This window comes from Scyliorhinus canicula, chromosome 7 (assembly GCF_902713615.1).
Source record: "Scyliorhinus canicula chromosome 7, sScyCan1.1, whole genome shotgun sequence".
Classification (NCBI taxonomy): Eukaryota; Metazoa; Chordata; class Chondrichthyes; order Carcharhiniformes; family Scyliorhinidae; genus Scyliorhinus; species Scyliorhinus canicula.
In genome coordinates this window covers 159775478-159919656 of record NC_052152.1, presented here as the reverse complement: position 1 = coordinate 159919656, position 144179 = coordinate 159775478, and the positions used below count along the sequence as shown (strand labels likewise).

At 44.3% G+C, this 144179-nt stretch overlaps 2 protein-coding genes across 3 annotated transcripts; both read right to left on the bottom strand.

The window, feature by feature from the left end:
- Positions 1 to 52212: 52212 nt before the first annotated feature.
- LOC119969484 (ubiquitin-conjugating enzyme E2 variant 1-like) lies at positions 52213 to 96004 on the bottom strand. 2 transcript variants are annotated; one of them, XM_038803161.1, is made up of 4 exons: positions 95869 to 96004; positions 71152 to 71300; positions 56298 to 56423; positions 52213 to 53968 (listed from the first exon to the last, which is right to left on the bottom strand). In XM_038803161.1, the coding sequence occupies exons 1-4, from the start codon at positions 95888 to 95890 to the stop codon at positions 53822 to 53824; spliced, it is 444 nt and encodes a 147-aa protein (XP_038659089.1). In that variant the 5' UTR covers positions 95891 to 96004; the 3' UTR covers positions 52213 to 53821. The 2 variants fall into 2 exon arrangements, with proteins under 2 accessions (XP_038659089.1, XP_038659090.1); XM_038803162.1 differs by lacking the exon at positions 95869 to 96004 and adding an exon at positions 73556 to 73574.
- A 3116-nt stretch (positions 96005 to 99120) lies between these two features.
- Positions 99121 to 133852, bottom strand: LOC119969483 (plasmanylethanolamine desaturase-like). The gene is made up of 6 exons (XM_038803160.1): positions 133669 to 133852; positions 125376 to 125495; positions 111100 to 111191; positions 109055 to 109199; positions 104537 to 104749; positions 99121 to 103781 (listed from the first exon to the last, which is right to left on the bottom strand). Exons 1-6 carry the CDS (start codon positions 133811 to 133813, stop codon positions 103660 to 103662), a joined length of 837 nt encoding a protein of 278 aa, XP_038659088.1. The 5' UTR covers positions 133814 to 133852; the 3' UTR covers positions 99121 to 103659.
- Positions 133853 to 144179: the final 10327 nt, after the last annotated feature.

Sequence of the window (144179 nt, the reverse complement as noted above, 5' to 3'; positions counted from 1 at the left end):
TTTTCCAGCCATATTCCATCCTTAATTGGATGGTGAGCCTGCCCATTTTCTATTCATTGACCGCTTCAGGAAAATCACATTGAATGACTGTTTCCCATTCGGACCCACATTTAAATGTGACGGTGAGTGTCCAGAGGCGGGGATTCTGGGGATGGTGGAGGAGTTTAAGGGGCATCTTGACAAATAAATGAATAGGATGGGAATAGAGGGATATGGACCGCGGAAGTGTAGAAGACTTTAGTTTAGACGGGCAGCATGGTTGGCACAGGTTTGGAGGGCTGAACTTTTCCTGTGCTGTACTTTTCTTTGTTCTTTGTTCTTTGTAGTAGTAATGTCACTGGACAAGTAATCCTGAGGCCCAGGCAAATGTCAGGGGACAGGAATTCAAATCTCACCATGGCAGGTAGTGGAAGTTAAATTACTAAATCCGGAATTGCAAACGAGTATCAGTAATGCTTACCGTTAAACTATCATTGATTGAGGGCAGCACGGTGGCCTCGTGGTTAGCACAACCGCCTCACGGCGCTGAGATCCCAGGTTCGATCCCGGCTCTGGGTCACTGTCCGTGTGGAGTATGCACATTCTCCCCGTGTCTGCGTGGGTTTCGCCCCCACAACCCAAAAATGTGCAGAGTAGGTGGATTTGCCAATGCTAAATTGCCCCTTAATTGGAAAAAAATAATTGGGTAATCTAAATTTTTTTTTTAAATTATCATTGATTGATCTGAAAAGCCCTTTCGGAAGAAAATCTACCACCCTTACCTGGTCTAGCCTACATGCAACTCCAGAACAAAAGAAATTAGATTGTCTCTTAACTGCCCTTTGAAATGGTTTAGCAAGCCATTTGGTTCAAGAGCAATTAGGGATTGGCAACTTCCAACATGATAAAACCTTGGCAGAAGCAGCAGCAACATTCAGTAATATAAGCAGGCTGATTTATTTTGTAGCATTCAATATTATCGGCAAATATCATTGCTGGATTTGCCAGCAATACCCAAATGTCATGGAAGAATATTTTAAAAACAGTGAAATCCTTGCCCATAACCTCTGCTTCTCTCTCCAGAGATGCTGCCCGACCTGCTGTGTATTTCCAGCATTTTCTGCCTTGAACAATGTTGGTTGGCAATGAAGTAGTCAACTGATCCACTTCCCAGCCTGGCCCCAGGGAAGTTCCCTCGTGGCGGGAATACAACATGTAGCCATCTCGATGCGACTCCCCCCTATTTTCCAGGCTTTCCCACCTCCAAGCTTGCCACCATGGGGCCAGGAAAACTCAGCCCTAGGTTTTTTCCAGAATTCTTATCATGCAAAGATGGTGAAGTTATGACTACAAGGTGCTCTAATGGGTTTGATCCCAAGGTGAACACACCTAGTGGACCAGGAGCGAATGGTATGTGATTCTTAATATGTACATTCCTTCTACTGACGGTATGTTCCAGGGGTCAAAAAAGAAATACATTTCTGAAAGAACCATTACTTTCGTTGCACAAGGAATTTGAGGCTCAGCAGAAATATTCCATTAAGTAGAAAACCTTACTGTTGTACAGGATGAATTGAAAATCTTTCCCTTGCCAAAACCATCTCTCACAACTTTTAAATATTCCTTTGCACTGTCCTTCCTTCCTGAATATACAGTTGCTCTATTATGGGCATACTGACATTTCTGGCTTCCCTACCTCCTCCAGTAAGCTTGGTTAGGAGCCTCCCTCCACTGCTGGACTTTGCTCGATCATCCTCGCCAATTTACCAGAATTTGCACTTTCCCAACGCAGATATGAATTCTACACCACATGGTAATCTTTTTGTCATACGTCTAAATGTTCTCCTGTCTCATGTTATCTTCCTATCTCTCTTAAATTTAGCCCACCTTTCCCGGCCAATCTCCTTCTCACACCAACGTCAACAATAAACTGTTTCATCTCATTGCCTCTTGAGATTTTACTGTGGGACAAAAAAATGACAGCTGCATTTATTATGTCGATTCATTCTAAATTGAAACTGAGAGCTTATCCGGACTGAAACGCATTTGTGTCAATAGGATTGATTCTGGTCGCCTCAAAAGACCCTGAACTTTTCTTTAGCTTCCAAAAGAATTATTATTCTTTCAGGGGTTTTCTTTTGATGATATTTGCCGATAATATTGAATGCTACAAAATAAATCAGCCTGCTTATATTACTGAATGTTGCTGCTGCTTCTGCCAAGGTTTTATCATGTTGGAAGTTGAGGCACGGGCTGCATTATTCACTCATATGTTCTCTACTGATACTCTGCTGATACTTTACCTCGTTTTGACAGAAAAAAAATGATGCTCTGGCCTATATAACCTCCACTGCAGATGTTTATCTTTAAAGATAACCATGTGTGAAGCATTAATTTCTTCAAAAGGTTATTGAGGACCAGAACTCTTTTTCCATTGCAAAGAACCATTATTTTGTTGTTAAACTCTCATACACATGGGCAGCACGGTGATGCAGTGGTTAGCACTGCTGCCTCACGGCGCCGAGGTCCCAAGTTTGATCCTGGCTCTGGGCCACTGTCCGTGTGGAGTTTGCACATTCTCCTTTCGCCCCCACAACCCAAAGATGTGCAGGGTAGGTGGATTGGCCACACTAAAAGTACCCCTTAATTGGGAAAAATGAATTGGGTACGCTAAAAAAATGTTTTTAAAAACTCGTGTAGTGGTATTGTCGCTGGACCAGGAATCCAGAGACTCAAAGTCTGGAGACCTGGGTTCGAATCCCGCCATGACAGATGGTGAAATTCAAATTAAAAGTTTCAAACAGTAAGGTTTTCTACTGAAACCCATCTGGTTCATTAATGTACTTTAGGGGAGGAAATCTATCATCCTTACCTGGTCTGGCCTACATGCGACTCCATATCCACAGCAATGTGGTTGACTCTTAAATGGGCAACAAATGCCCAGCCAACGATGCCAACATCCCATGAATTAATAAAAGCAAGGAAGGGCAAGATGTCACGTGCATCAAAACTGCACATATGAACCACATACAACACCGATATTCTGAAAACACTTACTCAATATGAACTTGTATTTGTGTTGTGCATTTTTTGCAGAGAAGGTTCTCAAGTTATTTCATGGATGGAGAAGGAAATGGGACAAGAAATTGTCAAGAGATATGAAAAAGCAGTCAAGGCAGATGGTCCTTTTGAAAAGAAAAACTTGCTTTTATATAGTGGGCTGGATTCTCCGCAGCCCCGTGTCGAAATCGCGATTGGTGACGGTGCAGAGAATTCAATTTCACGCCGAGATCGGGCTGGGCGCCGTTCCAGCTATTCTCCGAGACCCGAGAATCGCCGTGATCGCGGAGTACGCCGCGCGGCTGAGGCCAACCCTGCGATCCTCTGCTCCCGACTGGCCATGAAACGGAGTGGAACGAACCTGCTATCGCCGGTCGGGATGCTCACATGGCGGCTGCGGACTCAGTCCGCGGCCGCCCTGGTGGGGGGGGGGGGGGGGGCGGGGAGATCGGACACTGGGGGGGGGCCTTATAGGCGGCCAGGGTTGTGATCCGCACGGTCAGAACCTCGGGCACGTAGCTAATTGGGTGGCTCTAATTTCTGTGCCTGCCTCCGCGGTCCGAGTCCTCCATAGCGCTTGGTCCGGCTGTTGGAGGCCGTCGCCATGCACATGCGCGGACTCAAAACCGCAAGTGTGGGGGCACGTATCCGCAGTTAAAACTGCGTGAATTACTGCAGGTCCCTGCTAGTCCCCTGCAGGGCTGTGAATTAGCTGTACTTGTTCCCAGGAATCTCCAGAGTAAAACTCCAGCATTTGTACTCCGGCATGTGGATATAGTCCCATTCTGGGAGAATCCAGCCCAGTATTTTTCATGATTTCAGGATATCTGAAAGTTCTTCATAGCCAACAAAGTACTTTTTAAAAAACGTGTAGTCATTTTTATAATGTAGGAAACACTCAAGGTGCCCCTCAACAGCAACGTGGCATTAACCAGATATTTTGTTATTGACCTGAAACTCTGTTTCTCTCTCCACAGATGCTGCCTGACCTGCTAAGTATTTGCAGCATTTTCTGTTTTCTTACCAGATTTCCAGTATCCAAAGTACTTTGCTTTAGTAACTTGTTTTTGTGAAGTCAGTTTGTAGCTATCTAAGGTGGCAACCTGCAAAGGACCATGGGAATTATGGCCAACCCACGACTCAGACAGATACACAGCCTATGTGCATCTAAAACACATGTAACCAGACCTGACTGAAAACCTGCTCGATTACATTTTAATGGCCCATTTTCCCCGGACAATAGAACTCCAATCAAGCAACCGGTATTTAGGAAGCTAGCTAAGAGACTAGTAAAACAGGTTGTAAAATCTGGATCACTCCCAGTGCCAGCAGGATAGATGGTGCAGTAGGGAAGGCTTTGGATTCCAGCGACAATGGGACCAGCTTTGGGGGGAGGTGGGGCCTATACAGCAGGTCTTGAACAGTTCACACTTCCAGAGAGCCAGGAGTGTGTCCGTGTGATGCGATTGGCAAGTTTATTGGGGAGGATCAGGGCCCACCGATCTGCAGCAGGGCCTGTGCTGTGGGGCACTCTTTCCCTCCAGGCCGGCCTGTGTAAAGCTCCGCCCTGGCGCAGAAGAAACCCCCCTGCACATGCGCAGGAATCACACCAGCGGTCCTGGGAACACGCTGGCGCACCTGCACATGCGCCAACTCGCGTCGGGTGGCAGAGGCCCTTCAGTGCCGGTTGGCACCGCGCCAATCACTCCAGCGCCAGCCTAGCCCCCGAAGATGTGTAGGATTCCGCACCTTCCGGGCGGCCCGACGCCGGAGTGGTTCACGCCACTCTTTGGCGCCGGTATGGCTCGCCCACCGGATACCGGAGAATCCCTGCCATGATGTTGAGGCAGTAAGAGAGACCTTTTTTTCATTCGTTCTTGGGATGTGAATGTCGCTGGCTGGACCAGCATTTGTTGCACTTGACTTAAGTGGCTTGCTAGATCATTTCAGTGGGGGTCAGCTAAGAGTGAGCACATTGCTGTGTGGATCTGGAGTGTTGTGCCGAAACCACAGTGTGTCTTTAACTCGTATGCGATGGACAAATGACCTCAAATTCTTTTGTACAATCATACACTTTTATTCACTGTCACACAATCGTTAACGTTAGTCAATCACACACAAATGCAAGTTGCACTCTAAGCTAATACACATAAGAAAGACCTTGGCCGGGATTTTCTGCAATCCCTGCCAAGTGTTGATGCCGGCGTCAATGGGCCTCCAGGCCCAGGCATTCACCCCTTCCTAAGGGGCTAGAATGACGACAGAGTGCTGTGCGCTGCTCCAACGCCAAAAGCCTGCCCACCATGGCCTGCGTCGATCCGCATGCGCACTACGGCCGTCTCCGCGCAGGCCCTCGGGCAACATGGCAGAGCCCCACAGGGGCCTGGCGCGGAGGAACATAGGACCCCCCTCCAGAATGAGCCGCCCGCCGATCGGTTCAACGGCCCCCGACCGGCACCGCGGCGACCGCGCCGGCGCAATTGCCGCCGATTCTCTGGTCGCTGGGGAATCAGCGGCCAGGCATCGGAGTGGCGTGGCGCGGGATCGGAGAATCCCGCCCTTAACTTAACTTCCAGGTGACTGGCAAGTACCGGGCAGATATGACATTATCTGGAATCCGTACTCTGGCAGTTCTGGAAGTCTGTTGCTGGTCGTCTTTGTCCTTGGCTCTGGTCCTTCCGTCAATGGCGTGGATGGTCTTCCTCTTCGGCTGGTGAAGGGTCACTGTTGTTAGGTGCTGTTGAGAGAGCAAGTAGTGGGGTGTGCAGTACCTTTTATCCCCAGAAGTCTTTGCACTTATTTGGGTGGTCCCAGGTGAATGCCCAATCAATTGATCAGGGCTTGACCACCCTGATCGATAACGTTGAATTACGATCCGCTCCCTTGTTGGTGGGGCGTGTCACTGCCGACCATGGCCGTTGGTGTCCGAGGCACATAGGCCTTCCCAAATAAGGAAAATAGACGCCACCAACTCTGCCATTTTATGTCGATTCCATTTAAAGCCATTGTCCCAGGATGGCCTCTTAACGGCCTTTTTCCTGGGCTTTTTGTTTATTTTGTTCATTTGCAAGCTGCAGCCTGTCTGTCCCTGAACCTGGCCACTTTTCCCAATGTATTTTGGCGGACACCATTTTAGACAGACAAGTAGGCCAGGCCAGGTAAAGACAGCAGATTTTCTTCCCTAAAAGACCAGATTTTTTTTTTACGACTTTGGTTTCATGATTAAACTTTCAATTCCACATTTTTATTGAATTCAAATTTCACCGTCCGCCATGATGGGATTTGAATTTGAGACCCCAGAGCATTACCCTGAGTCTCTGGGTTACTAGTCCAATGACAAGACCATTGTGGCCCCATGGCTCACAAAATACTGGGTATTAAATAATCCTGATGCAAGGTGTTCAGTATAGATAGGGAAGGAAAGAAATGCCTCAGGAGAACATCATGCTGCTGGAGAGAGTGGATGTCCTGGAGGGACAAGGACTGAACCTTTCTGGTTAGTAGTAAGAAACACAAGGGGCAACATTCTCCGTTCCTGAGATTAATGGCTGGATTCTCCGATTGACCATGCCAAAGTCGCGTTCAGCGATTGACCGGAGAATCCGTTTTTACGCTGAAAATGGGGGGGGGGGGGGGGGGGGGGGGAGGCGGCGCGGTTTTTGGATACTCTGCCACCTCAAAAATGGCGTAATCGCTGAGTACGCTGCACGCCTTTGGTTCAGCCTCAGGACGTCACGTGAGGCCCTGCCCCCGATGGGCTGACTTCCCGATAGCGTCGGTCGCATGCCCTCTCAGCCCTCCCAGTCGGGGGGGGGGGGGGGGGGGGGGAAGCAGTTCCGCTGGCAGGGTGGGCTTCGGCGGGACTGGTGGGGGCGGTCTGGCATTGGCGAAGGGGGTCACATGGGGACACTATCTGGCAGACCGGATCCACGCGCAGCCGGTACCATGTTGTACGGCACGGCCGCCACAAATCGCCACCGTGCGCACGTGCGGCCTTGAACCCTGCCATTCTCTGTCCATATCTGCAGGTAAAGCCAGGGGGGCTTTACATGGCCCGGTTGCTAGCCCATCAATGCGGGGGCGGTGCCGACATTTTCTTCGTAAGACCAGATGTTTCCTCCAGACATAACCGCAAAATCGGAGAATCCAGCCCAAAGTGCAGAATTCATTTTTTATTTTTAAAATTTAGAGTACCCAATTCATTTTTTCCAATTAAGGGGCAATTTAGCGTGGTCAATCCACCTACTCTGCACATCTTTGGGTTGTGGGGGTGAAACCCACGCAGACACGGGGAGAATGTGCAAACTCCACACGGACAGTGACCCAGAGCCGGGATCGAACCTGGGACTTCGGCGCCGTGAGGCAGCAGGGCTAATCCACTGCGCCACCATGCTGCCCCCAGTGCAGAATTCATGAACAGCAAAACTGGTGCCGCACCTAGACTGATTCAGCGACTGTTAAGGGGCTAGCACTGGCACCACGTGGAACACAATCGATTCCACTGAGAAGCGGTGTGGGATTGGCCAGATTCACGATTGACACTCAGGTGGTTCTGCGGTCTCACCAGTGGTTCGTTGGTATGATTCTCGCTTTGGGTGTTATAATGGAGAGCTTGCGAGAAGTCGTGAGTTCAAATCCCAGACAAACTCTTGTGTCTTTTTGCCCGTTTGTTGGTCTTGAGGTATGGTTCTTGTGTTGAGTTTGTAGCAGTTGTCTCTGTGGCGCGATCGGTTAGCCCGCTTGTCTGTTAACTGAAAGGTTGGTGGTTTGATCCCACCCAGGGATGATGTCGTTTTTACACTTTACAACTTCATGTCACATTGATTGTGTCCTTCGGTTCCAATGCTGTCATTTGGATATTAACCAGTCAGTTCACACCCAGTGCATCAATATTCAGTGGGGAGATGGTGGGTAGTGGTAATGCCACCAGGATAGCAATCCAGAGGCCCAGGCTAATGCTGGGTCATGGGTTCAAATCCTGCCATGGCAGCTGGAATAATTTACAGTTGTTTATTTGGAGAGGCAGTGGCCTTGTGGTATTATCCCTGGACTGGTAATCTAGAGATACAGGATAATGATTTGGAGACCTGGGTTTGAATCCCACCCTTGCCAGCGGTATGCTCTGTGGCTCCCTCCTGGCGCCCCCACAGGGGGCTACAGTGGACGCTGCCTTTGAGTGGTCCGCTTGATGCCCTGCCAGCGGGTGGTAGCCGGTTGGATTGTGGTTGGTATGCCGGAGGGTGGGGCGTAGGGATGGGGGCACCCATCAGGTGGGTGTCACTCTGCAGAACCAGAGGCAAGGTGGATTGTCAATGGGGTGCGCAGAAAGATGGCTGGCTTGCAGGCTGGGGTAATGGCGGTCCATGCCTGGACATCACCCCAGTCCCGTGGGGGGGACACCCTGGCCACTCAGTCCATTCCGCCATAAACTCCCCTGGCCTTGGCAGCACCCCCTCTCTCCCACAAACACAGCCAGCCTGGCCACTGTCTGGCCAGGCAGCCCACAGTCGCGCCTCCCTTGGCCTACCTCCACTCCTCTCAGCCACAACACTGGTCTCACAATTTTTAAAAGCACAGGTGAACCTCACCATGGGGAATTTGGCCCATCGGAGGGGGAGAATCGTGGAGGCCCTGGAGAATACCGGGTCGGGCTCGCTAATGATATGCAAATGATGTTTACTGTACGTGCATTCCAGAATTCATTGGCGCCGCTGTCGAAGCGATGAAGAATTACGATTTGGCGTCAAATCGGCACCTGCCGCAATTTCAGCATCAGAAACGATTCTCTGCTCATCTAATTTGTGTAGGTGGCATTCAAGGGGCTGGTGAGGAAGAGAGTGTTGGAGAATTTAATTCTTAATTCAGGAATCGCGTATACAAAACTTTCAGCTGCAGCAAGGCAAGTAGTTGAATAGGTGGTTAACATTGTGGAGGTGTAAATAATGAAGTTAGTATTTTGATTGAATGTGTTTGAGTTATGCAGATAAACGGGTCAGATAAGCAGCATACCACAATTAAAGAAATAAATGACCCAGGGCACCAGATTTAAAGCGGGCTGTCAGCGGCATGCGCAGCTGCATGGCTGCCTTGCCAGCTGCGGTAATGATGTCACGTACCCGTCCACCCCGACCCGATAGGCCACCTCCTGGCCACCCCCCCACTACTCTCCCCAGCCCTGGCAGAAGCCCCCCCCCGGCCAGTGACACAACTGTCGGTGAAGTATGCCAGCGTACGTCCGTACGCCCTCTCTCTCAGGAGCCATCATGCCAGGTTCAGGATTTGTGAGAGCACACGCGGACCCGGCAATCAGGAACTTGGCCCATCAAAGGCTGAGAATTGCATGTGGGCACGCTAATGATATACGAACGGTGTTTCAACTATGCGTGGCATGCGTTGCGATTCAGCGTCAAACTGCCGCCTGCCACGATTTTGGTGTCGGGAGCTATCTCCACCCGATCACATGATTAGGGCATCATGGAGAATCTCGCCCAGGTTCTCATACATAACGATCTTTCAGGCCCTCAGGACATCCCGAAGCAGCTGCCAAGAAAGTGCAGTCACCAGTTTAGTACAGCTAAGTGGCTTTGGGCATGCATAGGGTTTCTCAATTGGGGATGAAATACACAATGAATGAATGAAGCTTTTAGTCCCACATTTTTGGTTTTATAGTCTTTTAAAATAGCATTAATTTATATTAGACAGGCAAAATTTTAATACAATTTTTTTTCAAAGCTGTCTCAATTTTTTTCTTTCAACAGGTCAGAAATGCAGCTTACTTCAGCTGCCAATCCTCATTAATGCTGGAGCCACAAAAGCAACTTCAGATTTTCTCAAGTTTAAGATGGTAAAATTCAATCCTCAACAAAGGACTTTTTGCTACTTGCAAATTCCTGACTGACAGGTTTGGGCCAATCTGCTTTGAATTTTAAACACTGTCCCCTTAAGATCAGCTTCTCTCACAATGTAGAATGAGCACATTCCAGATAGATGCTCATTTCACAAAATCATTAGAAATTTTTTAAAAAGCTGTCACATTCTCTTCTCTACAGTTCTCTGATTCCCGATAGCAGAAAAGAAATGTTTACAGAGGTATCACAGTGTCTTATGACCTTTTGGAAAGCCTTATCTTGGAGGAGGTCATGCAGATACATCACGCTTTAAGCTCTGACCTCTGATTGCCATCTCATCACAGGACTTCACTCACCAGCTGTGCGTTACCAACATCTTGCTTCTACTTGTCACACATCCTGACAAACGAGGCAGGATATCTCCACTAGCATTGTCGTCTCATGTTAGAATAAAGACTTTTTGTCCTAGTACTGAAAATGGAGGTGGCTGCAAATGAGATAACTGTACTTCAGGCAATCGATCCAAAACATGAAACATATGCGTCTCAAAGTGGCTATGAGTTTCATACATTGGTGAAGGCTCTCTGTGTGTTTGGGACCAGTGATAAATTGCTTTAAGATTAGCCCTATTTCTGGGATAAAGCAGGCACAAACCTCCAGCTTAACAGGAGGATTTCAGAACCCAAACTGCATTGGTCTCACTTGTATCTTCATGAGGACCTTTATAGGCATCCCAGGTGTACCTTTAATATATTCGTGAGGGGCAAACTACCAATTGGACGACATAGGTAGGCATCACATCTACCCAACTCAAGATTCTTCAGTGCCCCCAAAAGTAAAATGGTGGGTTTATTTATTTGAACTACATTTTTGGCTCCTTGACTCTACGATCCTGGTGATGGCTTCCACATTGCACAATTCAGTCCCATTCTGGAACCTATCTGAGAGCTACCAATCCCAGTGACTCAGAATTAACTTTTATTGTGAGTCAAGCTGCCAGTGGAGGTGCAATATCTGCTCACCCTCAACATATAAAATAGGCCTAAGGTTCAATTTTGATTTGGCTTGGAGCTTTGCTGTTTAGGGCCAGTCTAATTCCTACCCCAGTGTGGTTTGCCTTCAACACCAGTCATATTTTGGTCTTTTCTGACTCTTTCTAACTGAATGCAAGTGAGAGATCAATCTTTTCCACATGATTTCCGAAACAGTTCTTCCAATTTTCTCCTTTCTTAATACTACAGCATCAATTTCAGCCCAGGGGACAGGGAGGAAAGAAAGAGTGATAAAAGTAATGCTGCTCTGGTGCGACAGAATGAATGAGAGAAACTTGCATGAGAGTCAGCATAAAGCCAACAGGAAAGATTGGGGATGGAGGGGGAGAGATCCTGGAAGTGATTCTCTGTTTCAGAGCGTTGATGCTGGGACAGAATTGGTGGACTTCTACAACACCAGAATTGGCGCTGCTCCCGGAGCAATTAGTCAACCGTTAATGGGCTAGCACCGGCACCACGTGGAACACGATAGATTTCAATGAAAAATAGTGTCAGATTTGTCAGGGTCAGGATTGACACTCGATAGGCTGACAAACTGCAGCCGCATATTAGCACACCGCACCCCACACACACTCACCCCAGCCAACAGGATGGCAGCACGGAGAGCGACGCACAGTTTGCTGACCCTGAGCTCCAGGCCCTGCTAGACACCGTGGAGGAGAGCTGGGCGACCCTGTATCCTGGGGTGGGAAGGAGGTTGGCACCTGCCACCATTCACCGGGCCTGGGTGCAAGTGGCAGATGCCATGAGCAGTGTGGGCCTCACTGCCAGGGCCAGACATTAGTGCCGTAAAAAACGACATGACCTCCTCAGGGCGGCCAGGGTGTGCTCCTGGCACTAACCCCTGTCCCAAACACCTGTAACCCACCCACCGCCCGTGCCCCGGAGGGCAAGGGCACTGCATTCTGCACCACATACCAGCACCCATACCGGCCACCGTAGCCGGGTATCCTGGCCACAAGGCCCCAGCTACCCACCCCCTGTGTTGCATGCATTCGAATGTCTAACATTGTGCATTTTCTGTCTCTCCCCCCCCCCCGCCCCCCGCTGCCAAGGAGGAGGCAGCCCAGAACCACCGGGAGAGGGTAAAGACTGGAGCGGGACTGCAGGACTTGCGGCCCCTCATGGCAGCGGAGCAGTGCGCACTGGACCTGGTCGGTGTGCCTAGAGAGGGGGCGGTCACTGATGCGGAGGTTGGCATCTGGCGAGCAAGTGAGACCCCGCTGAGTTGCAGTTCCCCATGGCACACATGTCACCACCCCCATTACCCCCCCCACCCCACCACACACCCCACAACCCCCCCCTCCAACACCACTACCCCCACATGCCCCAACCCCCTCCACCACCACCACCGCCACACCACCCCAACACTACCCACTACCAAAACCCGCAATCCAATCATGTGTCATGTCTTGTGCCTTGCATGTTCACTGGGCGACGAGGCGGGCCCTTAAGTTGTCCCCCACCCCAGCACCAAACACAATTGGTCAGATCCATCGATAGTCACAGGCTAGGGACTGCATGTGGGGTTAACAGCACCCATCCACCACCTGCACGTGTAGTTGGAGGAGTCCAATCGTGTGCAGGGGCTGGAGGTGTTACCAACCATGTGTGCCACCGAGGCCAACACCACACAGGTGGTGTCCGTGGTGGAGGCCTTGGGGTCGAAGGTATTGGCCATGAGTCAGGTTTCCAAGTCCTGTGCGGGCAGTGGCTGAGGCCAAGGACAGGGATAACCTGTCACAGGCAGCTATGTACCAGGGCCACCTGCACATTGGAGTGGCGCTCCAGAGCGTGGCCCAGTCACAGTGGCTGAGGACGTCGCTGGCATTGCCCAGGTACTAGTCGACCTGAGCCAGTCACAGAGGAAGGTGGCACAGTCACTGGGGGATGTGGCACAGTCCCAAAGGGAGGTGGTCCACTCCCTGTGCTTCATGGCCGTGAGCAGCGGGACCTTGGTCGAGACCGGAGCTGGCCTCCAGGACTGGCAGCGCCAGGTGGCAGTGGAGCCTCAGTGGATGGCTCCGCTCCCACCCGATCTCAAGGGTAGCTCGGGGGCCATTGTGCACCCCAAGGGAGGAGGAGGTGAAGGAGCCCGTGCCGATGACTACCTCAGGGGTGGCTCCGGAACACCACAGCGCCCCGGACACCCCTCTCCTGTCTCTGGTGCATCCAATGAGCAGCGGGCAGAACAGGGCAGCACCACGCCACCTGGGATGTCCAAGCAGCAGCCGGGCCCATCCAGGCTCTGTTGCCCCAGAAGACGGCTGCCAAAGGGGACCTAGGTCTCAGGGCAGGAATCACAGCAAGCCGCCTCCACCCTTGATGTACTGCCTGGGGATCCACGTAGGCGTGGCGTTAGAGCATGGAAGGCCAGGAACGTAGACACCAGTTAATTGGCACTGGTCCAGCACACTGGGAACGGGGGTAAATGGGTGGACTTTGAGGCTGGACTTGGGCCAGGGACCCCAGTTCAGCCAGATTTCATTGCACCGGTGCAACACCCCCATCCCTCTTGCAGACCATGGCAATGGCGGTCCGTGCCTGGTCACCCGGGCCCCTTAGAAGGACACCCCATCCCCACGGTCCATCAATGCTGCACCTGTGCCATGTTTTTGCAGCTGTGGCGCCACTTAGCGGAGGAGGACACCGGCTCCCTGTGACTGTCAAGATCACAGGAACCCTGAACTTGTTCGCCATGGGGTTCTTCCAGGGCTCCACTGGGGACATCTGTGGAATCTCACAGGTGTCCACGATATGACAGATGCACTGTATGCCAGGACTGTTGATTACATCCACTTTGACCAGTACCAAGCCCAACAGGATGAGAGGGCTACAGGGCTGGTCTGCCACAGGTGAAGAGGACAATAGACTGTACCCATGTCACTCTCCACACCCCATGGCATTAGGGAGTTCCCTTCATAAATCATAAGGGGTTCCACTCCCTAAATATCCTGCTGGTGTGCGACTAGTAGATGTGTGTGATGCATTCATGTGTCCGTTTTCCTGGAATTTTGCGTGGCAGCTTCATCTTAGGTTCTTTGAGGAACACCTCAGGCTATAAAGATGTTTCCTTGGAGACAGTTCATCTCCTCAGGTCATGGCTGATGACGCCAGTGCGGAGGCCACAGACCACTGCGGAGCCAGGTACGATGAGGCTCCCCTGATTGGTTGGTCATTGAGCGATGCTTCAGTCTTTTAAAGGTGCGTTTCTGCTGCTTTGACAGGTCCAGTGTGGTCTTTCAGAATTGCCCCCAGAGGGACTCCCACATTGTTGTGGTCAGCTATGCCCTCCACAACCTAGCCCTGCAGCGGGGAAAGGAGCTTCCTGATGATGACTTGGAAAAGCAGCACATATCCTCGGACAAGGAGGACATGCGTGATGGCACCGAGGAAGAACTTGCAGAGGAGGCTGAGGATGGAGGCCAAGTGGGGATGCGGCAAGGCCAGGAGGGCTCCATCATAACCTCCCACTTTATGGATGATGACTAGCTGGCTGGCATACAGGGTGACCCCCCAGGACGTTGTGACTCCTTTGCAACCATAGAATCAGAGGGTCATAGATGTTTACAACATGGAAACATGCCCTTCGGCCCAGCTTGTCCATGTTTCTATCACTAAGCTACTCCCACTTGCCCATCAGGAAATGAAAGTGGGCCAAGCTCTCACTTATCAGGGTACTGGGGCTGGGGAGTCCTTAAGTGCCTGCTGCCTGGTCAATGTAGGAGGGTGATAGCTGTGGTGATATGCATCACTGTAGATACACAAGGGGTTAATGTAAGTACACGTAGACTAGCTAGACACTAGAGGGAGCACCAGAGACATGACACACAGACACTCAACCAATAGGTCAGTAAGATAGGACACGACCAAGGGGCATTCACGATACACACAGAGGTGACACTACCACAGGGGGTCATTACACCAACCCATATAAAGGACACCGCACACATGGTCTTCCTCTTTCCAGTGGAGACACTCAGTGAGTACAGACACAGGGTTGATTCAATATCACACCCACCACGTGGATTGTAGCAGACTGGTTAGATAGTCTGAGTAGCTATAGAAGGATTAACAGTAGTGGCGAATCCGAGTTGGAGAATTGTAAATAGTTCAATAAACGTGTTGAAGTTATCTCCATGTCTGAACCTTCCTTTGTCTGAGTGCGGAAACGGCAGAGTCCCGCCGGCGCCGTTCACCCCTGGTTGCTGCCAGCGGGAACTCTGCGTGAATGGTTGGGGGGGCAGCCTGTGGGGGGGGGGCTTATTCACCAGGGGGGGCCTCCGATGGGGGCTGGCCCGCGATCGGGGCCCACTGATCGGTGGGCCGGCCTCTCCACCCACGGGCCTACTTTCCTGCACGGCCGGCCCCTGAACACCGACGCCATCTTGAGTCAAGGCCGGCGTGCTAAAGAAGTCCCCGCGCATGGCATGGCCCAACTGTATATGCGCAGGTTGGCACGGCGCCCATTTGGCGCCGGGAAAGGAGGCTGGAGCGGCGTGAACTTGGTCGTACCCGGGCCCGGTTCGTGCCGTCATGAAACGCGACGGCGTTCACGACGACGTGGACACTTGGGCTCCATATTGGAAAATCATCCCCCATATATCATATGTTGTCAACCTCCGCCAGGCTTTCAAATACATCATAATTAAACATCATGATCTTTCCTTTCAGGGAGGCAACACTGTTGCTCGATTGGTTTGTGGTACTCACTGTCAAGCAGCTGGATGGGTAGAATTCCCCCCGTCTGGGACAAAGTCCGGAGAGGAAACAGGGAGTATTTCCTGCTGTGGAGACCGGTGGGAAACCACACAATATCTTCTAGTCTGGACCCCATTAATTGTGCAACTGGGGAGGGCAGCACAGTGGCACAGTGGTTAGTGTTGCTGCCTACGGTGCTGAGGACCCGGGTTCGAATCCCGGCCCTGGGTCACTGTCCGTGTGGAGTTTGCACATTCGACCTGTGTCTGCGTGGGTTTCACCCCCACAACCCAAAGATGTGCAGGATAGGTAGATTGGCCACTCTAAACTGCCCCTTAATTGGAAAAATAATTGGGTACTCTAAATTTATTTTTAAAAATTTTTTTTTTTAAATTGTGCAACTGGGTGTTTTGTGCTGTATTCTTTGGCGGGGCAGGCCTGATGGCATGTAGCCCATCATCGTGTCCAAGCACATATTGAAAAGCTCCCCAAAATCACTGACCCACTACTGAAGAAAGACGTTGGACCTCCTGAAAATGAAGTTGGATCACTGGGAGCACTCTTGAGACTGGAGGATGGGCCTCCTCAATAACACTGAATGTGGAAGATTTACTTGTAGATGCTCCCCCTTCCCCACTGCTATGGTCTTCCAGTGTCCAGGGTGGCTGGCAGCCTCCATTCCGAACTCTGGAGGCACCCCGAGGAATTGTTCCGGTGCGTCCCAACATCTGCACGCTACATTGCTCCAGATCTGTTTTGCATGACGTTTTCCCGCTGGAGAATCGGGTATGGGTAGAAGATTCTGGTTGGGCCTTCATTTGCGGAGTGCAAATCAGTTTCACGCCTGCCCCCAGTGGGTTCCCGATCTGCCATTGTGCGCATCAGTGGAGGTTCATGCAGGAAATTCACGCTGACGTGAAACAGATTTTTGGGCCTCTTGATATTCTACAACCTCCCCGTCGTATCATCAGCTATTGAACCTGCCGGCAAGGGCATGGAAGAACGGGTTCAAGAACAGCAGAAATAGAACTGACGTGCCAAACAGGCAGCATCCAGGTGTCAGCGGGATTGAGAGGGTTCCACCCTACCCAGAGCCTGACCAGCCAGTCTGTAATGGTCTGGGAGACCCCCCCCCCCCCCCCCCCCCCCACCAGTGCTAAAACAGCACCCTGGCGAGGTCTCTGAGGTGTGACTGTTAGTTCCTGGGGCCTGGGAGAATTAGGGCCCAGAAATATGTCTGCCCGGTGCAGACATATTTAAATGAGCCAGATGGCTCACTTAAATATGTTAATCTGGATTTTGCCCAACGAGGGTGAGATCCAGATCGTGACGTCTTGTGAGATTCCGTTAAATCTCACAAGACGGTTTGAGCGTTGCAAATCTCCCGAGAGGCCTTTCGTGAGATCAAACGACCTCGCACGATACCAAGTCGGGCGCAAGAACTCCATTAAAATGCGCCCAATGTCTTCACTGGTTAGAAGTGAGTGGTACGCAAGGACCTTCAATTAGTGAAACACAGCATGGTGGTTTTTAAAAATTTTTCCCCTGCCTTGAAAATGGTCTTTAGGAAGCAATAAATATAAAATTCTTGAAATCCCATAGTGGCTATATGTGCAGAACAACAATATTTTTCTATTGACCTTAATTTGAGGCAATGCCGTCTAAAATGCAAGGTGCACTAATATAAGCAGATTACTGCAAACACAACATGGGAGCAGACATCACGCGCTATCAAAACTAATCTTAGACTATATTTGTGCTTCTGAATAAAATAAGATACAGTATTTACTTTGGATTAGGCCCAATGAACTATTACTGGAATTTCAGAAGTCTGCGAAATGTAATCAAAGTTCAATGTGCATAGACAGCTTGTCTGCAACAGCATGCACAGCTCCAATAGACTGGAAGTGTTCTAAAGTCAATCTCGGCAGCACAAAAATATTATTGAGTTACTCCTCTCAAAAGGAGTCTGTTCAAAGGACTTCCACCAGTTTGGGGGTCTGGATAAAAAGTGTTTTGTCCTTTAATTTGTTGTAAGGTCAATGACCTCAACACCAGCTCAGTAGGAACCCAGGAGAGAAGCTGCTGTCCTGGTGATCGGACCTAGAAGCTTGTACAATCAGTGACACAGTTTGAAGCTAATCCTTTCACTATTATGTGCTTGTTGCATACTAAAGCAAAGCTACATCCTTAACACTTCTTTTAACATTAGCACTTGTTATAAACAATGAGAAATGGGACAACGAGACTTTCATCCTTGCAGAAAGACACTGTAATCATTTTTCTTCCAAAATAATGCCTGCCTCACAGAATGCAGCAGCTGCTCCAATTTGTGCAGAGAACCACATTAGCAACAAACAATAAACTGTTGTGTTGGACAAGGCTTCCAAAAGGTTCCAGTGTAAAAGTCTCACCGAATAAAAGATGTGAATGAATTGGCCCAACAATGCTGCTCAAAATCTAACCGATTCCTTTTAAATATTGAGATGAAAATGCTTGCTTCAGGATGAAAAAAGAGGAATGTAAATACAATAGTTAATCTTAAAAACTCACTGACATACCTGAGCAAAGTGTCTGAACTCAAATATATTCACTTGTATAAACAATCCATCAAAGCTTTAATGCAATCCACAAACAAACGGTGATGGTGAATAAATATAGTTAAACCAAAACCTGTAGGCATCATCTGTAAATAGAACATACAATCAAATTTCCTGGTATTTCATGTAGAAATTTGCAATTTAATAACGTTTTCCACTGTCAGCACAAAGGTGCAATGTATAATCTGACAGAATTTTAGCAGAACTAGTGGAGTTCCCATCACCAGGGCTAAAAGTGGGAGTGAGGAGGTGCGGTGGCAACCCCCTTTGAGTGGGCATTCGGGGCAGCATTTGCCGCTAGGTGCTGGTGTCCGATTAAGGACAGTGGCCTGTGCTCAAGAGCTATCAACGCAACCAGAGGGCCTGAAGCTCAGCAGTGCCACTGCTCATGGTGGCTATCACTAGGACTGCACCTATAGGCTGAGAACATATCGAAGGATGTGCACCCACAAAGTCAAGTAAGTAGAGTCAGGAGGCACTGGGGTACATACCCCCAGTATGTACGGCAGCACGGTAGCATGGTGGTTAGCATAAATGCTTCACAGCTCCAGGGTCCCAGGTTCGATTCCCAGCTGGGTCACTGTCTGTGCGGAGTCTGCACGTCCTCCCCGTGTGTGCGTGGGTTTCCTCCGGGTGCTCCGGTTTCCTCCCACAGTCCAAAGATGTGCGGGTTAGGTGGATTGGCCATGCTAAATTGCCTGTAGTGTCCTAAAAAGTAAGGTTAAGGGGGGGGGGGGGGTTGTTGGGTTACGGGTATAGGGTGGATACGTGGGTTTGAGTAGGGTGATCATTGCTCGGCACAACATCGAGGGCCGAAGGGCCTGTTCTGTGCTGTACTGTTCTATGTTCTATTGTAAATTGGTACATTAGAGGGAGATCTGAGCAGTGGTACTGCATTGTGGGTGGAAGTAGGTTCTGGCAATACTAAAAATACACTCGGGGGAACTTAACATTGAGGTTTGAAAACAGAATCATCTACAGTCAATCCAAGCCACCAAGGATTATTGTGCTTCCCCGACTCAATTCAATCAGTTACTGCCAGGATCGTTCCACTCCCATGCTTTCTCTTCACTGTTGCAGTGTTCCATTCCCTGGGTACTTGTCAACTTCACATCACATTGCAACTGAATGGGGAGCACACTGGGGTGGAATGGAATGGCACGTCAGAGAAAGGGTTTGAAAGCAATGTTAGAGGGGTTGAGAGGCAGGTTGGGAGGGGGGGGGGGTGGTGGTGGGAACACATATTATGGGGGATTAGGATGGTATCTTGGGGCAGGAAGGCATGTGGGGCTGAAAGCAAAGGCATGATTCTCTCCTGAAAACACAAATGAAAATTGACCCTAGAATCTTTGATAAACAAAACTTGTTTTGCTCCAAGCCTTTCCTCGTCACTAGTCTATATTAAAAGAGCTGTCCACACCTATCGTGAATAAACTGGGGCTGATGTTCCTTACAGCTCTTGCTGTCCCTTTTCCACTTATGCCTGACTTGCTAAGGTGAGGGGAGTGGGAAACAACCTCACTAAAAATGTTCACATCTGCCTCCCCAGCCCCAGATAGCCTCTTCTGAAAGTCCCACTGCCGTTCAACTCTGGAAAAAAGGCTACAGTATTGGGATTCCAACCCCCACCGATCAGTGGAGTTGCCCTTCAGGATCAACAGGCATTTGCATTTCATCAAAAGTATTCTAATGAGGCGTAACCATGAAAATTGGTCAAGGCTCGATTGGCCTCCCGCCTACTATCAAAATAAACCTCTCCTAATTGATGCAGGTATGAATCCTAAAGATGGGGACCCTTTCTCTATTCTGGTCTTTCTCACATCTGGTGAGTCTCAGAGTGAGATTAAATATTGCATAAAACTTTTCTAAGCCCCCCCCCTCATCCCCATCATGTTGAACTTACACACTTGTTCGGAAGATGGCACTTTCTCTCACAAGCAAAAGAAAAGTTAATTCCCTCATTGTCTGGCGCAATGACTCACATAGATAGCACAGCTGGTGCAACCTTGGATTTGGAGGGTTTTGAAATGTAGAGTGAGCTTCTGCAAAACGGTCACTCCACGTGTTCGGGACAAAAAAACAAGTTCTTCATTACGTGCTGTGAAGATATGCCACACTGTGCAAAATCGCAATTTAAAGGGTTAAAAACTCAGTATCGTAACAAGTCATATGACAATCAACTGGATTAACAAATTCCATAGCATCAAGGGCTCAAGTGCTTTTCCCTTTTTACCTCACCACAGGCAGTATCTTAGGGCAGAGCAGAAGCTAATCAGCTCAGCAGGAAACAGGACAGTGCTGTGACAGCTCAAGAATTCCTTCACAGTATTTGACTACACATGATGTATCCATCAATGTTGGCTGCGAGTGTACAAGTAAAATAAGATTTGTGGCGTTTCAGAAAAATTTCAATTTAATTCATCTCTCAAGAAATCCCACAGGCGGCTGTCCATTTGCTTCTGAATATGCAAATCCCTGTTTGCTGAGGCTACCATGAACCCCCCCCCCCCATTCACCAAAGTTTCAAGAAGACCCTATTGTTTCAGGAGAATGAGAAAAGTAGAAAACTGGTTCAAGTACTACTCTTGAGAAAAGTTTCCAAATCCACTTTCTGTACTTTTCAGAGACATTGGTGCAGTCGCTAACTCAGAGAATGGTGGCACAGTGGTTAACACTGCTGCCTCACAGTGCCAGGGGCCCGGGTTCAATTCCAGCCTTGGAGTTTGCACGTTCTCCCCGTGTCTGGGTGGGTTTCCCTCGGGTGCTCTGGTTTCTTCCCACAGTCCAAAGATGTGCAGGTTAGGTGGACTGGCCGGTTTAGCTCAGTGGGCTAGACAGCTGGTTTGTGATGCAGAACAAGGCCAGCAGTGAGGGTTGAATTCCTGTAGTGGCTGAAGTTATTCATGAAGGTCCCGCCTTCCCAACCTTGCCCCTCTCCTGAGGTGTGGTGATCCTCAGGTTAAACCACCACCAGTCAGCTCTTCGCACCCCCCCCCCCCCCCCCCCCCCCTCACCAAATGGGAAAGCAACCTATGGTCATCTGGGACTATGGCGACTTTACCTTACATAACCTTGAATGCGATCCAAGCAGCGTCCAATCATTGCTGTTTAGGGCCCTTAAATCATAAGGGGTTTAATAAGGTTTAAAGCTGCCCTGCACTATTTAAAGCCAATCTGCATCTCTTAAAGGCGAGGTGTGCCATGGCTGGGGCAAGTGGCGGAAATTCTTCTGCAAGTCCCGGTAACATGTAAAAAGACTGAATAATGATACCTGGGAGCAAGCGGACTCCAAGACGCTAAGCACTGTAGAGCAGGCTTTGATGGAAGAGGAGAAGAGGAGAGAAGGGCTATATCCACAGTAGGGGCTGGAGGTCCACCAAAAAACACTGCATTTCCTGGTGTCCTTTGGGACTCCAATATTGGTACCATATGGGAGTCCTGAGTCTGCACTAGCTAGCAACGAGACCTGCGTTGTAGCTCTCCCCTGCCCCCCACCCCACCACCACTCCAGCCTTTGGGTGATAGAAGGCGATAGAGCCTCTGGCTTTAATGGATCCATGGACCGCTGAAGGGAGGTTACCTCCATTTAGCTAGCGGCCTCTGCACCACTGGCAAAATGCCAGTGATCACGCCCATGCTTCAATTGGCTGCCAGCTCAGTTTGAATGGGCAGATGGTTTGATGCTCTACCCACCAATAGGAGACATCCCAATGTTGCCTCCCATTTTTTAACCCCTCTCCAAGCGCACCACCTCGGGACTGGGAAAATATAGCCCCTAGTTGTTGAGGTGGCCAGGAATCAAGAACTTGGATTCAGTCCTGCAAAATAAGTTTAATGACTTCACATGTGTGGTCAAAATCAGTGAATTTAGGGCAGCACAGTGGCACAGTGGTTAGCATTGCTGCCTACTGCGCTGAGGACCCGGGTTCAAATCCCGGCCCAGGGTCACTGTCCGTGTGGAGTTGGCACATTCCCGAGCATCAGAACAAGATAACTAACTCTTGCAAAAATAATGAAAGGAGAAAAATTGATGTGCTTTTAAAAGGAAAAAAGAAAAGTGAAATACGGCCATGTTGAACTTTGAATTAATTTGGTTCATCCTGACTACACGGGATCCATGGACTGCATTTTTGGAGAATTGATCGGAACGTATATGTTGACTAATTTGAGATGCAAAAATTACCTTGAACTATACAGCTGATCTGTAAGCCCCAGTATGGGAACTAACCACACAATAATTTTGTTTTACATTAGGGAATGTTATTTCATCTCCCTACCTCTCCATATAAGTTGAAAAGCAGGAGGTGGGAAAAAGTTTGAAGAAAATCCACTGCCAAACTATATTCAGGGCGTGTTTCATTGCCACATTGTGTTTAAGTGAGAGAACAGCGAGGCTGCTGGACGTTGGGAAAGGCCAAAACCGAGAACCACGCTGGGTGGCGATCGGTTTGTGATCTAACCGGCCACTCCTGTTGGCGAAATCAGGAACCCACTGTAGCGTGGCGAGAAACCAATAATCACCACTTAAGACTAATCTCCATATAATTCACGGGAGGGACTCCCCATCTAATGACCTTCCGTGGTCTAACCGCCTCCCCAGCAAGTGGTCATGCGGGTGCCCATTAACACCCCTTTATAAAAACGTGAAGCTGGTGGAAGGGCTGCTGTGGGGATCCGAGAAGGTGAGTAGCCATTTTCATTCCCGGGCAATGAACCTGGGGGTCACTGTGGTTGCTGCCCCGGTGCTTTTAACGTGGGTGGGGGAGCCCCTGGGGGGCTGGTCTCGATCGGGGTGGCCTGCCATCGGAGTGGGGGGGGGGGGGGGGATGGGGCTGGCCATGGCCTGAGGGGGGTTTGGGTGTCTCAGCGCCCGCAGGTCCATCAGGCCAACCCCTGGATCGCGGGTTCCTGTTCTGGGGGCAACCCCAGGCCAAGCCCGCCAGCCCCACCGACCCCCATAGCACCCACTGACCACGGAGGCCTCTGGACGCGCGACTGAATGCTATTGTTTTTTTTTTTTAATTTAGAGTACCCAATTAATTTTTTCCAATTAAGGGGCAATTTAGCGTGTTCAATCCACCTACCTTGCACATCTTTGGGTTGTGGGGGCGAAACCCACGCAAACACGGGGAGAATGTGCAAACTCCACACGGACAGTGACCCAGAGCCGGGATCGAACCTGGGACCCTCAGCGCCGTGAGACTGCAGTGCTAACCCACTGAGCCACCGTGCTGCCCCTGAATGCTATTGTTAATTGGGAATTGGGAATAGAAGTTGTGAGCATTTCACACCTCCCAACTGGATCCCCATGGGTAGGCGTGCCATGTAACATGTGGGAGTTATTGCCGAGCATCCCAATCAGACCGTGAGGCCTGGACACTGTGCCTGGACACTGCGGGAATCAACACCACAAACATAGCAGCCAACATCCGAACACTCAGGGGCTGGGCGACAGCACCGAGGATATATCAGTGACCAGAGGATGGGTGTGTGCACCGGGGAGGGGTCCAGCGCCCAGTCCAGGTAATGTTATGTGCGGGTATCTGAGATACAGAGTGTGGGGTGCGGTGAGCAAGGACCCCGTGCGGCCCAGGGTGCATTGGCAGGACGAGTTGGATGGTGGGGATCTGGTGGGGGTGGGGGGAGCAATGGGAGAGGTAGACACCACTGGTTTTCTGTCTCAAATTCCCTCCAATTCCTTACAGATATTACACGGGATAGATAATATCTTGCACCCTGTGGAAGCTTCTCTCCTGGTGCTGTTGGCAGGCAACGCAGCCATACGACAGAGCAGGCTGCGGCGGCAGTAGCGCGACAGAGGCTCTAAGTGATGGCCCATGTTTAGGACAGGGAGGTGCCAACATCCCGAGGACGCTGCCAGCCATGTTTAGGGCAGGGCGAGTCCCAGAGAGGGTGGCCGGGACAGTCCAAGGTATACAGGATTCGCTGGTCTTTCGAACAAATGACGGACAGTGTGTACTGCAGGAAGCTCCGTCTCAACAAGGAGATGTCGAGGCACTGGTGCCATGTCCTTGTGGACTTTGCACCATGTGGAGGAGGAGGATACCCCCTCCTGTTGGTGGTCACGATCGCCGCAGCCCTGAACTTTGACACCTCATGATCAGTGAGGTCATGGATGCCCTGTTTGCCTGCACAACAGTAGGGTGACGTTCTGGGGTTGGAGGGGGAGGAACAGGTGGCGACCTCCGAGGAGGAGGTGATCACATGGGCGAGGAGGCGCTGGACCAGGAGGGGCTGGTGGACGAGCCTGGAGAGGACCCTATGACCAGCCAGAGGATGGAGGACAGGCGCCGGCAATATAGGACGGGGCCTCATCTGCCATTCCCCCTCCCCTCCCCCCTTACCACCTCCACTAACCCCATCCCACAGCCTTCCCCCTCCCCACTCCTCGCCCCTCACTTCCCCCTCCTCACCCCATCCCTCATCTTTGCCCCTCCCCTTCCACCTCCCTTCCACCGAGGCGTGTCCTCAGAATGACCATCAGAGGTGGAGGCAGCCTGCTGCCTACTGCGTCCCGTGGTCTTTGATGACCCTGGAAGGTGTCCTCTGGGGCCCTGGGGCAGGAGGGCCCCGGTGCACTTGCCAGTGGCACATGCCCTGCCCTGGCGCTCTGTTCCAGCTGTTGGCTCCGAGACATACTGCTGTCAGGTGAGGTGGGTCTCAGGGGAGCTGGTGGCCGCTGTCACCAATCTATACGGTTGCTCTGGGTTGGCACCCAGCACACCCTCCTCCCGGTCAGTGCCCATAGGGTCCTGGGCTTCACCTCGGGACAGAGGGGCAGCTGGATCGAGGCCCGGCTGCACCTCCGTCATCTGGCTCTGCCAGCCCTGGCATTTCCCCAATGTCTGCAGCATGGTGTTGACGCCCTCGCCGGTGCTTCTCAGTGACTGGGACATGCTCCACAATGTCTCATTATTGCCCACCTGAGAGTGGGACACCTCCCCCGGTGACTGGGACATGCTCTGTAGGCCCTCGGCAATGCCCTTCAGAGACTGGGACATGGTCCACAGCGTCTCATCAAGGTCTAGCTGGCACTGGGCCAGGCCCCCCAGCAACTGGGATATTCTGTTGAGGCACTCAGACATGGCCGTCACTGACTGAGCCACGTCTTGGACACCTCCACTCTTGCCCCTGACGTTGCGCATCAATCTCTACACTGTGGTCACCACCCCAGCAGCGTTGGCCTCGGTATCACCCAATGCTGGTGCCAACTCCTGTGGCAGTTGCCTCTCGGACTACTCCAGTCGGCTATGGAACTGCTGGAGAGGCACTGACTACCCCGTCTGAATCTCTCGGCCACACCCTAGCATTTGCATCAGCTCCGGGTAAACCTGATCCAGAGGCTCAGCGTCTGACTGGGACCCAGCTGGGTCCTGGGATCCAGCAGACCTCTGACTGCTGTCTTGCCTGGGCATTCCTGCCTCCACCTGATGTGCACCAGCAACTGTGTCATCCTCACCAGATTGTGCCCCAGAAGCCTGTCCATTACTGTCACTCACCAAGGTGTGTGTCTCTGCACTGGTGGATGGCGGGGATGGCAGCTGTGCCACGAATACAGTGGTCATCTCGGGGCTCCCAACTGAGGTGTTCTCATGGGAGGCGGGGTTTGGGGACCACCCCAGATGGGCTGGCACTGTCGGATGAGGATTCTACAGGAGAATGGACATGTGGTCAGTGGGAGAGATGAGTCAGTCTGCATGGCATTAACAACTCACGTGTGACAGGTGATCGGGATGGGGGCCTGTGTAACCTCACCTCTGTGCCATATGCCAACCTCTACGTTGGTGATAAATCTGGCCTTGGCCACCCCCGTGACCTCCAGGACCCGTTCCTCATAGGGGTGCAGACTAGTATGTCCGGCACCATGCCACCCGTCTGGGCTATTTCACGTCTGTTGCGGGCCAACTTCTCCTGCGAGGACACAGAGGGGGCATCATGAGCTGCACTCGTCGCTCATTGTGGGGCGGGGGAGTGTTTCGTTGGGGGGAGGGGAGGGATGGGACATATTGATGAGGTGGGGGTGGGAAGTAGTGGGGGGAATGGGAGTATCGGGAGGGCAGCATGGGCAGTACTTCTGGACATGGGTGGGTCAGGGCACGGAACAGTGCTGGGCAGGGCAATGCCAGGTGCATGCTCATGGCAGTACAAAGAAAAGTACAGCACAGGAACAGGCCCTTCGGCCCTCCAAGCCTGTCCCAACCATGATGCCCGTCATGTATTTGTCAAGATGCCCCTTAAATGTCACTATCGTCCCTGCTTCCACCACCTCCTCCGCCAGCGAGTTCCAGGCACCCACCACTCTCTGTGTAGAAAACTTGCCTCGTACATCTCTAAACCTTGCCACTCGCACCTTAAACCTATGATCCCTAGTAATTGACCCCTCTACCCTGGGAAAAAGCCTCTGACTATCCACTCTGTCTATGCCCCTCATAATTATGTAGACCTCTATCAGGTCGCCCCTCAACCTCCGTCGTTCCAGTGAGAACAAACCAAGTTTATTCAACCGCTCCTCATAGCTATTGCCCTCCATACCAGGCAACATCCTGGTAAATCTCTTCTGCACCCTCTCTAAAGCCTCCACATCCTCTGGTAGTGTGGTGACCAGAATTGAACACTATACTCCAAGTGTGGCCTATCTAAGGTTCTACACAGCTGCAACATGATTTGACAATTCTTATACTCAATGCCCCGGCCAACAAAGGCAAGCATACCGTATGCATTCATGACTACCTTCTCCACCTGTGTTGCCCCTTTCAGTGACCTGTGGACCTGTACTCCTAGTTCCCTCTGACTGTCAATACTCTTGAGGGTTCTACCATTCACTGTATATTTCCTACCTGCATTAGACCTTCCAAAATGCATTACTTTACGTTTGTCCGGATTAAACTCCATCTGCCATCTCTCCGCCCAAGTCTCCAAACGATCAAACGATCTAAATCCTGCTGTATCCTCTGACAGTCCTCATCGCTATCCGCAATTCCACCAACCTTTGTGTTGGCTGCAAACTTACTAATCAGACCAGTTACATTTTCCTCCAAATCATTTATATACTACAAACAGCAAAGGTCCCAGCACTGATCCCTGCGGAACACCACTAGTCACAGCCACATCAGAAAAGCACCCTTCCATTGCTACTCTCTGCCTTCTATGGCCTAGCCAGTTCTGTATCCATCTTGCCAGATCACCCCTGATCCCGTGTGACTTCACCTTTTGTACCAGTCTACCATGAGGGACCTTGCCAAAGACCTTACTGAAGACCATACAGATAACATCCACTGCCCTACCTGCGTCAATCATCTTTCTGACCTCTTCGAAAAACTCTTATCAATTTAGTGAGACACAACCCCCCTTTCACAAAACCGTGCTGCCTCTCGCTAATATGTCCATTTGCTTCCAAATGGGAGTAGATCCTGTCTCGAAGAATTCTCTCCAGCAATTTCCCTATCACTGACGTAAGGCTCACTGGCCTATAGTTCCCTGGATTATCCTTGCTACCCTTCTTAAACAAAGGAACAACATTGGCTATTCTCCAGTCCTCTGGGACATCACCTGAAGACAGTGAGGATCCAAAGATTTTTGTCAAGGCCTCAGCAATTTCCTCTCTAGCCTCCTTCAGTATTCTGGGGTAGATCCCATCAGGCCCTGGGGACTTATCTACCTTAATATTTTTCAAGACGCCAACACCTCATCTTTTTGTATCCCAATGTGACCCAGGCTATCTACACACCCTTCTCCAGACACAACACCCACCAATTGCTTCTCTTTGGTGTATATTGATGCAAAGTATTCATTTAGTACCTCGCCCACTTCCTCTGGCTCCACACAGATTCCCTTGCCTGTCCATCAGTGGGCCAACCCTTTCCCTGGCTACCCTCTTGCTTTTTATGTACGTGTAAAAAGCCTTGGGATTTTCCTTAACCCTATTTGCCAATGGCTTTTCGTGACCTCTTTTAGCCAGGGTGGGGTAGGGGGTCAGGGGGCGGTGCCAACCCACCCATGTGGCCTGGTGGAGGTCGTTGACCTTCTTGCAGCCCTCCTGGTGCCGCTCCCCGAGCTGACGCCCACTGCCACCTCCTCCCAGCTGCACTGGCTGCCTTGTGGCTGACCCTCCCAGATCCTCGGATGAATGGGGATCCTGTCTGACCTCTGTCAGTCCAACTGTCTGGCCAGGTCTGCATCCCCCAATCATGGGGCTGGTCTCCTCGGTGGCGTGTCTATGAGCTGTGTCGGGTTGGCTGTGCAGGAGCGTTTTAAGTGTTGCTCTCCCTTGTTAGGGGGGGGGAGGGGGAGGCTGGCGAGCATGGTCCCGGTGAATCAGCCGTCGGGATAGTTATTTGTGACATGAAACTCATGGGGCCTTGTTAAGTGGTCCAATTAATGTTTTATAGCGATGATGGCCTTGCCGCACTGAGCATCGGGAGGCTCACGGCAGTTCCCGCTCGTTACCACATTTAGAAACTTTTCCATTAAATCGCGCCCTCAATTTTTAAGCAGGTTGCACTTTACCCCAAAATTGCAGGTATCGTCAATTCCTCATTCAGTACAACATACAAGACATGATGCATCTTCCTTTCATCCTTTACACACATATCTCTCTCCCAGTTGCACATAATGCCCATGCAATCTCACCAACCCCACGCCTTTATCTCACCTCTCATGAATAGACCATCTCAGCCCTTGCATGAGAGCTCAAAAACCTCCTTCTTTGGTGTTAGGATCGCCAGATCTGTCCCACTACTTCCACCCTTGATCTTCCATGAGCGTGATGTCTTCTCTCCTCTTGTAAAGGAAATGCAACATTGCAATGATTTGGTGAATAGTGCACAATAATTTGTTCAATCTTCTGATCTTTGAGAACTCGACAGGCTGAGGAACCAAATGGAAAGTACACCTTCCACACTCTTTCCCCAACCCCACCACCAAAAAAACCCTTAATAAGCCTAGAGGCTGTGCAAAGTGACATCAGTGCATCAACCCACCCCGCACTTCTGATCAACACATATCATAATACCCACATCCTTCCATGCCCGTGCATTTCCAAAGTGGAGTCTCACTCACCCTCATAGATCATATTGGGTCATTGCAGTGCTTCTTGCACTACATTCAAGTCCTTTCTGATCACCCCAAGGAACTCACTTATATGAATCAGCCAAAATGTTCGTCAACAACAATAAATTATATTTGCTCATGGGTGCTCTCAATCCTGGGCATGTGACCAGTCCCATGCCAGGGACCCCTTTAAATGAATGGCCATGACCTCCTTTTGGGTCACAGCCGACCAGGATAGGGCCTCGACATCCCACCCTTCATTACCTTTCAGGTGAGCAGAAGGTGTCCTTGGGCTGATAGGACACTGGCCGGCAGTTAGTTGGCTGAATATGGTATTATTCCACGGCTATCTAAATTAGGAGCAGGAGGCAGCGAACCGTGTATTTCTGGTCATACACCTGGCCAATGGTACAGAAACCTCAGCCCTATGACTTGGATTTTGTTCTTTTAATGCTAAGAGCCAAGCCATGATCTACTTACCTGGTGAGCCATCAGGGCAAAGTGAATTAAAAATCAGAAATACCAATTATACGGGAGGGGGAGCATGAGGGTGAAATTAGGTTTAAAACTATAATGAAAATCCATTAAGGACAAATGTATTCAATACGTTATACTGCACAATAGGGACATCACACAATAACTCCTCAATATCCATGGATTTGTACTATTGGTTTGAAAGAAAAATGCTTTCATACTCTGAGAGTGCACAAACTAAGTAATGGAAATTTGGATGGATGCTTGGTTTTAAATACTGTCACTTGCCTTCTTTGAAATTGATAACATTGACAATATGAAGTAGCAATGCTTTTACCTTTCATCCTGAGTTACGATGCAACCTTAATACTGAATTGTAACAAAATTAAATAATATAAGAATGATCTGTCTACCTATATCATTATTAAATTATAATAAATATTTCCTCTTCACTCAGCAAACCATTAAAATAACTTTGTTTTTCCCTTTGAAATAATTATTTTTATTTAGCTGTCCATCTTTTCATTAGCTTGTGATACTACATATAACAAGGAAGAAACTCAGTAATTTAGACACTTTCAAGCTATTGCCAACTCGTACTAATCTGACCATTAGCACAGCACAATTTATTGTTTCAAAATACAAATCACTTTTCAGTGCAATTAAAGTCTCTGTGCATGCATTTTTAAAAATGAAACTACAGAATTAAGTAAACTACAATGCCAAACACGAATACGTCCCGAATATTTCTGACATCATTATCAGGATGTTGCAAAATTGACCACTGATTTAGAAAAAATACAATGGTTATGAAAGACAGATAGAATGAGTAAAACTATATTCCAGCTGAGTTGAATGGGCAAGCAGCATGATAGTGACCTAAGGCATTAAAGCATGCTTGACTAGAGTCTAAGAATTCTTCATTGTCACTTTGTAGTCACTGGGGTGTCCTTTACAAACCGTGATTTTATTGCAATTGCTGAGCCAGAATGGCTTCAGACCAAAAGTCAAAGCACAGGCATGGAGCCACTTACAAGACATAGTGTGGAAAATCAATTCTTACACCTGCACAGCTGAAGGAAAGTGTCTCGGAATAGAGATGGAAACACAGTACATTATCTAGCTGCGGACCATCCAGCACACATCAGTTGCAATAGGTCGGTGAATTTTAAGAAACTGTCGTATTATTTTAAAGGTCACATTAACTCACTATTATTTTCTGCAGCATTTAAAATAAACAAAATCATTGAAAAATTATGAAGAAGAATTTGTTATCTTAATTACTCCTCTTAATCTTCACTCATTTCATGACATTCCTGCTCGAAACTTGAAGAAGAAACAGAGAACTTACATGCTTAATGAAGGGTCAAAAATCAAATAGATATTTAATAATTTGTGAGGAAAGTGCACTTTTCTAAACTTGTTCTTCCATTTAGGTCATTTAAAATATGCAGGGGTAAATGGAGTGGACATAAACAGAAATAAGCTTTCTGTTAATGGTCCTGCCATTGAGTTGCTAAGTTTTTTTTAGACCAAGCAAGTTCAAAGCTGTACTGAGTTAGGCTTTAGCTAGGGTAGCAGCAAGAATGCTACCGTTTACTTCAACACCCTCGAGCTAGAACGAGAAACCTTATGATTCTCTTCGAAACTGCAACCCATGCCTAGAGGTGGGGTGTAGGGCACATAATCCAACTTGGCTATGATGCCCTTATTAATGACCAATCTTGGCACATTCATGAATAATAAATATTGGACATTTGTATACAGTACTCTCATCCTTGTTTTCAATCCCTCCTCACTCTATCTCTGTCTCTCCTACAGCCTCACAACCCCGTGAGCTATCTGCACTCTTTTAATTCTATCCCCAATTTTAATTGCTCCTTCAATGCTGCTGTGCCTTCAATTGCCGTAATCTTTGGAATACCCATCCTGAAGCTCTCCATCTCCCTGCCGTGCTTTCCTGAAAATAGGCCTCTTTGATCAAGCTTTTGGTCATTAGACCTAATGTGGCTCAGTGTCACACTATGTTTTATAATGCTCCAGTCAAGCGCATCAGGATGCTTTGTTACCACAAAAGTGCAATGTAAATATAGGTTTTCTTGGTCCAGGATGAGGCAGCAATCAGCAACCATAGAACTATACAACAGAAAAAAAATTATTTGGGGAGAAACGAGGGTGCGAATTTGGAAACAGAAAACAAAGACCAAGGGCATTCTGTGGGTTAATGGAGGATAATTTAAAAAGAATTGGGCAACTAAGGATATTTTTGGAGACCAATCGAATAAGGATTGGACCAACCTATAAAATAAAAACAATAGACTGAGCCTTTCTTAGTCTCACAACTTTTTTTTTCTGTGCTAAATGTTTTTTCAATTTAACTTTTTGTGTCTCATAGTGAGCTTGTAATGGTTTTAAATGTGGGCCCATCGTATAAAATTACTGAAGCAATATTAAGTGAAAGCTGTAATTTTCTCCCCTTAGATTTATGTACATTGGCTTCCACTCTACAATACTCTCAGGTCTTTACCTGGCAATAATTCTTTCCACAAAGCAATGTGGTAGAATCTACATCAACTTAATTTCCACATAATCAGAACTAAACAGGAAGTGTAAACTCGATGTAAAAATGTCAGAAGTCTATTGAAATGACTGAATTAATCTGGTATCCCCTTAAAGACTATATAAACACTACAGTCTCTCATGGCAACAGACAAAAATAATCTCCTCACACAAAATGTGAGCACAATTTGGAAAGAAATGGAGAGGAGGGAGCCATAAAAGTAGCTTTTGTTGAAGAGCATTACGAGGTACAGGCAGCTTTGGCACATGTGTCTGCTGGGCTCAATTATCTGCTAACACAAATAATCACATTGCAGGGACCACACTGCTCTGGCGCCAGAGAAATGAGGGGGAGGACCAGTCATACACTGCAATAGCAGGTGGCAACCCAACACTGGCCCACGCAGGATATGGAAGCGTGCTACAGAAAACATCAATGATCTCCTGTTTTACAAAGAAAAATAACAAAGTTGCCAATGATTGTAGTGTATTTTGAAGGGATAGCCAAAGCTTAAAATTGAAAAATTAATGCTGACAAGACTGTACATACACTCATTTTTAAAAAAATCTTTAAATAAACCTGGCTTGGTGTTGATCAAACAACCTGAAAAAAGCATCCAAGGAACATCTGGCAAACAACCTGAAAAAACATAATAAATTTCACTTAATCTGGTGCTCAGGAGTTTTTTCCTCAAACAGCCATCATTGTTAGTTAAGTTCTTCATTAAGCCTTTTTAAGGGCTATAAAACCTGAAGAGGATTACATGGATTACTGTGCCTGTCTATCTGTCAAACCAATAGCACAGTGACTATCTGTATCTTTTGCCATAAAATTGTCTTTACTCTCCCGGAAAATATATATAATGTAAAAATATATCATTGCAAAAACTTACACCAATTGAAGACAATAAAATCCCTAGTTTTACAGCCAGTCCTCAGATCACTCTAAAATGCAAAGTTTGTTAAGTAGCAGGCCCTTAGCCATCTTGTAAACGACTGTTATGTCCAATTAGTTACAGAGTTTCAACTTTCTGAAAGAGTCCTGAGGCAGCAATGAGCAAGGTTATGTACTTAAATCAGAAGTACTCAGGAGAGAATGTTTCATTTATTTTGAAGTACACTAAATTATGAAAAATGTCTAATCAGGTATCTCTCCTGGAGATGTAGTCGCAGGACACATTTGCCCTTTGCAATGTGATAACAGGCAAGAGAGTTTTTAAAAAAATGGCTGCAACCCTTTGCATAGATATTATGGACTTAAGCAATATTTAACTACTTTTAGCTATTCATCTTATCATAAAGTCTAGAATTAACAACAGCATGCCACTGAGCGATGGAACAGAAGGAACGTTGGTCAGGAAGTGCCTATTATTGTATGTGGTGCACATATTGCACTAATTGCCAGGCATAAATAAGCTTAAATTACCCAGTGACTTATTTCAACATAAAAAAATGTTAGTTTGGTTCCGGTTTGCTCAGAACACATATTTATATAATCTGTGAGCCTGAGAATTTTATATGTATCAGTAATTTCTCTGTGGTATTGCCCATAGTCAGTTGATGAATAAAAGGTGTTTTATGTTCAAGATGACACTCGATTAGGGAGCGAAATTTCAGAAACTCACGCCGCAGAACCACCTACTGGCCAGAGGCTGCAACAACATTCCTATATGCAACTCCTTACAAGATTTCTATTAACAATGTTTCAATGTTGGATTTTGACTTAATAATATAACCACAAATTGTGACAACAAGAAGATTTTTTAATAATGCGTATGAAAAAGGCACAAGTGGGTGGATGGAAGCAGGGAACAAAGGAGCAGGATTACATCAACTGTTTAAATGTAATTTAATGGCTGAAAATGCAAACACACAAATTTTAGTAGTTCAGTTCGAACTTATAATTTAGCACTGGATTGCGCTTTCCGAGTACAGCAAAATATTGAAAAAAAAATCCATGTTTTTTACGTTTATTATTTCTCCTACAGACATATTACTGCCACGTTAAAAACTAATTGAAAGTATTAGAAATTATTACGAACACAAGCAGGAGTAGGCCATTCGGCCCCTCGAGCCTGCGTTGCTATTTAATAAGATGATGACTGATCTGACAGTCACCTCAAATCTGTATCCTGCCTACCCCCAATAACCTATCACCCCCCCTTGCTTACCAAGAATCTATCCACCTCTGCCTTAAAAATATTTAAACACTCTTCCTCCATTGCCTTTTCAGGAAGAAAGTTTCAGAGACTCACGACCCTGAGAGAAAACATTTTGCCAAATAAAACATTTTTTTTTGTATAAATTTAGAGTACCCAATCATTTTTCCAATTAAGGGGCAATTTAGAGTGGCCAATCCACCTAGCTTGCACATTTTTGGGTTGTCGGGGCGAAACCCACGCAAACACGGGGACAATGTGCAAACTCCACATGGACAGTGACCCAGAGCCGGGATCGAACCTGGGACCTCAGCGCCGTGAGGCTGCAGTGCTAACCCACTGTGCCATCGTGCTGCCCTAAACATTTTATTTTTTAAAATAATTTTAGAGTACCCAATTAGAAGTGTTTTCCAATTAAGGGGCAATTTAGCATGGCCAATCCACCTACCTTGCACATATCTTTGGGTTGTGGGGCTGTGACCCATGCAGACACGGGGAGAATGTGCAAGCTCGCCTCATCTTCAATTTAAATGGTGACCCCTTATTTTTACTCAGCTATATCATTCAGTGACATTGAAGTACAGAGAAGCCCCTGATGAAGTTTTGCTTTCATATTTAACATCATATCTAGGCCAATTTAATGAGTATTAATTAAACACGAGAATGCAAGAATTAGGAACAGGAGTAAGTCATTTGATCCCTCAAGCTTACTATTTGATAAGATCAAGCCTGATCTGATTTTGGCCTCAACTCCACTTTTCTGTCTGCCCCACCATCACATATGACTCCCTTGTCGATCAAAAATCTATCTAACTCAGCCCTGAATATATACAATGGCTCAGCCTCCACTGCTTCCTTGGGGAAATAAATCCACAGACTAATGATCTTCAGAGAAAAAAACTCTCCTCATCTCAATCACTTAATTTTTAGTCAGTGTCCCCTAGTTTTAGACTCTCCCATAATGGGAAATATCACCCTGCCAAGTCCCCTTCGGATCTAATATGCTCAGATCGACATCTCATTCTGTTGGGAATGGGTGCAACCTGCTCAACCTTTCCTCATCCCAGCAATTAGTTAAGGGAACCCTCCCTGAATACTTCCAACATAGCTTCTGCACCCTACCCAGTAACCCCACCTCACCTGCACATCTTTGGAAACTAAGGGGCAATTTTTCATGGCCAATACACCTAACCTGCACAATGTTGGACTGTGGGAGGAAACCCGACCATACGAAGGAAACCCACGCAGACACGTGCAAACTCCAGTCATCCAATGTCGGAAATGAACCCGGGTCCCTGGCGCTGTGAGGCAGCAGTGCTAACCACTGTGCCACCGTGCTGCCTTGTTTGTTGCTTCCTCAATAAACTCTAATAAATTAGTCAAACACAATTTCCCTTTCACAAAATCATGTTGACTCAGTCACATTGTGCAAAGGCTGCACGTTCTCCCCGTGTCTGAAGGTTTCCTCCAGGCGCTCCGGTTTCCTCCTACAAGCCCTGAAAGACGTGATGTTCGGTCAATTGGACATTCAGAATTCTCCCTCAGTGTACCCAAACAGGCTCTGGAGTGTGGCGACTAGGGGATTTTCACAGTAACTTCATTGCAGTGTTAATGTAAGCCTACTTGTGACAATAATAAATATTATGATTTTCTAAATGCCCTGCTATTACTTCCTTAATAATGGATTGCAGCATTTTCCCTTTTAACATGTTAAGCTAACTGGCCTAGTTTCCTGTTTTTTATCTACTCCTTTCTTGCATGGTGAATTAAAATAAGCTGGCACCTTTCCAGAAGCTACAGAATTTTGTAAGAGCACAGGCAATGCATCAATTGGCCAGAATTTTCCAGCCATTTCCGCCAGTGGGATCTCCTAGTCCCACCAAGGCAGGAATTTTGTGGGTGAGGGTTAGGTTTTGTGTGTGTGTGTGCATATAATGGAAAATATCCTGTTGACAACGGCGGGGCCATGAGATCTCACCAACGGCCAATGGAGGGCAAAACAAGCCATAGTGGACATGACACATCCTGCCTATTATCTCTGCAGTCACTTCTTTTAAGACCCTAGTATGCAAGCCACGAGGTGCAGGGGATTTGTCAGCCTTTAATTCTATTAATTTTCCCAGCTTCTTTTCCCTGGTGATTGTGATTGTTTTAAGTTACTCCCTCCCTTTTACCTCTTGATTTTCAAGTATTCTTCAGATGTTTTTGTGTCTTCTACAGTGAACACAGACACAAATAACCCGTTCAACACTTGCACCGTTTCCTCGGGCTGGATTCTTCAGCCGCACTGGCCGTTTGATCGCCACGGACAGGAGGGGCAGGGGACCATGTCAAGGTCCGTTGATCAAAGGCAGAAATTTTCGGTCAGCGGGTGGGCGTGGCCGAAGAATCCCACCCTTTCTTTCTGGTTAGTAATTAGCTAATCTCACCTACTAACCTACTAAGGGATCAATACTCACTTTAGTTACTTTTTTCCTTTTTAAATACTTGTAAAAACTCTTACTATCTATTTTTATATTTCTGACTAGCCTGCTCTCATTCTCTAGTTCAGGGGTGGGCAAACTACGGCCCGTGGGCTGCATGCGGCCCACCAAGATCAAGTCCTCAAAAAAAATTAAAATTTTTTTTTTTTTTTTTTAATTATTTTTTTATAAGGTTAATGGGGGGGGGGGGGCTGTTGGGTTACTGGTATAGGGTGGATACGTTGACTTGAGTAGGGTGATCATTGCTCGGCACAACATCGAGGGCCGAAGGGCCTGTTCTGTGCTGTACTGTTCTATGTTCTATATGAGGCGCCCAGAATCATAACCGGGTGAAGCGCCATTTTTGAAAAGTAGAGGAAAAGAGGGCTAAAGGCAGGATGCTGCCGGGAGAAGCACTGAGGTATATGCCGCACGCTAATTGGTTACAACCGGGACTATTAATTAATATACTATGTGGCCCTTTAAAATTGTGAATTTCTGAATGTGGCCCTTGCACGGAAAAGCCCCTGCTCTAGTTTATCCCTCTTTCTTGCTAGTTCTTTGCTAGTTTCTAAAATCTGTTCCCTCAGCTACCACTAGTCTTCACAGCATTGTACACTTTCTCTTTCAATTTGACACCACCTTCAACATCCTTAGTTAGCCACAGATGATGCATCCTTCTCCAAGGGTCTTTCCTTCTCAATGGAATATACAATACATCATTGCAAATCATTTTAAAGACTTCCTTCAAATCCTTCTGAGTCTTAAAACATAAATCATATACATCGCTTTTCTCTTGCCAGGTTTTAAGACCATCACTATTTTACTTGTGATGTGGAGATGCCGGCGTCGGACTGGGGTGAGCACATTAAGAAGTCTTACAACACCAGGTTGAAATCCAACATGTTTGTTTCAAATCACTAGCTTTCGGAGCACTGGTCCTTTTACGGGTGAATACTGAGGAAGGCGCAGTGCTCTGAAAGCTAGTGATTTGAAACAAACCTGTTGGACTTTAACCTGGTGTTGGAAGACTTCTTACTATATTAACTTGTTTTTAAAATTTTAATTGTTACCATAAGCTTCAAAATTTTGCAATTTTCATAAAAGCATAAATTTACAAATTTCATAAATTTATTTCTTGGTGGTCTGTAAACCATCTCTTCAGTCATATTGCTGTCACCTTTTATATTTATCGTACTAACTCACTGACTGCCACCGGTAACAACAGCAATTACAACTTGGTCCATCTCCAGTCATCAGAAGGGTTGTATGTTCCTGACTAATTTATATTCCTATTCATTCCAGAGACAGTACAAAGGCAACAGTGCCCCCTTCTGTCTGTACTTAATACTTAAAACAGTCAGCTTATATCTAATTTTGCTTCTGTGCAAGACAGCTAAACAGTGCTTTAAGGTTTATAAAATACGTTGCATGGTGTCAGACATTTTATTTATTTGCCCCATTGTTGCTGGTTAGTTTAATAAGTTGAATCAAGCAACTACTGTTGTATTTCTAAACATTCTCCTCTCAGATCTTATCAAGAGCACAACACAAAATGGAATTCCACTTGACTTGTCTCTCTGTCTTTAGTTGAGTATTTCTTAATGTCGGCTGGAGTTCTCTGCTCTTTCTATCAAATAACAAGTTGCCACACAATTGTACTGTTTAAAATTGATTTTTATGGGATATAGGTGTCACTGGCCATTATTGCCCATCCCTAGTTGCTCTTAAGCTGGCTGTGAGCTGACTTCTTGAACCACTGCAGTACCCAAGGTATAGGTACACCCGTAATGATGTTAGGAAGGGAATTCCAGAACATTGATCCAGCGACAATAATTCATTTCCTAAATCCAGCAGAAGACGCCAATGAAACCTGTGGAAATCCAGCTACAATAGTGAAAATGTGCAGTGTCATCAGACCTAGAAGGATGAGCCAAACATGTAAAATTCCTGGACAATACATAATGATAATCTTTATTGCCACAAGGAGGCTTATATTAACACTGCAATGAAGTTACTGTGAAAAGCCCCCAGTCACCACATTCCGGCGCCTATTCGGGTACACTGAGAGAGAATTCAGAATGTCCAATTTACCTAACAGCACATCTTTCGGGACTTGTGACAGGAAACCGGAGCACCCGGAGGAAACCCACGCAGACACGGGGAGAACGTGCAGACTCCGTACAGACAGTAACCCAAGCTGGGAATCGAACCTGGGCCCTGGTGCTGTGAAGCAACAGTGCTTTTTTTTTTTATAAATGTTTTTATTCAGTTTTCATATTTTATATTGAACAAATTACAAATTGTTAGGAGAGAAAAAGAACAAAAAAAAAAAAAAAAAAAAAAAAAAGAAAAAAAAACAACAAACAAACACGCAAAAATTAACATACATATTTACAGGTAAGCATCTTCGTAGTAGTAACTGCGCCCGCCCCCCCCCCCCCCCCCCAACATGTTTATTTAGTTTGGTTTTGGGCCTTAGCTAGCCATCGAACCCCCGTACCGAACCTGTAGCCCCTCCCGCTACCTTCCCCCGACTATTCTTCCTCTTGTACATTGGCCACAAATAGGTCCCGGAACAGTTGCATGAATGGCTCCCACGTTCTGTGGAAGCCGTCGTCTGACCCTCGGATGGCAAATTTGATTTTCTCCATTTGGAGAGATTCCGAGAGGTCGGACAGCCAATCCGCAGCTCTGGGCGGTGCTGCTGACCGCCAGCCAAACAGGATTCTACGGCGGGCGATCAGGGAGGCAAAGGCAAGGGCGTCCGCCCTCCTCCCCAGGAATAGATCTGGCTGTTCTGAAACCCCGAAGACCGCCACTATCGGGCATGGCTCCACCCTCACTCCCACCACTTTGGACATAACCTCGAAGAAGGCTGTCCAGTACTCCACGAGTCTGGGGCAAGACCAGAACATGTGGGCGTGGTTGGCCGGGCCTCTTTGGCACCGTTCACATCTGTCTTCCACCTCCGGGAAGAACCTACTCATACGGGTTCTTGTTAAGTGGGCTCTATGTACCACTTTTAGTTGCGTCAGGCTGAGCCTTGCGCACGTGTAGGTGGAGTTGACCCTATGCAGTGCTTCGCTCCAGAGTCCCCACCCTATCTCCATCCCCAGGTCGTCCTCCCATTTCCTTCTTGTTGCGTCCAGTACGGTGTCGTCCCTATCTACCAGTCGGTCATACATGTCACTACAGTTCCCTTTCTCTAGGATACTTGCGTCCAGTAGGTCTTCCAGTAGTGTCTGTCGTGGCGGTTGTGGGTACGTCCTTGTCTCCTTTCGTAGGAAGTTTTTGAGCTGCAGGTACCGTAGCTCGTTCCCCCCAGCTAGCTGAAACTTCTCTGTCAGTTCGTCCAGTGTTGCGATCCTGTCGTCCGTGTATAGGTCCCTGACTGTCAGTGTCCCCCCGTCCTGCCTCCACCTTTTGAAGGTGGCGTCAGTCAGTGCTGGTGTGAACCTATGGTTGTTGCAGATGGGAGCCCTGTTCGACATTTTGGTCAGGCCAAGTTGCTGCCGCAGTTGGTTCCAGGATTGGAGGGTGGCTGTCACCACTGGGCTGCTGGAGTGTTTTTTGGGTGGGGATGGGAGTGCTGCCGTGGCGAGGGCCCGGAGGGAGGTTCCCATGCAGGAGGCCTCCTCCGCACGCACCCACTCAGCCTCTGGCTCCTGGATCCATCCCCTTACTCGCTCGGCTGTTGCTGCCCAGTGGTAGAATTGTAGATTCGGGAGGGCTAGCCCTCCCCTGGTTTTTGTTTTTTGTAAGACCTTCTTTGGGATCCTAGCATTTTTACCCCCCCATACGAACGCCATGATGAGTTTGTCCAGCGCTTTGAAAAAGGCCTTGGGGATGTAGATCGGAATGGATCTAAACAGGAAGAGGAACCTGGGCAGTACGTTCATTTTGATCGTCTGAACTCTCCCCGCGAGGGAGAGCGGGAGTGTGTTCCATCTTTGCAGGTCCTTTTTAACTTCCTCCGTCAGGCTGGTGAGGTTCCATTTGTGGATCCCTTTCCAGTCATGGGCTATTTGGATCCCCAGGTAGCGGAATTTATGTCGGGCTTGATTGAACGGCAGCCCCTTTAGTGCTGCCCCCCCCCCCCCTTGCGGGTGTACTGGGAAGATCTCACTTTTGCTCATGTTGAGTTTGTAGCCCGAGAAGGCTCCAAACTCTTTCAGGAGCGCGATGATTCCGTCCATGCTGCTTTGTGGGTCCGAGATATAGAGGAGCAGATCATCCGCATAGAGTGAGACTCTGTGCTCTCTACCTCCCCTTCGGATCCCCCTCCAATTTTTTGCTGCCCTGAGCGCGATTGCTAGCGGTTCAATTGCTAGTGCGAACAGCAGCGGGGACAGTGGGCATCCTTGTCTGGTGCCCCTGTGCAGCTGGAAGTATTGGGAGTTGGTATTGTTGGTCTGTACACTCGCCATGGGTGCGTTGTACAGGAGCTTTACCCAAGCGGTGAACCCTGTTCCAAGCCCGAACCGCTCCAGTACCTCTATGAGGTATTCCCACTCGACTCTGTCGAAGGCCTTTTCTGCGTCCAGGGAGACGATCACCTCTTGTGTTCTCTCCCCGGAGGGGGTCATTATCACGTTCAGCAGGCGCCTGATGTTCGCGGTAAGCTGTCTACCTTTGACAAAGCCCGTCTGGTCCTCTGTGACCACCTCAGGTACACAGTCTTCTAGCCTCTTGGCTAGGATTTTGGCCAGTATTTTGGCGTCTGCATTCAGCAGAGATATGGGTCTGTATGACCCACATTCCGTTGGGTCTTTGTCTTTCTTAGGTATCAGCGAGATTGAGGCCTGTGCTAACGTGGGTGGCAATGTGCCCCTAGCTAGCGAGTCTGTGAACATCTCCCGCAGGTGCGGGGCCAGCGCTGTCGCAAATTTTTTGTAGAAGTCCGCCGGGAATCCGTCCGGTCCCGGCGCCTTCCCCGCCTGCATGGAGCTAATGCTGTCCATGATCTCTCCCAGTGCTAGTGGTGCTTCCAGATCCCGTTTTCTGCCCTCTCCCACAACTGGTATGTCCAGTCCGTCAAGAAACCGGTTCATCCCAGCCTTCCCCGTTGGGGGCTCTGAGGTGTACAGCTCTTGGTAGAAGGCCTTGAAGGTTTTGTTAATCCTCTCTGGTTCTGTTTCCAACGTGCCTCTGGTATCTCTGATTTGCGCAATTTCTCTGCTGGCTGCCTGCTTTCTCAGCTGGTGGGCCAACAGGCGGCTGGCTTTGTCTCCGTGTTCGTATAGGGCCCCGCGTGCCTGGCGGAGTTGGTGTACTGCTTTGTGAAGCAACAGTGCTAACCACTGCGCTACCGTGCCACCCAAATTGTCCTGAAGCAAGTGGTCAGAGAAAACTGGTGCCTGATTTGGCAGCTGAACACTCACTCCGAGCTTGCTCTGAACAAAACAGAAAATAATAAATAATCGCGACTGAGTCGGCAACTTACAAAACCCAATAAAAGCCAGGATTCAACGATTTCAAGGTCCAAGAACATTGCTCGAAAATGAGCAAGACCCCAGGCAGCTATTGTTAACACTGAGATCGCAAACGCAATTACTGCGGGAGCTCAACAAAACTGGTAAGCACAGAAACCCTCAGTGAAGGAGTATATGGCAGCATCATCTTGGAATTTCAGTTCCCTCTTAAAGCTGAATCTGAGGGCAGCACGGTGGCCTAGTGGTTAGCACAACTGCCTCACGGCGCTGAGGTCCCAGGTTCGATCCCGGCTCTGGGTCACTGTCCGTGTGGAGTTTGCACATTCTCCCTGTGTCTGCGTGGGTTTCGCCCCCACAACCCAAAAATGTGCAGAGTAGGTGGATTGGCCACGCTAAATTGCCCCTTAATTGAAAAATAATTGGGTAATCTAAATTTATTAAAAAAAAGCTGAATCTGCAATTTAAATATTTTAACTGTGGATCAGAACTCAACTCTTCTGAGCAATTTGGATTTATCCCATGCCCAGAACAATCACAAAATTGGGGACTTTGGAGGAAGACATTCCCTAGACACCCGATTACTTCGGGTCTGGATAAAAAGACATTGTTTTATTCGGTAGGCCCAATAACCAATGGTATAATAGCTAGACAAGGAATTAATGAATCACCTGCAAAATTTGGTAAGTTTCAAAATCATTCAACATTAATTTTAACCTCAGGAGTAACAGAATTCTTGAAAAGGCTATATTTAATAAATGTGTCCAGAAACCAGGAGAACCTGTTGACTCCATAATTAATGAGTTGTACAGAATGGCTGAAGGCTATGATTACAGTGACCTGAAATCTGAGTTAATCAGGGGCCAAATAGTTGTAGGTGTGGTGGACGATGCACTCTCAGACATGTTTCAAGCGGAGGAAGATCTAACCCTTGATAAAGCCATCAGATCGTCAAGCAGCCTGAAATTTATTTGCAGCACAGATCAATGTTCATGGAAAAAGCAAACTGTGGTACAATGTGAACCCCACTGCCCTGATAATGAAACAGAAACAGGGACATTCCAGGTCAAAGGAAGCAATACACTAACCAAAAGACCATGCCATGTGGAACAAAGCAGACGCGATCAAAGTCTGACAATTTCAGCCCAATGCTTCTAATATAACTGGATTGGACACTTGGGAAAGCTGGGCAAAGCCAAAATATCAAAATGCACAAAGATCTCATGAGGCTTCATGAGGTTAAGACAGCACACCAAGAGGGCACATCACCATGCTTCCTGGGTGAGGACAAAGATACTGGATCCTTGTTCTAAAATGCACCGAGAGATCTACAGTCTGCAGCCAGAATGACAGTGCCACAAACAATGCTGGAACCGAGTAGCAGCCGTCCATTGATGACAGCGCATCACACAGTCAAACTTAAAGGTGAGCTTACTACCAAGTCACACCCTCACAACAGCAAGAGCCATCCCAGTGTGTGTCAAGGTGAGCCACAGAAAGGAAGAGGAGAAAAAAACACTGCACGGATGAGCCCAAAGTTCATCTGCCCTGTAGATTGGGATAAATCAACCATTATCTATCATGCCAATTGGGGAATTGACAGAGTGACAAATGCCAAAGAATGGAAAAAGACTCTCAAATGCCTGAACAACCTCCAGTTGAACAAAGTTTACCTACAACAGAGCCTATGACTCCTCCAACAGTGGCGAAAACAAGGCCTCTTTAACCTTTGAACTCAGAGGAGATGGCATAATACCTGTAGTGATGATGTAAATACATGGGATATTCTGGGATAACTTTTAAATATGTTGAATGAAAACATGGGGGAGGTGTAATGTAAGGGTCTGACACATAAACAGTTAACGTGACACGGAGTACAGTACCACGCACACATAAGAAAGACGTGGCCCGTATGTAGGGTCAGTTTACTGTTGTACAGAGCTTTGTGTAGAAACATGGAGACTTTTTATTCATTCATGGGACATGGTGGTCGCAGGCTGTATTGTCCATCCCTAATTGCCCTTGAGGGGGCAGTTAAGAGTCAACCACATTGCTGTGGGTCTGGAGTCACATGTAGGCCAGACCAGGTAAGGACGGCAGATTTCCTTCCCTAAAGGGCATTAATGAGTGAGGTGGGTTTTTACAACAATCGTTTAATTAGACTTTTAAGTCCAGATTTTTAAATTTCACCATCTGCCGTGGTGGAATTTGAACCTGGGTCCCCAGAGCATTACTCTGGGTCTCTAGTTTACTGGGTCAGTGACAACACCACTACACCGCCTCCCCTATAGCTAAAGGAAGAGTATAATAGTGGAGAAGTGTTGCTGCAACTGTACAAGGCATAGGTGAGACCGCACTTGGGAGTATTGCGTAATTTGGGACCCTTTATGAGTGGGATGTAATTGCATTAGAGGCAGTTCAAAGGTGGTTCATTAGATTGATTGCAGAGATGAAGGGTTTGTTTTATGAAGACAGATTGAGCAGTTTAGGCCTATATACTCTCAAGTTTAGAAGAATGAGAGATCATCTAATTGAGGTATATAAAACGATAAAAGGTATTGACAAAGTACACATAAGAATGATGCTTCCTCTTGTGGGGCAATCTAGAATGAGGTCACAGTTTTAGGTTAAGGGGTAGGAGATTTAAAACAGAAATTACTTCTATCAAAGGGCTATGAATCCATGGAATTCACTACCCCAGAGTGCAGTGGGTGCCAGGGTATTGAGTAAATTTGAGGATAGATTTTTACTTAGTGATGGGTTGAAGGGTTATGGAGAATGGACAGGAAAGTGGTTGAGGATGAGAGAAGATCAGCCATGATTGTATTGAACGGCAGAGCAGGCTTGAGGGGCTGTATTGCCTTCTCTTACCTTAGACTATGAATGCCTTAACCAGACCTATGCCTAAGATTTTACAATAGAAACTAGAAACAAAAGTCTCTGTGGTTCACTGCACAGGGATGCAGGTAGAAGCTCAGACATTGGTGGAAAAGAACAAAGTCAGGGGGAATTAAAATGAAGGTGGCCGAGTGGTTAAGGGGATGGACTGCTATTCCATTGTCCTTCTATGCGTGGGTTCGAATCTCATCCTCGTTGTTGATGTACCTGTTGTGCCTCTAAAATGAAGCTGAAGATTAACAATTTCTATGGGGATTGTAACCCATTGTAAGGCACACTTTTCACTTTATGGATACACATTGGAAACTTATTATACTGAAGATAGACTAATTTTATTTCAAGTCATTTAAATTATATTTGAAGTGAGCTGGATTATATGGATAGTTAAACTAGCAAGCTACAGTCAATTCTAAACAAAATATTTGAAACAATTATAATTCCAGGTTAGCAATGCATGTTAACAGAAGCAACACCAGCAGTAAAGCGAATATATTTGAAAAAGTTGTTGACATATTTGTGGTGTCAAGGTCTGTGTGAACTCATGGTACAAAGATTTATCATGCATTTTACTGTAAATTAATTGTTTGCATTCAGTCATAAAATACGTTTTTTGGGACTTTTTTTAAAAAACAAGCTACTCCTCATCCTGTTGTTTTATTGTGAATAAACACCAAATTAGAACACTAAAAATGCTAGTTTAAAACTTGAATTTGGAATAAACTCCTATTCACTCATCACCCCCGTACTTGCTGTCCCACATTGGCTCCTGGTCTGGCAACACCTCAACTTTAAAATTCTCCTTCTTATTTTCAAATCCTTCCATTCTCATCCTTTCCTCAACTTCCTCCAGCCTCAGCCTTTGAGATGTGTGTGCTCCTCCAATTCTGGCATCTTACCTATACCCGGTTTTAATCACTTCACTATTGGCAGCCGTGCTTTTGGTTGCCTTGGCTGTATGCTTTGGAATTCACTTTTCCATCACTTCTCTCTCCTCTTTTATGACAGCTCTTAAAAACCAACACCTTTGACCAACCTTTCCTTCATCTGTCCTCATATCACTTTCCATGGCAAGGTGGAAAATTCTTACTAATTTTGCTTGTGAAGTGCATCAGTGCACTTTACCACATGAAAGGTGCTATATAAACACAAGCTGCTGATGGTACATGGAAATCAAAACAAATGTTGACTTAATCTGTGATCCACAAATACCAAGCTATAATTTTTTGTCCAGTTCCAAAATGATTGCTTTACATTTCCAGAATTTAAAATGATACCAATCAAATCATGTATATAGCTGATTAAATATTTTAATAACTCACAATTAGATTTATGCTTCATATCTTAGTGTGCGTTTTTAAAATCCATTCCAGTAAAATATCCAAAGCATACTAGAAAAATATTGCATTCTACACAAGGAAAGCTGATAATGATCTTGGAAAAAATGCAGTCATGCACAGCTTTTATTTCTTGGTCTGAAACAATAGTTATCAAATTTAGTGTCAAGACTATTAGTGTTCATTGAAGATTTTACAAAAAAGGTATGCTACCCAATTTTTTCAGATTTCTTTCATTTGTGGTTTGAAAAGTTAAATGCTCTGCAGTCAAAAGTACGATGGGCCTAACCTCACCCAAATGCTTTGCTAATTCAAACCAGTTACTAGGAAGTACGTAAACTAACTAGATGAATTTGCCCTTTCCTGAATGGGCTACGCAGCGTCCCTTTCTTTGAATGGTACAATATGCAGTAACAACTAATTGGACATCCTGTTAGAATTATAGGGCATTATTACCTCATCCCATTCAAACATTAAAGTGACTGTTTAAAACTACTAATTACATGATCCACTAGACTTTGGGTGGAGGTAGGAGGTCAACTGTATCTGTTCAGCATCCTGGGGAGTTTCACATCAGAATCATTAGTCAAGGATACAGTAGGCATTCTTGGTCGCATTGCAGTCATACTCTTCATACTCCTTTCAATAATTGTGTGGTGACTCAACACAAATTACATTTGACAACAGTATATTGCATGCTAAATGCAATATTCTGACCCTGTTGCTCAGGGCGCTGATGGTAATTTGTATACCAATTAAATTCAGCCGGTTTGGAAAATCCATCACCTTATGATGTTGTGATGATTTGTTCCCAGAAAACAAGATTTCCAGTTACTTTTTGGATTGGTGGGATAAAAATGGACCACATCACCAAATGTCACCTGCAGTGACTTGTAAGAATGTGTTCGAAAGTTATACCTGTCAATAAACAGAATTGAGCCCTTGCTAGATCTTATCTGGAAATTAGGCTCGAGATGATGAAATTTCACCATGGTAGACTCCATAGTGTAGCACAGAAAGCAGACAGATTCCTTCTGGCAATCCTACGTATCTGTACATAAGTTCTGAAGACTGCTCGTGGGCATTATGTACTGGACGTGCAATATTTACACCATATATTAACTGTCCCTAACCACACACTCCCTAAAAAAAAAAAATCCACCATTACCACACTGGAACCCACAACAGAATTCCTATGCTGAACACTGTGGTTGTGGTTGCTGTCTAGAAGTGCTTCGAAAAATGTTTCTACAGGAGATGTAACCGCGCCCAACAGTAAGTAATGCACCGACTATAACTCGGTTAGTTTGTGTAAAGCAGAACAAAACTTTAAATTGTGTACTAAGATTCAACAACGTTAGTGCATTCAAGCTTGCAGTCATGTATTGATGTCAACTACAACTGAGCTTTCCGATGTGTGTCTGTCAGATGTCAAAAACACTCAAATTCCATTGAACGATCTGGAAGCCTGGGAATCACATTCTCGCTGTCTGCAAGGTGAAATTAATAACATGCTTGTGTGCTTAGTGTGAAAGGGTTGCTTTGATGATTGAGTGCCGGAATTTTTTGTTTGCAATATTATAAATACTCCCTTATTTTATCGTTCAATTCATTTCTCTCAACTATTTATTCCCAGTGGTGCAGCGGTGTGATGGGACATTATGGAGCAATTGAGTTCCCATATTAGATTGATCAAAGTTTCACTTAAAAGGTCTTAAAATGTTTACAGCATGTTGCTTTTGAGAATGTTATAATTGTGTCAGCCAGGCTAGGTACCTCCAATTATTGGCTGTGTTTCATTTGCACCTGTATAATGATAAATCTTGCCAATAAATTGATCAACCGATTTTAGCCCAAATGATGAGCTCTGATATTGTGAAGTTTTCTCACCTACGAGAAATATTATACACACATATAAACTGCAACATTTGCTTTCACTGCAACATGACTCCAAAAAAAGCAAATAAAACCTGTCCCTAACCAAAAATGTGGAGTAGGACATTTAACCCCACCAAATCTGTTCTGCCTCCCAATGCCTGGGAGGGAGGGGGGTGGGGTGTATCCAGAGTTGCAGACTCGAAGGACCGGCTTTAAAAAAAAGGACCCTGTAATTATAGAACCAATTAGATGCTGTTTTGGGGTTGGGGGGGAAGGATGGTGGGGGAGGTTGGGGGCTTGAAGGGGAGGAGGTGGCTGGGGAAATATTGAAGGGGGTTGGAGAATAAATTACAGGGGGTTTGGGATGAGGAGGTTGGAGGGTGATTGGGGAAGTTGGGAGGGAGGTTGGAATGCGAGTTGAGAGAGGTTAGAAGGAGGGTGTGTTGGGGAAATTAAGTTGGAGGGGAGTTGGAGGGAGATTAGAGTTGAGCTGAATATAGGTCTTATGAGGAAAGGTTGAGGGAGCTAGGGCTTTTCTCTTTGGAGCGGAGGAGGATGAGAGGCGACTTAATAGAGGTTTATAAGATGATGAGGGGGATAGATAGAGTGGACGTTCAGAGACTATTTCCTAGGGTGGATGCAGCTGTTACAAAGGGGCATAACTATAAGATTCAGGGTGGGAGATATAGGAGGGATGTCCAAGGTAGGTTCTTTACAGAGAGTGGTTAGGGTGCGGAATGGACTGCCTGCTATGATAGTGGAGTCAGACACTTTCAAGCAGTTATTGGATAAGCACATGGAGCACACCAGAATGATAGGGAGTGGGATAGCTTGATCTTGGTTTCAGACAATGCTCGGCACAACATCGAGGGCCGAAGGGCCTGTTTTGTGCTGCACTGTTCCATTCCAATCACACTTCTCGCTGGCAATTAGCTTTATAGTCATTCATTGAGCTTGAGCTCATCAGAAATAACATCCATTACTCATGTTGACAAGTGTACTGACTACATATAAAGCATTAAATTAAAGACAGGTGGCATGCAAAGGAACATTATTATTGGAAATTATAGAGTTTACATTTAGTTATTAGTCACCCGATGAGTCTTATTGAAAATAATCTGTTTCTTGACTAAGTTTTAAAACAATGTTTGAACCATTTAAAAAATTGATCTCATTTGTATTGAAGCAGCCATGTGCTAATGTTTAGAGGTAAAAACAAAGGGAGTCATAGCTGTAAGAACAGAGTCCTATTGTTTGCTACTCTAATTTTACTCTTTCCAGTGCTGCCAAATGACAGGACTCCTTTCCTTTCAACATCTCGGGCACGATTCTCCGGTCGTGTTGCGCTCAAGGGAGAGCACGACGCGTGCCGGGAGAAACTTCCAGAGAGACTCCCGAGAGCCTCCGCGCCTTGCAAGATTCTCCAAAGTCCCGCGAATCTCGGAGTCGGAACTCTGCCCCAAATCGGCAGGGCCTAGGTCGTAAACCTACTTTACGACCTACCTGCGTGGGATCCACTGGCCTTCCTCGATTCTTTGGCCTCCCGAGGGAGGTTGGATGGGTGATGGGTTGGGGTCCTGGAAGCGGGGGGGGGGGGGGGGTAGAAACACCATAGAGGGGTATCTAGTACTGTCCATGTGTGTGGGAGGTGACATTGCCCATGGGTGGGGGCGTGGAGGATCCACAAGCTCACCGAGGCACTCTTTCAAAATGGCAGCCTGATCTCAAAGTTCAGGTCCCCAGTGCTAAAACAAAATTTTAAGTGTGGGCTAAATTGGTGAGAAAATCCCCATGGCCCAAGAAAGTGGCTAATTGTCACTGAATAGCAGTGGGGAACTCACCTGCAGAGCCGGCGGGAAACTCCCAGAAAAAAATGCCACAAATTAACGTAGAAATTTTTTGGGGGAAACGCGCCCTTCTTGTCTGAGTGCTGGCACAATAAAATGGAATCACAAACAAAACTCCAGAATGTAATAATACTACAATCTGACTTTTCTGTCACCAAAATGGCTCCGATAAAAGTACAACCCGAGTTACATAATGTAACACCCTTGTTATAAAGTAGCATATGCTCCAACTTAACACAAGATACCTTCAAGTTAATGTATTAAAAACAGTGCATATAGCACACACTTCCTGTTCAACATACCCGATGCCTCAAGCTCTGCTGTTAAACTTTGGCAGCATGCCTGTATTATGCAAATTCCAGTGACACACTTTGGCTGATTAGGTGAAATTATGTATTCATAAAACACCAAGAATACAGAACTATGTAACAATGAAGAAAATTATCCCGAAGCTCTAGACAATTGTAGCAATCTTAATCTTTTGCTAACCGACGTCTGCCAAATATTGGACTAGGATTAAACCAGGGTTACGGGTGACCATGTTGGCTTTTCAAAGGTATTTAAACAATTCCCATTCCCTCCTTGCTTTCACACATTCCATCTTAACTTTAAAAAGACAGCGAAACTTCACTCACCTGCAATATTGTAAATTATAAAATAAAATCTTCCACTTTCTTAAATTAAAAAATAGAACTAAATGATTATGACTTTAGTTTTTTGTATTTCATGTTTTATGACTAATAACAAGATAATGTGGGTGGAAGCTACATAATAGAATTCACTTACAGGTTTTCAAATGAAAAGAAATTTAAAATGCAGTTATTTAAAGAACATATATAGTGTCACATGGGTTGACTGGTCAGCTCATACAGCATTCAGGCAGGGTAAGGAGCATGCAGCTGCAGAAGAGTTTGTGAAAATGGAGTATGGAATCAGGAAAAACACAAATAATAATCTCAAAATTGAGATGGATTCTCATTTGTTTGAGCCAGTTACAAGATTGGTCTAAAACATGACTGACCAAATAAAGATCAACAGAAGAAATCGGTACTAAGACTGGAACACTCCCCCCCGCAAACAAAAAAAATGGCTATTGAGGTTAGATCAATTGAAAATTTCAGAACAGGGATTGATATTTTTCTTTGAAGGATAGGCAGAGCCACAGCAGGTACAGACCAGCCTCGATCTAACCGAATGGTAGAACAAGCTCAAGGAGATGAATAGCAGACTCTGATTCCAAGGTGGCATTTTAAATTAGTCCTGGCTGTTTGGGAACTATTCCAGTTTCAGAAAATATTTTAAGTAATTTGGGTTGAACATTGCATTGTCAGCTCTTTATTAGAACATGTTTCCACTATTTACCATCCAATGGTAGCAGCAAATATGGCAGATTGAACTGCAAGGACATAATACCCAGGGTTAAAAAGGCTAAACAAGTTTGCTGATACAATTTGCTGTAGTCCACACAAGAGCTGTATATAAATGTTAATTGGTTAATCAACCAAGGGGCCATTACATATTTTATCATTTTCAGTGTTTATAGCCATGTATTATCTTGTATTTCTACATACTTCAAATGGTAATTTTATTTCTATGGTAAGCCTGTTTCAACTGAAAGTCACTTTACATCTAGGTGGGGCTTCCCATTGACAGCATCCCTCCCAGCGGGAATAACCATGCGTTGGCGTGGGACTGGAATTTCACGCCAGTGTGAACAGCCGATAAATCCCACCCCTAGTTTCAGTTTTGTAGCTGATTAGCAGAAACAGGAGATAAATATTGTACAGCTTATCAGGTTTACATTTTAATACCTGTGTCTATGATTAGAAAGAGTTGCAGCTATTGCTGAAATAGGTAAATTTAGATTTGTCACTTTTTATTGCTCATTCATCTGGTTTGTACAAATAAAATTAGTAGCTTGCCCAAAGCCCAAGCCTGATAGGAGCAAACATCAATTTTCATTTATAAAGTTTTGGCAGCACAATACATTTCAGTAGCTGGAATACACAGCAAGGAATAATTTACAATATTTTCATTTACCAAGATATTGGGCCACAGAAAATTCAATTGGCATCATAGGAAATGCAAGGATTAATGTGTGCTGTACCCAAGAAAACGGGGAAAAAATGCTTTAATCCAATTTTATTGCGACATTTGCAATCTCTACCCTGTGAACGGCTTTTAAAAAAAAAGTGAGATTGCCAATTAGTACCTAAACGAAAGCAGCTCAGGCTGTGGACTCATGCCCATTGTGAAACAGATTGTGATTTCACAATTATTTTACATTGTACCATTGTAGTTTTAGCCTATCAGTTGGATTGCTGGAGCCCCAGAGACTCAAACAATTGTCTAACTCTTGTCTAACTCACTGTAGTGTCTTGTTCCACAGGAATATTCTAATTTAAATAATTCTGAGCTACATAGATAAACTTAACAGATACGAAACAGGCCGGACATATCTGAAAAATATTGTCTCAAGTGCAGTACAAGTTATTAGTATTCAGTTCTCTAAAGTAAAAGTACATATCACAAATTTGTCTTGAGAATGTTTTTCCGACTTGCATTTTACATGTACTTTAGATTAGGTCAAAGCTATTGTACTTACAATTTAGCTTAAATATAATCCATGTATAACCCACATGCACAATTTTAACATTTCATAATCAGGCTGAAACAATAAAAGGCTATTAATAGAATACCATTAAGTTATGTTAAATTCTTTAATTTCTGAGACTGTTATATCCATACATCTAATATCTTAAACATTCTTTTCAACAAAATAGGCTTTTAATGGAAACAATGGTTGTTTAAGAGTTGTGGTGATACCCGCTGCTTTAAAATGTGGCTTTGTACAAACATGAATGTCAAAAAAGTCCTGGACACACCAAATAGTTATACACGTAGCTTGCATCCACATTACAGCAAACTAAGGTTAGTGGTCCAAAATACATCAGCCGTGTTCAGCATTTACTAGAGACAGCACAAAGGAAGGATTGGCTCCGAAAGCAAGATAAATCCCATTGGCAGATGAAGACCAGAAAACAATACTGCACTGATCGTTCCAACCTTTGTGTTTAGACTCTAATAAATAGTCCTGAGCTTTAATACTATTGCGAAGGGACAATAATTTAAAGGCCAAACCTGCAGCAAGTGTCTGTGTGATGTGCATATTCACAGCTTTAGCTAAATGTGCCACATTGGTCTCAACAGTACTAATTTCAATAGATAATTCCTGACGACAAAGATTCTACTGTGTAGACAGTGGTTACGCGCAAGATTATTTGTGTTATCATACAACTTTGTCCAACAAAAACAATTAGTATTGGCTTACATTTACAGTATTAAGATTAATTGCTTTTTAAATGGGATTTTTTTTCCAGTACTTTGAGATCTACAAGATGCGCCTAGAAAAAAAATACTACAGTGGAGAATGAAGTAAGCTTGAATAGTGGGAGGTACAATTCCAGATTAATTGCTGTAACTTTGTCCTTCTGGGGGCTGAGCGAGTTTTCCGTTTTCTTTACACATCATTTGACGCCGAAGTTCCGTCAGAACAGCTTTGATACTATATGAATTCTGCCATTTAGCTAGGACTGATATGCTTTTTGGATCCACCTGGAGAAAATGCAAATACAAATTACTAATATCTGCTGGACTATTTTATTCACTGTTGATTTAAATGCAAATAGTTAGAAAAATGGATCAGGGCAAGTCATTCCCACATCAATGTTTCTACGTATTCTGCAAATAAACATATACACTGATCCTACATACTACGAGCAAGGATCAGAGAACCAATATTTGACATTGACATGAAAATGAAAAATGAAAATCGCTTATTGTCACGAGTAGACTTCAATGAAGTTACTGTGAAAAGCCCCTAGTCGCCACATTCCGGCGCCTGTCCGGGGAGGCTGGTACGGGAATCGAACCGTGCTGCTGGCCTGCTTGGTCTGCTTTATAAGCCAGCGATTTAGCCTTGTGAGCTAAACCAGCCCCTTTGACATTGACAGTATGCAACAAGGAATAATTATTTTAAAAGGCACTACGTAAAAATGTATACGAGCTTAAAATATCCCCATTTAGTCAGGTACAACGGATGTATAACGTCACCTAAATGGTGGAAGTTACATGTGAAACTAAGCCTCAAAATAAAAAAGACAGAAAATTAAATAAAGTGCTTGGAGCACACTGATAAATTAAAATCTTTTGTATGCATAAGACATGTTTGCAGCCTGTAAGGGGAGGACATCAATCTCCTTTCAGTTAGTGTTCCATTATTAAGAATTGCTCCACCTGGGCGGCACGGTGGCACAGTGGTTAGCAGTGCTGCCTACGGCGCTGAGGACCCGGGTTCGAATCCCGGCCCTGGGTCACTGTCCGTGGGGAGTTTGCACATTCTCCCCGTGTCTGTGTGGGTTTCACCCCCACAACCCAAAGATGTGCAGGATAGGTGGATTGGCTATGCTAAATTGCCCCTTAATTGGAAAAAATAATTGGCAACTCTAAATTTAAAAAAAAGAATTGCTCCACCTTGTGGTATAGTCTAAACCTGATAGTTAGGTGAACTTCAAAACTGAACCCAAATCACTAACTACTCCAAAGGAGAACTCCAAGCAGTTATCATATGACCACTTATTTTGTGACCACCATAGAATTCCTCCAGTGCAGGAGGCCATTTAACTCATCGAGTCTGCACCAATCCTCTGCAAGGGCAACCTACCTAGGCCCAAGCCCGCACCCTATCCCTGCAACCCCCCTAAACAGTGGGCACGAAGGGGCAATTTAGCATGGACAATCCATCTGACCTGCATATCATTTGGACTGTGGGAGGAAAATAACCCATGCAGACACAGGGAGAATGTGCAAACTCTGCTCAGGCACCCAAGGTCAGAATCAAATTCAGGTCTCTGGCACTGTGAGGCAGCAGTGTTAACCACTGTGTCTAGTAGTGCAACAGCATTAAACAGACAATAAGTAAAAGGACAATCACTCATTTGTAAAACAAGGTAAAGCATTGCTTGCAGCGACAAGGTGTTAAAAACTAAATATGCCTGCCATATACTCTTTGGGGTAAAACTTGCTACCAAATGTAAATTTAAATGTAAATTTCTTCTCAAAGAACTGAATCCATTTTGGGGAGAAACTGCATTGGCATCAGGCTGCTTTCAGTCTCTATTCAAACATAAAATTGGAGTTAGACCATTCAAGAGCAACAGCAGCAATCTGGAATTTTCTTCTCCAAAAAGGGTGCAGCTTAAGGATCAATATTAAAATTGATAGATTTTTTTTTTGTTGGTAAGAGCATCAAGCAATATGGATCAAAAATGAGTAAACAGAGTTAAGGGTGCAGGTCAGCCATGACCTCATTGACTGTCAGAACAGACTCAGGGGGTTGAATGGATTACGCTAATCCTGTGTGCATCAGCCGGCTACCCGACATGGATTCGGTTGCCCAAAATGGTGGTCTTCTGTGTCGTAATACTGCTACAAAACATAACCAAGCTTCATTTAGGAGTGAAAGACTCACTAGCAAACAGAATTCAAAACCTTGATTAATTTTCCTCTTCCTAACCCATACTATTGGCATCTGTTGTACTATCCTAGTACATTGGCTCCAGCAGAGAAAAGCTACAGGGGCACAGATCAAGAATAAAACATACAACCTTTGTGGCCTCTATGATTCTGCAACTGACTGAGCCAGAGGGGGAGCACAGTACTTACTTTTAGGACAGTTTTCTTTTGCTTCAAAATTTAATGATGTCTCAATGAAAATTAAATCATATGACGAGTCAAATCCTCCAAAGAAATCTACCGGACAGAATTCACTCCACCACTGTGGTAGCAATAAGATCAGTTTTGGACACCAAAATCAAAAACAGTTGATGTTATGTGGCTATTGAAAAACAAGCACTGCTATCTATGATGACAAATATAAACTTACCGTTCCATTGGAACTATTTACTCCATTCATATTTATTTTTGTTACAAATCTAACATGTGGTGCTGCCTCTGGATATCTAGGACCACAGTCTATTTTAAGGCTGTATATTCGGTTTTCATAAATTGTCTGTAAAAGAAAAAGTTGCACAGTTCAGCACTATTGTTCAATAAAGCAAATGCCTTCAAATACTTAAAAGCTAAATACTGTGGATGAAGGAAATCTGAAAAAACCCCGGAAATTTCTGGAATACCTAGCACGTCTGGCAGCATCTAGAGAGAGAAACAGAGGTTAAAGCTTCGAGTCGAATATGACTTCTTTCGAACTAAAGTAAGGTAGAAATATGATCAGATAATGCCATTGAAAAGTCGGGTGGGAGAGGATGAACAGAAGGGAAAGTCTGGGATAGGGTAGAGGGCTGGAGAGATTAAATGACAAATATGTCCTGCAACAAAATGTCCTGGGAGTGGCAATGGTTGTACTGAAAAGACAAAGTATTTGTCCAGATTGAGTGCAAATGCCAGAATAATGAAAAGTTCTGTCTAAAAGCAAAAACAAAAAGCACGATTGAAACTGGCATAAGGAAAAAAAAACAGAACCAAAATTGGGGAATAAGTTCGTAGGCTGAAAGTGTAGAGTTGAGAAGGGTGCAAAGTGTCCAATCAGGTGAGGTGCTGTTCCTCAAGCTTGTTTTGAACTTTTTATTCCAAATTCACTTAACTAAATTTAATTCTGCCAGGTGGGATTTGACCTCATCTCCTCAAGTTGTATGTTTGGATCTCTGGATTACTAGTCTAGTGACACAGCAATCTTATGCCTGTAGGTAATTCATGATAAATAAGGCGACAGCAAGACTGTCAAGTTGTAGCAAAGTGAAAAGATCTATTTAGCCGTAAAGTATGACCTAATAAAACTAATCAATAAAGAATCAATACAGAATCATATATTTCAGCCAACTTCCAAATACCTTCAGTCCCAGAGGCTGCTCTCCCCTTTGGAGAGAGTTGACTGATGGTGATTTGATCACGGCGCCGAAGACCCGGGTTCGATCTCGGCCCCGGATCACTTTCAGTGTGGAGTTTGCACATTCTTCCCATGTCTGCGTGGGTCTCATCCTCACAACACAAAAAGATGTGCAGGGTAGGGGATTGGCCACGCTAATAATAATAATAATCTTTTATTGTCACAAGTATAAAGTTACTGTGAAAAGCCCCTAGTCGCCACATTCTGGCGCCTGCTCGGGTAAGCTGGTACGGGAATTGAAACCGCGCTGATGGCCTTGTTCTGCATCACAAACCAGCTATCTCGCCCACTGAGCTAACCCAGCCCTAAGTTGCTCCTTAATTGAAAACAAATAATTGGGTACTCTAAATTTATTAAAGAAAAGAGAATACTCGGATCACACAGCATCTGTGGAAAGAGAAACATGGTTAAAGTTTCATGCCAATGATCTCACATCCAATCTGTTGCTCTGATGAAAGGTCACCACCTAAAATATTATGTTTCTCTCTCCATAGATGCTGCCTGACCTGCTCAGTATTGCCGGTGTTTTTCTTTTTATTCCTGGATTTCTAGGAATCAATTTGATAATTAGACTGAGCATTGTGAATTACGTATCCATGTACAAAAGCCACTGAAATCTCATGTACGCATATACAAGTTAATCAAAAAGGCAAATAGAATTGCAGTCCATTATGTCGAAGGGGTTTTAATTTAAAAGTGAGGAAATTATGCTTTTGTTGTGCGCAGCCTAGTTCTGGAGCACCGAATTCAGTTTTGGAGACCCAAATCTCAGGAAATATATTCACCTTGGAAAGGACAGTGGATGCATGAAGTATCAGGGATTATACAGCAAATTATGAAGACATAAACTTGGCTAGTATTCCTCGAGTTTAGAAAGTTGACAGGTGATCTAATCAAGGTCTTAAAATGATTAAGGCATATGACAATTGGTCTGTATCCAACCTATCTAATTAGAGCTAAGCCACTTAAAACCAGGAAGCACTTTTTAAAAAAAAACAAACAGCAGGAACACGTTCCCCAAAGGCTCTACATGGTGTGTCAATTGAAACCTCCATGACTGCAATTCTAAATGTGTGTTAGGTTAGAGCATCAAGGGTTTGGAACAAAAATTATGTATGAAAAAGTCATGTTTCAGAATCACATTTTGCGAATAAATTAAACCACGTACTCAAATTCTGCAGCTTTAACACAAGTATCTCAAGTACCATAGTTTAGTGTCTAAGCAAACCTTTGTTAACTTAGCTTAATTGCCTGTAACAGCACAAAACTGCAGTACCGAACTAGTCGAAACCAGTACAATACTGATAAGGATGTGTAAGTATTCTTTTACTTAGGATTTTTTAGATTAATAGCAATTACATGACCTGGTAATTGGCTCACATAGTTTGTAAAGGAGAGACCTAATTAAATTGTTTAGAATACAAGAAAGGAGGTTGAAACAATGCTTGCTGAAGCAGAGAGAAGAAAGATCCAAAGGGATTGCTCCTACCTGAAATTTGAGAACTACAGGAAACTGCAACAGATTACAGAGGTTCAAAGAAACGTTAGCAGTTTGAGAAGCCTGCAAGACGAACCCAGCCCAGTTTTTTTGCACGTTCTGGTGCCAGACTCCGTTGCCCAATATTGAATTTGGGAACTATAGCATGCTAGGCTGTGCTAATTTTTTTTTCACATCGGCTGTCTTAATTATTGCCTAGTTTTGAGGTCATACTTTATGGCCAAATAGATCTTTCAACAATTTTGCTGTCGACTTATTTGGCATGAATTACCTAAGATTGCTGTGGTATAGTTCCTGTGTCACTAGACTATTAATCCAGAGATCTAAACATACAACTTGGGGAAATTAGGTCAAATTCCACCTGGCAGAATTAAATTCAGTTAAGTGAATTTGGAATAAGAAGCTACTATCTAATGATGGCTGGAAAACGATTGGATTATTGCAAAAACTCAACCTTTATTTAGGGAAGAAAATCCACTATCCTTACCTTGACGTCAACCTATACAAGGCCTATAGAAGTGTGGCTCACTCTTAGCTGCTCCCTGAAATGATCTACCAAACTACTCAGCTTTATCAGACTGCTACAAAAGCCAAAAATAAAACCAGGTGAAGCACCAGATATCAATCCAGACACAACAAAAGGCACATCCAGCCCAGTTAACCATGCAAATTTCTTCTGCTAACATCTGGGGGCTTGTGTCAAAAAATGTCTAAGGAGATCAGCCCCCTGCTTCTCCAATCTGTTCATGCCAAGAACCATTTTCATTAATTGTTTCTTCATCCTCTTTAATGCCTATGGACAATCTAATCTGCAGTGGACATTTACTTACTCCCACCAACACCCCACCTCCATAAAGAAAAACAGAATAAAAGCATAATAAGAGGAGAAAATGTCTTATTCAATTTAACAACTTTTAGTTGATGAAGCTCATTGTCTTTGGTTGTCGGGCATAAGTAGTAACAAGTGAATAAATAGATTGTGTTTTCTGACAACCATTTGGTCTGTTCTGCAATGCCTGAGAGAGCTGGAACAATGCATAAACATAACCGCATCTTCCGGACTTTATCCATTCCATTGATTTCATTACACAGGGCTTGAAGTTAGTACTCTTTTTGGATAAAACTATTTGTTCTTGCAAAAATAAATTTTTAGCTGAAATTCCCAAAAACTGGTTAACTGTGAAGAAGGTTGCACAACAAAAGGAGATCAGCAGAGCCCCAATGCTCTGGCTGAGCTATCTGATTTTGGCCACTGCCCTGCTTATAGCAGAGAGGAGATAAGTCAACCAAAACCCCTATTTTAGATTGATATAGAAACAGAACTAGGCTAAATCTCGTCACTCCTGAATCACAGGTCCCATCACTTTAATTTGACTCAAGCATTCCCTCCGTTCTCCTCAAAGGCTAACTACTGGTTGACTACTGGGGTATTTTCCCTGGGTCTCTTCCCCAGTCCCACAACCCTTGAGGCGTGAATCTGGAGTGCTGTCACCATCTGAAGTTCAGTCCATTATTGCGTTCGGAGACCTTGTCCTGTCACTTCAAGACACATCTGCTCCTCCTTCCATTCCACATTTATGCCTCTCCAATCAAAGCTATACTTCTTCCACACACTTGCTTCTCTTCCAAATAGATTCTCTCTTTCCATACTCTAACCTCCAATCACAGCTGCATTTTTTCCAGCGCTATCTCTCCAGCTTTTGCATGTGATTTAATGTTTAGCCCCACCCCATCTCACTTGAGCTTCCTGTTGGGCGGGCCATAGCTGCACAGTCATGCATGTGTGCACCCTAAAGGGAGCATAGGAAGGGACCCGTGATTGGAGGAGTTGGAGCAACAGTGTGTGTGAGGTAGGAGCAGCTGCTCATAGTTTCTGTCTAATGTGCTCGCTGCTCCTCCAATCAAAATGAACGGGGGTGACAATACTTTTTTTCCCCCCCACCTATCATTTATTTTTCAGCAGCTTTTGGCAAGGTTTCCAGGACAAATTTATCCGCTGACCCATGTATTTTGAATGCTGATCAAAAGGCATAGCCATATGAATCCTAAATATTGACCCTGGATTCCATAAAGACACATGGCAGCAGGACAAGCATTTGGCAGGGAAACATCCTGCTGATTACCACCAACCAACCTTCCTGCAGGTAATGAATCGGTATTCTTCCACAAGGAATACCACTTGGAAGCAGTAATGACAGTGGCAAAGACACAGAATATATTCTGGGTGGAGGGCTTCAACGTCCATCAACAAGATTGGCTCAGTAGTAACATGATTGACTCAAATGGTAGAATCCTGAAGAACATAACTATTGGGTGGTGAAACAACAAACAGAGCAAAAAAAACCTCTACTTGACCTCTTCTTCACCACCGGTCTCAGGAGCAATGATATACTAATACAGAGGACACGCTTCATAATTTTGTATGTATTTACTGTGTAAATAGGACAGACTCCAAACAGATCTAGCTGTTTAAAACTGGACGTCCATGACCGTGGGCCATCAGCAGCAGAGCTGTGTACAACAATCTGTAACCTCATGGCCCACATAAATAAAACAGTGCAAAACATGAAACAATTTAAAACGTTTAACAAGTATACATTCCATTTGAAACAAAATTCAGCATGAATGATTCCGTAGATGTCAGTGCATAAGTTGATTTTTGAAGCCTCAGAAAATCCCTCCAAAACAGGGGCGGAGTGTAAAAGTGAACCATCTGCAGGCTATGCACGTTTGCCATCTTTCTCATTCATCATGTGGGGGTCTGCTCTGTGTGGGCATCTCAAACTGCCTCACATCTTTGCAACACAGTTGTATTGCCTGCTTGATCCCTTGAACCCAGTAATAAGGTAAGTAAAATATCCCATTTGTGGGGTGAAAAAAAGAGGCAAGCTACAAATGAGTATAGCCCACCATGGCTGAAAAGGTAGGTTAATCACACAGCAAATATAAGCAAAAGCATGATTTTAGGGCCAAGAAAATTGAGTTGTCTTATAAACCACCACCTCAGGTACTAGGGAAATTAAAGATAGTATTCAGATTAAAAGAAGAGACTTGTATTGCAAAGAGTAGTAAAGCATGAGGTTCAGAGTGTTTTAGAAACCAAAAGACAACCAAAAAAGATACAAAACTGGTCAGGAACATAAAAATAAACTGTAAGAACTTTTACAAGAATATCAAAAGGAAAGTAGCTAAAGTAAACATTGGCCCCCGAGAGTCAGAGACAGAAGAAATGATAGAGAATGAAGAAATTGCAGAGATGCTGAGCAAATTTGTGTCCGACTTTACAGTAAAATACAGCAGTTACATATCAGAAATAGCGGGTAACCAAGGGGCTAATAAGATTGAGGAACTTAAGGCAATTAATATCAGCAGAAAAAAGGTATTTGAGTAATTTAAGAGACTAAAAGTCAACAAAATTCTCAGGATAGTCTACATCCTAGGGTTTGAAAAGAGGTAACTGCAGAGATAGTAGATGCACCGGTTAGGATTTTCCAGAATTTCTTAAGGTTCTAAAATGTTCCCAGAAGAATGAAAGTTGTAAATGTAACTGTGCTTTTCAAAAAGGGAGGGAAGAGAGAACACAGGGAACTTACAGACCAGTTAGCCTAGCATGAATTGTCAGGAAAATGCCAGAATCTATTATTACAGAAGCCTGAACGAAGGTCTAGGAAATTATAGTATAATCAGTCAAGGTAGCTTTATGAAAGGGAAATTATATTCGATAGGTGTATTATTTTTTTGAAGATGTAACTAGTAGGTAGATAAAGGGGAACAAAGAAATGCAAGAATACTTGGATTTATAAAAGGCATTCCATAGGCTGACACACAACAGCTAATATGCAAGTTAATGGCTCGGAGTTTAAAGTAATGTATTTGTAGAGATGGAGGATTGCTTAACAGATAGGAAGCAGAGATAAACAGGGCATTTTCAGGTTTGCAGGCTACAATTAGTGGAGTGCTACAAGGCTCAGTGTTGAGGTCTCAGCTACTTACAGTCTATATCAATGATTAAGATGAAGAGAGTAAGAGAATTTATCCAAGTTTGCTGATGACACAGTTAGGTGGTAAATGAATCTATGAGGATGCAAAAAGACTGCAAAGCGATGGAAGTAATGTTAAGTGAGTGGACAATGTGTGCGCAAGTGTGAAGTTTAAAAAAAATAAATTTAGAGTATTGAATTTTTTTTCCAATTAAGGGGCAATTTAGTGTGTCCAATCCACCTACCCTGCACATCTTTTTGGATTGGAGGGTGAGGCCGATGCTGGGAGAATGTGCGAACTCCACACGGACCTAGGGCCAGGATTGAACCTGGGGTCCTCGGCACTGAGAGGCAGCAGTGGTAACCACTCTGCCACTGCGCTGCCCCTGGCTGTAATGTTCTTGTCGGATGACCTGATTTATATTACAAGAACACTTGTAGCTAAAGCTATAAACAGTTTATTAACATTAACTGTGGGTCAAATATATACAAAACAACAGATGAACAGTATGAACGTGCATAAGCAATCTCTCTCTCAGCTCCCTAGTCAGTCTGAGGTCACCTGACTCTAACATTCACTTATATACCAATGAGACTCCTGGGAGTCAGTCGGTGAATTGCAACATAACCACTACATCCCCTTTTCCTTTGAAGGAATAAATTAATACGTTATCATCCGTATATTTACATGTGATATCATTGTAGATTCAAAGTTCTCCATGACATTCTCATGCTCAGAAACTGTTGAACTATCTGACACTTAAGCGGATGTTGATTCTGACGCGGATTCGTCATCCGTTACGTTGTTGTGAAAGTCTTCTCTGGTTTCCAAGAGTGCGTGACGATTTCTTCTCAAGACCAACCCATCCTCTGTCTGGTCATTGTGGGAATGAGGTGCTACTTCTTTTCTCGACCAATTGCCTGAATCTTCTATTCTCACAAAATCATCATTACTCAGAGGTGGTAAAGTTCCAGACACAATCGTAGAATTGCTTTTGTTTTGCTTTAATGTTTTGCATTTCATGCATGCTCCTTCTTTACCAAGTATGGAAGTGTGAAACGCAACCTTCTATTCATGAAAAACTCTGCTGACGATCTACCATGTGACAATGGTAACGCTTTGTAACATGATTTCACGAGATATGGATCAGATTGGCTGTCCATTGCTTTTCGTATGTACACTTTTTCGTCAAGATCTTTGGGATCTATGCCTATACGAATATAGCCATTCTTTTACTTCACACATACCATAGAATTTGGGGCTGGTAACATGGGGGCTGGTTTAGCACAGTGGGCTAAATAGCTGGCTTGTAATGCAGAACCAGGCCAGCAGCGTGGGTTCAATGGTACTGGCCTCCCTGAACAGGCGCCGGAATGTGGCGACGAGGGACTTTTGAACGTCATTGAAACCTACTTGTGACAATAAGTGATCATTATTATTAGTTACCCCATTCGGTAGGTTCTTCTATCTTTCTGATTACTTTAAATTTTGTCTATCTGTCTAGCTCCTTTTTGAGATGATCCCGAAGAGGTGCAGGTACTCTTCTTGGTGCATGGATCACAGGTTTTGCATCTTCTTTGAGTTGTATCTTATAGGTGAATGGTAGTGCACCACAACCTGTGAACAGTTCACTGAATTTGCTGATAATCTTCCAGAATCATTGCGGTGTTGATCAAATCCTTTGTGGATGCTATATACCACTGTACCATTCACATTCAAGTGGTAGCAGCCATTTGTCCTCATCAACCGCATTTATTGTTTGCATTTTTTTTTAAAGTGCTGGAGAATTTTTTGATGTCTCCACAAAATTCTTCTTCTCTGTTAAAAAGGTCTCAACCTTTTAAATAAAAAAAATAATTATTTTTATAAATTTAGTGTATCCAGTTAATCTTTTCCAATTAAGGGGCAATTTAGCGTGGCCAATCCACCTAACCTGCACATCTTTGGGTTGTGGGGGCGAAACCCACATAAACACGGGGAGAATTTGCAAACTCTACACGGACAGCGACCCAGAGCCGGAATCGAACCTGGAACTCGGCGCCGTCAGGCAACTGTGCTAACCACTTTTGCCACCGTGCTGCCCTCAAACTTTTAAAAGCTGATGTCAGAGAGACTTGTGTGTGCTGGTACAAGGAATACAGCAGGTACAGCGAGTAATTAGGAAGACATATTGCAGGGCGGCATGTGGCGCAGTGGATAGCACTGGGACTGCGGCGCTGAGGGCCCCGGTTTGAATCCCGGCCCTGGGTCACTATCCGTGTGGAGTTTGCACATTTTCCCCATGTCTGCGTGGGTTTCACCCCCACAACCGAAAAATGTGCAGGTTAGATGGATTGGCCATGCTAAATTGCCCCTTAATTGGAAAAAAAATAATTGGGTACTCTAAAATTTTTTTAAAAAGGAAGACAAATTGCTTGTTGGCCTTTGTTGCAAGAAGATTTGGGTACAAATTCTTTCTACATTGGTCTATGGCTTTGATGAGACTTCATTTGGAGTACTGTTACAGTTGCGGTCTCCATTTCAAAAGAAATTACAATTAACTGTCCACTAGATTGATTTTTGCAATGAGGGTTGCCCCTAGGGTTTAGAATAATGAGAGGTGATCACATTGCATATTCAGGATTCTGAAGAGGCTTGATAGGATAGACAAGTTTTTTTTTCCTGGCTGGGGAACCAAGAACACGGGAGCAGTCTCAGAACTGAAATCAATTAGGACTGAGATAAAGAGAAATGTCTTCACTCACTGGGTTGTGAATCTTTTGAATTATCTACCCCAAAGAGTTGGATAGAAATAAATTAGGAGCAGGAGGAGGCCATTGGGTCCTTCGAGCCTACTCCGCTGTTCATTATGGCTGATCATCCAACTCATTAGCCTAATCCTGCCACCCCCCTCTCATATCCTCTGATTCCTTTCGCCACAAGTGCTATATCTAACTGCTTCTTGAAAACATTGAATGTTTTGGTCTCAACCACTTCCTGTGGTAATGAATTCCACCGGCGTAGAAATTTCTCCTCGTCTCTGTCCTAAATGGTCCACCGCATATCCTCAAGATTGTGAACTCTGGTTCTGGACATGCCCACCAACGGGAATATTCTTCTTGCATCGACCCTGACTAGTCCTGTTAGAATTTTAGAGGTTTCTATGGGACTCTTCCCCTCCACCTCCCAGTCATTGTTCTGAACTCCAGCAAATACAATCCTAACTGACGCAACCTCTCCTCATTCGTCCATCAGTCTGGTAAACCTTCGCTGTACTCCCTCTATAACAAGAACATCCTTCCTCAGCTATGGAGATCAAAGATCAGCCTGGATCATACAGAGTGGCAAGAGTAGACTCCAGGGTCTACTCCTGTTCCTATTTATGTTATTATATCACGATCATTACATCAACCACGGGAATCAATCCTTAAATGTAGAAGAACATGCCGGAAGCAGCATCAAGCATACCTAAAAATGAGATGCCAACCAGATGAAGCAAAAACAAGGGACTTGTGCATGCTGAACAGTGGACACAGCAGCTATTTTTTTTATTTTTATAAATTGATGCTAGCTTTGCATTCCAGGTATATTTAATTATCTGCATTTAATTCCAAAATTGCTGTGGTAGGATTTTATCTTGGACCTCGGTTCCTAGTCCAGTAACACAGCCACAATGCTACCTTATTTGCTAACAAGTCCTCATTTTCCAGGCATACCTAAAAATGAGATGCCAACCAGGTGAAGCAACAAGGAGCTATTGACAGGGCCAAGCGATCCAATAATCAATTAATCAGATTAAAGCTTTGTAATCCTGCCACATCATCAAGTTGTGATTGTTGGTGGACAATTAATCAGCTAGTAGGAGCAGACTTAAAGAACAGCAGAGTGCACAAGACTTAACATTTGCAATCATTTACAGCCAAGTGCCAAGTTGGTTATCAATTTTTAAAAAAATGTTTATTCTCACAAACACAGGGATGGCAACTGTATCTTTGATTATAGAACATGGTACAGATAAATTAGAGTCACGGCCAAATCGGCGACTGCTTATGTCTCAAGAGTTAAATATTTAGCGAATTGCACATATCTTTGTAGGAAACGCTTACAATGGTTATGCAATGCTCCCACCTTTGGAACCAATCCTGGGTCATAGATTTGCATATTTCTTGGCAACAGGACCCGTGATCGCAGAACCCTTCAATGCTCCTATTTTACTCTCTCCTAAGCACCCAACATCATCAAACACAATCTACAGCCAATTTGATTAACTCCAAGTGATATCAAGAAACTGAATATAACAAAGTCTATTAGTCCTGACAATATCCTATCTGCAGTGACTTAGGATTGAAAACTAACCATGCTTCTATCCAAGCAGTTCCGGCACTGCTACAACATTAGCATCTTTTTGACAATGTAGAACATTTCTCAGATGTGCCCTGCCCCCACAAAATGCAGGCCAAATTCAACCTGACCAATTAGGCCCCATCAGTTAATTCTCAATCAGCTAAGTAACAGTGCCATAACAATAATCTTTTATTATTGTCACAAGTAGGCTTACATTAACACTGCAATGAAGTTACTGTGAAAATCCCCTAGTCGCCACACTCCGCCGCCTGTTCGGGTCCCCAGGTCGCCACACTCCGCCGCCTGTTCGGGTACACTGAGGGAGAATTCAGAATGTCCAAGTTACCTAACAGCATGTCTTGTGGGAGGAAACCAGAGCACCCGGAGGAGGAATTCCCACTGTTTGGAGCAATGTTCCTATCTAGGCTGCATATGGAAGGTACCAAACGCCACTCACAAATTGTTCTGTTTAAGATACCACGCATGCATGCCATGCATTCAAATGAACAAGCCATGCCCAACAAATTAGTTCAAAGGGGACATTGGCCTGGAGCCATTGCTAGCACAAAGAAAAATGATTGTGTTCTTGGAGGCAAATCATCTCAGACCCAGGACATTGCTGTAGGAGTTCCTCAGAGTAATATCCCATCTGCAACAGCTTCATCCATGACCTTGCCTCTATCATAAGGTCAGAAGTGGGGATGTTTGGGCAGCACAGTGGTCAGCTCCGCTGTCTCACGGCGCCGAGGACTTGGGCGCGATCACGGCGCCGAGGACTTGGGCGCGATCACGGCGCCGAGGACCTGGGTGCGATCACGGTGCCAGGTCACTGTCCATGTGGAGTTTGCACTTTCAATGTGCCTGCGTGGGTTTCACCCCCACAACTCAAAGATGTGCAGGCTAGTTGGATTGGCCACGCTAAATTGCCCCTTAATTGGGTAAAAAGAATTGGGCACTTTAAATTTATTTTTTAAAAAGTGGGGATGTCCGCTGGTGATTGTAGGTTGTTCAGTTTAATTTCTATCTCCCCAAATAATGAAATAAACCGGGCCTGTAAGCAACAAGACCCGGACAAAGTTCAAGCTTGCACTTACAAGTGGCAAGTTACATTCATGCCTATGCCCAAACAATGTTCATCTCTAACACGAGAGTCCAACGACCTTCCCTTTGCATGAAATGGCATTGATAGTGCCAAACTGCGAGATTGACTCCCTACTGAAGGACAGATGAGGTGTTCAAGGCAGACGACCCTGTCCTATACAAGAAATACAGGTACGACCTCCGCAAAACCATCCGAGATGCCAAGAGAGAATATCAAACTAAGCTAGAGTCACAGACAGACTCTCGGCGGTTGTGGCAAGCACTAAACAACATACCGGGCTACAAAGCGAAGCCGAGCAGCATCTCTGGCAGCAGCGCACCCCTCCCCATGAACTTAATGCATTCTATGCTCGGTTCGAGCAGGTAACCAACAATCCGCTGTCGAGTGCCCCAGCAGCCTATAATTCACCCATATCCACCATCACAGCTTCCGAAGTCAGATCGGCCTTCCTGAAAGTGAACCCGCGGAAGGCGACAGGCCCTGACGGGATCCCTGGTCGTGCACTCAGAGCCTGCGCAGACTAGCTGGCAGAGGTATTCACAGACATCTTTAACCTGTCCCTACTCCACTCCGAGGTCCCCACCTGCTTCAAGAAGACCACCATCATACCGATACCAAAGAAGAACCAGGCAACGCGCCTCAATGACTACCATCCGGTAGCCCTGACGTCAGTTGTAATGAAGTGCTTCGAGAGGCTGATCCTGAAGCGCATCACCTCCATACTCCCAGAACGCCTTGACCCACTTCAATTCGCATACCGTCGCAACCGGTCCACATCAGATGCCACTTCCCTGGCCCTACACTCATCCCTAGAGCATCTCAAAAACAAGGACTCCTACATCAGACTCCTGTTTATTGACTACAGCTCCGCCTTCAACACCATAATCCCAGCCAAGCTCATATCAAAGCTCCAAAACCTAGGACTTGGCTCTCCACTCTGCAACTGGATCCTCGATTTTCTGACCAGCAGACCACAATCAATAAGAATGAACACCAACACCTCCTCCACAATAGTCCTCAATACCGGAGCCCCGCAAGGCTGCGTACTTAGTCCCCTACTCTACTCCCTGTACATACACGACTGCGTGGCAAAACTTGGTTCCAACTCCATCTACAAGTTTGCTGACGACACGACCATAGTGGGCCGGATCTCGAATAACGACGAGTCAGAATACAGGAGGGAGATAGAGAACCTGGTGGAGTGGTGTAACGACAACAATCTCTCCGTCAATGCCAGCAAAACTAAAGAGCTGGTCATTGACTTCAGGAAGCAAAGTACTGTACACACCCGTCAGCATCAGCGGGGCCGAGGTGGAGATGGTTAGCAGCTTCAAATTCCTAGGGGTGCACATCACCAAAAATCTGTCCTGGTTCACTCACGTCGACGCTATCACCAAGAAAGCACAACAGCGCCTATACTTTATCAGGAAACTAAGGAAATTCGGCATGTCCACATTAACCCTTACCAACTTTTACAGATGCACCATAGAAAGCATCCTATCTGGCTGCATCACAGCCTGGTATGGCAACTGCTCGGCCCAGGACCGCAAGGAACTTCAGAGAATCGTGAATATCGCCCAGCCCATCACATAAACCTGCCTCCCATTCATGGACTCCATCTACACCTCCCGCTGCCTGGGGAAAGCGGGCAGCATAATCAAGGATCCTTCCCACCCGGCTTACTCACTTTTCCAACTTCTTCCATTTGGCAGGAGATACAGAAGTCTGAGAACACGCACAAACAGACTCAAAAATAGCTTCTTCCCCAGTCACCAGACTCCTAAATGGCCCTCTTATTGACTGACCTCATTAACACTACACCCTGTATGCTTCATTCGATGCCAATGCTTATGTAGTTACATTGTATATCTTGTGTTGCCCTATTATGTATTTTCTTGAATTTTATTTAATTCCCTTTTCTTCCCATGTACTGAATGATTTGTTGAGCTGCTTGCAGAAAAATACTTTTCATTGTACCTCGGTACACATGACAATAAACAAATCCAATCCAATCCAAATCCTCTACCTTCAACATGTTGCAGCCCACCATAGACCAGAAAATTAAATGGGCCAGCCATATAAACACTAGCTACAGCAGCAGGCCAGAAGCTGGGTGTGCTGGGGCAATTGACTCACTTTTAACTCATGCCTGTCCACTATCTGCAAGACACGAGTGTGATTGAACACTTTCTATTAGCCTGGCAGAACACTATTAGCCTGGCAAAGTGTAGTTCCAGCAGTATTCAAAAAGCTTAACATGCAGGACAAAACAGCCTGTTTCGATTGGCGACCCATCCACTACATTAAATATTCACTCCTTCCATCACAAACATCATGTGTACCATCTACAAGATGCATTGCAGTAACTTGTCAAGGCTACTTAGACTGCAGCTACCAAACCCACATCATCTATCGTATAAAAGGATAAGAGCAGTAGGCACATCAGAACACCATCATCTCCAAATCACACATCACCCTGACTTGAAAATACATCACTATCTCATTGAAATCACTGGGTCAAAATTCTGGAACCCATTCCCCAACAACACCGTAGGAGTGTCTTCACCACACGGACTGCATTGGTTCAAGCTGGTGGCTCACAATCACCTTCTCAAGGGCAGTTCAGGATGAGCAACAAATACCTAAATACCATGAATGAAAAAATAGAGTTGATGTACAGGTCAACCATATTCTAATTGAATGGCAAAGCAGGCTTGAGGGACTGAAAGACCTACTCCTGTTCCAATAGGATCTGGCCTATAATCAAAACAATGCTTTTTTTCAACACAAATTCTGCACTTCCACAAAACTCATCTAAAATTGTGAAAACATTACACTAATCCAAAACCACTTGAATCCTGGGTAAGTAAATACTAGATTAATATCACTATAACTATGATTTTACTTTTTTAAATATGTGCCATACTTACTCTTGCGGGTCCAATAATCATCCCTGTCCACCTTGTAAGTGTCATATCTTCATCATCTTCAAGTCCCCAACTTACTGTCCCATCACTTGCCCCCTTCTGGCCATCTTCTAGCTCTTCCAAAAGACGGAAATTGCGTGGAACTGTTACAGCTGCAACAAATAATAAGGTAAAAAATTACAACACTTTTATATTTTGTCATTTGCTGAACTTAAACCACTTCCAACTGCAGGTATGCCAAATTAATTGCAACAGGATTGAATTACAATGCTTTAAAAGTGAGTCAGTTGGATCTCCATACAACAGAAATGTATAGCATGTTGTTACTAACCACATGAAAGTGTTACATACAAAGACGTGCTTCAGCAATCTGAGGCAGCTCTGGTCGAGAAAGGAGGGAATTAAAGTCAGCAAGACAAACCCAACATTTATAAAAATTGCTCAAGTCTTTCTCTTGTAGTTTAGAAGGCTGTCACCATAGACTAGCCTGCAAATGTTTCCTATTTATATATTGTGTCCTTAAGTATTGGTGAATTACAACAGCTAGTAACTTCAATTAACGAATTGACTTCATAACAAATCAGAAGGCCTAGAGGAAAAGTTTGATATTTCGATGTCTGCTTTAATGGCCACATTTTGTTATCCTCAACCTGTCTAAATCTCAATTATTGGCTAGGAATTCATGTGTAGTGTTAAAATATTAAAAGTTAAGTGGAGGGGGCACTCTACAGCTTTGCCTGCACTGCTCGTATTTGAAGACTCACATTTATATAGCTCCTTTCACGACCACTGGATGTCTCAAAGCACTTTACTGCCAAGTAGGTACTTTTGGAAGTGTAGTCACTGTTGTACTGTAGGAAACACGGCAGCCAATTTGTGCATAGTAAACTCCCACAAACAGTAATGTGATATTGGCCAGATAATCTGTTTTTGTGATGCTGACTGGAGGGGTTAATACTGGCTACTTACACCATAATTTTTTTTTTGTCAAATTCACTGTCACAGAAGGTTGCAGGTTAGGTGGATTGGCCATGATAAATTGCCCTTAGTGCCCAAAATTGCCCTTAGTGTTGGGTGGGGTTACTGGGTTATGGGGATAGGGTGGACGTGTTGACCTTGGGTAGGGTGCTCTTTCCAAGAGCCGGTGCAGACTCGATGGGCCGAATGGCCTCCTTCTGCACTGTAAATTCTATAATCTATGAATAGTGTGAAAACTGTTTTGATCTCTACAAGCCTGCCATTAAATTGCACTTGAATTTTGACAAAAAATATTTTACCCAATATAATTAAAGTGTCAATTTAGTTTTGATAACTGAAACAATGCCATTGTCTCCAAATTGACTTTATTTAAAGTCAGATAGACTCTGGTCAGACTGGTCAACTAATTTTCCTATCTTCAGGTAGGCCAGAAACTGCGCAGATATAGACTGGAATATATGATTCAAGTGCTGAACTCATTCTAAAACAAGAGCAGCAAGAATCTGAAGACGCAGAACTTTATGACAGTGAGATTTCCATGCTGTAGCGCTATGCAACTCATTAATGGAAAAACAGTTCAAAACCAAATGAAAATGCAGTTCAGGTCTGCTTTTCTAAAAATAGAAGTAGCTAATTTCCTGTATTTATCTTATCATTGAATCTACAGGAAGTAACTTCATACTTTTGGCAAAGTACAATATTTTCACTGTAATTAAGGCAATGGCAAAAATAGTTAAGAGTGCATTTTTCAGCTTAAAAGTACAACAGAATCATGAAACATATGTAAACGTTTCTTCTGCCTTCAGACTTGTATGTATGCATTCTATTAGCACTTATCGAATGATGCAACTTCGTTTAATCCACAGTAGATTTAAAAGTGGTGATTGATTTTAAAATAACAAAATATTACACGGTTTCTGATTAATGTACCTTACCACAGTCACAGAGAATATAATTAGTGATTTTGATCACGATCATTTCATTGCAGTAGTGGGAGAGAGAATTGGACTGGACCAATTGTGGAGTTGCAGAACAGCGGGTCACTGATTTGGAAGTGACAACACATTCCAGGACTTTGGAATGAAGGAAAGATTGGAAGCTTTCATGGACATAGGGGACCAAGGGTGGATGTTTTGAAGGAGCGACAATTCCAGTTTTGAATAATAAAGGCAGTATCTGAGCATAGGAATACATTTACAATGTCAGCTAACAAGGGGTTCACAAATGGAATTTTGATAGCCCGCATTTTAGTTGGAATGTGCTCAACGCAAAGCTGCAAGTTCATGCATCCATGTCTTTTGCTAATCTCTTTCAATATTTAATAATTAGAATGTATTAAGTTTGTCAAGGTATATATTTGAATATTTTCATGCTTAAATTGAAAGCAGCTATCATAAAACTTTAATGAAAATAAAATTTTATACTCAACTTTTATTTTATTAGAAAATACTTAGTTTTTAAGCACTATTTTCCCCTTCTTTACCAGCAAAACAGCTTTCAAAATAATCTTCTCCGCTTGCACTTTTGGCAACAATCAGTTGTTGGAAGTCTTCAGTAGGTGAACCTGCACTGCACTGCCTGCTGCAACTAAAATAAATGATATTCTTGGCATTTAAAAAAAAACAATCTTCAATTTTTCTTTCAGCAAAGTTTAGAGACTCGCCCATCAAAAATATTAACCTATTACTCACTTGTTTATAAATTCTGAATTCAAAAAATGTATCATTCTTTTCAATAAGCTAGTATAACATCTTTCAGGAACATGTGCACAACATTGCCAAATAAATTAACAGCTATTTCAGATTAGTAGAATGATGAATATTAGTTTGGCTGGCAAGTGTGCAATATGTAAATCAAAAAGTTGTAGAAATATTCAATTCATTTAGCATTAAAGCTTGCAATTTAAAGCTTTTCTTAACTTTGATACTGCAGTGTAACATTTGATCCAACTTATCAAATGCAATTGTTCTTTATTTCAGCCGATCATCATTTAAGCTATTCAAAGAAACCTCAAGTATCTTTGAGCGTGGGTTTGTATGATTTTAGAAGAGTCAAATTTATCTATATATAAACTTAAAAATTGTAGCCTCATATTGAATTTCAGTTTATATATTTTGTCAGTTACCAATGCGTTCAAGTGATTTAAAGACAGGTATAGTTTGCAGTGTCATACCTTCAGTACCTCTCACTTATGAGGGACATGGATAGAGTGTATGGGCAGGCAGTCTTTCCCAGGGTGGAGGGGTCAGTCACCAGGGGACATGGGTTTAAGGTCCGTAGGGGCAAAGTTTAGAGAAGATGTGCAAGGTAGGTGTTTTTTTATGTAGAGGGTGGCGAGTGCTTGGAACACATTGCCTGGGGAGGTTGTGAAAGCAGATACATTAACGGGGTTCAAAAGTCACCTTGACAAACACATGAATAAGATGGGTATACAGGGATACGGCACAAGGAAGTGCTGAGGGTTTTGGCAAATGCTGGTATCACGGCCCGTACAGGCTTGGAGGGCCGAAGGGCATGTTCTTGTGCTGTATTGTTCATTGTTCTAATAGCAACTATGCATATGCAAATTGTCAGTACTGTTTGCAGGCAGTTCAACCATGTGACATCACAATAGTGTACAATACTGTCCTTACCAGACATGTAAATCCATGCACTTTCAATAGCAGTAGTAGCATAATGATTAAGAACGAGAACTTGACCAATTCATTGCTCCCCATCATAATAATGTTCAAAGGAACTTGACTCAGCTGCTAGGTTAATTGAGATTAACTACTTTAGCACAAAACAATGATCAAAGCTGGAACCTTCCTGTCTATAAATTATTCACTGGATAAATTCAGTGAGTCTTTAGGGGAACTGGAGACAGGACCCCTGTTATTTACAGGGATGCTCAATGTATAAAAGCAACCCTAGTTGTAGAGAAGTTGACATCTTTATCAGAAATACACATTCAAATATTGTAGTGCAAGAGGAAAGAGAGATGATGGAACACAATGTGGCAGAGTTAGGAAATCATAAAGGAGCCATCGCTGAAGTATCAAACGCGCCGGGGACTTAATATTGAATGGAAAAATTGCAGCAATGGTAAAGCTCATGTAACAAAGAGTTATTGGATTATTATAATATCTAGAAACAACTACTTAACACCAGGGTGCGTTGATTTTTAGACTTGAACAACAGATTCCATTGCATTGTTTAAGTTGTGCTTTTATTTTAAAAATAGAGTTATTCTCCAGTTTGTCTCCTGGAATAGAATATACATCAGTTACAAAAGAATCACAATAGGCTCTTACAAGGTTTGAAATTAGTTATTTGAATGAGGACTCCCAAACCTAAGTAAACTTAGAACAATTCACTCTGAGGCTAATTTATGGGAAATTAATGTTAATTAATTAGCATTGGCATCTCACATGATAAATTTTCTCCTTAAACAAAAAATGTTAATCTATATTCCATCAATTATAGGAGCCTTTAAACTGGTTGCACTTTTCGTGGCTGGAGATCAAGTTCATTGAATACATTGTCACAATGTTCTAAATGTAATTTATTATTAATCTAATTTATTTATTTATACCAATGTTAAAACCCTCATATGTTAGCGCATACTTTGCCAAATGTGACAGCATCTCGGAGATGGAGACATTTGTTGATTAACTTAAAAAGAAATGTTAAAACCATTTAGTGACATTAGAACAAGGTAAGACAACTTGCAAAAAACAAAATTGGTGTCAAACTACCAGTTTGTATTTACGTGAAGCTTGTTTTCTATAGATTATTTTTGCCCTTTTCATAACTGTCTAGGGAACCAGACCTGCCCTCTTTAAATAGTGCTCCAAAGTTGTCCTTTGAGAGAAAGCAGAATAAAAACAATTTACGAAAAATTTGTAAGTGCAAGAATCGTGCAAGCAAAATTATGTAGGTAGGTATCAGATATATTTTTCAGGCAACCATGGTTGCATCTGGACAATATCAGTAAAGCGTGCACGTTGCAATGCTGCCTAAAAAGGATTTTGCAAGCAGTGGAGACAAACAATACTCGCCATCCAGTATGCTTACTGTTATTATTATTGCTCATGGACTTTTGAGTCTGCTTTGCAAGGCTATTTCTAACAATTAGAAAGCCACTTTAGCATGGTCCTATCTACAAGAGATCCAGGACCCATGCTACAGGACAAGCAAGTGTGAATATTCAACCAAATTTGAAGTCTTCCTTAGACGTTGAGAGTCTAAACCAGGAATTTGGAATATTTAATCCAATGCTAAAATATTCACAGAAAAGAGGGGGAAAGAAAGGTGGATGAGACTAGAGACAAAAAGAAAATGTAGTTTTTCAAAAAAAAAATTTCAAAAGTAATTAAAATTAAAAATTAGAAATGAGACTCCATACTGATTTAAATATGAGAGAGATTGGTGGTAATCAAGACCTAACCTGCAATAATTCAATTACACTGGAACAGACAAACCTAAATTTTTTCGGAGCCATTGTCAGCCCGTTCCCAACTTCATGCCCTTTTAACATCCAGCCTCTAGGGGAGGTCCCGGTGTACCGCACCTTGTGGAGGATCAGGTCAAATTCAATTACAACTTCCAAATTTCCACATTTAACTGTGCACATGCTAGAAGTTGCTGTCCAATTTACTCCACAGCAGTGAGTCCCGAGACCTCAACAATTAATCTTATTGCAAAATACAGGCTATTACTGAAAAAAAGAGGTATCTCACAACTGCATTATCCTTTACAGCCTGAAAAGTAAAACATGTTTTTCTTTTATATTGCACCAAACATAAAACTTTAAAAAAAATCTTTCTACAAATTAGTAGGCAGCGTCCTCAGTTTTAGCATGTCAACTTTTGTCTTAAAAGAGGCACCAAGAAAGAGGGAGGGCACTAAGAAAGAGGGAGGGCACCAAGAAAGAGGGACAGCGAAATGTAAAAAGCAATAGTGTCAGAACACTGAAAAGGGGGAAGAGGTCAATAGGCCTTTATCGTCCTCCGGCGAGGCAAGTTTAAAAGAGCCAAAGTTGAAGCTAATCAGCATTTATACTTCTCAGCAGTCATACTATACTGATCGAGAACGCACAGGGGCCACAGGTGACAGAAACAGCAAACCTTGAGGAAATGTTAGTCAAGGCAGAGGCCAGTATAACTATCAGGACAGCAGATTGTGGTAGGTAGGCCAGTTATCAAAGGACAACTGCTGGGAATGCTTCAGACCACATTGGAGTGAAGAACAAAAAATAAATCCAGCCTAATTTTGCAGAGGCTTGCATTTTTGTGTATGACGGTTTCAAACTTTGAAACACAGGGAAGCAAGCAAACAGATTGTTATCAGCACCTTCAGATCTTAACTTTCAGGAAAAATAAGTATAAAGGTTTGAGTCACATCAATTTGTGAAATGAGATCAGTGAACAGAAATGGCAATTCACTGGAATTTGATCTCCCAGCATGCAAAAGGGGTGTTAGAGGACAGAGGCTGTTCTTGGATGTTGCTTTTGTAAAGTTTTTGAGTATAGGCCATGACATGATTATCTGTTCACGGAAGTGTCTGGTAACAACATATGATTGTACAACACAAGCACAAGGCTGAAAAAATTAAAAGACAGGAGTGCAACTGGTTGATGAGGCCCCTAATTTCATGTTGTACTGCCTCACTAAGGGCAGAATAGCAACGTGAATACTGTACAACTGCTCTTCTTGCGAATCAATAGCATTGTGAATACATTAGGCTCTCTGGAAAATATTGAGAAAAATAAAGTGCAAAAATGAACATAAATTCTACCCATTTATAATTTTCATGTTTCAATAATAGTCCATTTTCTTAACCTGAAACATTTAACTTGGCTTCTCTCTCGCTCCAGAGATCCATAGAATCCCTACAGTGCAGAAGGTGGCCATTTGACCCATTGAGTCTGCAGTGACTCTCTGAAAAAGCACTCTATCTAGGCCCACTCCATCTCTGCAACCTCGCATATTGATCATGGCAAATCCACCTAACCTGCCCATCTTTGGACACTAAGGGGCAATTTAGCATGGCCAATCCACCTAATGTGTACATCTTTGGGAGGAAACAGGAGCACCTGGAGGAAACCCACGCAGACACAGAGATAACGTGCAAACTTTGCACAGACATTCACCTAAGGCCAGAATCGAACCCAGGTCCCTGGCGCTGTGATGCAGAAGTGCTAGCCACTGTGCTTCCAGATTAAGTATTTCCAGTCAATCTTCATCTCAGATTTCCAGCCTTTGCAGTGTTTTACTTTTACATTTTTACATAACTTACTTTACCATTATAGCCTCAAGTGGTCATGGGCATGCCTATTGGAACTACCTGCTGATAACCTGCAAGTGTGCTTTGACAGAAACAGTGTGTGTGAATCACAGACATTTACAACAAAGGAGGCCATCCAGCTCAACGTGCCCACACCAACTGACAAAGGAGCCACCCAGCCTAATCCCACTCTCTGGCTCTCAGCACGTACATGGCCTTGTATATTACAGCACCAAGTGCATCTTTTAACAAAAATGGAGAATGGTAATCTTTTTCAAGATTTGTGTCAATGTTGGCAACACAACTGAATGCTTCTGCTCAAATATGGGTGGACATATTTACTGGGCCATAGTGATGGGAGTGATGTCATGTGCATGTTTTCTGGCCAGGAATACGATCATGTACCTAACATCCAGTATTGCTATAGCATCAGGAAGACTATTTCAAATGAGGTTATGAAGGTTTCTGCTTCTACCGTCCTTAAAAGCAGTGAGTTCCAGGCACCCACCACCCTTGAAAACCTTTTCCCTTGAATCCTTTCTAAACCTCATCTTGAAGTTAGCATAATGTTCTTTGCAAGGCCTGACTAGGCCCCTCTCATTGTGAGCTTCTGGGATCAGATTAATTTACATGATTTTGGCAGGTCCCTGATATAAAGCTGCTGGATTTGGGGATCTGAAGCAGCTGAAGAATACCAGTTTTCAAACATAAAAACATTTTGGAATACACGTTTTCAGTTCCTGTTGCCCAGTGGTCAACTGCAATCATTTGTCAGCACTTTGAAATCATCTTCCTGATGTCATAGCAACACTGGGTGCATTGCCAACATGATGCAAATCTTGAAAATGATTACATTCCCCATTTGTGTCAAAGATAAACAACTTAATTCTCAGCCACCTGTTGATGGATGAAACTGCAGCCAATTCGAACAATAGTCACCTCCACTTTGAAAACCTGCTGGAAGACTTACGTTTGTATAACTGCGCATAATGCACAAGGCATCATGAAATACGCCTAGTGAAAGAAAAGACCCCGTCAGAATTCTGCCGCAGGAATGTCTGATGGACCTTTATTCTTCCAGATTGCACAAAACACCAGTATCCTTATCATGATAATGATCAGGCAATCGGCCATTTACTGACATACTTTTGTGAATAAGAATCATTCAACCTGTAGGGTCGGCACCAACTCACTGCAAAAGCAACTTAGCTGGGCTCAATCCCTGCCCTTTCCCTGTAACGCTACAATCTTCAGGGTTTGATCAAATTTCCTTTTGAAAATCACAATTGAATCTGATTTCACCACTCTCCCAGACAGTGCATTTTAGAATCAAACTACTCGCTGCATAAGAAGTGTTTTTGTATGTTGTCTTTGGTTCTTTGTCAATCAACTTAAATCCGTGTCTTCTGGTTCTTGACCCCTCTGCCAAAGGTAACAGCTTCTCTGTAAAGGAAACAGCTTCTCCCTATCTACTCTTCTTCAGACAGTTTAATTCTTTAACACATCAAGTCTCCTCAGAGAGTAGTAAGGGCGTGGAATGCCCTGCCTGCAACAGTAGTGGACTCGCCAACACTAAACGCATTCAAATGGTCATTGGATAGGCATATGGACGATAAGGGAATAGTGTAGAGGGACTTGAAGGGTTTCATAGGACGGCGCAACATCGAGGGCCGAAGGGCCTGTACTGTGCTGTAATGTTCTATGTTCTTAACTTCTTTTCTCCAAGTAGAAGAACCAACTTCTCCAATCTACCCAAGTAACTGAAGTCCCTCATCCCTGGAATCATTCTTGCAAATCTTTCCCGAATCCTCTCCAAAGACTTCACCTCCTTCCCAAAGTGCAGTTCCCAGAATTGGACACAGTACATCAGTAGAGGCCAAACCAGTATTTTATAAAAGTTCATCATAACTTCTTTCCAAGGTAAATTGTCAAATTTTCCTCAGATCCTGTCACAAAAAAGGAGTACTAACCATAGCTACTCCACTTCCAGGATGAAAGCTGGGTACGTGGACTAGTTAGCTGTTTCCAGACTTCTGTAGGAAGAGTTTCCAAACTCTTGTCAACCTAGAGTGTCCCAGTGATTTAAATGAACCTGACACCAATGCTGGAGAGGTTTGTTATGATTTGAGCATGAGTATTCAACAAGTAGATATGCTGAGTGTGTGTTATTATTATTTGGCTCCTGAGTGAAAGACATTAATTTTAATTAATCTGCAGATTTTCCCAAGACTCACTAATCCTACATCTGTATCACAACCTTCATTCATCCACAACTGGCACCAAGAATCAAAGATTGAGAGAATGAAAAGTGAGCTCAATCTCACTTTGAAAAACTGAGATAATCTTGTAACAAAAGGTTGGTTAATAAATGTAAATACAATATCCAGATCGTCCCTCCAAATTAGATAGTTAAAAGCATGAGCAAACATTTGTCCAGCTTTATATTAAAGAAAGTAATTGTTTGACAGTTTTAATCTCAATTCTGTCAACACCAGCACATCCCCCTCCCCACCAGAAAATAATTTAAGACAGTCTACAAATATGCTACACAGATCCAGTCCAGACTCCAGCTCAAAAGCACTGATCTAGGCTGACACAAATGTATTTAGATAATGCTAACTTATGGATGAGACATTAAACAAAGCCCCTAAGCTGACTGTGTTCAATAGATGTTTGACGGTATTCGAAGAGAGATCTCTTGGTATTTTTGTTAATATTTTTAACTCAATGAAGAGCATTGAAAATAGATTAACTGGTCATTCATCTCATTGTTCTTATATTAGGTTGTTGCATACAAGATGGCCATCACAACTGTCCAAACAATTTCAAACGATTCATCATATTGTTTTGTGTTCTTCTGGCCCAGAAGGTGAAATCAATGAAAGTTTGTTCTTTTCTCCAATCCCACATCAACTCCATTGGAATTCATGAGCGTGAACGATCTCTGCATATAAATGGCGATTCTTGACAATTAAAACAGTATAGGAACACCACCTTGGTTAATGTGTGCAGTTCCATGCCAAAAAATCAGACCTTCTCTACTGTGTCAAAGAGGAAACATGCAATTAGGTTATTTTAGCCACTGCATTCATCAATGCTTGAACAGTGGAATCAATTTAAAATTACCTAAATACACATTTGCCAAAGGCATCAATTTTAGCAGCAGGTTAACATCGCTACTGCTAGTATTATGGCTGGACAACAGTTTTAATGAGATTTGCTTTTGGGCACATTGTTCTTATCCCTGTAAAACAGCTAACAAAGGCAAAAAAACCCACAAATAATTGTTTTTGAAAATATCTTCTGATATGCCTTTTTGAAAACTTTATTAAAATGTCTGAAGAGTTGAACCAAACCAAAATCCTCTAAACGAAAAATAAATCATTATTCTCTCTTTCTTTCTTTTTGTTAATACAAATTTAGAGTATCCAATTATTTTTTTCCAATTAAGGGGCAATTTAGCGTGGTCAATTCACCTACCCTGCACACCTTTGGGTTGTGGGGACGAAACCCACGCAAACACGGGGAGAATGTGCAAACTCCACTCGGACAGTGACTAAGAGCCGGGATCGAACCTGGGACCTCAGCGCTGTGAGGCAGCAGTGCTATCCATTGCATCACTATGCTGCCCTTATTATTCTCTCTTTCACCCTGCCCGGTACAGCCCTCATCACTGGTCCCTTAAGTCTGCGGAACACAGGCTTGATGTATGTGGTGGACCTGATTTAGCCATTCGCTACCAAATCTGGCTGGACCATGTAAAGCACCATTTGGTCCTCATCTGCCCAAACTGCTCATTATTGCAGCATCACCCTGGAATGCAAAGATAACCTTCCCATTTAATTTCTCGATTGCAAACTGCAAACCACCTTCTTAAAACCCACTCTCCCCATCTCCTCTGCCTCACTTCCAGCAAGCAGTTCATGAACTTTAGTCATTAATATTAAGACCATCCAATTAGCTGCCTTCACTTAGCTCCTTTCCTCCAGCGCACACGAAACTTCCTTTAAGGTTTACCCACCCTGAAATTGCATTGTCATTTCGTTTGTGTTGAGCACCTATTGTCTATGATTCCTACCTCCCGTTCCCTCAACCCTGTTCCTGCAAAACCACTGGCAACCAGCTTCCCCTTGGGTTCCCAGGTTAACTGCTATTGTTAGTGGTTCCTTTTCAGATTATGTTCTCCTAACAAAAAACACATGACCCTCCATCTTTGCAAACTAACTCCCATCTCCAACCTCTCTTTCCTCTCCTAGATCCTTGACTATGTTTGCGCATTGAAAGTCCATGTCCACCTTCCTTGAACATTACATTTTGATCTCACCAATAAGGTTTCCATGCTGTAACACAATGGTTCTTATTTTTTTTTTAATTTGTCACAAATTGGCATACATTAACACTGCAATGATGTTACTGTGAAAGGCCCCTCGTCACCGCCTGTTCAGGTACACAGAGGGAGAATTCAAAATGTCCAAATTACCTAACAAGCATGTCTTTCGAGATTTGTGAGAGGAAACCAGAGCTCCCGGAGGAAACCCATGCAGACACGGGGAGAATGTGCAGACTCCGCACAGACAATGGGCAGCACAAGTGATTAGCACTGTGGCTTCACAGTGCCAGGGTCCCAGGTTCGATTCCCTGCTTGGTCACCGTTCGAGCGGAGTCTGCATGTTCTCTCTGTGTTTGGTTGGGTTTCCTCCAGGTGCTCCGGTTTCCTCCGACAGACAAAAGACGTGCAGGTTAGGTGGATTGACCATAATAAATTGCCCTTCGTGACCAAAAAAAAAGGTTAGATGGGGTTATTGGGTTACGGGGATAGGGTGGAAGTGAGGGCTTAAGTGGTTCAATGCAGACTCTATGGGCCGAAAGGCCTCCTTCTGCACTGTATGATCTATGACAGTCACCCAAGCTGGGAATCGAACCTGGGACCCTGGCGCTGTGAAGCCAGTGTCAACCACTGTGCTGCCCACTGCTTATGGAAGTCACAAATGATATTCCACATGACAACAACAAAGGGAAATGTTCTGCTCCAAAGCCTCTCCACCATCATTCAGCTGGTTGGGACTTCCCTCAGATACTATTTATACCTATCTAATCATAAACAGACAATTGCTTCTCTTCCTACTCTGTTACCTCTATTGTCCCCCCCAACGATCTGTTCCTTGGCCCCTTCCCATTTGTCGAGATGGTGTCCCTCAGCAACATCATCCGCAAACACAGCATTGGTTGTCACATACAAGTTGATGACACCCAACATGACCTTCATTCTCACAACAAACAGCATTCTCTAGCCACTGACTTCACCTCTCCCTGGAGGCGGAAATAAAAAAGGGTGTAAGGATAAACCCAGTAAACCCAGCAACTGCAGGCCAGTCATGACAACCTCAGTGGTGTGAAAGCTTTTAGAAATTATAATCTGGTACAAAATTAGCTATCACTTGGACAAGTGTGGATTCATTAAGTAAAGTCGGTATGGATTTGTTAATGGCAAATTGTGTTTAACCACCTTAAGTTATTTGATGAGGTAAAAGAGAGGGGTGATGAGGATAATGCAGCGATGTGATGTGGCTGGATTCTGAAAAGCCATTTCACCACATTATACAATAAAGTTAAAGCCCATAAATTAGATGGGAAAGTGGCAGCATGGACACAAAGACGGCTGAGCAACAGGAAACAGAGTAGTGGATGAACCGTTGTTTTTGAACTGGAGGAAATTTTATAGTGGGGTTTCCCAGGAGTCAGTTTCCCAAGAGATGATAGGCAGGCTGGTGGAATAGGCAAACACATGGCAGATGAAATTTAAAGTAGAGAAATGCCAGCAGACGTAATGGCTGAATGGCCTCCTTCTGCATTGCAACCATTCTAGATTTGAAGTATTTTGGTTAAACCCTGAACCGAACTGTTTGGGGTGAAGCAGTGTGGTAAAACTCTGAACTGGACCATGTGAAATTTAAAAAGGTGGTTAAAACATTGTTCAATATCGCTGACTACTCCCTTCAGAGAGCCAGCATGGTCATGACAGGTCGAAAAGCCTCTTGTTTTGTAACTATTTAATATTTTCATCCATGTTTTTAAATCTTTCCATGGACTTGCCCCACCCTATCTCTAATCTCCTCCAGTCCCACAATTCTCCTAAATATTTGAGCTTCTCTGGCCTTTAAAGCAAATCAGATTAATTGCTCCTCCTACAGGTGCGCATGATTTCAGCTGCCAGGACTTTACCCCCCCTCTGGAATCCCTTCCTAAACCTCTCAGCTTCTCTTTCCTCCTTTAAGATGCTCCTCAAGCCTTTCATTTTAGCCAAGCTACTAATCATATGCTTTAATATCTCCTGGTGTGCCTTGCTGCCAAACTTTGCTCGACAACTCTCATTGAAAGCTTTTGGTAATTTCTATGATGTGAAAGGTGTTATACATATTCAGGTCTGTGTTGCATCATTATTTCAAGAGCAATGGTTACTCCCTCTCACTGCACCACCAGCTCTAGTATGCATGTTATCCATTTTTCCTTGGTGGGTTAATGACACCACTCTGCAATACAAGACTTTGTGCTTCTCAGCAAGAGTGTGAAACACTGAAATCCGGAACCTTTCTAAAAGGTAATTTTGCTCACATATTAAATTTCCGAGTGACACCGAATACATGGCTCAGGGCAAGGATGATGCAAATGCCCATCACATCAAGATATAAAACAGCACTAAACAGTTTAAGAACTAATCAACCAGCTCTTAAATACCTGGTAAATAAGGGGAATGTGAAACTGAAGCGTAGTTTGCTCCTTCATTTGATCCCTTAGTTAGTAGTGACATAGCTGACTCAACAAAGGTGTTACTAAATTTGATGTGCTCTCTAGTCTCATATCTGTATGTTCCAAGAGGTATGGGGGTGGGAATGGTAATGGTGATGGAGAAAATCCAGCAGCATTCAGAGTTTCTATTCCGGACTACTATCCATTGGTCAGTATTGAGGTATGCAAGTGTGGACATGTCAAGTGAGAGCAGGATTAGATTCCTTTATGGTGGTATTCACCATTCAGTCAAAAGAAGACTGGTCACTAAATAATGGGGGGGGGGGGGGGGGGGGGTGCAGAAAGCTCTTCTGTTAAAAGTCTCATTGGATGCAAGAGTTTATTTTTGAGCAGCACTGTTTTTATCTGAATGGAAACCACAAGTTGTGAACAAACCCTTCGATTTAGATTTTAGTCTCAGCGACCACTTTCAAAAATCCAACTTTAGCATTTTTCAACATTTAATAAATCACTGTCAGTGATTAAATGTTTATGCATTTATGGTTACATGATTGTTAACATGTCAAGAATGTCAATCACAGCGCCTAACTAGTTAGCAATAAATACTTTAAAATAGTACGATTTAATGCCAGTCAACTAAGTGAGATTTCCTTGCGTGCATCTTAAAGACACTGGGACAAATAAAATTGAATTTCAAGTCCTGGGCTGATCAAGCCCAAAAATAGAAAGTCGGAAAAGTTAAAAATTATAAAGTCGTTTACAGTAGCTGACAAACAGGGGTGTCAACAGACGAAGGATATATTTTGCACTAGCTAATGATGTAAAAACTTCTGCATCACAATATAAAACCATGCATCGAATTCTTGTTTTAAGATGGACTGTTTTTTAAAAATAAACATTTTAGCTCTTACTAAATCAGTCATCATTTCACAACCAAAAAGCATGTACACCAATGAGAAGCAAGAGTCCTGCCACATAGGGAATCCCAGTTAGAACTTTACCATTTAGTTGTACACTTTCTGCTGTCGGTAAAACATTTTTTTTTAAAGAACTGCTACAAAAACATTTTTCTTTTGTTATATATTGATATTTAAGGACAAAATTATCTTATTAAAAAAATGTTTCACAAATCTCCTGCAAACACATCCTTCCAGACCTCAAAAAAAGCTTCCATGATCTGAGTTTGCCCTTGTTCTGGAGTGTCTACTGGCACAATCTGCCAGTAGGTTGGAGTTGAATCGGGACTTGCTCTAGGTCTTATCATTGCTCAACTGCTGAGAAATCTACTAGCTATTAAAACATTTTAGTACTTAATACCTAATGGAGTGTTATCACTGGCTGTAATGTGGTAATCATGTAGGGAAATGTGGTGGACAATATTTGCACAGCAGTGGCCCACAAATAGCAATGAGGTAAATGACCAAAGGATGTGCCTTTTTTGGTGTTGCTTACATTGGCTATGATCTTTTGGGCAGGCAGAGCCCCAGTTGAAAAACCATACCTCAAATAGCAGAACTCCCTCACTCCTGCACAGAAGTATCTTGTTATGAACTCGTCTGCAGAAAGGAGTTTGAAACCAGGGCCTTTTAACTCTCAGGCTGGTTGGTGCATTTCAAATGAGTCACGACTCACATTATAAATAGTATTCAGAGGGCAGCACGGTGGCCTAGTGGTTAGCACAACAGCCTCACGGCGCTGAGGTCCCAGGTTCGATCCCGGCTCTGGGTCACTGTCCGTGTGGAGTTTGCACATTCTCCCCGTGTCTGCGTGGGTTTCGTCACCACAACCCAAAAATGTGCAGAGTAGGTGGATTGGCCATGCTAAATTGCCCCTTAATTGGAAAAAATAATTGGGTAATCTAAATTCATTTTAAAAATAAGAAAATAAAATAAATAAATAAATAAATAGTATTCAGTATTTTAAATGCAAGCAGTGAAATAGTGTACTGCACCATAAGATCTAGCCATTGACAGTGTAGGAACACGGAGCATTTTATCTGCGTTGTTCAGATCTAGAACCAAGCTCTCCCTCAGCTGGCCATATAAATTTAGTTACTCTGCAACTTGGAACTGGAATACATACTGTAATGTATATACAGCATGCTCTTTGCAAACATTTTAACGCTTTCCTTACTGTTGCCAAAACTCCAAGTTCAGGACCCCGAGGAGCTAATTTTAACTCATCAGGCAGAACTACCAGGGAGTATGTTACAAAAGTTAAAACAGAATCAAACAGTTCGGCAGATATCAGATACAAGAATAGGACATTCAACCTCACGTTTGTGCCACCATTGGGTCAGAATATGGCTGACTTGCATCTTTTGGTTCTGTGACCTACAAATTCTGACAAAAATCTAGCAATTGAAGTATTTTTCTTAAAGTATTTAAACCCTTTGCAATTTCATTTTATTTCTTCTTTTCTAAACTGCCAGTTTTCTCAGAGCACCTAGATATTATCCAAAACACAAAACAAAGAGGAAAATATTTACTATACACTTTAAACAGAAGCAGACAAGAGCAACAGCAGAGGGAAAATCTGCAAAAATCATGTTCAGCTGATGAGTAGAGAGCCAGTGTGTGATTTTTCAGGTTTAAAAAAGTCATCTACTTAATGTTAACAAAAACAGGCTACCTAATTTTAAGAACCACATAAAACAGGCTAGGTGTGTCAGGACAGCAAGACCACATCTGCCAGAAATGTGTCTGCCTTTGGTCACTGGCTCAGCATCATTGAGAGATCATGGCCTTATACAGACGTCATGAAGCCAGGTAGATTTGGGAGAGAGGTTAAAAAGGAAGCCCCACAGACATTGGTCCAATCCAACAAGTACTTGTCACCTGTGTGAACTTGCAGGAAGACTACGAAGGGGAAATCCACAATGCAGACTCAGTCATGTGGTCCAGAAAACCTTTCCAGGGTAGGGGAGGCAGGGAGGGAGCAGACCAGAAATGTGGTAATAATATGGGGTTCTATAAGTCGGGGAGGGGATTAGATGAACAAGTCTTATTGATATGTGTTAGAGGGATATTGCAAGGCAGCTGGAGATGAATTTGAAAGGGAGGAGGAAAATCCAGAAGCTATGGTAGTCCATGTTGGAATGAGCAATATGGGTAGGAACAGGGAACCTTTCGGAGTATCTGGAAGTAGGTACTTAATTAAGCAGGTAATAATTTCTGGATTATTGTCTGAAACACATGCACAATAGCATGTAAACAGGCTGCAATATGATAATGATCTGATCTGCTTTGTTTTGTGATGTTGATTGAAGGATAAATATTGGCCAAAACATCTTTAATAACTCCCATGCTCTTCTTTGAAATAATGTCATGGGATCTCACGTCCTCATCAGGGGACAAACAGGGAATCAGTTTAAATATCATATCTGAAAGTCTGACAGTGCAGCACTGCCTCAGTACCATATTGGAGCATCAAACTTGATTTTTGAGAATTAGATCAGTGTCCTAAAAGTAAATAGGAAAGAGCTGAAGGTCTAAAACTAAAAAAGGAGGGAGGTGGGGTTTACAAGAAATGAAACAAGCCTAAATATAAACTGAATAATATAGGACAGCACAGGACTGACTAAACACAGAGAGGACTAGGTGGCCAGGAAATTAATAGAGTTATGGAACACACGGTTAAAAATAGACAGAGACTATTAAAAATTGGCTAAACTGTCTGTACAACAATGCATACAGTGCCTGCAGCAGAGGAACTGAAGGCAATAATGTTTGGGCAGCACAAGTGCATAGCACTGTGGCTTCGCAGCGCCTGGGTTCCAGGTTTGATTTCCTGCCGGGTCACTGTCTGTGCGGAGCCTCCATGTTCTCCCCATGTCTGCGTGGGTTTCCTCCGGGTGCTCTGGTTTCCTCCCACAGTCCAAAGATGTGGTTAGGTGGATTGGCCATGCTAAATTACCCTTAATGCCCAAAAAAGGTTAGGAGAGGTTATTGGGTTACGGGGATAGGGTGGAAGTGAGGGCTTAAGTGGGTCGGTGCAGACTTGATGGGCTGAATGGCCTCCTTCTGCACTGTATGTTCTATGTTCTAATGTGTTGCGAGGAACTAGACATAGCAAAGATGACCAAGGCATGGCTACAGAAAAATCAAGGCTGGGCATTAAACATTGCAGAGGATAGCATATTTAGAAAAAATAGAGGGAAAATAGGGAGGTGAACTTTAATAATAATCTTTATTGTCACAAGTAGGCTCACATTAACACCACAATGAAGAGAGAGAAAGAGAGAAAGAGAGAAAGAGAGAGAGAGAGAGAGAGAGAGAGAGAACTGATCGAACATTGAAAAATAAAACGGTGACATTATTAGCAGTAATGAACTGGGACAATAATAGGAAATCATTTAAAAGTGTTCAACAAAATCAAAGAAAAAATATATTCCATGGGGCAACACAGTGACACAAAGGTTAACACTGCTGCCTCATGGCACCGAGGCCCCAGGTTCGATCCCAGACCCTGGTCATTGTCCGTGTGGAATTTGTACATTCTCCTCATGTCTGCGTGGGTCTCACCCCCACAATCCAAAGATGAGCAGGGTAATTGACCATGCTAAATTGCCCCTTAATTGGGAAAAAAATAATTTGGTACGCTAAGTCTATAAAAAAGATATATTCCACTAAAAAACAAAAACAAACTAAATTGAGTCATAGATGAATAAAAGACAAGGGAAAATTGAGATATGCACTAAGTATATGCAGTGGTGAGCATGGCAAGGATAATTAGGAGAGAAGTCAAAAAAGTTTGGAAATCAAAAAGGAACCAAGAAATTAAAATTATGAAAGTACATAAACCAAAACAGTTAAATATTTTACAGCTACATAAATTTAAAAAAGAAAGTTGGAATGGGAATAGAGCCACTAAGGGATGGACATTCCATGACAAAAGTCACAGCAGTAGCAATATGGAAGAAATGTTACTTATTTTGCTTCAGTTTTTTAACAGGGACACAGGTTAGGTGGGCATGCTACCAGATGATGAAATTAGAAATAATATTGCTGCATTCAAAATAGAGAACTATCAAACCAACTAATTAAATACAGAGTATAAAAACCTCTGGTTTGGATGGATTGCATCCATGCATTTTAAAAGAATCGGGAAAAGATGCGCGTCACTAATACACATATTCAATAATTCATTAGAGAAAGACAGTGTCAGAGAGCTGGCAGATAACCAAGATAATATTTACATTCAAGAAGGGAGATAGAACATGTCCAGAGAATTGTAGACCAATCAACTGAATAATGGTGTTCGAAAAAATAATGGAATCCCTACAAAGGAAGAGAATAGAAAAACACCCAGAAACCAAAAATTAAGGAAAAGTCTTTAAGGAGTTGACAGAGTGGACAAAAGTAATGCAGTAGAATTTAAAAAGGCTTTCTTGTCAAGTGCCAGATAATAGATGAATAAATAAAGTCAGAGCATGCGAAGTCAGGGGACGAGTAACAGAATTAATAGCTAGCTAACATCAAGCTAAATGCAGAATTCGGTAAAGGATAGCTATTCAGAGTCACAGCAGGTGGAAGACGGAGTCCGACCAAGATACATGGTGGGACCACTGTCGTTCACAATTTATATTAATATTCTGACTTTGGAATCAGAAACCAGTTTTAAATGTTTGGATGAAACACATTTGGGGTAGGGTGTGGCAGTTATAATCAATACGGAGGAGAAGGATGACAGATTACAAGATGACATTAATAAACTTACAGAATGGGCAGATAATTGGCAAATAGATCAAATGAATTTTAAAACATGAATAAAACATTCTGGCAGTAAAAATGAAGCCACATAGTATTTGGTAACTTAGAATCTTAGCAGTGTATAGGAACAAGGGATTCCAGCGTGCACTTCAAAAATCACTAAAATCAGTGACACAATAAGGCCATTAAAAAGAAAGTATTGATTAGGGTTTATTTCTAGACTAGAAATGAAAAGTAAAGTTATGCCAAAGTTGCTTTGAGCTCTGGTGATATCACAATGTACAGTTCTGGTCCCATATAATACGCAGACACCGGAGAAGACGCAAACAGTCAATGCACATCAGGAAAAGCAAGCTAAGTCCCTTCTTTTGTGAAAAGATCATGGAGGGTTGATCAAATAGAGGTCTTTCTTTTAATTAATTTATTTTTAATAAATTTAGAGTAGCCAGTTCATTTTTTCCTATTATGGGGCAATTTAGTGTGGCCAATCCACCTACCCTGCACATCTTTGGGTTGTGAGGGCGAAACCCATGCAAACACGGGGAGAATGTACAAACTCCACATGGACAGTGACCTAGAGCCGGGATCGAAACTGGGACCACGGTGCTATGATATAGCAGTGCTAACCACTGTGCCACTATGCTGCCCTTTCAAATAGAGGTCTTGATAATTATGAAATGATTGAATAAGTAGATGCAATTTTCACTTGTAGAGAAGTGCAAAAGCAGTCAATATAAGATACTTGCAAGAGATCAAATCAAGAATTCAGAAGAAGTTTCTTTAACAGAGTGGTGAGAACATCAAGGAGTGGTCGAGATAAATATTTCAACACTGAAGAGGAGGCTCGATAATTAAGAGGGAGAAAGAAATAGAAGGTGATACCGAGGAGTTAGATGCTCATGTGGAACATAAATGCCAGCATGGATTAGCTGGGCAGAATGGCCTGTTCCTGTACAATTATTATATCTGAACTTGAGGCCTGTTCAACATCAAGATGGGGCGTGTGAAACATAAAACAGCCCAGGTCTTTTTCTAATTTACTGAAGGAGATAACTCCACTCGCTTTTTTCACTCCAGCTGCCTTGGGATAGTGATATTTTAGAGTCCCTATAAATTTACAATGACTTGGTTTCAAAACAAGTTAATCAAATTTGCAGATGTGAAGATTGGGAGAGCTTGCAATTGAATCTAAAGAGACAGGCAGGAGCTTACAAAATTCATGAGGTTAAAATATACAAATGGACAGATAGGGCACTGAAAAAAACAAAGATTATAGCTGCAAAGTATTGTATTTAGGAATACAAAATAATCAACATAATTACTTGAATGGGAGCAAAACATCAAAAAGGTGAAGCTGAAAGAGATCTGGAATTTTTAGTAGACTCAGCAACTAAACCGACAAAATAAATAGTACGCTAATTATTCACCAAACTGTAAAGTTTAAGCAGGAAGTCCTAATCTGGTCCGGTCACACACCTTCAACATCACGTAATAAAGACAGAAGTTGTGAGAATTTACGGCAGACCCATTAGCAGTTACATGAAGAAAACAAAATAAATTCCACAGTAGAAACATTAGCCCATTTCCCATAACAGATAATGGCAAACATGTGCTTTTCAGCACATTTTAATTTTCAGTATCGTTCGTCCTGAATTCTACAGTATGAGAATTAACGCAGTCCAGAAGGGGGGCCAGCAGATACAAAACGGATCTCTCACAGTTAGAGTACTGAGGTGTAAGGCTTGAAAAAGTGGGGCGCTTCATTTTCAAATAAAGAAATTGAGGGAGAACTACAAAGATTAAAAAAGTAAATGCAATAAAATTTTATAGCACAAGAAGTGGTCATGCAGGTCACCGCAGCTAAAAAAACAATCCATTAATCTAAATCTTCTGTCTCTTCTTCAAATTATTTTAAATTATCCACCCCCCCTATAACTGCTAACTAAAGTGACTCATCTTGGACATTCATCTTCAGACTGCCTCTTTATCCTCTCTTGGCATCCTTTCTGAAAGACAGTATCCTAAACTAGATGCAATATTTTAACTGCAGTCTAAGTAATGTTTTGCACAGGTTCAACATGAGCTTTTTACCACATTTTAAATTCTTTCTCCCACTTTAAACATTTGAGTGCCTAAATCAAGTGTCTACTCTTTTACAAGTTTTATAAGTTGATACTCAATTGCTCCTCCTACTCTTTGACCCAACATTGAATTTCAACTGATATCTCTTTGCTAAACCGACTTTCACCCAAAGCTGCTTACAGTCTCCTCTGGGTAAGCTAATGATGGACTTAATATTGACCCCAGCGAGACACCACCATTTACAATCTAATTGGCGAAACGTTTGATTCATCACCATCATTTTCTATCTTCTGGTTAGCTTACTATCCATGTTTCCACATTCCTTTTATCATGTATTTCCATTTTTATGAAATAGATTCCTAGGTAGGTCTTGCAAACATCCAAAAAACAAAGTAAGAGTAGAAGTAAGCTATTCTGCCCCTCGAACCTGCTCTGCCATTCAATAAAATCATGGCTGATCATTTGTGGTTCAAGTTGCACATTCCCATATAACTCCAATAACCTCAATTTCCTGAAGGAATAAGAATCCATCTACCTTATCTGTAAAAATATTCAGTGATCCTGCTTCCACTGACACAGAGTTCCCAAGTCGCACAACCTCAGAAAAACATTCTCCTACTCTCTATACTATAAGGGCGACCCCTAATTTTAAAGCAGTGCCGCCTAATGCTGGACTCCGCAACAAGAGAAAATGTCCTTTCCAAGTCCACCTTGTCAAGATCATTCAGGATCTCATACACTACAATCAAGTCACCCCTCACTCTTTTAAATTCCAGTGGAAACAAGCCCAGCCTACCCTCATAAGACAAGCTGCGCATTCCAAGTTATCAATCTCATAACCCAGTTGTTTTATTTTCTTCTCTCATACCTTCTGAACTGCCACCAACACACTTACATCCTTCCTTCCTTAAATAAGGAGACCATAACTACATAGTATTTGAGATGTGGTTAAAACTATTAAATTGAAAGAACCTTAAGCACTTTCTGCAAATTCACACCCACTATACTTCTTTTATCAATACAATTAATTATTTCCACATATTTTTAAAAAAATGATCAATTCATTATTTTTAAAAATAAATTTAAGATTACCCAATTAATTTTTTCCAATTAAGGGGCAATTTAGCATGGCCAATCTACCGAGACAATATACCCATGACTGTATTGACAAGTAGTTGGTGATCGAGACTGGCATCATGGTAGAGACACTACGTACATTTTTTAAAAATAATAAATTTAGAGTACCCGATTCATTTTTTCCAATTAAGGAGCAATTTAGCATGGCTAATCCACCTACCCCACACATCTGTGTTATGGGGGTGAAACCCATGCAAACACAGGGAGAATGTGCAAACACCACACGGACAATGACCCAAAGCCAGGATCGAACTGGCACCTAGGCGCCGTGAGGTCGCAGTGCTAACCACTGTACTACCGCACTGCCTTGAACAATTCATTATATCTCAGATTCCGACATCTAGAAATTAATTCACCCCTGATGTCAAGCTAATTGGTTTATAGCTAGTTACACTGTTAAGCCTTTCCTCCCTTCTTGAACAGGAGTGCTATGTTAGTGACCCTGCAGTCCTCTGGCATAAAATGTCTGAAACACTGTGGTTGAAGTTTCTACCATTTCCTCAGTGTTACAGGGTGCATGCCATCAGGGCCCACACAATACCTTTTCCCACTCTGAATTGCGCCAATTTCTTATCCAATTGTTTTATTTTCTTCTCTCATACCTTCTCATTCTCACTATCCCAATCTTGTATGGAAACTAAGGCAAGTACTCGTATCACATCCATTGCCTCACTTAGGAAACTATACTCTCATTACTAACCAACTTCATTTAAAAAAAACGTATGCTGTTAAAACTCTTCAAAGTTATTTTATGCTGCTTTCATAGCCCCATCTACAGAAAATATAAATCCAGAAGACGATTACAAATTGAACTGCATATTTCCGATAAGGTTCTGGATGGAGATTGCAAAGTGGACCCTCCCACACAAGTACACCAGAAAACCCACGCGTGTATTTTACAAACGCATGATTGAACTTTACAGCCTCGACCTTCCAGCGGCCCCAAATCAAACTTACATTTAAAATAAATTTGAAATGGTGGACTTAAATGTGATACACAAGATAGCAATTTGACACTCAAGGTAAAAGGTTCTCCAAAACAGTTCTAATAAATGTTGTGGAACAGACTACCACTTGTAGTTTCACAGCAGCTGAAAGTAAAAGAAAATAGCTTGTGCCTGGATTAGATAAAATGACGATGAGGGAGGGAAATTGCCACCACACTTCCCAATTAAACTGGAAATACCTAAAGCGAAGTTTATAGTGATAAAAAGGCGAGGTTTTGGAGGGGAAAAGTAGGGGGCGGGGAATGCTCCTCCACAAGGGAGGAGGACGCTGGCCTGCGTAGGTTACGTTATGTACGGACAAAAAACCCACAAAAAAAAGGATGAAAGCGGCGCAGCCTCACCCAGAAGAGGCAACAGGCAGACAGGCGAGAGCAGCAGTAACACCACAACCTGCCCCTTAACGAGCTGAGCAAGGCGGGCATAACTAGGATGGCGTTTTATATCCGATAAGAAAACAACAAAGGTTTTAGTTCAGATTAAAAGGCGCTTCCTCTTTCTCCCCCTTCCGCTGACTAATCCGGTAGGCCGCCCGGTGGGGGCCGTTGACAGATCCCAGTTTCCTCAATGTAAACGCAAAGCACTCGAGGTCTCCCCCAAAACAAACAGCAGCTCGTTCCCAACCAGTCCGCACCCCCTTCACATCCCATCCCCTCCAGTCAGCCAAGACACCGCATTAGGACCCAGGAGGCGTCCCCTCCCGCCTAACCAGGTCGAGCCGAAGCCCCCGTAAAGCGGGGAGGGGGAAGAGCTGGAAGAGGAACGGTGCCCGCACCCTCTGCCCTCCACTCACTCTTACTCCCGGTGGTCGCCATCTTGTGTCGCTACCGGTCGCTGCTGACCTCCTCCGGTCGTGACGTCACTAAACGCGGGAACAGTCCGCGGGGGCGGCGACGTCTCCGTCCGCGCGCCCCCTGGCCTCAGCGTCATTTGTGCGCTGCGCGGTGCAACTTGCGCCGCCCATCGCGAGCGCGGACGTTTTGTGTGTGTGCGCGCGCGCCCCCTTCCGCGGGTACGGCGCCGTAGTGCGCGCGCACCGTGCTGCTTTCTTCAGGCGGTCCCCACTCCGCTCATTCACTGAATCATCACTACAAGAGTGCACTCAAGCATTGCAACTGAATGTACCTGAAAACATACAGTCCAAGATATACATAATGTAATTGACTAGACAAAGAACTATTTCAATGGAAACCAACTTAGCCCAGATAATTGGAAAAATTGAGATAAGAATGAACAACAGGAAATATTGAAACACAAGATGCTTGGAGTGCAAACTGGATAAAATGGCATATTAAAGTATTTTTTGTGGCTACAAAAGCAGGTCAGAAGCTGGGAATTCAGCAGAGAGTAATTCACACCTGACCTCCCCAAAGCCTCTCCACCATCTGCAAGGCACAATTCAGGAGCGAGATGGGATACTCTCCACTTGCCTGGATGAGTGCAGCACAAAGCAGTCCACTTACTTGACATTCCACCACCGTAAACATTTATTCCCTCCATCACCAATGTACATGGCAGCTGTGTGAACAATCTACAAGATGCACTGCAGGTTCCTCTTACAGAACCTTCCAAACCTGTGCCCTCTACCACCTAGAAAGACAAGGGCAGCAGATGCATGGGAACATTACTACCAGCAAGATTGTCTTCAAGCCACACAACATCCTGTGTTGGAACTATATCACCATTCCTTTACTTTAAAAAAAAAAGGTATCTAATTCATTTTCCCCCCAATTTAGCATGGCCAATCCACCTATGACTGCCCCTCTCCCGCAGCTACATTCACAGCCATGTGTCCCTAGAAAGGGACCATGCAGTGTCCACAGGCACTATCGAGGCCTTCCATGCCCAGTGGGCACCGCAGGGGTTGGGGTGCTTTATTGACCCCTTTAAGTGAACTCTTATTTGATAGTTTTAAGTTTCCGTTGATCTTTGTTATATTCGGGCAGTGCCTTTAACAGACACGGCCCATTTTTGCTTTGTCCCCAAGTTTGTTTCCTTTCTTCTATTTTGTTGGTGGTCTTCAAAAGAGTGGCCGATCCACCAACTCCACACATCTTTGGGTTGTAGGGGCGAGATCAATGCAGACACAGAGAGAATGTGCAAACTCCACACGGACAGTGACCTCATCACTCCTTTACTGTTGCTGGGTCAAAATCCTGGAACTCCTGAATAGTACAGTGGTGCACCCAAGCCAGCCATTCAAGAAGACAGCTCACTACCGTTTTCACAAGGACAATTAGGAATGAGCAATAAATGCTGGCCTAGCCACCAATGCCCACATCCAACAAGTTACTAAAAGCTAAAATGAGACTTAAAAAATTATATATGACAATTCTCGTAATATAAAAGTCAAGCAGAATATGGAAAATGAACTTTTTAAAAAATCACTTTCACGATACGGGCGATGCCAAGCCCAACATGGCCATCCCTAGTTTCCTTTGAGAAGGTTGTGGTTAACCTTGAGCCACTACAGTCCACGTGGGGAATATATTCCCGGTCTGGTTCAATAGGTAGTTCAAGGATTTTGGTCCAGTAATAACCCACATAACTAACCTCTGTACATCAACAGATCAGGTTCTTATTAACAAAAGTAATACCATGCTTCATCCAATTCTTCAGTTACTGATGAAAATGATTATTCCAGGCTTCTTTCTCCACCTTCACAAAGTGAGAGAATCTCCTGGATGTGTTTGTTTCAAAGATCAAGAACATCCACCAGTCTGCCTTTTCTTTCTCGGTCCTCTCCTCTAGTTTCACCTCCATATCAGACAACCTTCCCATCAGAGCTTCACCAATCTCCTCTCTTTCGTTAGGTGTACCTGCATTTTCAAGATATCACGCAACCATCCCTCTTCAGCTCAAAGTTGGCTAATGTCAATGGATCCCTATGGCTCAGTTCCTCCAACCGTCCCATCTCCCATCATTACCCTCTACTCTATTAAAGAAAATCTACCATAATTCTTTTCATTACTCCATCTCCCTCCTTCTTTCCAATCTACAAATGGTTTTACCAATTCTTCTATCAATATAATTCAAAATTCTTTAAATTCATTTTCCAATCTACTCACACTGCTAAGACTGCCCTAGTGAAAGTGACCAACAATGCATCTCGTGATATTTATTGCAGTACTGTCCTTCCTCTACCCCACTGGTCCTCAGCAGGGTCACTCATCATTTCCTGCATAATCTTTCTTTCCAGGGCACTGCCCTGACCTAGTTCCATTCTTACTTGTCCCATAAAAACAATTGGTTCAACTGTAATGGGTCGTGCTCCTGCCCAGTGCTCCAAGGTTCCACTTTTGGCCTCTTTTTCCTTCTATGCACACATCTCGCAGCAATAACATTTGCAGACATGGGCTCATCATTTACATGTATCCAATATCCCAATGACATCTACACCTCTGATGCCATTGTGTTATCCAACTGCTTAAATCACCATCATGGTCGAGTGCAACATAATCAAGCTGAAATCATGTTCATATTTCACCGAAATTGGAAAAAGTTAGCCATCCAAGATTGTCATCTGCATACATTACACACTGTCCTTTATCAATCGTTTCTTCACCCGCCATCATACATTCAACACATGATTCTTATGAATTCTTCCCTAAATTCTAAGGTAAGATCACAGACACGGAGATAACTTCTGCGAGGTTTTCTGGATATCTGACCTGCAGTTATGTGGCTGGAATTGATAGGTCATAGGTAAAACTGAAACATTACAATTATAATCACACGAACACAGGTATGAATTATATCACACCAACACAGGTATGATGTGTAAAGCATCAGAGGTGGTGGCCACAACACAACTAGTCTGCAGTACAAATCTGTTTAAGATATTGTGGATTCAAACAATTTTTCTTGGAAACCTTCCACTTAAATTAACTTTGGTTTTCAAATACTTTTAGAATTTATTATATCTAGGTGCACACAATAGTGCCATAAAGTAGGTGTATTGGAATCCAATTCATAGTAGATAACGTTTTTTTTTTTAAGAATGACACATCCCATCTCCTGTAGGTAAAGTCACTGGACAGACACATTTCATTGCAGAAATTTTAATTTTTTCCAATCAAATTTATTTCACAATTATAAAATTACAGTAAATGTTCTCACAAGTGTCACATTTATAGTATACACTCTGAAGTTAATGGTGAGCATAATGCATAACAGGAGGAGCAGGTTCTCCTAGCCTAAAAATATAGCTGCAGCAAATCCTTTTGGAGGTGAAAAAAAAATCAAAGCTCTCAACACATGTAATAAAGCTTCAGAATTTTGACACTGCGCTGAGTTAAAGTAAGCATGATCAAGGCCAGTGGAATGGTCCCAATAATGATCAAGTACACAGATTTTTCATGGATAGCAGGGTCCTCAGCTTTGTTCCCAACTGTAATCTTAAAAATAATGTTTTTAAAATCAAAAAGTGCCATTAAAATTCATCTTCCAAATATAATAAAATCACAGACTCTGCATAGTAAATGTTGATTTGCCGTATACGTTGCATTAGCTCCTGTGCTCATTGGGAAAAAAAAAAGGAAACCTAATCATTTCAATTTAAACATTCAGTGAAATATACCTTGAATATCATGCCAGCTTTTATTCTAGCTTTGTGATGTGTGTAAGGGTTACTTCTTTAAACATGTTTTTCGATAACTTTTTACATTGATTTACATACTGGTTCTGTAGATTGCAGACCGTAAATAAGAGTCGTATTTAATTAATTTTATTTAAATATATTGCTGGTAACCATCATGCTCACTAGAAAAATGAATAAAAAATTACAAATAACCAGGCAGAGCGAAAAGGCGAATTAGAATACAGTGATACAAGACATTCAGGTTTATCTATTAAGTTCTGCTAAAACTTGGGAAGATAAGCTAGCAAAACAAAATTGAAAGACTGCATTAAATGCAAGCTCTGCATATGCATAAAAAGTTCTTCCAAAAACATATAAAAGTTTAAATGTCTGATAGCAGTGATAAATATTATACACATTTTAAATCCCTCATATTGGCCATATTTTTAACTTAATAATAAAAATGACAGTTTGCTCACCAGAAAATGAGCAAGAATGTTCAACAATTTGTATAGCGCTTTTTACATAGAAACACTACCAAGGCCCTTCAGAGCCAAGCCAAAGGAGGAGATAATATGGCTCACCAAACACTTGATCAAGGAGGTGGGTTTAAGGAAGTTCATAAAGTGGGGGAGGGGAGCGGCAGGGGAAACGAGGTAGAGAAGTACATGGGTTTAGGAAGGGACTTCCAAGCATGAGGTCTGGATAGCTGAAGCATAGTCATCAATGGTGGGGCAAAAGTACTGAGGGCGGAATACATAAAAGGCACGAACCAGAGTTGTTGAGAAACATTTTAGACAAGAGAAGTTTAGACAAATTGGCAAGGCCATGAAGGGATTTTAACAAGACGTTAAGAATTTTAAATTGGAAGATTGGGGGCCAACAATATGGTGATGGTAGATGAGCTGGGTCTGATGTACGATTAGGTGCTTCCTGTAAGTTGCATGGCTTACACAGAGCAGGTTGAAAGTTACGATGCAGGCTGTGCACAAATTAATGCACATCTGCAAAAATAAACTTAAGGAGCCACATAGTTAAACAAACTCTCATGCACTCCAAGAAAAGAAAATAGAGGTTACGTTTGATAAGATGTGGGCAGGAGCCTTTTGGGCGAGTTGAAGTTTATGGCTTGAAGGATGGAACTCTGGCCTGGAAAGACTGGAATAGTAGTCTGGTGGTGACAAAGGCATCAGGGTTTTAGCAGTGGATAACTTGAGGCAGAGGGGACGTTGAAGATTAATGTAGCTCTGATGGAATAAGACACAGATTGCTAGCAGTCTAATTCAATTTATGGCAATAGCCAGGGCAGCAGGCAAAGTTGATGAGGTGGGAACGGTACAGCATGCGTGTCAGGGACCAAAGGTGATGGTTCCAGAAGGTGTAGAGAGGGATAATACATCATTGCGACTTTTGTTTAACGCTGTTTTGTGTAGTGTGGCAGAATCGGATTGGGGCATTCAAACATGACATTGAAGGCAAGATAGGCATTATTTTGCAAAGCAGTGGATGACCTATATAACGACTTTACTCCCTTCAATCTATTTTCTCCTCTAGTGTCCATGGATAATAGTAGTGAGTATTTTGTCCCCAGGGAAGAGATACTAATGCCAGTTTTGACAGAAGGAAACCATTTGCAATGTCAGCTACATGCAGGCCAGAAAGGGAATTTGCATGGACAGTAGTTTAGTGGAAGTGAAGCTGAGTGTAAGGAGTCTCTTGGGCAACAGGACTTCACAAAGAGCATGAAGGTGATAGGAAAGAAAGAAAGATATGTTCACTGTTAGGGTAGAGAGGAATCAGAATGTGATTTTGGTTTGGAAGGAGAATGGAGCTGGTTGTGTGGAGGATTTTGGCAAACGGTTGGTGGTTGAGAAAATAACCTGGGCTTTCTTTGCTGTCCAGGACAACCCTGGGAAAGAGGGAGATTGTGGCAAAGGAGAATAAGGTCCATCAGTATTTAACATAATCTAGTTAGATCTGGTGATGAATGGTACAACAGTGGTTTATTGGATATATGCCAGTTGTGTTCCTTGCGCTTGAGGGTGCAAAGATGAGGACCATGGCATTGGAATCAACTTGAATGGAAAAGACCAAAAATTGTGCTGTGACCCAGGCACTTAAGTTGGATACGAAGGTGTGGTTGAGCAGAACAGTGAAATGAGGGCCAAGTGGAGGAGTCAAAAATGAGTGCTAAGGGAAGAAAGGAAGGAGAATCTTTTGGTGATTAAACTGGGGAAGAGCAGTAGCCAATGAGGATTCTAAAAAATAAAATGGCCATCAGGTGAAAAAGAGGCCAAAGTGCGATTTGATAAAGGGACTCACTGTCACTTGCTAGGTGGGGCAATGATTGAGACTTTAGCTACGGGTGGAGACTTTAGCACAATGGAAGTTTCAGTGAACGGTAGAATGCCAGTACAGTACAATTATGCACAATAAAGGTGTCAAGGAATCAGTTGAGTGAATGGACATTGTGGAAGAGAATGCAAGGTGTGATTGCTGGTCCACTGACAAAGTTCAAAGTGATGATAGTGGATGAGATGGAAAGGACTACAAGATTAGTCCTCGATAGGAAGATAGAGCAAGGGGTTGTTGGGCTGCTGCTCAAAAGGCCTTGATGGGTGTCTCAAACTTCAGAGTGTGCCAAGAGAGAGACAGAAGGAAACTGTAAGCTGCAATTGTGACATGGTAGAAAAGCAAAGTAACCAAAAGTAGAGAAATAAAAGCTGACTTGAAGGGAAGGGAACAGGAGAGCAGGGCCTGAGGGGAGGAAGGGAAGAAAGAAAAATAGAGACAGTAGGAACTGACTCAAGACTGGAGCGAGAGTCAAAAACTGTACGCAATTGATACAAATACGATAAATTGTGTATTTTTAATAAAAGAGCTAGGAACGTGGGATGTTCTAAAAACATGAATTCCCTCATTGTGGTTGAAGTGAGTAAACCCAAGAATTGGATTATGCAAATTTGCTATTCTCAGACTGGAGACACTTTATTAGTTCAAATCATGGTAACATCTCTGAGGCAGGCTCCAAGTTATCATTATAGTTGGCCTTGGCTTTATTTACAGTAATTACACGAGTACGAGTGGTATCAAAATATTCAGACAATTTTCCAGTAAAATGCAAATATTCCTTAATTCTAGAACCTGGATTCAAAAATAATTTACAAGTATTACAAATGACTTAATTTGCTATTTGGCAATTGTATTTGAAGCCATAAAACTACATGAAGCCATTTTGTCAACAGGTACTAAAAATCAAACAAAGTTAAATTTCTGATGATGTGCAAAGTATTTTATATTCCTAGATCTTATAAAGCGTTGGAATCCTGTGGCAAGGTGCTTTAAAACCTTAAAGCTTCCACAATAGTTCCAAATTGTGAAATACTGGACAGCAGAATGGAGACATTAGAAATATTAATATTGAGCCAATCCTCAATGAAAGTTAAATCCTACATTTGTAAAGTATGACTTTAAATTCAACAATAACTAGTATGCAGCAGTTTTACATTTTAACTATATATATTATATTTATATATATATATATATATAATATATATACACACATTCAAAATAATAAAGTTAAATATTTCTGGCAAACAAGTTAGTTTAAGGCCTTGTCAGTATTATAGTAGACAAAACAAGCAAGCACCATTTGGACATTGAACTTTTGTAGCAATTCCATCCCCAAGATGAAATTCCAGTATCCACAGCTATACAATTGTGTCCCTAGAACATATTTCCATTGACCTCTTTAAATGTCAAATACAACAACATTGTGTTCATGTTACATTATGTGAATGTTAATTTGAAAAACAGGCATGGCTACATAAAATGGTCACTATTCAAATGCTTTAAAGTTCTTTCAAACATCATCTTCAGATTTCTAAGAGTCCTCATTTTTGGAGTCGAATGCACTTCCATCATTTTCAGACTGCATTCAGATATTTGGCTGGTGCAATTAGTTGGCAAAAAGTAGTTTTAAAAAGTCAAAACATTGGCAAAAGGTTACTTTGTTTTCTGAGTCCACTTGAAATCATCTACTCTGGGTTTATTTCCAGTTAATGCTTGGATGATACCCTCCAGCGTTTTCCAGAATCCTATTTTCTCCAGGGGATAGTTAAGCCAACCTTAAAAAATAAATATTAAACATTAGTCCACTGAATTTTAAAAGCACCGCCATTAATACCATATACAGTTAAGTGGCATCTTTAATTAGAAAAAAAACCTATTTTCCTTCAAATATGACATTTAGCCAGAGCCTGGACCGTATACACTTAGCTTCATACTATTCATTTCACATCTGATTTCTTAGTAAAATACTAAAAAAGCTACAGATGTATTTTACATAATAATCTGCATTTTCCCTACACTTCGAACACTCAACACCATATTCAAGGTTTAAAGTTCTGTCAGGTAGCCCGTTTCCAGGCTTCAAGAAGTGCCAATGTTGAGTACACATGGGGACCTATCACAAAAAAAATCACTGAGGCTTCATTAAGCTCCCCAGGTTGATAGAGTGAGAAGTCAAGATATCACCAATCACAGAAATGAACTTTCCCAAGGCGTCAATTAAATGGGGTTTTTTTTTTTGTTGCACTAATGGGGCCTTGACTAATCCTACAAAACAAGAAGCAGAGGTCCTACCGGTGAACTTGGCTTTGCCATACATTAGCAAATCTAAAAATGCTTTGACATTGCATTGACAGTCAAATCGCAATAGGATTTTAAAATTGAATTTGAGAAATCTAGCATTAATTATGCGAATGAATGATCACCCCAATTTCCTTCTCTCCAAAAGTGGATTGTCAGATTACGTCAGAAAGCCGATCTGAATTTTGGTTGCAAAAAGTAATAATTAGGAAACTTTAAACAAATTGCTGACCTGTGGTAATACAGAAGTAGGTTTCATGTGGAGATACGTGATGAATACGATGATGTTTTCGGGGTAGAATAATATGCCAGTCCTGTAAAAAGCAGACCCATGATGGAAGTCCAAAATACGTATGAGACCATTTGTGAATCTGGTTGGTCAGTGTCACAAATAACCCAAAAGAAAAGACATAGCACTCCCAAGGATATATATCATTCATGGCCTCTGTAGAAGGAAACATTTCTTCATTAGAAGCATATGAGCTGAAAGACACTAGCCACCAATATTTTCAAAGTACATATGCATACCATACCATTATTCAACATGAATTTTGTTTTTATTAGTCGACATTTATTTTAAACAACCAGTTTAAAGATTACTTTAAATCAACATTAACCTGGTTCACCCTGGAGCTTTGGAACTACTTTCATAATAATGTTATTATTAAACAGCCTTACCCGGTCACAAAATACAGCTCTTGATCAAAAGCATGCCAATCTTTACATTTGGAAGAGCTACAATGAAATGCAAAACAAGGTACAGCTAATACCATCAGTGCAAAACCTTAACTGGAGAACTGCAAATGTGTCACCCTTTTTCAGGTTAATTAAGGAAAGCCGGCATGGATTTGTTAAGGGAAAATCATGTTTAACCGACTTTCTTGAGTGTTTTGATGAGAAAACCCAAGAAGATAGATGAGAGTTTACAGTTGATGTGGTATACATGGATTTGAAAGAGAAAATAATGCTGGGAATATGGGGAAAAGGCAAGAATGAACTGCTCCTTCAGAGGGCTAGCTCAACAGACCAAATAGCCGTCTTCGGAGTTGTCACCTTTTTATGATTCTTAATCCACAAGCCGTGTTCCAGATGGGCAAGTCACATTCTAGCCATCGTAAGAAATATATTTTACTTCCACACAAGTGGTCAAACTAAAAACTTAGTTTGATTAGATTTAGATGCAAATACAAATTTAATGCTTAGAAAACCAGACATATTTAATGTCTTAAAATTGGCTCGTTTCCACTAACCAGATTTTTCTCTAATACTTATCGACACTCCAAATTGCTCCAAAATAGGACAGTAATCAAACCAGCTAACTCAAAAGCTTTAGGCTGTAAATGTGGGGACAGAAATGCTCCTTGGCATGTAGTGCGTATTCTCCCTGAGGAAGATGCGTTATTTTATTCTGCATTCTATAATGTTGACCACTCTTCTACTCTGCCACTTATCTGGTGATGCTGCCTTATGCACTACCTTCTAACCTGCAGTCGGGTAGTCACAATATCTTCAGTAGTTGTAATCTTCAGCATACCACAAATCCTTTTTAATTCCTCACCTCTATGTTGCCCTCATTAGACCATAAGATATGGAGCACAAGTAGGCCATTCAGCCCATTGAGTTTGCTCTACCATTCAACAAAATCATGACTGATCTGATATAATCCTCAACTCCACTTTCCCACCTCATCCCCATAACCCTCGATTCCCTCACAGATCAAAACTCTGTCTCTCAGCCTTGAAAGGCTTCTATTCCATGAAACTCACTGGTTTGCTCAGGCTGAACCCTAGCTTGGTGTTTTGTTAGAGTGCAAGCTGGATTTCATCACTAAAGCTACTTTATTTTCCAACTTCTTGAACATTACCTACTCAAGTCACCACCCCACTCAAATACTTAGGTTACTGCAATGCTTCATTTACTGACTTCTCCAACTCTCCTCACTATCTACTTGCATCCCAGACAAAGATAGTCTCACCTACAAATTCCGTCACCGTCCTCCTCCACCTACGTCTCTATCTCCGCTCTCATGAAACGGGTTTTCTACCTTGTTGCTACAAGCCCAGCTTTCCATCACATCACTCCATCCAAATTCTAAGTCACATTCTAGCCACTGAGAGAAATATACTTTAGTTGCATAAAAGTGGTCAAACTAAAAACTTAAATTGATTTTGATTCAAATACAAATTTAATGCCGATAAAACCAAACATATTTCACAGCTTCAGAATATTTCTTGGTCGTAGAAAATATACAGTTGAAAAATCTAACTTTTTCAATACCAGTGTGATATTCAACAAAAGTCACCCATGGGCTGTTTGTATGTTCACCCTATTGAGCTCAATTTCAGTTTATGGACACAGTATGACGTGGATTATCTAGAGAGATTTTCACTGGGGCAGAGCTATGGCAGAAACGTCATTGAGCCTCGAGAGAAGAGGAGCCTTTTTGCTATGAGCACACATGAAAATGTGTTGTTCCCCATATCCCTCCAAGCGGATTAAACCAGGGACAAAGCATTTCACTATTCGAATATCATCTTAAATGAGCATGAGGAGCTGAAAGAGGAATGTTAACTTAAGCCTTTTAGGTAGCTGTCGAAAATGTCCATAGTAGATGCAGCTTGTTAAACCAAGATGCGGACATTTAATAACCAAATCTTAAATGTTGCTAGGTTTTCCTTTTTAAAAAGCAAATTTCTCTTGAATCTCCAAAAGATTATCCCAATAAATTTGGAAGTGACTTTATTCATTATTTCATTAATGCACCACAAAGATTCACTTTGCCTTGAAACTCCAATAACCCTGTAGGTGGTGCTCTTCAACAATTTCTCCTCTGGTGAAATGAGAGAGGTAGAAGAGTATCTTCAAAATGACATCCATTATAATTAAGTTGAACAAACATTTAATTAAATGGGATGATATCTAAAGTTGATTAATCATGTCCCAAACATTGCATTTCAAATACTAGCAAGGAACTGCGATCATGATGGATGCTCTCAATGCTGTGCAATGGGGGCAGGTAGAATTTGACATTTGTATTTTAGGGAACGAAGGGGCACTGCTTACTGGCCTCCAACTCACCAAGAACATTGGGTTTAGAGTTCAAATGTGACAGTAGTTCTTTATAATCCAATTGAAAGAAAAGATAGGAGAGTAAGTCACTTAAAAATTACGTTTTGGAAGAAAATGTAGAATGCAGTTTCCTGTTCAGAAACTGGAAAACAACATTTTAATAAAAAAAGGAATGGAGAAATTAGAAAAAGGCTCTAAGCAAATGAAAAACCTGCTTTACAGGTAAGATGTTTACCAGATTTCTATAAAAAAAGCTATTAAATCTTTCCTCCGAGTTGCACACAGGCATTAATGACTTTATAATTAATAGTCAACCTTAATTATATTTATACATCACAAGTAAAGTGCGCATGAAAAGTGTTGCATGTACAGATACTGTGACATTTACCCTGGAGATTGGAAATAGTTACGTAAAAAACCCATTACAATAGCTTGCATTGTCACGTTTAAATAGAAGATAGAATTTACAGTGCAGGAGGCCATTTGGCCCTTAGAGTCTGCATCGGCCCTTGGAAAGAGCACTCTACTTAATCCCAAACCTCCAACCTAACCTTTTTGGCCACTGAGGGCTATTTAGCATGGCCAATCCACCAACCTTCACATCTTTGGACTGTGGGAAGAAACCGGAGCATCCAGAGGAAACCCACGCAGACACAGGGAGAACGTGCAAGCTCCGCAGTCACCAAAGGCTGGAATTGAACCCGGATCCCTGGAGCTGTGAGGCATCAATGCTAACCACTGTGCCACCATGCCACCCATGTTTGCACACACACACACACCACACCGTATGGATTACATTCAAATGTTGTCCTCAGAGTTAAATAATGTATGCCAACCTGATGCAGTTCACCCCCAATTTGTTTTACTGGCAGATGGCAGGAGAACGCAGACTCCTAAGTGATATTGTTTGAAGAGTTAGAGGTAACAAAGCACTCCATTTGTTCATTCTTCGTCCACTTGCTACTTCCTTTTGTAAGCATTTACACATTTTTCTTCTGCCTTAAAAGGCAGCACGGTAGCAGTGGTTAGCACAGTTGCTTCACAGCTCCAGGGTCCCAGGTTCGATTCCTGGCTTGGGTCACTGTCTGTGCGGAGTCTGCATGTTCTCCCCATGACTGCGTGGGTTTCCTCCGGGTGCTCTGGTTTCCTCCCACATTCCAAAGATGTGCAGGTTAGGTGGAGTGGCCATGATAAATTGCCCATCGTGTCCGAAAAAAAAAGGTTATGTGGGGTTACTGGGGCACGGTGGAGGTATGGGCTGAATTAAGTTGCTCTTTCCAAGAGCCGGTGCAGACTCGATAGGCCAAATGGCTTCCTTCTGCACTGTAAATTTTATGATTCTTACTAATGGTAGATCTTACAAAAGTTGGCTTCACGCTGCAGTTTCCACCCCCATTGTTGGTCTGTAGCAACCACGATTTTGAACATGACATGGCCTGGGTTGACTCCAGCTGGAGTGTATGAGACTAGAATCAATGGGTCAAACAAATATTCCTTTCTGGTGCAAACATCTGCACTCCTCAGTGATGGGTCAAACATCTTTATTTAGTTGTGAATGGCTCATCTGCTCCCTTACCCAGTTGGGGAGCCTTTAAAACAATAAACTAATACTGATTAAACCCACACCAGTTCTTTTCACCGGTCACACTGCATTTGTAATCAATGCTTCGGATCAACATACCTGGGGATACAGAAAAAAAATTGTATGCCATGTTAGCCAGAGGAATCACAGTGAGCATACAGTTATCGCCATTTGTTTCTATGAAGTCATGCCTTGTTATAGCAGTGGGATCAATATGATGTTCTCTGAATGGCCTAATGAAAGCCTGGAAGAGAGGGAAACATAATTACAGAAAAAAAAAGTGTCAGTAGCTTATGAACATTTTTGTCACGAAAAGTGCACCTATAATCACAAGATAATATTTCCATTTTAACAGCGCTCAATTTCAATATTGCAATAAAATATGTGAACACAGTGCATAAAGATCTGGAACTGTATTCCAATCAGCGCTTCGCTTTCATCTGATAAATCAGATAGCAACACTGTAGTGGTTCAAGGAGCATCTCACCAACACCATCTCATGGGCAACTAGGGATGGGTAACTAATGCTGGCCAGGTCAGTAACGTTTACATTCCACAAACAAAAAAAACGTTCCCAAGTGCAAGAGGCCACCATTTGGCCCACAGAGTCTAAATCAACCCTCTGAAAGAGAACTCTACCCAGATATTTGGATGCATCAGTTACGATTGACAATTTACCTGCAAATTCAATAGGTAACAGAATCCAGTTTTTTCAACATCTATAAATGTGCATCAAATGTGGATAAATTTGAATATCAATACAATCTAGCATTAGCACTCATAGGCTAAGCCTTTCATTTTTGCCAAAAGTCACACAGTTAGCTTATCAACCAGATTCATAATTTCCAATTGAAAAAAGTGAAATGAAAAATGAAAATCACTTATTGTCACGAGTAGGCTTCAATGAAGTTACTGTGAAAAGCCCTAGTCGCCACATTCCGGCGCCTGTCCGGATTAGAAAGGAGAAATAGAAATAGATAAATGTGGTGCATGTGCCCAACCAGCTGCTTTTCAGACACGTGGAGGGAGCCACAGATTCTTAAAGTGGACCAAAAAGAAAGACCGCAAGCTATTTCCATCAACTACCAGAAACAACTGGTGGAGGTAACTGCTGCAGACTATAAGCTACCACCTTTCATGCAAGAAGAGAACATTATACTGAAACAGTGTAGCCAGCTAATAATGACCACACCAGTGCAAGGAAGTTTTTGTAAATGGCATGCAGACAATATATCCATGACCATATTGACAAGTAGTTGGTGATCAAGACTGGCACCACGGTAAAAACACTATTTTAATAATATCCTTAATGTCATAGACCGATGCACTTCACTGTAGATAAAAAATAAAACTAGCCATTGGTGATTCAGGAGGGAAATAACAAAGTAGACAGGTTTTAAGCTGAAAATTTTGCTGGTAATTGAGAAAACGCTGGGAAGGAGCAGATGCACAAAAGCTCAGATTTAGTGGCCTGTTAAACCTTGGCTGGGATATAGGACTGGAGAAAGTTAGAGGTACAGCTGGTCTGAGGCCATGCTCCATTTGTAATACTGGGGGAAAAAGAGAGTGTCAAGGTCAGTGAGACGGGTGATGAGTGAAACGGCCAGGATGAAGATGGAGTTTTGGACAAGTAGACTACTTAAAAACAGTTTAGGAAGCTGAGAGAGTTATTTTAAAAAGAAATCCAAGAAAAACAAAGGTAAGAATCATTAACAGAGGTAATCGGATAGCTACAAAGAAGACAAGACACGTTGCAGAACTTATTGTTTTGACAACATATAAAGTCTGAAGGCAAATTCACTGACTAGAACACTGAACTGCACGCTATCATGCTCAGCCTGAGTGAGCAGCTGAGAACGGAAGAGAGTTGGAAACAAGGGTACAGAGTCTTGAGCAAAAACCAAATACAGTTTAATTTTCCATTTCACCATGACCAGTTCAATTAGGCTTTCCATTTACTACCATCACACATGACCCAGACGTGAGGAGCTTATGGAGCATTGTGAATTCATAAGCTAGAAACACCAACCTAAGCAATTGAAGCATATGGCATTCAAGTCTGGATAACAAATTTAATATTATGACATATACTAATGAGAAATTCCAGCATACGAGGAAAGCCTGAGGTATACAGTATTACGTACCTTGCCAAGTATGGGCAGGTCAACAGAACCCCATGTGTCTGCTCCCCAATGGACTAATCCAGAAGCAAAATCAGCAGTAATCATACCTGCAACTAGATTAAAATAAAAACAATTAGAACATAAACTGCCTTCATGACTTGGATATTCAAAACATATACAAGGCTATACAAGATATGTACAGACTCACAATAAATCAATCCCAAAGCTGTATATAACTTTAGCTGCCATATTTACAGCAATGATTAGTGGGCAGTGATTAGTGGGCAGCACGGTAGCATAGTGGTTACCACAGTTGCTTCACAGCTCCAGGGTCCCAAGTTCGATTCCCGGCTTGGGTCACTGTCTGTGTGGAGTCTGCACGTTCTCCCTGTGTCTGCGTGGGTTTCCTCCGGGTGCTCCGGTTTTCTCCCACAGTCCAAAGATGTGTGGGTTAGGTGGATTGGCTATGCTAAATTGCCCTTAGTGTCCAAAAAGATTAAGGGGATGGGGTGCTTGAGTGGGGTGCTCTTTCCAATTGCCGGTGCAGACTCGATGGGCTGAATGGCCTCCTTCTGCACTGTAAATTCTATGATTAATTTAATTTAACAACTTGCATTTATATAACACCTTTAATGTAGAAAAATATTCAAAAAACAATCCTGAAGGTACTTAACAAAAGTAGTTTCCGAAACAAAGGCGATACTAGGAAGGATGGGAAGAGCTTGATTAAAGTTTAGGACATATTTCAGGGAGGGTCCTAAAACTGAGAAGGAGGAAGGTATTTGGGCGAAGGAAGTCAGGTATGTACACACCAGCACAAGTTGAAAAAAAAAAAGTGCATAGTCCTCAGGAATCGGCATGGCTGCAGAAGGTTAACGGCATAAAAGGAAGGCAATCCCACAAAAGGATTTAAACACAAGAATAGGAGAGGTGTTGTTACAGAGGTCTATACCAGTGGTTCCTAAACCTTGGGTCACAACTCCATTTCAGGTCCCAGAAGAGGATTGGAGTCATTAGCACCGAGGCCAGTAACTGTCCCTTTGCTGCGATACATTGCTTCCATTACAATGTAGGGGACTCAGGGGCTTTGGCAAATATCAGAGTCGCAGCGAGGAGGGCAGGCAGCACACATCTCCTGTATGCTTCACCCGATGCCGGTGTCTGTGTATTTCCATTTTGTACCTTGTGTTGCCCTATTATGTATTTTCTTTTTAGATCTGTTTGAGCGGCTCGCAGAAAAATACTTTTCACTGTACCTCGGTACACGTGACAATAAACAAATCCAAGATCCAAATCAAATGGGGGAAACAGAAGGGAACTCATGGCTGGAGGGTTGAAGTTGAGGGTTGAAAAGATGTGGCCTGGAAGATGCTACTGTAGAAAGTTCCAGAGTACCTTTCGGGGAAAGCTATCCAATTGCACAGGCAAAGCAGCCCCACACAAAAAAAAATGTTGATTTCACCTGCCGCAATTGTTACAGTTAAGATAAAGGGTGGGGTGGTGGAGGCAAATACACCAACAGCTATAGCTCTCTCAAACAACACTGTGAAGTGGAAAATTGTGACAATTGTAGTTGATCAGGATCAGATTGGTGGAACGCCTGAAATGCACTCTTGCATTTGCTCTTCAAATTGATGCGAACTCCGAGGGGCACTATACCTTATATTAGTTTTTATGCAGTTCATGAGGGAGAATAGTTTTCTGCTCCACCTCTCACTTCTTGACTACACAACAGCACAATGAATATCAGCATGTTAACAGAGGAACATGGAGGACAAAGAGATTGCCTGAAATTACATGGTTATGTTTTGTACGGATGGTGCTTCATCTATGACAGGCCACAAGTCAAGCCCACCTGCATTAAGTGAAGAGAGCTGCTCCATCTGTTGTTTGAGCTCTCTGCATGATTCACAGGGAACAACTGTACAAATAAAGAACGGAGCACAGAGCTAAGTGAGTATTGCTGCAGGTCATATCAATTCTAAACTACAATTAGGGAAGGCATGGCGGGTTGGTATTGTCCCTGGACTAGTAATCCAGAGTCCTAGGGTAATGGACTGGTGCCTGGGTTTGAATCTCAACAGGGCAGATGGTAAAATGTGAAATCAATGAAGGAAAAAAAATAAATCTGGAATTTAAAGTCCAATGACGACCATGAAACCATCATCAATTGTCATAAAATAAACCCCACCTGGCTCACTAATGTCCTTTAGGGATGGAACGCTGTCGTCTTTACCTGGTCTGGCTCCAGACCCACAGCAATGTGGTTGAGTCTTAAATGCTCTCAGGGACAAGCAATAAACGGTGGCCCAGTTAGCGACACCCACATTGTAGGAAAGAATAAAAAAACTAAACCTCATCAATTTTGTACTCATCTGTTTGTAAAGCTGTGTGAAGATATGGGGCCTGATCATGATTATGTTCTTGTTTCACATCACGCTGAGATCTGGCTATCAAGAGGAAGGTTACTGCAAGGTTTTTGGAATCAAAGGACCAGCTGCTTGGACTACAGGGGCTGGTTTAGCACACTGGGCTAAATTGCTGGCTTTTAAAGCAGACCAAGGCAGGCCAGCAGCACGGTTCAATTCCCGTATCAGCCTCCCCGAACAGGGGCCGGAATGTGGCGACTAGGGGCTTTTCACAGTAACTTCATTGAAGCCTACTCGTGACAATAAGCAATTTTCATTTCAAAAATGGTTGATTTAATCTTTGGCCAAAAGAAGATTTGCCTCTTTGCTCATGTTGCAAACATAATTGGGAAAATAAATGAATGGGATTCAAATATGTATGGAACAAACATTATTCAACTGAGTGGAAGAATCACAGCATCCATGGAGAGCAATATGAAGTTAACTACAACGTCATCCCTCAACTTTCCAAGTTTCTGTTTGAGAATGAAATAGAAGAATCATGGTCAATCTACCTAAACTGCACATCTTTGGACTGTGGGAGGAAAATGGAGCACCAGGAAAAAGGGAGATCATGCAAACTCCACACAGGCAGTCAGTCATCCAAGGCCGGAATTGATCCCAGGTCCTTGGCACTGAGAGACAGCAGAGCTAACTATTGTGCCACAATGGTACATAGTCACACGGTGTTGGGCATTGAAGTCCCCCACCTAGAATACATTCTGCATCCTTACTATCCTTAGTGCTGTGCTTCTTCCAATTGTTGTTCAGCATGGTGGAGTATTCATTCTCTGGCCAAAGGAAGGGTGGCAATCAGTCGGAGGTTTCCATGCCCATGTTCAGCCTGATGTCACAAGAATTTATGGGGTCTGGAGTCAATGTTGAGGATTCCCAGGGCAACTACCTCTGAATTGTATAGCACTGTGCCATCACGTCTGTCTTGCCTGTGAGATAGGATGATGGAAAAGTCTGGGATTTGGTTGAAAGCTACAATTCAAAGTGTATGAATCTACTGAGCTGTAATTTGACTAGTTGTGGGGTTGCTCTCCCAATTTTGGCTCAAGTTTCCAGATGGCAAAGATCAAGGGCTGGATTCTCCGCCCCGCCACATTTCTGCCCCGACCCGCCAGCGGGATTCTCCGTTACGCCAGCCGGTCAATGGGGTTACCCATTGTGGGGCAGCCCCACGCTGTCGGGAAACCACCGGGCTCCGGCAAAATGGAGAATCCCGCCCCAGGATTCTGTAGGGCCCAAGTGCCAAATTCAATGCTAAGTGGTCAATCCAGTTTTATTCTTTTTACATTTTTCATACTAGTTAGATACAACCATGTGGCTTGCGTAATGGCCACTTCAGAGGAAATCAAATATATTTCTGTCGCACATTGGCCAGGCTGGTCAAGGAAAACAGACTCCCTTCCTTAAAAGGACTTAGTGAAGCAGATGAGTTTTTACAACAATATGGTAGCTTCATGGTCACCGTTAGTAATACCAGCTTGTTATTACAGATTTATTAATTAATTGAAATTTAAATTCCCAAACTGGTGCAGTGGGATTTAAACACATGTTTCGGAAGCCTTGTTCAGACGTTCTTGATTATTCTAGTTTCACAAGCATCCTCAATTTTAATTGTTGCACAATTGGTGGCCGTGCTTTCAGATGCAAAGGCCCTAGGGTCAGCCAATTACCACCCCATCAGACTACTGTCAATCATCAAAATGATGAAAGGGTTCATGAACAGTGCTATTTACTCACCAATAATCTGCTCACTGCCACTCAGTTTGGGTTCAGCCAGGCTCATTAAACTCATGACCTCATTACAGCCTTGGTTCAAACATAGGTAAGGAAGTTGAACACAAGGAAGTGAGATGAGTGACTGCCCTTGACATAGAGGCAGCATTTGACAGCGTGGCATCAAGGAGACCTAGCAAAACTGAGTCAATCAGGGAGAAAAACTCCACTGGTTGGGGACATACCTAATACAAAGGAAGATGACTGATTATTGGAGATAATCTCCGTCTCATGACATTACTGCAGGATAGTGTCCTAAGCCCAACCACCTTCAGCTGTTTCATCAATGATCTCCCTTCCATCATAAGGTCAGAAGTGGGGATGTTCGCTGATGATTGCACGATGTTCAGTGCTATTCGCAACTCCTTAGATACTGAAGCAGTCCATGTCCATATGTAGCAAGAGCTGGGTAACATTTAGGTTTGAGTTGATATGGGGAAAGTTATATTCATGCCACACAAGCACCAGGCAATGACCATCTTTAACATGAGAGAATGCAACCATCTCTTCTTGATATTCAATCAGCATGCTGAGAGTTACCATTGACCAAAACCTGAACTGGACTAATCATATGGATACAATGGCTAGAAGAGGTCAGAAGCTAGGAATATTGCAGCGTGTAACTCACCTCCTAACTCTCCAAAGTCTGTCTACTACAAGACAAGTCAGGATTGTGATAGATTAATCTTCTACTTATCTGGTTGAGTGCAGCTGCAACAACCATCAAGAAGCCAGGACAAAGCAGCCCACTTTATTGGCACTCTATCTACCACCTTAACATCCAAGCCCTCCACCATGCAAAGTAGCAGCAGTGTATATCATCTGCAAGATGCACTGCAGCAACTCATCTTCAATAGCACCTTCCAAACATGTGCCTGCTATCATCTAGAACAGGCATCGTCAAACTCAGGGGCGCAACCCACGTGTGGGTTGCGGGCGGGTGTCAGGAGGGTCGTGGAGCCATCCGTTGCGGCGCTCCTGATCGTGCAAATCTGCGCGCAACAGCCGGCTTCTAATAATGCCGGCTGCAAGCACCCTTCAAAATGGCCAAGTACAGATAAAAAATATTCGGCCGCACTGCGCATGCGTGCTCGATCATCGGTGCGCATGTGAAAAACTATTCGTATGCACATCGATGATCAGGCACGCGTGCGCAGTGTGGCCGCATTTGTTTTTAATATGGTCGCAGCCTTTTTTTTTTCCCCAAGTTCGAGGGGCCAAAGGGACCATTGGGGCCAAAGGGACCCAAAACCATTTCCCTCATTTTTGTCAGCAACAAACAAGGTAAGAGAAAATGGTGGGCCGCGAAGGTCGGCTGGTTGGTAAAAATGGGTCCCCGGCAAAAAAGCAAAAAAGTGATCTAGAAGGTCAAGGGTAGCAGACACATGGAGACATCATCACACGAAAGGTTCCCTCCGTTACTCGCCACTTGGGACTTTTGGAAATATATGGCTATTCCTTCACTGTTGCTGGATCGAAATCCTAGGAACTCCCATCCTAATAGCACTATGTCTGGACCTACACACGGACTGTAGCAACTGAAGGCATAACTCATCGCCACCAGCTCATGGGGAATAAATGCTAGCCGAGCCAGCATTGCTCACATCCTGTGAAAGAGTAAAGCCTGCAAATCTATACCTACATTTTGTTCTTCCTTCAAGACACTCCTCAAAATCCATCTCTCTGACCAAGCTTTTGCTACTTGCCCGGATATTGCCTTTCCTTGTGTGGTTTGGGGTCAAATTTAGCTGTATAATGTGTCTGTGAAGCATCTTAAAACATTTTATTATGTAGAAAGGTGCCATGTTTGTTAATTTTGAACATTCATCACCCTTTGCTCAACCTAGTTTACAACAAATTAGTGTCACTCCTAATCTATATATCTCTATCAAGAAACTCTTTCTCAAAGTACCTACATCATTCCAGCAAGTGGGGAACATGCAAATGGTACTGCACAGGACATGAATCACCTCTGACAAAGTTGATTATTTTACAAGCATTACTCGTGACCAGTTAGAGGAAGTGATAATCTTGGCAGAGTTAGGTCATCAGGCATTGCTGCTAGTAAAGCTTTATTCAACTATGAAACTTTCCATTTGTTGTTTTGAAATAGAGATTTTACATTTAAGTTTTGCAACCCAGTTCAAACCTGCTGCATTATATTTGGATCAGCTTGAATGACTCGTGGGTACTACCTGCTGTTGTACATGACAAACTGAATAAATCAATTTGATAGTTCAATCCATTAAACAAGGAAATGGAATAATGCTTGGTGATCATCGTCAAGCGACCTGGATATCCTCTAGATCCAGCAGAGCACGTTTGCTCAGATTATTTCATGCATACACTTGTGTTCACTAAAGTCACAAGCTTTTCCAGAGGAAGTTTGTTGATGACACAAATGTAGGGAAGTGAAATTCTAAGTTACAGGTCACTTACAACATTATTCATGGTGGACAGAAGGTTATGTTGCTTTGCAATAGTAGTGCTATGATATACAATTCCATTAGTAAACCATTGGGAAGATCAAATTAATCACTTCCATGCTGATTCTATCTCCTTTTGCTAGTCTCAGGCTAAAATGTTCACAATAGGTGTCCTATTTGACTCCAGCATGAATTTTTAAACCCAAACCATCACTAAGATTATCAACTAAGATTACCAACTACCATCTCCAGTCTATCCATCTGCTGCTGAAACACTCATGCATATCTTTATCACCACCAGATCTGATTATTCTAATACGCTGATGGCTGACCTTCCATCCCGCACCCCCCATAAACTTTTGCTGCCCATATTGTATCCAGCACCCGGTCCACCAGCCATATGTTTCTCGGTGGTGTTCTCTTCACTGGCACCTGGATTCTCTACTCCCGTCGCTTGTCAATTTGAATTCAATAAAAATCTAGAATTAAGATAACCATGAAACCATTGGCGATTGTTGAGAAAACCCATCTGGTTCACTAATGTCCTTTAGGGAAAGAAATCTGCCGCCCTTACATGGTCTGGCCTAAATACGATTCCAGATCCACAGTGGCTGACTCTCCAACGCCCTCTGAAATTGCATAGCAAACCCCACTCAGTTGCACCAATCCACTATAAAGCCAATAAAAAGGAAAGAAGCTGCACAGACCACCTGGCATCGACCTAGGCATTGGAACTGGCAAACCAAACCATGTCAACCTTACAAAGTCCTCCTTAATAACACCTGGTGGCTTGTCCCAAAATTGGGAGAGCTGTCTTCCAGACTAGTCAAGCAACAGCCTGATAGCCATACTCACAGAATCAGAATCGTACCTTATGTCCCATGCAGACAGCACCCTTACTGTCTCACCAGCAGGATAGTCCGAGCAGAAGTGGTAGCACAGTTGCTTACAGTTGGAAAGGAGTTGCCAAGAAAGACTTCAACATAGACTCAGAATCCAGGTCAAACACGGGTCATGGAAACCTCCTGATGATTATCAAATACGGCTCCCACTCAGCTGATGAATCAGTGCTCCTCCATGTTGGAACACCACTTACAGGAAGCAGAGGGTGCCGAACATACTCTGGGTGTGGGACTTCAATGTTCATCACGAGTGACTTGGTAGTACCACCGTTAAAGGGCATAGCTGCTAGACTGGATCTGCATCAAGTGGTGAGGGAGCCAACAGGATGGAAAAACATACAAGACCACATCCTCACCAACTTGCCGACCGCAGAGGCATCTGACCATGACAGCATTGGTCGGACCGACTACCACAAAGTCCTCGTGGAGAAGAAATACTATCTTCACATTGAGGATACCCTCCATTGTGTTGCGTGGCCCTACCACCATGCTAAATAGGATAGATTTAAAACAGACCCAGCCATGAAAGACTGGGCTCACAGTGCCTCATGGTTGCCATCAGCAACGACAGAATTGTACTTAACCACAATTCATAACCTCATGGCCCACTCTATCATTACTACAAAGCCAGGGGGTCAACCCTGGTTCACCTGCAAGAGGGCAACACCAGGCATATCTAAATAGAAGTCAACCTGGTGAAACTACAACACATGACTACATCATGCCAAACAACATAAGTGAGACAGAACTACGTGATTCCACAACCAACGGATCAACTCCAAGCTTTGCAGTTCTGTCACATTCAGTTGTGAATGGTGTCAAGTAAACAACTCACTGGAGGAAAAGCGTCACAAATATCCCCATCCTCAATGATGGAAGAGCTCAACAAGATTCACAATAATCTTCAGCGTGAAGTGCCAGGTGGGTGATTGATAGAAATTTACTTTTCTAGTCAGATATAAAAGAGGTTTAAATGAGAACTCATAAGAATAATTAACTATAATCATCTTAACCATAAGAGTAAGGGAAGCCGAATAGCTGGGAATATTTTGCAAGTTGCTTGAGACTGTAAGAACAGTGACGTCAACTAGCTAAAAGGCCCCACTGTTATACAGTAAGAACTGGTAGTTCTGTCTCTATGGAAACAGCCAGTCTAGGGATACTTTCTGAATGAAAATTGGCATGCGATGGTATGGGAAAATTTGTACCAATATATTTAAATGCATATATTTCTTAAAATTGACAGACAGACAGTTTGGCCGAATTGAGTGAATTATAAATTAGTTAAAGCCAATCAGAGGTGAAAAGAAGGTGAGACCTTAAGATAATAATCTCCATAAGAATAACTTACTGGGATGGAAAAAATCATTCTGGAATCACTCTCTCTCTCTCTTTCTGAAACCTATGTCTTTGCTGCTTGCCTTTGTTTTCACCATCTTTCTTTTGTTTAAATCACTTAGTCATGTTATTCTGTGTATTATGATTTGAAGAATTACCACGATCTGCATTTTAAAACTCAACCACTGTATTCGCTAAAGACAATTAATCTGACTAGCTTGCTAAAGGGCTAGTCGGAACTCTCTAAATGTTGCATTGAAAATAAAGTTACCAGTGGGCACTACAGCGGATGAATAAAGTTCCAGTGGACTTTGCCAAAAAGCACAGACTTGACCTCTGTTAGTTAGGAACGGAGATGGGGCAACGGATATCCAGGGTTCCGAATAGACACAGAGATCCATCAGTGATCCATCTCTGCCTCCCCCAGAAGTTCCCAACATCACACATGCCAGCGTTGAGCCAATTTGAATCAGTCTACGTGCATAAACCACTGAAGGCATTGGATCGTGCAAACGTTATGGATCGTACCAATATTCCAGCAGTAGTACTGAAGACCTGCTCTGGAACTTGCTATCCCCAAACCAAGCTGTTCTAGTATTGTTACAACATCCACCCAGCTTTGTGGAAAATTGCCCAGGTATGTCCTGTATAAGATAAAAAAGAACAAGTAATGGATGGGGTCATCAAGAGTGCCATCAAGCAGCACTTGCTCAGCAAAAACCTGCTCATTTGAGATCCGTCAGGGTCACACAGCTCCTGAGCTCGAAACAGCCTTGGCTCAAACATGGACAAAAGAGCGGAAGTGAGAGTGACTGGCCTTGACATCAAGGCAGCGTTTGATGGAGTCTGGCATCAAGGAGCCCGATCAAAACAATGGGAATCAGGGGAGAAACTCTTCACTGGTTGGAGTCATAGCTGGCACAAAGGAAGATGGTTGTTGGAGGTCAGTCATCTCAGTTCTAGATCACAGCAGGAGTTCCTCACCTCACCCAACCATCTTCAGCTGCTTCATCAAAGACTATCCGTCCAGCATAGGGTCAGGATTGGGGATGTTTTGAGACAAATTCACAATATTCAGTACCATTTGCAACTCCACAGATACTGAAGCAGTCCATGTCCTAATGTAGCAAGACCTCAACAATGTCCAGTCTTTGACGGACCAGAAATATTTGTCCCACAAAAGGTGCCAGGCAATGACCATCTCCAATAAAACAGCCATTGTCCTTGAAATTCAATTACATTACCATTGCAGAATCACCCATTATCAACATCCTGGGGGGTTACCATTGACCAGAAACTGAACTGGACTAGTCATATAAATGCTGTGGCTACAAGAGTAGGAGAAGCTAAGAATCCTACAGCAAGTAACTCACCTCCTGACTCCTCAAAACCTGCCCACTACCTGCAAGGCACAAGTCAGGAGTGTGATGGAAGAAGGTCTTACAAAAAACAAAAACCAGGGGAGGGTTAGCCCTCCCGAATCTACAATTCTACCACTGGGCAGCAACAGCCGAGCGAGTAAGGGGATGGATCCAGGAGCCAGAAGCTGAGTGGGTGCGTGCGGAGGAGGCCTCCTGCATGGGAACCTCCCTCCGGGCCCTCGCCACGGCAGCACTCCCATCCCCACCCAAAAAACACTCCAGCAGCCCAGTGGTGACAGCCACCCTCCAATCCTGGAACCAACTGCGGCAGCAACTTGGCCTGACCAAAATGTCGAACAGGGCTCCCATCTGCAACAACCATAGGTTCACACCAGCACTGACTGACGCCACCTTCAAAAGGTGGAGGCAGGACGGGGGGACACCGACAGTCAGGGGCCTATACACGGACGACAGGATCGCAACACTGGACGAACTGACAGAGAAATTTCAGCTAGCTGGGGGGAACGAGCTACGGTACCTGCAGCTCAAAAACTTCCTACGAAAGGAGACAAGGACGTACCCACAACCGCCACGACAGACACTACTGGAAGACCTACTGGACGCAAGTATCCTAGAGAAAGGGAACTGTAGTGACATGTATGACCGACTGGTAGATAGGGACGACACCGTACTGGACGCAACAAGGAGGAAATGGGAGGACGACCTGGGGATGGAGATAGGGTGGGGACTCTGGAGCGAAGCACTGCATAGGGTCAACTCCACCTCCACGTGCGCAAGGCTCAGCCTGACGCAACTAAAAGTGGTACATAGAGCCCACTTAACAAGAACCCGTATGAGTAGGTTCTTCCCGGAGGTGGAAGACAGATGTGAACGGTGCCAAAGAGGCCCGGCCAACCACGCCCACATGTTCTGGTCTTGCCCCAGACTCGTGGAGTACTGGACAGCCTTCTTCGAGGTTATGTCCAAAGTGGTGGGAGTGAGGGTGGAGCCATGCCCGATAGTGGCGGTCTTCGGGGTTTCAGAACAGCCAGATCTATTCCTGGGGAGGAGGGCGGACGCCCTTGCCTTTGCCTCCCTGATCGCCCACCGTAGAATCCTGTTTGGCTGGCGGTCAGCAGCACCGCCCAGAGCTGCGGACTGGCTGTCCGACCTCTCGGAATCTCTCCAAATGGAGAAAATCAAATTTGCCATCCGAGGGTCGGACGACGGCTTCCACAGAACGTGGGAGCCATTCATGCAACTGTTCCGGGACCTATTTGTGGCCAATGTACAAGAGGAAGAATAGTCGGGGGAAGGTAGCGGGAGGGGGGGGGGGGCTACAGGTTCGTTACGGGGGTTCGATGGCTAGCTAAGGCCCAAACCAAACTAAATAAACATGTTGAGGGGGGGGGGGGGGGGGGGGGGGCGGGGGCGCAGTTACTACTACGAAGATGCTTACCTGTAAATATGTATGTTAATTTTTGCGTGTTTGTTTGTTTTTTTTTTTCTCTCCTAACAATTTGTAATTTGTTCAATATAAAATATGAAAACTGAATAAAAACATTTATAAAAAAAAAGGAGTGTGATGGAATACCCTCCACTTGCTTGGATGAGTGCAGCTCCAACAACCCAAAAAGCTTGACACCATCCAAGATAAAGCACTTGATTGGCACCCCTTCCACCAACATTCACTCCCTCCACCACCGATACCCAGTGGCATCTATAAGATGCACTGCAGCAGCTCACTAAGGCTCCTTAGACAGCACCTTCCAAACCCATGACCATCAAGAAGGACAAGGGCAGCAGGCACATGGGAACATCACCACCATGGACGTTCTCCTCCAAGTCACTGACCATCCTGACTTGGAAATATAATCGCCATTCTGATCCTGGAACTTCCTTCCAAACAATGCAGTGCATGTACCTACACTGCAGGGTCTGCAACAGTTCAAGCAGGCAGCTCACCAGCACCTTCTCAAGGGTAATTAGGGATGGGCAATAAATGCTGGCCAAGAAAGCGATTCCCACATGATTTTAAAAATCATGAGCACCCAGTCCACCAGCATCTGAAATTTTAAATTCACACTTTCAATTCATGTCTCCAGGACAAGAGAGGATTGTGAGGGTCCTCCCTGTTTATTCCCTTATTTCCCCTTTCTTTTATTTTTGCCATTACCTTTTTTATCCATGGACATCCACTTTAAGGCAAGAAGCCTGTATCTTTAATTCAGGCGGGGAGAATCTGGAAGGCTATGCTGGTTTAAACTAGGTTATAGAGTGGCCAGCATCAGTGACAGATGGTAGCCATGATGTGGAGATGCCGGCGTTGGACTGGGGTGGAGCACAGTAAGAAGTCTTACAACACCAGGTTAAAGTCCAACAGGTTTGTTTCAAACACGAGCTTTTGGAGCACTGCTCCTTCCTCAGATGAATCTGTGACAGAGAGATGGGTGGGACCCCATTTGATTGATTTGGCCAGTGGCCAATGAATTGGCCCAAATGGCTGTGCTCTGCCCAGTAGTAGGTGGCAATTGGCTCTGATCCCATGCCCAGGTTTGAGTTTGGGTTAAGTTGACTTCTGGTCATCCCCTTCTCTCCGGTTTTCTCCAGAAAGGCTGTGTTTCTCAACCGGCACAGAGCCTGGATGAATCCATGCCGGAGAACCATTATAGGCTGTGCAAGCAATGTCTAGAACCGACCAACTCTCCCTTGGAACTACAGAGGCCTGAAGGCAAACCGCAAACTGAAAGCACAGTGATGAGAAATGAGGAGCCTCTCCAGAAAAAGCTGAGTAAGGCACTACAAAAAACCTGATCGAATCAATCTACAGGAAAATCATCATGGGCTGCAGACAAAGTCAAGGATCTACTTTTTCTCCAAAGAGACTGTGTTTATTTCTGAAGCCACAGATACCTAAATGAATTCACAGTACAAGCCTTGAACTGAAGGCCAGGACTGAAGCAAAGCTGCTACAGGAAAAAACCCACAACCTGAAGCAAAGACTTTTACATTTTGCCCTTATTATTTTTGCAAACCCCCCCCCCCCCCCCCCCCCCCCCCCCCCCCACATATTTGTCTGTCTGATGTGCATGGTTAGAGAGTGGGGAGTGTTAAAATAGGAGTCAGGAGTTAAATTATAGTTAACCAGTTGTATTTACTGGATGTATTATAATTATAAACAGTAAACTGGTGACTAAATATTGGACAGTCAAGGGTCAAAGACCGTGGGCATTTTTACAAGAATTATTGGTTAATTCACTCGTGTTTTTGAACTCTCAACCCCTCTCTCCAAGGTGAAATCGCTACCTCAGTCTTGCATTTATTTGCATTATTCCTTCCATGCACCATTTGCTGCCTTAATCTGGGAGCTTGAGACTTTGCAACTATCCTTGAAAAGCCTAACTTTTTAACCTGACGTTCAGACACCTACCTTGTCCATTTCCTCAGACTTTAATTAAAAAAATAATACTAGATAGGCACTCCAAAACAAAGATTGTGGCATGTGGCATCCAGGCTTAGATAACATGCAATCCATCTGAACATTGTGCTGTGATCAAAGCACATGCCCGGAATGTTAGCTGATCTATTACTAGGATGACATTTGCACACCGACAGCTGTTTAGCTTTAGTGACACTAATATAAAAAAACAAAACTACCTGCCAAGGTACTTGCATAGTTTATTCTGTATTAGAGTTCTACCTCTGGAGGCAGCCTGAGCCAGCTGTATGTAAATTAAGCACAAGGTGCATAGACATCTTGCAAGATAAATGCATAGATGCTTGAATTGCTGTTTTGTTTATGGATCCAAGAGTCAATTGCACATTATAATAGTAACAAACTGTAATTTAATATTATGCTAAAGAATGATAAGATTATGAAAATGTAAAAGCAATTCCTATTAATATCTTCAATCATGTCGATTGAGGGAAGAGGTAGTGATATTATGGAGATGGAAGTAGGTGATTATTGTGACAGATCCAAAGCTCAATTAGAGATCAAACAGGGGGCATTTTTGGGCTATAAAATTCCATTGCACAGCATGTCAAACATTTACTTGCTAAACTTATACTTACTAACTCCAATAAGGATCAAATGGATGTGGTCCCAGCTGAAATTTACGACCAGATGATAGAAATTGCAGTTCATTAGAGCAATGTTTAAAATAACACACACCCATTCCTGAAATCGTTTCACTGTGGGAGAAAAAGAAAACAGTAAGTTATTTAGATTTTTATCTGAGCAAATATACAAATTTATTGAAAATTCCTTTATCCGATGTCTGAAATTTACCTTCTATTTTCTCAGCACAAGTGTTATTTGTTCCGTATTTTGAAATACTACAGTATTAAACAAGGTACTTTCCCTGGCTGAAATACCCAAAGCACTGTACAGCCAATCTTTCAGGAAAGTGACATGGGACACATTGTCACAACTCCTTAGGCAGGGGCAGGAAGGAATATATCTCAACCGTTTACACATGGACCACAAATGTAAATTAAAACTAGTGATACCAAAGAAAGTATTATTTTTGCGATATGGTGTGAAACCTTGAAAGGATTATCCATCCAAATGTAGCTGGAATCTAGATTGATTAACTTCACTGTTGTCCTTTTCAAGCTTACTTTTTACAAACTTGTTTAAGCAATTTCCTTGTCCATCTCCTCTGGCTTAGGCTCAATTTCCCATTTAATTTTATGAATAGTAGTAGATTTGCAAATCAAACATATGGTGGCATCCTGGCTCATGTAATGCATCTAAACATTGCATTTTAATCAAACACATGCTCAGAATGCTAGCTGATCAGGATTATCTAACCAAGTGCATCAGTTTCGATGGTGCAGACCAGTCATACCATGTAGTTCCGTTTACTCAAACTCCGACAGTTACATCTGACTGAGCTCTAGTGAATTCCAGGAAAGCTGAGAAGAAACCCAAGAGCACACAGTACAATCCAGCATAAGCCACTAGCATCACTACCGTGGCTACACAGTGACACATTCCTACATCAAGAAATATCCCCTGTACGAAAGGCTCACAGTCTATATAAACGTTTCTTTATCCGTTTTTACTGAAAGGGGTTATATGCATGACTGACCACCTATGAAAACCACAATATCAAATGACAACAACATCTATTACAGTTCATCAAAATCTTGTAACCAGCCACAACTTATTTAAAACAGATATTTTTACAACCTTAAAAATGTCAAAATATTGAAATATCAAAATATGAACCTCACCAAACTCAATTATACCAAGGGAAGACAGTGAAAAAAATACATGTCTAATAAAGTTCCTGAATAGGTGTGAAAATGGTAAATTAATTTCAATACAGAGGATCGAAAAGTGGCGCACCTTGGTAGGAGAAATAAGGAGATCCCCTGGAAAATAAGAATTTAAATAGAGCAGGAACAAGGGGTGTGGGGGAACAGATTTGTTAGTCGCAATGCCATTGAAAATGCACTGAGGTAGATTTCTTAAGGATTAACATTCAGAAAAGAAGTTATGGTAAACTTATATTGTACCATAGCTAGCTATACCAGAGTTCTGAACCCTGTTCTGGTCCTCATATTGTCCAAGGAGGGCCTTTTTAAAAAAGTTAAGTTTTATTTTTCTGGCTGAATGGTTTAAAATAAAAGGAAACCCTCCTGGAGACAATGTTGACTGCCAGACGGTTAGAACGTACAGTTTGCATTCCAACAGGTGAGGGGACATGCTGGGGAGCATGAAAGGTCTCATCTCCTGCTGGCTTTACATTATCCTGTAACTTGTCCAATGCGTTTGAGCAAGACGTCAAAATCATCTAAAACGACAAATGCATCAGACATGGACGAACAGAATTTGTCTTGAATGTATGGCTAGCAGAGTACTTTAAGAGACTGTTTTACCAAACAGGAGATACATCAGAGTGCTGCACTGAAACATGCTGTAAAACACTATTTGCTCTCGCTCTCTCTTCCAGAATTGGAGTCCCCGGATTTGCAAAGTAACCAACCTGAGAAGAGAAATCAACTCCGAACCAAGACCTCTTGAGAATAAGTCCAACAGGTTTATTTGAAATCTCCAGCTTTCGGAGTGCTGCTCCTTCATCAGGTGAAGTGGAGGCAGGTTCACAAACACAGCATATATGAGCAGAGACACAATTTCAAGATAATTACAGATTGGAATGTGAAGAATGGTTGTGATTTCAAATAAACCTGTTGGACTTTAAACCTGGTGTTGAGAGACTTCTTATTGTGCCCACTCCGGTCCAGCACCTCCATATTTTTGGAGTAAAACAGAAATCTTCTCCATACAACTACACCCAGGAAGACAGCCAAACAAAACAGCCCGGAATCACCACATTGAGACTAGCCGAAGAACAGATAACTATACTTCTCTGTTTTATCTTCTTCACAAACTGTAAACATTTCTCAAGTATATCTTCTTGTTCTGCCATCGGGGAGGCTGTGGTATAGTGATATTGTCGCTTAACTAATAATCCAAAGACCCAGGGTAATGATCTGGAGACCAGAGTTTGAATCCCACCATGGCAGGCATTGAAATCTGAATCTACTAAAACCTGAAATTAATAGTCTAATGATGACCATTGGCGATTGTTGACCCATCTGGCTCACTAATGTCCTTTAGGGAAGGAAAACTTCCACCCTTACTTGGTCTACAACCACGGTAATGTGGTTGAGTCTTAAAATGCCCTCAGGGATGGGCAATAATGTTGACTCAGGCAGCGACGCCCACATCCCATGAAATAGTTTCAATAAACCTTATCGTGTTCTTTGTTTCACCTGAAAATCTGTGAGTAATTGGTTACAATCTGAAAGCATAAATAGTGGGACACCTCTCTAAATTCACAAAAAGAAACACTTACGGTCGGACCTGGAGTGGTAGAATAGGGGAGCGAGGGCAGCACGGTGGTGCAGTGGTTCGCACGGCTGCCTCATGGCACCGAGGTCCCAGGTTCAATCCCGACTCTGGGTCACTGTCCGTGTGGAGTTTGCACATTCTCCCCGCGTTTGCATGGGTTTCGCCCCCACAACCCAAAGATGTGCAAGATAGGTTAATTGGCCACACAAAATTGCCCCTTAATTGGAAAAAAATTAATTGGGTACTCTAAATTAATTTTTAAAAATAGGGGAGTGATCTCACCCCTCCCCACATGGATGCAACAAAAGGTATAACATTAAAAAGCTTCCCAATTGCAGCTTCAGTTGAATTAGTGAAGTCATTTCTTTTCGTACGAAAGGAAGGATTAAAATAAATTTGGCACTTTCCGTGGGCTACAATTGTTAATGCTAATATAGCCTGTTTTTAGGTTGATAGGGAATTCTTGAGAGCTCGGGAAAAGATGCAGGAATGGTATGATTCCTGGGAAGCACCCATGCAGGAACTCAAGGCCTGCACACCAACAATTACAGATGTCACAGCTCAACTTTAAACTGGTGCAATCTTCAGAGCTGCAGCCAGAAACTGACAAAGCATATTCCTCAAGTTCTTTTGAGTAATCAATGAAACATTTGTTTGCCTATAGCCAATGCTTTCTTGGCTTAAATCAGTGGTGCTCAAACGATTTCATGAGTGGACAATATTTGATTTGATGTATTGTCACATGTACCGAAGTACAGTGAAAAGTATTTTCCTGCAGTCGAGGGAATGTGCACGGTACGTACATAGTAGACAAAGAATAATCAGCAGAGAACATTGACAAATCGTACATCAACAAACAGTGATTGGTTACAGTGCGGAACAAGGGGCCAAACAAAGCAAATACATGAGCAAGAGCAGCATAGGGAGTCGTGAATAATGTTCTTACAGGGAACAGATTAGTCCAACGGGGGAGTCGTTGAGGAGTCTTGTAGCTGTGGGGAAGAAGCTGTTCCTATTTCTGGATGTGCGGGTCTTCAGTCTTTTGCACCGTCTGCCTGATGGAAGGGTCTGGATAGGGCAACAGACCTCGAGGATCACCTACCAGTTCTACCCCACCCACTTTTATTTTCATCACAAAACAAAACTCAGAACTAATGAAGAGAGCAATATGGTGTTGCTTTTATGAAACATCAGTGAGATAATATGGTTTGTTGTTCAACAGCTTCAGTATATTGCAAGGTGCACATTCATTGGCAGCCCACAAAAGTGCTGAAAATTTGATTGCGTAGTTGTATATTGTAATAGTAACATCTACATTTTAGCCGCTCAGACATATAACATATGTGGAAGCTGATCTGTTTGTCAGACAAGTGACCAGAGATGTGGAGGTTAGGTGGATTGGCCATGCTAAATTGCTCTTGGTGTCCAAAAAGGTCGGGTGAAGGTGTGGGCTTGGATAGGGAGCTCTTTCCAAGGGCCGATGCAAACTTGATGGGGTGAATGGCCTCCTTCACTGTAAATTCTATGAATGAGCATTCTGGCTTGTTCCCTCATATGGCTTTGGCCCTGGCGCTGCATGCCAATCCCATGTTTTGGTCCTGGCGCTGCGTGCCAATCCCATGTTTTGGCCCTGGCGCTGCATGCCAATCCCATGTTTTGGCCCTGGCGCTGCGTGCCAATCCCATGTTTTGGCCCTGGCGCTGCGTGCCAATCCCATGTTTTGGGCCAGCCGTGGACCACATTTTCTGAATCACTGCCTTAAAAAGGACAGCTGTTCAATGCAGCTCAATTTTACCACTTTCAAGAATTAAGTATTCCACTCATGGTGCCCCAAAACACAACTGGAATGTTATCATGATTTTCTTTTTGTTTAAAAACAATACGTGCCTAGCTCCTTCACTGAGTACCTCTCCCATCATACAAGTTGAGACCAAGGCAAAATAGACACTAGGATGGTTGCCTATCTTATCTCGGACACTGCATCTGCCCTTTCAGGTTGCATCATACTGCTTGAAGAGTGGGGGAGGGGAGAGTGGGGAGAAAGAGGAGGTTAACCCCTCACCTATCATCTGTTTTTTATCTCATTGCTCTGTGTGGGATATTATGTGCACAAATTGACTGCAGCATTTCTTAAACTAAAATATTTTTCCACTTGAGAAAAATACTTCACTGGCTATAAAGCGAGGCTATGAAAGGCACTATCTAAACACAGGTTTGTGCTAAAATATATTACATAATGGCAGAGACAAGAGAAAAGAAGGACTGACAGGTCAATTGCAGTTTTTACACTTCACCTTTACTTGAATCATAGGTAGGTAATTTAGTTTAATGATTACAAAAATCTAATCTCACATTTCATGAGTTTTACAACTATAATCATCATTTCATCATCACAATGCACAAGAAGAAATTGGGGGAATTTCCCTAAATGTGCAGCCTGACGAACAGTTGGCGCAAGCAATGCCCCAGATATTTAGTTAATGACTTGGATGCAATTGCCAAACAGTAGAAAGATCCCATGACTCCACATATTAGAAGTAAAATTTAACTTAGTTACCACAAATTAATTGATTGCATGCATAAACAAACAGATACTCACAACAATAATAAATGCAAGGTCCCACGTAATAAAACCGAAATTTGACCTACTCTATCACCACAAACCAAAGGCCATATTTATCAATTGAAGAAGTGCACTCAGATCTAAATGATTTGCCTCCACTTCTGAAGAATGGACTGTATGCTGCTTTCCAGTTCTATGCTGGTGAGTAGCTCAAGTACTGCAAGGAGGCCAACGTTCTTCGCTTGTGAACACATCCCATCTAGGGATATCACTAAGACCTTCACACAGCAAATCCAATACACAGCAATCACGAACACAGGAACAACTCACTTAACCCGTCTGGTCTGCTATGTCATTCAATGGCATTTTAGTAAATCTGCAACCTAACTCCATGTCCAACTCCTATGTCCTATCGCCATTGGTCAACAGAAAATGAACAAATCTCAGTTTAAATTTAAAAATTGGGGCAGCACGGTGGTGCAGTGGTTAGCACTGCAGTCTCACGGCGCCGAGGTACCAGGTTCGATCCTGGCTCTAGGTCACTGTCCATGTGGAGTTTGCACATTCTCCCCGTGTTTGCGTGGGTTTCGCCCCCACAACCCAAAGATGGGCAGGGTAGGTGGATTGGCCACGCTAAATTGCCCCTTAATTGGAAAAATGAATTGGGTACTCTAAATTTTTTTTTTAATTTAAAAATTGATCTAACATCATTTGCTACTTGCCTAAGAGAGCTGCAAACTCTCTCACCTTGAGTTTACTAATTTCACTCCTGAAAAGACAGCTAATTGAACTATATCCTCTAATGCTATGTCCTCTAGTGCAGTCCGCAGAGACAGTTTATCCAGATCTCTTTCTTTTTTCCCCTTGATATCTTGAAAACTCAGATCAAATCACCCCCTAACCATCTAAATTTCAGGGAAGATAACCTGAGTTTGCATAATCTCGGTACAGCCAAACTCTTAGAGCCCAGGTTTCAGTCTACTAAATCAACACTGCATTCCCTCCAAGGTCAATATATCTTTCCCAAGATATAATACTCCAGGTGTGGTCCAGCCAGGGCTCTGTATAACTGAAGCATTACTTCTACCTATTGTAACCTATACCTTTAAATACCTTTTGATTATTGCCTAACTGTTCATGACATTTTAACTTGTCTTCGACCACTCAACCCTCCCCCGCGCCCCCCCCCCCACCCCCCCACCCCCAACAAGGACGGTTACGAATCCCAGGGGACGGTACGTCATGGCCAGCGGGGTCCCGGATGGGGCACCGGTAGTGCTGGTGAACATGTACCCTCCCAACTGGGAAGACATGGAGTTTATAAAGAAAACCATGGAGAAATCCCTGACATTGGCACACATTTTGGGGGACAGTGTGGGAACTTTAACTGTGCACAGGACCCAAGGACAGACAAGTCGAATCCCAAAACAGGAAAGACTTCCAACATGGCAAAAGAACTCGGCAGATTCATGGAGCAGATGGGGGCTGTGGGCCCATGGCGGTTCACCCACCCAAGTACAAGGTATATTCACGGATCAACTTCTTTGTAGTGGGGAAAATCGGCACTTCCTGCGCTAGTAAGAGCGGATAATTCCACGATCGTAATCTCTGATCACACTACATGCAATATTAACACTGGGTAGCAACAGCAGAAAGAATAAAGGGGTGGATTGAGGATCAAAAGCTGGGTGGGTGCTTATGGAGGAGGGCTCCTGAAGTGGGACCTTTCTCCGGGCCCTAGCCACAATAGCACTCCCAGCCCCACTGAATAAACATTCAACAAGCCCAGTGGTGGTCGCAGCACTCGCATCATGGAACCAGCTGCAACAGCACTTCAGGCTAACTGAAACGTCCAGAATGGCCCCCAACTGCAACAACCAAGGTTCACGCCAGTGACAGTGGACAGCACCTTCAAACGGTGGAGACAGGACCGGGGGGGGGGGGGGGGGGGGGGGGGGGGGGGGGGGGGATACACTGACAGTTAGGGGCTTCTACACTGACAACGCTCAAGAAACTGACAGAAAAGTTCCAGCTGTAATGCAGCTATAAGTGGGACACAGAGCCCACTTAACCAGAATCCGAACGAGCAGGTTCTTCCCAGAGGTGGAGGACAAATGCAAACAGTGCCAAGGAGGCCCAGCCACATGCCCTGGTCTTGCCCCAGACTTCCTGGGTTCTGGGGATCCTTCTTTGAGGTAATGTTCAAGGTGGTGACAATGAGGGTGGAGCCATGCCCAAGAACGGCAGTTTTCAGGGTATCAGCATAGCCAGATCTATTCATGGGCCAATCCTTTGCCTTTGGCTCCCTAATCGTCTGCCGGAGAATACTGCTCAGCTGGCAATCAGCAGCAGCACCCAAAGCTGTCAGAATTTCTCCACATGAGTCACAGTTAAAGGGATATTGGACTATGCCCCTTTAACCCAAAACGATTCTCATCTGGAGTCTCCAGCTCTATCCCCAGCACCACCACGGGGACTTTTCGCACTCCTATTTCACTTTGAGAAGTCTTCATCTCTCCCATCCATTTACAGGAAGTTTCTGTCCATCATTGTTACTACACTATTTAGAAGCTTCATTCCCCGCTTTAGGTGCGAGAACTATCAGCTCTTTCGGATGATTCATTCCTCCCTCCCTATGAGGAGCGACTCATTGCACCAATCGTCTCCCCACTCAGGACCTCATTCCCCAGCCAGCAGCTCCCTTTCCCCTGGCCGGCCACTCAGATACGCCCTTCCCCCTCCTCCCCACTCCCATCGACTTCTGACCACGGGCCCCCAAGGTGGCCGATGCCACCACACAAGGCAGCCGATTGAGGGACTCGCCGAGGGATCGGTCCCCGAGGCCGCCCCCAGCGGGGATCCGTTCTCGCTCCGCGTCCTCCTGCTGCTGCTGCCGCCGCTGCCGCCCCAGCCCTGCCTGCCTTCCATCGCTCGCTCACCGGGGGTGTAGAGCTGCGCCAACTCCCTGGCGCCAGAATGCTGAGGACCCCAGCGGGCCGCGGCCGACTCGCCGTCTTCGTGCCAGCTCTCCCCGCCGGGGCCATGCGCGGCGGAGGGCTCACTCCCTGACAGCCCGCCCGCCATCTTCAACCAGTCCCACTTCCCGAACGCGCAACTCCAGCCAATCACAGCGCGGCTGCCGTCCCTCAACGTCACAGAGCCACCACAACCAATCAGAATGTTCTATCCGCGGGACACAGCCAACCAGTACCTGTCTGTTGTGGAACGGTGATGACCAATCAGAGTTCGCATCGGTTGTAACGGGGCGTGGCGGAGGGGCGAGAAAGAGAGCTGAGGGCAGCCCTGGGGGAGGGGGAGCTGTGGGCAGCACTGGGGGAGGGGGAGCTGTGGGCAGCACTGGGGGAGGGGGAGCTGTGGGCAGCACTGGGGGAGGGGGAGCTGAGGGGGTGGGGGAGGGGGAGCTGAGGGGGTGGGGGAGGGGGAGCGGAGGGGGTGGGGGAGGGGGAGCGGTGGGGGTGGGGGAGGGGGAGCGGTGGGGGTGGGGGAGGGGGAGCGGTGGGGGTGGGGGAGGGGGAGCGGTGGGGGTGGGGGTGGGGGAGGGGGAGCGGTGGGGGAGGGGGAGGGGGAGCGGTGGGGGTGGGGGAGGGAGCGGTGGGGGTGGGGGAGGGGGGGGGGTGGGGGAGGGGGAGCGGTGGGGGTGGGGGAGGGGGAGGGGGAGCGGAGGGGGAGCGGTGGGGGAGGGGGAGCGGTGGGGGTGGGGGAGAGGGAGCGGTGGGGGAGGGGAGGGGGAGCGGTGGGGGAGGGGGAGCGGTGGGGGTGGGGGAGGGGGAGCGGTGGGGGTGGGGGAGGGGGAGCGGTGGGGGTGGGGGAGAGGGAGGGGTGGGGGAGGGGGAGGGGTGGGGGAGGGGGAGGGGGAGCGGTGGGGGTGGGGGAGGGGGAGGGGGAGGGGTGGGGGGTGGGGGAGGGGGAGGGGGTGGGGAGGGGGAGGGGATGGGGTGGGGGAGGGGGAGGGGATGGGGGATGGGGGATGGGGGAGGGGGGAGGGGATGGGGGAGGGGGGAGGGGGTGGGGGTGGGGAGGGGGAGGGGGTGGGGAGGGGGTGGGGGTGGGGGAGGGGGAGGGGATGGGGGAGGGGGAGGGGGAGGGGGTGGGGAGGGGGAGGGGGTGGGGGTGGGGGTGGGGGAGCGGGGGTGGGGGAGGGGGAGGGGGTGGGGGTGGGGGTGGGGGAGCGGGGGAGGGGGAGCGGGGGAGGGGGGAGCTGAGGGCAGCACGGGAGGGGGAGCTGAGGGCAGCACGGGGGGGGGAGCTGAGGGCAGCACGGGGGGGGGAGCTGAGGGCAGCACTGGGGGAGGGGGAGGGGGGGGGTTGAGGGCAGCACTGGGGGAGGGGGGGGGTTGAGGGCAGCGCTGGGGGAGGGGGGGGGTTGAGGGCAGCACTGGGGAGGGGGGGGTTGAGGGCAGCACTGGGGGAGGGGGGGGTTGAGGGCAGCACTGGGGGAGGGGGGGGGTTGAGGGCAGCACTGGGGGAGGGGGGGGTTGAGGGCAGCACTGGGGGAGGGGGGGGGTTGAGGGCAGCACTGGGGGAGGGGGGGGTTGAGGGCAGCACTGGGGAGGGGGGGGGGGTTGAGGGCAGCACTGGGGGGGGGGGGTTGAGGGCAGCACTGGGGGAGGGGGGGGGTTGAGGGCAGCACTGGGGGAGGGGGGGGGTTGAGGGCAGCACTGGGGGAGGGGGGGTTGAGGGCAGCACTGGGGGAGGGGGGTTGAGGGCAGCACTGGGGGAGGGGGGTTGAGGGCAGCACTGGGGAGGGGGGGTTGAGGGCAGCACTGGGGGAAAGGGGAGGTGAGGGCAGCACTGGGGGAGGGGGAACTGAGGGCAGCACTGGGGGAGGGGGAACTGAGGGCAGCACTGGGGGAGGGGGGTTGAGGGCAGCACTGGGGAGGGGGGGTTGAGGGCAGCACTGGGGGAAAGGGGAGGTGAGGGCAGCACTGGGGGAAAGGGGAGGTGAGGGCAGCACTGGGGGAGGGGGAACTGAGGGCAGCACTGGGGGAGGGGGAACTGAGGGCAGCACTGGGGGAGGGGGAGCTGAGGGCAGCACTGGGGGAGGGGGGGTTGAGGGCAGCACTGGGGGAGGGGGGGTTGAGGGCAGCACTGGGGGAGGGGGGGTTGAGGGCAGCACTGGGGGAGGGGGGGTTGAGGGCAGCACTGGGGGAGGGGGGGTTGAGGGCAGCACTGGGGAGGGGGTGGTTGAGGGCAGCACTGAGGGGGGGGTTGAGGGCTGCACGTGGGAGGGGGTTGAGGGCAGCACTGGGGGTTGGGTAGCTGAGGGCAGCACTGGGGGAGGGGTTTGAGGGCAGCACTGGGGGAGGGGGGTTGAGGGCAGCACTGGGGGAGGGAGGGGGGGTTGAGGGCAGCACTGAGGGAGGGGGGTTGAGGGCAGGACTGGGGAGGGGGGGTTGAGGGCAGCACTGGGGGAGGGGGGGTTGAGGGCAGCACTGGGGGATGGGGGATGGGGGGTTGAGGGCAGCACTGGGGGAGGGGGTTTTGAGGGCAGCACTGGGGGAGGGGGGGGGTTTGAGGGCAGCACTGGGGGAGGGGGGTTGAGAGTAGCACTGGGGGAGGGGGGTTTGAGGGTAGCACTGGGGGAGGGGGGGTTGAGAGCAGCACTGGGGGAGGGGGGGTTTGAGGGTAGCACTGGGGGAGGGGGGGTTGAGAGCAGCACTGGGGAGGGGGGGTTTGAGGGCAGCACTGGGGAGGGGGGGTTGAGGGCAGCACTGGGGGAAGGAGGGGGGGTTGAGGGCAGCATTGGGGAGGGGGTTTGAGGGCAGCAGTGGGGGAAGGGGGGTTGAGGGCAGCACTGGCGGAGGGAGGGGGAGTTGAGGGCAGCACTGGGGGAGGGAGGGGGGTTGAGGGCAGCACTGAGGGAGGGGGGGTTGAGGGCAGCACTGGGGAGGGGGGGTTGAGGGCAGCACTGGGTGAGGGGGTGTTGAGGGCAGCACTGGGGGAGGTGGGGGTTGAGGGCAGCACTGGGGGAGGGGGGGGTTGAGGGCAGCACTGGGGGAGGTGGGGGTTGAGGGCAGCACTGGGGGAAGGGGGGTTGAGGGCAGTACTGCGGGGGGGGGGGGTTGAGGGCAGCACTGGGAGCAGGAGTCTGCTCTTCATCATGGAGCACTACCTGCCTTCACCTTGTTCAACTGTCTGAGGAGGTAGCAGACCATGCAGCACGTAGCACAGTGTTTGGCACAGTTGCTTCACAGCTCCAGGGTCCTAGGTTTGATTCCCGGCTGGGTCACTGTCTGTATGGAGTCTGCACGTTCTCCCCCTGTCTGCGTGGGTTTCCTCCGGTTCCCTCCCACACGTGCAAAGATGTGCCGGTTAGGGGGATTGGCCATGCTAAATTGCCCTCCGTGTCCAAAAAGGTTAAGTCGGGTTATGAGGATAGGGTGGAGGCGTGGGCTTGAGCAGGTTTCTCTTTCCAAGGGCAGACTATATGGGGTGAATGGCCTTCTTCATCACTGTAAATTCTATGAATGCCACTACCAGCAGATGTAATTTAACTTTACTTTTGGACTGTTAACTGTGGCTCAGGTGGCAGCACACCTGCTTCATAATCACAAGGTGAATGGTGTACTGAGACCTAAGGGTGAGGAACAGCAACAGGGGAGGGAGGAGCCCTCTTGGGGGTCCTTCTCTAACTTACAGGGTGCCTCTATGTTGACGGCACCCATCCCACCCACTCGATAGAAGATGCCGAGGCTTTGGGGCAGCCAGCCCCCATCAGCATCTCCTCCACCCACCCCCAACCCAACCCAACCCAACCCAACCCAACCACCACCACCACCACCAACCCAACCACCACCACCACCATCTTTCATTAGGTGGAGAGCCTGGAGGCAGCCAATTTGGAGGCCGCCTCCAGCAAGATTGTTGAGCTAATTCTGCTCCTGGTGAGTGTGGACCCAGGACTCCCGTCTTTATGTTGAGGTCCTGAAGCCCGCAGTAGAATTCTGCTCTTCGTCTTTAATGGTCTGCAGTCTCCTGGGCAATCCTGGAGATTGGTAACACTGTGTGGTGTAGCAGGTGGCATATTCAGGGTGGTGGGGAGGAGAAAGAATGGTGTTCTTACAGGAAGCTGGGGCAAGAGGAAATGTACAAGGTTGTTGTTGAAGTTGGTGGGGTTTATAGTAATCACTGGACAGTCTATTATCAGAGATAGAAGTACAGAAGTCAAGACAATTAAATGAAGAGATAGGGATGGACCACATGGAGGGAAGAGAGGGGTGAAGGTTAAAAACTAAAATAATGACCCTTTTCTAACGAGGGCTAAAACCGGAAGCAGCACCATAGAGTAACAATGAAACAAAGAATGCTCAACATGTCCTACAAAGAAGCATTGCTGAAACCTATGGCGGTTTCCAAAACAGCACCTTTTCATTAGGAGGGTGAATGGTGATAAAGGAAAAGCTGTTGAAGAGGAGGTTAAATTCAGTCAGCTATGGAGGGTGGTGGGAGGTTCAGACTGATTGGGCCGCTGTTCAAGAATGTAGCGAAGGCCCAGAAAACCGTTCAAGAGGCGTAGAGCAACTGAACATCCAAATGAAATGGAGATAGATAGTTAAGGTCAGGAAACTGGATTAATTAAAGTGAAGGAAAGAGAGCATCAGAAAATCCAAAGGTGTAAGCGGGTACAGTAAATGATGAAAAGGTGTAGTCAATCCAAGAGGAAAGACTTTCCATGGGGCATAAGCAGGTTAAAATTATATGTCTACTGGAATAGTCCTGTTCATGCACCTGAAGAGGAGGTAGAAGCTGCTGTGTAAATTTGGGGCACTGCAACCTTAAAGGCTGCATTGACTTTGAATCTTTTCAGATGTTGTTTCCAATTCACAGCAGTTCATACTCTATTAGACTTCCCACCTTCCCTATTGATGATCTACGTTTTAGGCTGTGCGATCAGACCTGGCTATTTAACACCGATGCTAAAATGGAAATTGACCAGGTCTGACAATGCCATCACTAGGTGGTAGTTGATGCAGTCACCATGTTCATACCCAATGTAAAGTGGATATAAAAATGGGTCTCAAAGGACTTGGGTTGACAAAAGCATTTTGTCACTTGATGATACATATCAGACAAAGCAACTTTGGAAGATATAGTGACAGGTTCTTTTTAAAGCCATTTTCTCCTGAATTCTCCCAGAAATCCCAGTGTACATGATTATGATATTCATGTGCCTGAATTTACATTACTGTCCCCCCTACAGGCACAGTCATGTGCAATTATACAAATAGTCACAAAGACTGTAGTGTTATTCAGATACAAAACAGACCAGATTAGTGGCTATTTGGATGCCAAATCCAGGAAATGTGCGACTTCTCAGGAGAGACCTAAGGTACTAGGGCTACTTCCACTGCAGCAAAGAAAGTTAAAATGCAATTTAATAGTCTGATTTTTTTTTTGCCTGTTGATAGGCTCATTGTTGAGAGTGGGTGAAGGAAAATGTGTGAAGGGGATAGGCAGGGTTGCAGACTTGCGGGGAGGGAGTGTGAGGGCGGGGTTGCATTTTGGAGGGAACGAGAGGTTGTGATGTGGTTGGGGTCCACGAGGCAGGAGAGTTTGTGAGGGAGGAATGGGCAGGAGAAGAATATTGTGAGTGTTGTTTGAACTCCAGAATCACAGCTTCATGATTAAAAGGTGAATCCAAATTTTGCAGAGGTTAAATTGAAGCTGATGAAAATGTGTGGATTTACTGCAAACTCCAGCTCTTTCAGACACTTCATGAAAACCAAGATCAGCTCCTTTAGCAATACAAAACAACACTATCAATCTGGCAGTCAAAAACACAAAATTGAAGGCGAGGCAAGAAAATAAAGTCAGGCAAATATACAGTATGTCATTTTATTTCAAGGTCAGACTATTGAACAGTGCACCATCTGCACAGTATTCCTCATCCAAAAGTATGGGTGACTTATCTGATGACTTAGAATTTCTGATTTCCTGAGATACCACATCGCCTGAAAAAGTTGAACAGGAAGTGAACTCTCAAATATCAATGGAACTACAAATATTGCTAATTTTTTTGTTGAACGGGGGAATAAATCTACCAAGAAGGCATAGCTTTTTTTTAAATTTAGAGTACCCAATTATTTTTTCCAATTAAGGGGCAATTTAGCGTGGCCAATTCACCTAACCTGCACATCTTTTGGGTTGTGGGGGCGAAACCCACGCAGACAAGGGGAGAATGTGCAAACTCCACACAGACAGTGACCCAGGGCCGGGATTCGAACCCGGGTCCTCAGCGCCACAGGCAGAAGACATTGCTTTTTGGCCAAAATCTGTTCCACTGGGTATGATAGAATATTTCATACTAAATAAACTGGAAAAGATAGATGATATGGAAAATTTGATTAAAGTTTTTGAGATTGGAGGCAGAAAGCAAATTAGAAGTCTTCATAAGTCCCATTTTCTGAGGATGAAGAGAAATGGCACGATGGAAATTCAAAATTTGTTGATTTTTTAGAAACCTCTAAGGCTGTCTACTGCTACGTTTCCAAATTATTTCCTGACCCTAGTAAAGGAAAACAAGCATTCGCAAAGGTACGCAAACTGGAGAAATGTTGGAAGAGATATTGCTAATCGTGAAACTTGCCACAGTCAAACTGCTGTCTTTGGGACTACGTCTGAGAGCACCTGAGAAGTCATCATTGTCAACTCGAATAGGTGATATTTTAGTCTGCCTGTTTAGCACACTGGGCTAAATTGCTGGCTTTGGAAGCAGACCAAGGCAGGCCAGCAGCGCGGTTCGATTCCCGTAACAGCCTCCCCGAACAGGCGCCGGAATATGGCGACTAGGGGCTTTTCACAGTAACTTCATTGAAGCCTACTCGTGACAATAAGCAATTTTCATTTCATTTCATTTCATATCTCAGTGTTTTTGATGAGCTTCTCAAAAAGCATTTGAAAAGTTACCAATATTGTGGCTCAAGCAAGACAAACTTTTTAACGCACCAAACCGACAATGACTTAAACACCATAATGGCAGAGCGGCTCAGAAACCAATTCACTAACAAAGTAAAATATGCCAAATACTATTCCATAACAGTTGATGCAACGGCAAATGTGAGTCATGCGATCCAAATGAAATGTAAATGAAAATCGCTTACTGTCACAAGTAGATAACATTCATTTTAAGATATGCGACCAGAGCGTTTTCTTTGTTTTGCCCAGCTTCAATCCCACACATCTGAATGTCTGGAGACAACTGTTTTGGAAATTATTGCAAATTTAGGTTTGGACATCAAAAATTGTCACGGGTAGAGTTTTGATAATGCCAGTGACAATGCCGCAAGTTTGGCAAGAAGATACTCAGGTCTACAACCAAGACTGAACAATGCAAGCCCTTGCACATTATTCATCCCATGTCCCAGTCATTCCTTCAATGTAATCTGCAACACTGCAGCTGACTTCTGTGAGGGAGATGTACATTTTTTGACTTTGTTCTAAACGTTTATGCCTTTTTATTTTGTTTTCCATGCATCGGTGGAATGTATTGCAATCACACTTGGAGTAGGCAAGTGGAACGTTTTTGACAGTCAAAGGAATTTGTGACCCCAGGTGGTCCGCTCATGCAGATGTTGCTTTGGCTTTGAGAATCAACTTTGCTGATATAAAGGAAACCTTATTAGACATAGTTGCATCAAATTTAGAAAAACCATGTGTGGAAACTGAAGCAAAACTCTGAACAGAGAAGTTTGAAAAGTACATAGTTGCTGTCTTTGCTGCTTTGTGGAACCATTTACTTCAAAGAAATAATGCCATCAGCAAATTACTGTAAAATGTTGATACGACTTTATTGCATGCTGCACAATTGTTAGCCTCAGTTAAAAGTTTAAAAAAAATAAATTTAGAGTACCCAATTACTTTTTTTTCCAAAAAGAGACAATTTAGCGTGGCCAATCTCCCTAACCTGCACATCTTTGGATTGTGAGGATGAAACCCACACAGACATGGGGAGAATGTGCAAACTCCACACGGACAGTGACCCAAGGCCGGGATTCGAACCCGCCGCAGTCCCAGTGCTATCCACTGTGCCACATGCCGCCCCATTAAAAGTTTTGACATGGATGTTCGAAATAACAATAGCTTGATGGAAGCAGGGGCACGAACATTAACAAAAAATATAGTTCCCTCTGATGATGAAAAACATACAAGACACAGGAAGTTATTTTACGATGAAACTAAAGACAATGAAATCACTTTGAAAAGAAAGAGAAAATCATCGTTGAGACTGTCAGTGTTATTTCTGACACATCAAAGGTGCAAATGCAAAGTAGAAGTGAATCTTTGAAGGAAACTTGATTTATTTTTCAGCAGAGGTTTGGATTGGATAGGAATGCTAAATGCCGCTGCAGTAAGAAATTAATGAATTTTACTGGGAGGGCATAGTCACAAATCTTTTTGAAGATTAAGTGTGTAAGGGTCGTTCTTGTTGATTCCCTTATTTCCCATTTCTTTTATTTTAAATTATTTTGTTTAAATTCTGTTTTTCAAAATAGGCCATTGCTGGTCTGAAATAATGGCTGCAGCTGGTCATATGCGGATCATTCAAACCACCATCGCTATCAATTCAGGCCTTCGAAAAGTCTCGGACAAAGAACAGAATCCTGCCAGACAAAACCACTGATATTGGACTAGGACTCACTGGGCACTCCACTCATGTGAATTAATGGCAATAATTTCTTTGATTTTGTGAGAGGAAGTAAGGAAGATAACTTTTATTTTTAACTGAACGAGACTGTGAGATATACTGAATGGCGGTGTATGCATGTTGTCCTGCACTGGCCTGTGCTGCAGTGATGTCATTGGCTAATCTTTCCATCTCGTTGTTCGTCAGCAAGTTTCACGTTTACTTGCCTCAAGGTTGACATCGCAAGATTGACCATCTTTACCATCATTCTGACAAGAGGTAAGCTCGGATTTCAATTCATCAATTATTTGTACAGGCATGTTTTGACAAGTTAAGAAGCAGTGATCAATTTGTGTACTTCTGTGGCTTCTGCCTTTGCATCCAGGGGGGAGGGGGTGGGGGGGGGGGGGGGGGGGGGGGGGTGGTGGTGAGATTGCGGGGTGCAGAAATAAAGTGAGCGTGGGGCCCCATATACTGTAAACTCACTTCCACCATTGTATGCTTTAAGGACATAGTGGATACACATTTGGAGGAGAAGAGGTTAGGGCTATGGGAGCAGAGCAGTAAAATAAGTTTTGGATTTCTCCCAGCAAAGCCATGATGAGCTAGCTGACTGGTTTCATTCCATGAATGTAGAGTCCTAGCATACTACGGATGAAAATGTTTGCTGAAATGGGAGAGAAAGGAAAGTCATTCTGAATTCTGTAAGCATACATCTGCTAATATTAACAATAGTATTTTGTAGGCTATGGTTAAAATATATATTTGTAGACATTTTTAGGATCTATGCGGATGTAATCGTCAAAATGTAGCATTTCAATTTTCAGTTAGAGCACGTAAAATTTCTTTTTTAGGCAGCATTGCCAATGGTTCCGAGTAGGTATTCAGGGAGCACAGTGGTGCAGTGCACAGTGAAGATATGGAATCAGATGAGGAGGCATTTTAGGGTGAAAGGGATGTCGGTGCTCACGCCGCTGTCCGAGAATCATGGGTTTGAGCCGGGGGGGGGGGATGGATAATGTCTCCAGGAGGTGGAGGGAAGTGGGGCTGGTCAAGGTGAGGGATTTGTATTTGGATGAAGGGTGCACCAGTCTGGAGGAGCTAAGGGAGAGGCTAGAGCTGCCGAGGGGTAGTGATATCTACAGGTTAGGGACTTTGCACAAAAGGTCTGGAAGGGGTTCCCGAGATTGCCGGGATACACCCTGCTGGAGCGACTGCTGCTTCCGGATATGGAAGGGGAGGGACAAATTGGGGATATATATATAAGTGGCTGGGGGAGCAGGGAGGCGAGTGGGTGGTGAAGATCAAGGAGAAATGGGAAGCGGAGTTGGGAATGAAGATCAATTGGGGAGTATGGAGTGAGGCACTGTGAAGGGTAAAAGGGACCTCCTCTTGTGCAATGATGAGCCTGATACAGTTTAAGGTGGTGCACAGGGTGCGTATGACTCGGGCGAGAATGAGTGGGTTCTTTCAGGGGGTAGCAGATGAGTGTGAGAGGTGTGGGCGGGGGCCAGCGAACCATGCACACATGTTTTGGGGTTGTGAAAAATTGGGAAGATTCTGGGCGGGAGTGTTCGCAGTCTTAGCCAGGATAATGGAGGAGGGAGTGGCCCCAGACCCTTTGGTGGCGATATTTGGGGTTTCAGAGAAGCCGGTGCTCATAGAGAGGAGGAAGGCTGATGTCTTGGCCTTCGCTTCTCTAATTGCACGGCGACGAATTTTGCTGCAGTGGCGGTCGGCATCGCCACTTGGGGTAGCAGGATGGTTGGGTGACCTGGATGACTTCCTGCGGTTAGAGAAGATAAA

Coding starts and splice junctions, on each gene's coding strand:
- LOC119969484 (XM_038803161.1), bottom strand. CDS start 95,890: ATGGCGACCACCGGGAGTAAGA. Junction 71,301..95,868: donor GGCGACCACCGGGAGTAAGA/GTGAGTGGAGGG, acceptor TATTTGTTGCAG/CTGTAACAGTTCCACGCAAT. Junction 53,969..56,297: donor TAAATAGTTCCAATGGAACG/GTAAGTTTATAT, acceptor CATTTTCTCCAG/GTGGATCCAAAAAGCATATC.
- LOC119969483 (XM_038803160.1), bottom strand. CDS start 133,813: ATGGCGGGCGGGCTGTCAGGGAGTGAGCCCTCCGCCGCGCATGGCCCC. Junction 109,200..111,099: donor ACCTGCCCATACTTGGCAAG/GTACGTAATACT, acceptor CCTCTCTTCCAG/GCTTTCATTAGGCCATTCAG. Junction 104,750..109,054: donor TTTTTTTTCTGTATCCCCAG/GTATGTTGATCC, acceptor TTCCTTCTACAG/AGGCCATGAATGATATATAT.